General features: G+C 44.2%; 11 protein-coding genes, 2 long non-coding RNA genes and 1 pseudogene across 15 annotated transcripts; 8 read left to right on the forward strand and 6 right to left on the reverse strand.

The window, feature by feature from the left end:
* Nucleotides 1-5,056: 5,056 nt before the first annotated feature.
* On the reverse strand, nt 5,057-8,804 carry LOC133898904 (GDP-mannose transporter GONST1-like). 2 transcript variants are annotated; one of them, XM_062339714.1, is made up of 6 exons: nt 8,053-8,804; nt 7,821-7,960; nt 7,619-7,684; nt 7,129-7,258; nt 6,821-6,919; nt 5,057-5,567 (listed from the first exon to the last, which is right to left on the reverse strand). In XM_062339714.1, exons 1-6 carry the CDS (start codon nt 8,287-8,289, stop codon nt 5,493-5,495), a joined length of 747 nt encoding a protein of 248 aa, XP_062195698.1. In that variant the 5' UTR covers nt 8,290-8,804; the 3' UTR covers nt 5,057-5,492. The 2 variants fall into 2 exon arrangements, with proteins under 2 accessions (XP_062195698.1, XP_062195699.1); XM_062339715.1 differs by lacking the exon at nt 7,619-7,684 and having other exon boundaries at nt 8,053-8,803.
* A 44-nt stretch (nt 8,805-8,848) lies between these two features.
* LOC133898900 (disease resistance protein RGA5-like) lies at nt 8,849-12,950 on the forward strand. Its single transcript, XM_062339710.1, has 3 exons — nt 8,849-9,844; nt 10,496-12,508; nt 12,640-12,950. Exons 1-3 carry the CDS (start codon nt 9,039-9,041, stop codon nt 12,656-12,658), a joined length of 2,838 nt encoding a protein of 945 aa, XP_062195694.1. The 5' UTR covers nt 8,849-9,038; the 3' UTR covers nt 12,659-12,950.
* Nucleotides 12,951-25,260: 12,310 nt separating this feature from the next.
* On the forward strand, nt 25,261-37,385 carry LOC133898907 (uncharacterized). 2 transcript variants are annotated; one of them, XR_009906278.1, is made up of 4 exons: nt 25,261-25,599; nt 25,684-25,768; nt 35,191-35,815; nt 37,070-37,385. It is a non-coding gene; the product is annotated as an uncharacterized LOC133898907 (long non-coding RNA). The 2 variants fall into 2 exon arrangements; XR_009906277.1 differs by having other exon boundaries at nt 25,261-25,768.
* On the reverse strand, nt 32,965-34,319 carry LOC133898906 (uncharacterized). The gene is made up of 2 exons (XR_009906276.1): nt 34,257-34,319; nt 32,965-33,919 (listed from the first exon to the last, which is right to left on the reverse strand). It is a non-coding gene; the product is annotated as an uncharacterized LOC133898906 (long non-coding RNA).
* Nucleotides 37,386-38,715: 1,330 nt separating the features above from the next.
* LOC133898902 (disease resistance protein RGA5-like) lies at nt 38,716-42,942 on the forward strand. Its single transcript, XM_062339712.1, has 3 exons — nt 38,716-39,649; nt 40,488-42,500; nt 42,632-42,942. The coding sequence occupies exons 1-2, from the start codon at nt 38,844-38,846 to the stop codon at nt 41,101-41,103; spliced, it is 1,422 nt and encodes a 473-aa protein (XP_062195696.1). The 5' UTR covers nt 38,716-38,843; the 3' UTR covers nt 41,104-42,500; nt 42,632-42,942.
* Nucleotides 42,943-67,330: 24,388 nt separating this feature from the next.
* On the forward strand, nt 67,331-72,493 carry LOC133898899 (disease resistance protein RGA5-like). The gene is made up of 3 exons (XM_062339709.1): nt 67,331-68,175; nt 69,012-71,045; nt 71,177-72,493. Exons 1-3 carry the CDS (start codon nt 67,370-67,372, stop codon nt 71,193-71,195), a joined length of 2,859 nt encoding a protein of 952 aa, XP_062195693.1. The 5' UTR covers nt 67,331-67,369; the 3' UTR covers nt 71,196-72,493.
* LOC133899390 (GDP-mannose transporter GONST1-like) lies at nt 71,609-76,677 on the reverse strand. The gene is made up of 9 exons (XM_062340381.1): nt 76,505-76,677; nt 75,214-75,378; nt 73,871-74,096; nt 73,639-73,778; nt 73,437-73,502; nt 72,970-73,128; nt 72,493-72,609; nt 72,117-72,214; nt 71,609-72,027 (listed from the first exon to the last, which is right to left on the reverse strand). The coding sequence occupies exons 1-9, from the start codon at nt 76,672-76,674 to the stop codon at nt 71,969-71,971; spliced, it is 1,200 nt and encodes a 399-aa protein (XP_062196365.1). The 5' UTR covers nt 76,675-76,677; the 3' UTR covers nt 71,609-71,968.
* Nucleotides 76,678-81,375: 4,698 nt separating this feature from the next.
* On the forward strand, nt 81,376-84,511 carry LOC133898903 (uncharacterized). Its single transcript, XM_062339713.1, has 5 exons — nt 81,376-81,720; nt 81,825-82,025; nt 82,938-83,105; nt 83,680-84,118; nt 84,200-84,511. The coding sequence occupies exons 1-4, from the start codon at nt 81,457-81,459 to the stop codon at nt 84,112-84,114; spliced, it is 1,068 nt and encodes a 355-aa protein (XP_062195697.1). The 5' UTR covers nt 81,376-81,456; the 3' UTR covers nt 84,115-84,118; nt 84,200-84,511.
* A 472-nt stretch (nt 84,512-84,983) lies between these two features.
* On the forward strand, nt 84,984-87,730 carry LOC133898901 (uncharacterized). Its single transcript, XM_062339711.1, has 3 exons — nt 84,984-85,498; nt 85,590-85,774; nt 85,884-87,730. The coding sequence occupies exons 1-3, from the start codon at nt 85,198-85,200 to the stop codon at nt 87,396-87,398; spliced, it is 2,001 nt and encodes a 666-aa protein (XP_062195695.1). The 5' UTR covers nt 84,984-85,197; the 3' UTR covers nt 87,399-87,730.
* A 1,003-nt stretch (nt 87,731-88,733) lies between these two features.
* LOC133899647 (protein mago nashi homolog 2-like) lies at nt 88,734-91,915 on the forward strand. The gene is made up of 3 exons (XM_062340675.1): nt 88,734-89,037; nt 89,136-89,312; nt 91,665-91,915. Exons 1-3 carry the CDS (start codon nt 88,810-88,812, stop codon nt 91,728-91,730), a joined length of 471 nt encoding a protein of 156 aa, XP_062196659.1. The 5' UTR covers nt 88,734-88,809; the 3' UTR covers nt 91,731-91,915.
* Nucleotides 91,916-93,348: 1,433 nt separating this feature from the next.
* On the reverse strand, nt 93,349-94,350 carry LOC133899287 (pectinesterase inhibitor 28-like). Its single transcript, XM_062340265.1, has one exon. It carries the CDS (start codon nt 94,234-94,236, stop codon nt 93,598-93,600), a length of 639 nt encoding a protein of 212 aa, XP_062196249.1. The 5' UTR covers nt 94,237-94,350; the 3' UTR covers nt 93,349-93,597.
* A 2,936-nt stretch (nt 94,351-97,286) lies between these two features.
* Nucleotides 97,287-98,279, reverse strand: LOC133899382 (pectinesterase inhibitor 28-like). Its single transcript, XM_062340373.1, has one exon. The coding sequence runs from the start codon at nt 98,202-98,204 to the stop codon at nt 97,566-97,568; it is 639 nt and encodes a 212-aa protein (XP_062196357.1). The 5' UTR covers nt 98,205-98,279; the 3' UTR covers nt 97,287-97,565.
* A 3,547-nt stretch (nt 98,280-101,826) lies between these two features.
* LOC133899726 (chromatin assembly factor 1 subunit FAS2 homolog) lies at nt 101,827-106,936 on the forward strand. Its single transcript, XM_062340774.1, has 14 exons — nt 101,827-102,166; nt 102,280-102,403; nt 102,576-102,602; nt 102,739-102,811; nt 102,909-103,012; nt 103,102-103,316; nt 103,402-103,432; nt 103,839-103,907; nt 104,114-104,180; nt 104,629-104,717; nt 104,815-104,953; nt 105,061-105,161; nt 105,406-105,570; nt 106,634-106,936. Exons 1-14 carry the CDS (start codon nt 102,053-102,055, stop codon nt 106,840-106,842), a joined length of 1,527 nt encoding a protein of 508 aa, XP_062196758.1. The 5' UTR covers nt 101,827-102,052; the 3' UTR covers nt 106,843-106,936.
* An 86-nt stretch (nt 106,937-107,022) lies between these two features.
* LOC133899727 (protein TRACHEARY ELEMENT DIFFERENTIATION-RELATED 7A-like) lies at nt 107,023-108,414 on the reverse strand (annotated as a pseudogene).
* Between the last annotated feature and the right edge of the window lie 25,055 nt (nt 108,415-133,469).

Raw genomic sequence — 133,469 nt, forward strand, 5'->3', positions numbered from 1 at the left:
GCTCTGAGGAATCCAGAATGCGTACTGGGTGGCACCTTACGGTCAGGTCTTTCTCTATCATGATTGATTCAACATCAATTTTATGCTCAGGGTCTCTCAGATATTTTCTTAGCATATAAACATGGAAGACAATATGTACTCCACTCATTGAGTCTGGTAATTCAAGATAGTACGCCAAACTGCCTACACGGGCTGTGATTAGAAATGGTCCAATGTACCTCGGGCTAAATTTTCCAGAGGTACCAAAACGTACAACACCTTTGGTTGGCGACACCCTGAGAAGAACATGGTCGCCAACTGCAAATACTAAGTCTCGTCTCCGGACAACTTCATAGCTCTTCTGTCGACTCTGAGCAGTCAACAAGTTCTGATGTATTTGGTATACCTTCTCTGAGGTTTGCTGGACCAAATTTGGACCAAGTAGTGATCTCTCTCCGACGGAGTCCCAACACAAAGGGGAAACACACCTTCGGCCATACAGGACCTCAAAAGGAGCCATCCGAATACTAGCTTGATAGCTATTATTATAAGCAAACTCTGCTAAAACTGGGATAGAAATTTGGAATCTCGGTCTGAAATGATCGACTTTGGCACATTATGCAACCTCACTTTTTACTTATATTCAAGGTGGCTAAGTTATGTGCCGAACCAGTTGTCTTTATTGGGATGAAATGTGCAGATTTGGTAAGCCTATCCACGATCACCCAAATGGCATTTCTGCCTCGAGGTGAATGAGGCAACCCGATTACGAAGTCTATAGTGATATGTTCCCATTTTCATTCTAGGATTTCCAAGGATTGCATTAACCCTGCAGGTCTTTTGTGCTTAGCCTTTATTTGTTGACAAACACCACAAGCTGCAACGTACTTAGTAATATCCACTTTCATCCTTTTCCACCAAAAATTTAGTTTTAGGTCTCGATACATTTTGGTTCCACCCGGATGAATTGTATAAAGAGTCCAGTGGGCCTCTCTCAAAATATTCATTTTCACATCTGCCTTTTGTGGTACACAAAGATGTCCTCTGAAACGTATGGCACCATTCTCATCAATGGTAAATTCTATTGAATTTTTCATCGAAGTCCTCTTTCGAACTTCTAAAAGAAGACGATCATATTGTTGAGCTTCATGAATACGCTCAGGTATAGCAGACTAAATAAACATTTGAGTCTCCTTCTGTATCATACTAGTAAAACAAAAGGAAATCTTCATCTGGCTCAAATCCAACAGTATAGACATTACTGTTTTAGGAACACCTGTTCTGCTAAGAGCATCTGTTACCACATTTGTTTTTCTTGGATGATACTGAATTGTCATATCATAGTCTTTGATTAATTCTAACCATCTTTGTTGTCTCAAATTCAGATCTCTTTGAGTGAAAATGTATTTGAGACTCTTATGATCAGTGAAAATATCACATGACTCGTCATACAGGTAATGCCTCCAACTCTTCAAGGCAAAAACCACTGCAGCCAATTCTAAGTCATGAGTGGGGTAATTCTGTTCATGAGTTGTCAATTGTCTAAAAGCATATGCAATTATTTGACCTCCTTGCATAAGCACACAGTCAAATCCAATTAGGAAAATATCTGTGTAGACTGTGAAACGCTTGCCACTCGGGCAAAGCCAGAATGGGAGCGTTCACTGATTTATTCTTCAAAGTTTGGAAATTGGTCTCACATTCATCAGTCCATACAAATGGAATACACTTCTTAGTAAGTCTAATCATAGGCTTTGCAATAAAAAAAAACCTTGTACAAAATGTCGGTAATGGCCAGTGAATCCAAGAAAACTCCGAATCTCTGTTACATTGGATGGTCTTTACCATTTTGTTGCCTTCTCACTCTTAGAAGGGAAAACGAATCCAAGAACATACAACATTTCTGCTAATACTATACAAGCCAATTATGAGACACTCTCTTCGACTAGTTCTAAAAACCAAGGCATTAGTTGCCTAGGAACATCCTTTTTGGTGGATGCAATCACACCAAAAATATTGTTTGGCTAACTCTACAAAATCGGGTCAAAAACCCCAATAAGAATATAAACCTTCTTCTCTTCAACTTCAACTCCTTCACAGGGAGGATCAATTTAAAACCTTTATGGTTCAGGATTAAAGAAACATCAACACTTCACCTCTTCTACCAACATCACTAACTCCAAAAATACAAGTGCGGGTAGATCTACACAAGAGACAGTCACAACGTTAAGATATAAACCTCCAGTTAGTCATTCTCATCCCGATGTATCACCAAGTCTAGAAGGGGTGATCAGGAGATTACAACCACTTGCCTAATTCAATCCTTCCAAACATCTAATGACTCGTCCTTCATGGTACAAGTTTAGACTTGCACTTTCCAACTTGAATACCAGAACATTTCCATCCAAAGGTAGTTGGACCAATAGATAAATTGTGTTGACCGGTACGTTCAGAAACATGCCAAACTGGCATACTAAAGAACTTCACATCTTGCTCACATTCCCAGGCTAGTCATACTATCGATAACTACATCACAACTTCTTCAAAGTAAAATTGCATGCAAAAACACATCCTCCTCAAAAGTTGGAAAGACATCAGTTAATCCAACCGACAAGATGATCATTGCGGAAATGTCATGGAGAGGGTTGAAAATATGACTTCTGCAAACTCAACCCTGTTAATCCAACTCCAATTTAGTTATTTTGCGAATTTAGTTTAGAAAGCACCATTTGCAACACCAGTTTACCGTCAACGGGTTGAGCGTTAGCATACAATGCTTCTTTCCGGGTCCTTAGAAGGCATACCCTCTCCTAAACAGCAATAAAACTACAAAGATACACCCCAACATGGTTCATCCTCTTTCACAACACTCCTTTAAACAGGGGAGCAACCCTTAGCTCCCAAACATAACTCTAATCTCAGCACTTAAATTCCGGAATGAACTCCACTTTTACAACTCTTTTCCCTTGAATCAGGGTTTGGATAGACTTACTCCCAATAGAGACAAACTTCCAGCATGTAAACCTACTCAGGCATCTCTCAGTCAAATCTCCACCCTTAGAGAGAACTGGGTCACCAACAAAAATCCAAAACTCTCAAGTCAGAAACTAGTCAATTACTTCTTTAACTTCATTCACTCCATAAGAGCCAACAAGAAACAAAGTTCTAGAACGGATCACGTTAAAAATCTGTCAATAAAACACCACGACAAGCCCTAACAATACCTTCGGTTATTAGGTCAGGAAAAGTTCAGGCGACCTTAAATTTCAACATTCACTCAACGAGCAAAACTCACCAGGTTCAATTGATAATGCTCCAACGGTGACAAGCCAATTTAGCATCCTATCATGATGTTATAGGTCATAGACTGTTCAACAAACCCTTGACAACGCCAATGCTCCTACAACCCAAGTATTCTTGGCTTCAAGCTTCAAAGCAAACGAATTCCCATGTTAAAGATGACAGGTTTAGCTAAGCGATATCAGAAATATAACACGATTCAACCAAAATCTCTACCTTAGCCCCGCAAGGGCCAACCTTAGGTATTCCAATTGTGAAACCTCACAAAACAGGTTTGAAACAACTGATGTCTCCTTAAGGAAGGTGTCACTCCATTAGCATCACTTCGACACAAATCAGTTGTTTCAACGCAATCGATAACTCCAACTCCCATAGCCAGTGGACTATTCCACAAAGGCTAACTTAACAAAATAACTGCCTCAAATAATTATTTCAAAACATGCATAGATATTCCAACTACAAAAGATTATTCTCAGATATTAAAGAAACTGACACATAAAATATGTAAACATTTCAACTTAAACACGGGGTGTTAACTAATCCTCAAAACATCAACAACTAGGGTACAAGTCTAGAAAAAGGTTAGAAACAACTCCCAGAACCCCTTTAGGATCTCGCTATCAACATATCTTCACACAATCGGCAAAAAGATCGCCTCGACTCTATGGGGAAAAAATTCCTACACCATCCTAATGTTTAGGTTGAAAACATCATCACCTTATCTTCTATGGTAAGGCACACATCGATCCATTTCTATGACATTCCGAGAACGAATAGTTAGGGTAAACGACATGGGGGCCAGTCCATCTCGTACCCAAAACATTCGCTCTATACGTGGATAGTTGGATCGCAAATCTAACTCTTGTTCAACCTCACCTGGCAATGCAGAAAAGGCATCATGAGGGCCCTCCACTTAACCCATCTGCAATGACATACAACAGTTATGCTATTGATCCTCTGAAGCTTCTCAGGTTCTAATGGCCAAGGTAACAATTTTAACGCCCTGACAATTTCACCATTCCAACAGAACTGACTCCAACAACTTAACAATATATATCAATGATAAAACACTAAAGAATACGGGGAGAATCAAACAAGTAACTTCAATCATACTTATTTGAGATAGTAAACATAAGCGAACAAAGATAAACAAGACGTATGCAATGAAATGCATCCCATTCCCATTCTATTTGTGCAAGTGTGTCAGGTTCATCATTCAATTACCTAGGACCTAAAGCCCAGGCTCTGATACCAAACTGTAACACCCTACTTTACAACTAAACATATTTTATTCGAATATGGAAAATTTTGGCAGTATTTCCTCTATAGTTACGGTATAACTGACCACACACTTCACAGGCAGACAATATATGATATAAACAACATAACCATAACATATATCTATCTACACTATATACAAGATTACTTCTTCAAGTACCAAGCTTATTACAGCACAAACGACATACTACCCAAAAAAACATGGTTTTCAAACACAAGTTTAGATTATCGATATTGTGATGAGGTGATGCGTGCAACTACCAAGTTCCATCCCCAAAAATGCACATCGACAATCTAAGCATACCTGTAAAAGATTTAACAAGGGTGAGACAAGCTCAGCAAGTAACGGCTATGAATAAATACATATCTTACCTGGTTAAGAGTATTTTAGAAACAACTATTTTTTCTCACAATGGAAAGCCAAAACACATGATTTTAAAGAGGATATCTTTCCACTTGACAAAGTATTTGTCAAGAGAACAACAACGACAATCTCCAACACAGTCTCACAAAATCATAGCATTTAACTTCCAGGATTCTGCATTCTTCAAATATCATATAAATGTAAGAATGCTATGATGCAACTTCATTTGAGAGTTTTGTGTTGGACAATACCAACCTCTCATGCAACTCCATGTACCGGTACGAGTCACGCACGATAGCAGTGACCGGCCTTTATCACCATATGAAATGCATAAATGCATATGTATGCATGTGAATTGACATCAATTCTTATATTCTTCTTTTGATGACTCATGTTGAATAACATTGCAAATGATTCAGGTCGCCACAACATATTTAAAATCGATATAAAAGACTGAATTTAAGTTCGACAGAATGTAATATCATCCATGCTCGGAATATATTAGAGAATATTGAATACTTCAATTTTACTTGCAAAGAAGTAAGACATGAATATAAACATAGCATTGAATTCACCCCCACGTTACTTGCCTTTTACCGAAGGCGATGAAGGAATTTCGCTTAGGTACGCCTGGAAGCACTATCACCTGCACAGGTACATTTTAGTACTAAAGCACATCTGAAACACATATAACGAGAAGCGTCAAACCTACGCCTGAAAACGTCGCATACACGTTATTATTTCAAAACACGTCGAACAGATATTCAAATAGCATGATTCGATGTGACATCTCCATTTCATATCCGAATTGGATCTCTCTCTAATTAAACTTTGCTTAATTGAAGGAAGTGGATATTCCAATTCAAATGTCACATCTATGCCTCAAACGACGGTTATTGCAAATGAATTAGATTATCGATTACATGTTCGACGAGAATTGATTCGATTCAATCCAACCACAAACGTCTAGAAATTACTGAGGAATCACCTTCGATGGAATCGACGAGGAATCCAACAAAATTACGAAATTTCCAACTTTCTCCTCTTTTCCCTTTTTCTCCTTTTTCTTTTCTCCTTTTCTTTTCTTTCCTTCTTTCTCTTTTCCTTTCTTCCTTCCTGGCTTCTTCTTCCTTGCTTCTTCTTTCTTTCTTCTTTCTTGCTTCTTCTATCTTCTTTCTTCCTCACGGCGCCCAGCACAGAGCAGGCAGCGACGGCGCAAACAGCGGCGACGCGGCGCACGCGGCAGCGGCGCACAGGCGCGTCGGCGAGCAGCACACGACGGCGCATAGATCTGGCGGGTGACGGCCGGCGTAGGCGTTGGCGATGGACGTGGCGCGGATACGGCGGTGAGCGTGGCGCCGCGCGACGCGGGGAGCTCGGTGCACGACGGGGGGAGAGAGAGAGAGAGAGCACACGAGAGAGGCTCTAGATGAACACCAGAGGCTGGATGAATCGGGTTGAGGGCCGATCCATCCGGTCTTTATCCAATTTTTTTTTTTTTTTTAAAAAAACAACTAACGGTCTAGATTTGTTGGGCTTGCTACGGGTCACAAAGTACTCGGAACGGACGTATGAATAACAAAATGGGTTCGTCTCGACAAGATGAATAAAACCACGGTCTCCGATCGTCCATACGAGCAACGGATCAAAAAGTCAACTATTTAGTCAAATTCTTTTTTTTCTCTCAATTATCCGGTATTACAATTACATGCCGCAATGTAAGCTGAAAGAAAAAAGAAGAATGTGGACCACCTTTAAAACTAAAGATAGCAGTCTTGTAAAATAAAGTGCCAATCTACAGGACTGGAAACAATAATTCAAAATATTTGATGGGACTGAAAAATCGATAATTGACTGCATGCTGTAATCTGGTTTTGATTTTCATTTAGAAAACAATACCGAATATGATGCTGTCAGAAAGCAGTTTAAGATCTGCCAGGTATAACCAACTGCATGGAATGACAGATCTGTTATTCCTCCCATGACTGCTGAGATTATCTGCATAAACATATCAGTGACTCAGGTGTTGAAGGGATCGATACCATATTCTTTACCTATGATTAGATATTTAGCAGTGACCTGGTGAATCAACTAGTAGATTGTAATGTAAAAGTTTCTTGGGGAATAGAAAAGAAACAAGTGAAGGAAATTAACCCCTCAATCAGCATTTCCTTCTCAAACATTTCTAACTTCTGAATATGACATACCATCAGCATAAGAGCAATCCAAACTTGAGTACCATGCTGCTTCTTGAAAAAGTAGGTTTTCCCAGAAGCAGTTAAGACATTGGCAACATTCTTCAATATAGTCAACATCGCGACATTAATGTACTTCAAACTGAAAAATAGAGAAAATATTACAAAGTGAGGAAAATAAGTTTTATACAAGACTTTCAATATCAATCTGAAACTTCCTTGCTACAAGTTGAGTGGCATTCGTTCACAGCTAATATGGAAAACATAAATTCAAATTTTCAGCAAACTGGAAAATCGTTCGAGTTCATCATTGTACAAGCTACAAATGATAACGAACAGAGCCAAACTCATGAGACAGGCGAAAATTTTTCAATTTTTAGCACCAACAAAGTGTGAGCACAAATGAAATTCACTCCTTTTTTCTAAAAGATGAAAAATCATAATCATATTAAGCCAGAATATATCGAACTTTAATACTGATTCTTGCAACCAGCATTACCACCTATGAGTTCTGTACTTCTGAGAATGGATGATGAGAAAACACAGCATGCATTCATATCCATCTATCCTGAAGAAGAGAAATTTAGGTACATAGAAAACAAATAACTGCTTAAATTCAAGAGACAGTTTCATACTCCTACAAAAAATCTGGTGTACAGACTTAAAAAAGAGCACAACAAACAATACTCGGACCAAGCTCATACCTAAACATGCTTGTGACCAGCATTCCGACAAAAATGATATTCACAGGCAACCAAACTTTGATTAGTTTCCATGTTAATGGTTCAGTTGGGATAGCACCAGACAGAGAAAGTGTGGAAACTATGGTCACCGATACAATGTTCTGCAGCAACAGATCATGAAGAAGATACTATTAAGGATCACGGCTGTGTTGCATGAAAACTGAAAAGTAAATAGTCAGCAATAGTAGTATACCTGGTATAGCATCAAAAATATTGGAGCATTGAAACCGTAGCCGGACAGAACAAATTTATTAACTAAAATCATGCTGCATGATGCTATGCAGTAAGCCAGACCAGATAGAAGAGCCTGATTCTGTATCTTCGGGAGCCTGAGGAACCGCGAAAGCCAATCTCTGTCTTTTGAGACCTTACCATCTTCCAAGTCATTGTCATCAACACAGAAGGACCTCGTCAAAGATCTGGCAAACATGATATGATGCTTGATTTGATCAGAGGATCACGTGGTCAGGAGAGATGATTTTATCAGACAATGGGTAGCTGAAGGCTTTGTCAGTAATTTGCATGAACGGGATTCGGAGGAAATTGCGAAGAGTTATTTTAACGAGCTCATCAATAGGAGCTTGATTCAACCTGAGGGTACCTTACCGATTGCAGGGAGGTTTTGTTTTGTAGAGTACATGATATGATGCTTGATTTCATCATAAGAAAGTGTGCAGAAGAGAATTTCATCAGTGTGGCAAAGAAATGGCCGCATCCGGATGGCCCAAGACAAGTAAAGGCCTGATGACTTGAGCCACTTCCTCGCATATCGGATCAATCATGCGCCAAGCGGTAGCCGCCGGTGACGACGGCGACGTCTCATTGGCGGTGGGGGCGGCGGCCACCCATGCCAGATTTTCCTATGCTGCTGCTTTTTGTGTGCTTTGGCATCGCAGGTGAACCCTCCCTACCCAGGAAGACCCGAAAATGACCTCTGCTCTCAGTCTCAGGGCTGAGTGCTCCTTCCTTTCCCTTTCCTACCAACGCGTGAAACAATAGAAATTCCTGCAATAATGCTCACACCTACTCCCCATTCGAAGGCCTCCTCCGCTCCCCCGAATCTTCCTCTCTACCTGCTCAACCCCGTCACCACCTCCTCCTCCGTGCCCCGTCGCCGCCGCCTACTCTCCTTCGACGCGGCCGAAGGTGTCGGATCCGCGTCGCATCGAGTGCGAATCGATGGCGGCAGCTATCGTGGAAAGCGTTTCCGTGGGGGTGATGAACTCCGTCTTGGAAAAGCTCGCCGCGCTCATGAGCGACAAGTACAAGAAAATCAAGGGTCTAGAGGAGAAGGTGTCCAACCTCAAGTGTGAGCTCATCTACATGAATTCCGTCCTTGAGAAGATGGAGCAGGACGCCGACAAACTCGACCAGCAGGACAAGATTTGGAGGAAAGAGGTAATAGAGATGTCCTACGACATCGAAGATTATATCGACGACTTCATTCACCGTTTTGGTGAAGCCGGCGACAAGGTGGGCATGGGGATCCTCCAGAAAGCATATCACTACCTGATAACTTTCAAGGATCGTCATCGCCTAGCAAATCAGTTTCAGGAGATCGAGAATCAAGTGATGCAAGCAAGCAAACGCCGGAAGAGGTACAAGCTTGATCAGTGCATCTCAATTACTACCCCTGTAATTGTTGATCCTCGCTTGTCGGCGTTCTACAAGGAGTCGGCAAGCCTTGTGGGCATTGACACCCAGAAGGAAGAGCTTGTCAAATGGGTAATGGATGAAGGGCAACAGTTGAAGGTGGTCTCGATAGTAGGGTTCGGAGGTTTGGGCAAGACCACACTTGCCAACGAGGTGTATCGCGAAGTAAGCGGGAAATTCGACTGCAAGGCGTTTGTGTCCATTTCTCAAAAACCAGACATGAGAATGATACTCAACAGTGTGCTAAAGCAACTTGGGCTACAGACATATTCTCATGCTTGCGGGGAGAAAGACCTCATCGACGACCTCTGTGGACATCTACAGGAGAAGAGGTACTCATTATTATTGCTTATTTTATTTAATTAGAGGGACTAATATCTTGTAACTAGTTCAACTTTAACATGTAAATCTCTTAGATTTTTGGGCAAACTTCACTCCTACGTTTAGCATTCTATAAAGCAAATTAGATTATTTTAGGCAGGCACCTTAAAGGAAAAAAAACAAAGATATACGGTACAAATATATGTTTGGATATTAGTGCGGCAAACCTTTGATTTGATTAACCTTTTAGGTCTGTGTAGATTCGCCTTGCTTTAATATTGATGAACACTTTTAAACTTTTCTAAACAAATGAGATTATGCGCCTTAGATGTTTCCAGGTTCCTATGATAATCTTTATCCCTAAAAGTTTTATCACTTTAATTTAATCTAAAGAAAAAGAAATAGATCTAGGAGGTTCATTATTTTGCTAAAGCTTGGTTATAATTGTGTACACATAATTGAATATTTACTTCAAATATCACATGGATGTTTCAAATGTAACATATTTGTACAACGAATACAACCCTATTTATTTAAGTACACACTGTAGCATCTAGTATTTCAATTGCACGAGATTTATGTATAGCTGGTTCTTTGAAAAGTGAGAGTGCTCATTCCATATATGCAGTTTAAGATATGCTGTTTGTGAAATATGTATGTAGGTACTTCATCGTACTTGATGATTTGTGGGATATACAAGCGTGGAATACCATCGGATGCGTTTTTCCAAAAAATAATCTCTGCAGCAGAGTGATGATAACTACACGAAATGAGGATGTCGCTAGAGCATGTTACGACAACCACGGATGCATTCATAATATGAGGCGCCTAAGTGAGCAAGACTCAAGAAAATTATTCTTTAATAGAATATTTGGATCTGAAGAAGATGCTTGCCCTTCTCAGTTCGAAGTAGTTTCATGTGAAATTTTGAAGAAGTGCGGTGGCCTACCGCTTGCAATTATTACTGTTGCTAGTATTTTAGCTTGTCACCAAAACCACAAAATACTGAAGGAGCATTGGGAACAACACACGAAACTGGAGGAGCTATGGGAGTACATACAAAAATGTCTTGCCACTAATGAGTTTGAAAAAGAATCTGCCTTGAAGGACATGATGAATATCTTAGACCTCAGCTACAAATATCTACCCCATCATCTAAAGGCATGCTTTCTGTATCTCGGTAATTACCCAGAGGATCACAAAATTAGCAGGGTTGAGCTAGTTAGACGATGGGTGGCAGAAGGTTTTGTGAGTATCTTTAAAGAGTGGGATGTATGGGATGTCGCAGAGAGCTATTTCAACGAGCTGGTCAATAGGAGCATGATTCAACCTGTATATGAGGATCACTATGGTATTAGGGAGCTAGTAGGCTGCAGAGTACATGATATGATGCTTGATCTGATCAGAAGTAAGTGTGAAGAATATAACTTTGTTAGTGTGGTGCATGGTCTTCAAGCCATGGGAAAAGTGCAAGACAATGTGCGCCGACTCTCTGTCGATTTGAGTGGTGCAGAGGATGCCACAATGCCTGAGCCCGCTACTGGCCACCTATCAAAAGTTCGTTCCCTTGCCATCTCTAGAGGATCAAAGTGGAAACCTCCTCTAGTGGAGTTTAAGTTTCTCCGGGTGCTCTTCCTTCAATTATCTTTTCCTGAGCAAGAAACGGCAAGGGACCTTACTGCTATCAGCCAATTGTCACATGTGAAATATTTAAAGATCGAAGGGATGTACAATGGGTACAAGGACTCCGTAATGTTACCTGCTAAGATTAGTGGGCTGCGACAATTGCAGACGCTAGAAATAATTGACATCCGAGTTTCCAACATTCCATCAGACATCGTTGACTTGCCCTGCTTGTCCCATCTAGACCTGACATCTCATAAGAGACTCTGCTTGCCGGACGGGATTGGCAAGATGAAATGGCTGCGCACTCTGAGGTTCTTCAGTCTGCCGAAGAGCTCACCGGAGAATATTAAGGGCATCAGTGAGCTAACCAATCTGGCAGACCTGTACCTCGACTGTAAAAGAGAAGAATCGGGATGTGTGCCGACGGCGACATGGATGGCTGCTTTGAGCTCTTCCCTGGAGAAGCTCAGTAACCTCAAGTGTCTTTTATTGTGGTCTTCTCGTAATGCCTTCTGCGCTGATGCTATGAGCTCGTTTTCACCTCCATTCCGCAACATTGAGAAACTTTATCTGACACCATTGACCTTCCCTAGAGTTCCCAGGTGGATCAGCGATCTCCGTAGCCTCCGCGCCCTAGGTCTTGGGGTGAAGGAGATAACCTGCGAAGATGTAGTTGGCATCATTGGGACGCTACCTGTCCTCGCTATTCTCCACCTGCGGATCCCTGGCGTCCCGGCAGAAAGGATTGTGATAGGCTCCACAGTCTTCACGGTTCTCAAATGGTTTGGTTTCGATTGTGATGGGGCATCGTGCATTACATTTGAGGCAGGGGCTATGCCCAACCTTCGGAACCTCTGGTTACGAATCAATCCGCGTGAATGGGACAAAGCTACACCTGTCGGTCTGGAGCACCTCTCAAGCCTAAAGGAAATCTATGTAGTCTCGACGCACCGAGGCCAAGCCGAGGCCAAACCGTTCTTGAAGGTCTTCCGGGAAGCTGCTGACGCTCTACCGAGTCGCCCAGCATTTGGGAGCTTCTCTTGGAGAAGGTAATTTTCTTACGAACATAAGTTGTTTTTCTTTTGAATTCGACGTGCATAAGCTAGATGCTCTGAGTCATAATAGTTTCATTGTGCATGTATATATATACTCGCTCATAAATGTGCCGCTGACACTACAGAGAGGAAGAGGAGGAGTAGAAGTCTCTAGAGGATGAATGGGAACCAAGTGCGGCGCGGTGCAGACTCTGCAGATCATCGATTATGTTTTCACCGTCGGCGCAACCTAGCCTTTCATTTCATTTATGTTTTCCGAGCTCCTGGAGAATGACACTCCGTTGTCCGGATAGGGAAGATGGCACATCTGAAGATCCGAGTGTTTGATCCACGCTCACCACAATTTTCTTCTTTTTTACATGATTCTCTTCTTACTACTCTGGGATCTATCTGGATACTGTTTTTATTTTATTTTATTTTCCCGAGTTCTTGTTCACTACGATGACCAATCTTTTCATGTTTTTAAGGTAATCGTTTTGCACTGCTTCCAAATTTTGAAACAATTTGGAGCTTGCGCATTTGTTCTCGAGAGGACCAAAACACTGGCATTGCTCCAGTGGATCATAAAGAATCAACACAACAAACAACTTTGCTGCACCATGATTTTAAAAACTACAATACATCGACTCAACAAGCCTTTTATCCCAAACTGCCCGGGATACGTTTTGTATCGTACACGCAAGAATGAAGACGTATACCACCACAAGAGCAACAACTGGTGATCCTGGTCAGCATGGAAAAAAGAGCTGGAGTCCCAGGCCAAGTGAGTGACTAGCATGTTGCCTCTTGCCTTGTCAGCTGGGAAAGAATCCTTGCATCTGCACAAATTTCCCAGAGAAGTAATTCGAGGGAGCGTTCTGTTTTGATGATTGCCGAAATCTTGCCTTCTACAAACTGAAAAAAAACAGCCCAACAACTAGGACGGCGAGTTATCTCGCAATTTGGCCCTGACGAAAAATACTCCTGCTAATAAACCTACATGTTGAAGTGTTCGAAAGTGTTAGTGATGTATAATTCATAGCGTGATAACAGTACCTTTACCCTGTTGTAAATATATAACCTACCAAATAGAATGCTCAAAGAATTCTCCATGCTTGTACGGACTTTGAAGAGAACCATTCCGGCAATAGAAAGAGGAATCTTATTTAGGGAGCCCACAAGGCTGTATCAAAAGCAATATTGGCATCAGATGCACATCAAGATAGAATAAGGAAATAATTTCATTCATACCACCACTTTAGATGCTGAAGGACCGAGATAGACGACTAGGGAGGGTGAATAGATGTCACACCCGGTTTTAAAGGAAACAACCAGATGTATTCCACATGTATGCCAGGATCAAGTTTTACATACATGCAGCGACGTCATTAGTGATAACATAAACTGTGTCTCAAATAACGTAAACAATCCTTACAAAAGGACCCGTAGGTCTGAAAGAAAATACTAATAAATCTTCAATTGGCAGCGGAACACCCATCCATCCACAGGTGTTGTCCGGGGGAAACACCAGCCTAGGACATGGTCTTCAATCAACGCCTTCTTCCTTCTAGAAATCAGCGTCCTCGCCCGGAACTTCCTCGAAGACTTCACCTTCTGAGCAGCATCCGAGGGTAGGGAAAAGGCAAGCGTGAGTACATAAAGTACTCAGCAAGTGGAGGAAAAATATGACATGCAGGCTATTGACAAGGAAAGTTCAACTTGGGGATTTACTGCGACTATGCTCAGCTAAAATAGACTCAAACAACCTAGCAAGATTCCTCATGTTCACCATCTGGCGATTGCAAGATTATGCGATTGAGCTCGAGAGTAGGGCAAAAATAGATGAAATATAAAGGCAAACTCCAAAACTGATTTATTGATTGATTGATTGAGGAAACAATAGCGAAAGACACCACACCGACACTAACTAAGCAACCTTAACAACTATCTCAAAGCAAGCACTAAGCAAACATCACACTAAACAACGACTCTAACGATCCTGACTATTATTAGGGAAACTACTGCCTAGGAACTGTCGCCACCCTCTGACAAATCCTGAGGTGAAATCCGTATAGCAGCCTCCAGGCGGAGCCTCTTGCGGGAAGGAGAGTGTGGCAGCTCCGGGTCAGGCCTCTCCTCTGGCTCCTCCTCCGAATCCTCTGACATCTTTGCTTGCAGATCTCGAACTCTTGCTTCAGCTTCGGCGAGCCTCAGGTGTGTATCGTGTAACTCGTCGAGGGCTCCGTCCAGCTCCCGTGTCAGGATATCCGTGAAGCGAACCTGCTCCACCAATCTCGCATCACCTTCTCTGCTGGAGGGGGCGAAGGTGACTTCCAGGCTACCACTGGCTCGCTGAGGGTAGTAGTGGTAGGGGGTGGTCTGAAGAATGCCATGGTACTCTGCACAGAGCACTGCCAGGGCCTGGCGAGCGGCATCGCCAATCCCGGCAGCAAAACTCTCCCTCGGAGCGATGGCTGCATGGATCCTCCGTACCTTGCACCCGTCGCCATCCGGAATCTTCTCGTAGATAGCCACCTCCACCATCCAAGAATATCCATTGTTGCTCAGTGGTGTCCTGATCCCCTTGTAGACCGGGGCCTCCTGATACCCCAAGCCTTTGAGGATCGACCAGAGTTTGCGGGGTAACTCTCCCGCATGCAGTCCGGTGGTGTGGAACTCTGCAGGTGCCTGATGTGCCCATGTGACGTCCGAGGTAGCTCTTGCAGGGGTGAAGCCTCCCACTTGCTTGCGGGCTGTCCGTCTCGTGCGGGCCATCTAAAATTTTGAAGAAGTGAAAATCAGTAAACATTTTAAAGATTTATAAACAAGGGCCAAGGAAGGGAGGACAATAACACTGGTGGAGTAAAAGAATTTTCAAAACCCCCTTTTTTTCTGCAAAGCTCAATCCTTAATATCGACCATTTCTAACTAGGCTTGCGTCCTACGGTCAACACGGCTCTGATACCACTTCTGTCACACCCGGTTTTAAAGGAAACAACCAGATGTATTCCACATGTATGCCAGGATCAAGTTTTACATACATGCAGCGACGTCATTAGTGATAACATAAACTGTGTCTCAAATAACGTAAACAATCCTTACAAAAGGACCCGTAGGTCTGAAAGAAAATACTAATAAATCTTTAATTGGCAGCGGAACACCCATCCATCCACAGGCGTTGTCCGGGGGAAACACCAGCCTAGGACATGGTCTTCAATCAACGCCTTCTTCCTTCTAGAAATCAGCGTCCTCGCCCGGGACTTCCTCGAAGACTTCACCTTCTGAGCAGCATCCGAGGGTAGGGAAAAGGCAAGCGTGAGTACATAAAGTACTCAGCAAGTGGAGGAAAAATATGACATGCAGGCTATTGACAAGGAAAGTTCAACTTGGGGATTTACTGCGACTATGCTCAGCTAAAATAGACTCAAACAACCTAGCAATCCTATTTACTAGATTTTATTCCAACAATATAAGAACATAACTCATCGGATTCCATCCGACTACCAGACTCACCAGATATCCCATATCCGGCTACCGACTCATCGGGAGTACCACCACCCGACTACCCAAACCAACCCTTAAAGTTCCCATCTAATCCTGAAGAAGTCCAAGCCGCTCTTGACCGTGAGCACGGCTGATCGATCAGTTATTTACTCTGCAGAGTTTACACACTTTACCCACGAGTCGTGATTCCCTTTTTGCCTTACACTTCCGGGGTGTATGGCCGGGGTCTCACTACAAGGCTGTTACAAAGTATCTCCACATCTATAAGCACCCACTAAGGTTTCACCGCTAACAGGGATCCCATCCACTGCAGAGGCCCCCTCTTGTGCCACTGAACCAACCATTGGTGCGTACAGAATGCGAAGAACACTAATTACTTAGCCAGGCCGTACCCATATAGGCCTCATGGTTGTGCTGTTTTGCCAGGTTACAGGCTCCAAGAACCGGTCCTTAGGATCCCACACATGAACATACACAAACCCTGCTGTGTAGCTCCACCACATACTAGCCATCCAGTTGGGATCCCTAAATTCCAGTTACTACAAGATTATCAATTCTCCCAAGTACTTGTTCCATAGTTATTAATCAAAGTTCATAATGATTCTAATCCATGACTGCACTAGCATGACTACCCTTTACAGGACCCAAAAACCCCAAAAGAGGCTACAAGGAATGGCCATACAAATTCTAGTAAACCCTATTCATGGGATTCAAAATTATACAAGCATGCAACTAAGGAAAAGTAAACTATAATGATCTATGGTTAAATCAAGGTGATCAAGGACACTTGCCTTCGTAAGTTGGCTGCTCAGAATCTTCAAAAACTTGGTCTTGAATGCTGGCACTCTGCTCTCCTCCTAACCCGAAGAACACACCAGAAAGAAATAACAAAACAGCTAAGCACAACACACTAAACAGGAGAAACTAACTCTAAAAAGGCTATGAACGGAAAGTACACGCAGCTACGATCTCGGGGGCGCGAAAATCACCTAAATCGGAGGTCGTATGGAAAAGTTACACTAATTCTACTCTACAGGGGCTTTTCTGAAAGTTTGCAGGGACTAAATTGTAAAACAGATAGTTCTAGGGGCTTAAGTGCAAAGTTCAGGGACCTAAACATAATTACCCTAAAATCCAGGGGCCTAATTGCAATTATCCAGAACTATCTAAGGGCCTATATGCAAAAACAGTGAAGCCTAGGGGTCTCCTTGCAAATCTCCCTATTTTCCGAGAATAGGTGGAATTCTTTTTATACTGAAAATCCTAATTAATGCGCAATGCTGACGTCACAGGCTGACTGGGCTGCTGACTGGGCATCCACTGCTGACTGGGCTCTGCCACGTAGGACAGGGACATCCAAGTGGCGCGCTGACGTGTCTTGACTGCTGACTGGATTAAAGAGGACACGTGGCGCAATCTGGACGGCTAGCGAAGGGGTATCTTGCGATCTAATCAGGAGCGTTCAAAGGGGATCCGACGGCTGAGACGGTTCGGGGAGGAAAACAGGCCGGCGGCGATAGGAACACGGCGGCGCCGCCTCGGATCTCGCCGGAGGATCGCCGGAGACACGCTAAACCACGCTACGGGCTACCAAACTCTACGGGGAAAGGCGCAAACGGACGGGGAGCGCACGGGGAATCTCACCGAGAGCTTGTCGATGGCCGGGGAGCTTCTGGCGGTGGTCGGCGACGACAATGGCGGGCGGCGGCGCTCGGAAGTCGACGGAGATCCGGCTGCGACGGCGGAGAGGCGAATCCGAAGGGCGGGGAAGCTTCCTGGGGGACATGCAGTGCCGGAGAGAGGATTAGCTGACCGCGGGGACCTTCGGGTGCTGCTAGCGACGGTGAAGGGCGGCGGCGCTTACCGGCGAGCGGAGAGAGCTCGGTCTGGCGGCGGAGAAGCGTCGGCGAGCAGCGAAACGGGCTCCTCCCGCTACGGCGATGCTGGCGGCGAGCTCGGACGCGGCGGGGAGGTTCGGGCGCGGCGGAATCGGACTCGGCGACGGCGGCGGCTATGGCGCTCGGCTTTCTCGGGTTCTTGCGCGTGCACAGGGGAAGAAAGCGGCGCTGCTGGGGATATATGGGCGAGGCAGGCGCGGGTTGTTGCGGGGCGTAGCGCGTAGGGCGGACGGCGCGGCGAAATCGGACTCGGCGCGCGGCAGCTGCGGGTTCGGTTCGGATACGGCGCGGGCGCGGCGGGGACGAAGGTGCTGACGGGCGGGCCCCTCTGGCAGCGACGCGTGCGCGGGGGGGGGGGGGGGGGCTGGGCTGGAAGCGGGCGACTGCTGGGCTGGGCCGCGGCAAGGAAAACGGGCGTCACAAACCTACCCCCCTTAGGATGAATCTCGTCCTCGAGATTCGGAAAGATCGGGAAAAAGGCCGGGAAACTCTGCTTTAAGATCATCTTCTCTTTCCCATGTAGCTTCTGCTTCTGAGTGATGTTTCCATTGTACTTTACACATCCGGAGCCTTTTGTTCCGAGTAACCCGTTCAGATATTTCGAGAATCTTGACCGGGTATTCTGAATAGGACAGATCCTCCTGAATATTCAGTTCCTCCATGGGCAGCTGCTCTTCCGGGACTCTCAGGCATTTCTTCAGTTGCGAGATATGAAAGACATTGTGCACACCAGAGAGCTGAGGTGGTAGATTCAGTTGATAGGCCACTTCCCCTCTCCTTTCCAATATTTGGAAGGGTCCAATGTATCGAGGTGCTAGCTTACCCTTGACTTTGAATCTGCGAAGACCTCTGATCGGGGAAACCTTGAGATATACGAAGTCTCCAACCTCAAAGATCATCTCTCGACGTCGATTGTCGGCATAACTCTTTTGCCTAGATTGTGCGGTCCGCAAGTTGTCCCGGATTTCCTGCACTTGCCTTTCTGCGTCCCTTAAGACTTCTGGGCCAAACACTTGGCTCTCTCCAGTTTGATTCCAGAATAGTGGGGTCCTGCACTTTCTTCCGTATAGTGCCTCAAAAGGGGCCATCTTCAGGCTGGCTTGGTAACTGTTATTATATGAGAATTCTGCATAAGGGAGGTTCTTATCCCAACTCTTCCCATTCTTTAAGGCGCATGCCCTCAGCATATCCTCTAGAATCTGGTTGGTTCTTTCTGTCTGCCCATCGGTCTGTGGGTGGTAGGCAGAGCTGAAGTCCAATCTGGTGTCCATAGACTCATGCAGTCGTTGCCAAAATCGTGAGGTGAACTGGGTACCACGATCAGATACTATCCTCTTGGGTACCCCATGCAAACACACGATCCTAGACATGTACAATTCTGCGAGCTTTTGCCCCTTGTATGTCTCCTTGACTGGTATAAAGTGAGCGACCTTGGTCAGCCGGTCCACTATAACCCATATAGAATCGTACCCGGATTGGGTTCGGGGCAATCCCACTATAAAATCCATACCAATCTCCTCCCACTTCCATTCGGGTACTCTTAATGGTTGGAGTAATCCGGCAGGCCTCTGATGTTCGGCTTTGACTCGCTGGCAGGTATCACATAGGGCCACATACTCCGCTACTTCACGTTTCATCCCGTACCACCAATATTGATCCTTGAGGTCCTGATACATCTTAGTGCTTCCAGGGTGAATAGAATAGGCTGAGTCATGGGCTTCTCTTAAAATTGTTTCTCGAATAGTTCTAATGTTCGGAACACATATCCTTCCCTTGTACCATACCACTCCCTGCTCATCTTCCGTAAATCCTGGAGCCTTGTCCCTTTTAATGAGTTGTTTGATCTCCAATATTTTCTCGTCTTCCTTCTGACCTTTTCTTATGTCCTGGTCTAGTGTAGAATCCACCTCCATCACAACTGCTTCTGTATTGGACACAATACCCAGGTTAAGTTTTTCAAACTCGCTACACAGTCCAGGCTGTCTTTCCCGTAGGGTCATCATCCTAACATAAGCCTTTCTGCTCAGGGCGTCTGCTACCACATTTGCCTTTCCTGGGTGATAGTTGATTCCTAAGTTGTAATCCTTGATAAGTTCCAACCATCTACGCTGTCTAAGGTTAAGATCAGGTTGGGTGAAGATATACTTCAAACTTTTATGATCAGAGAAGATCTCACACCTCTGCCCGATCAGGTAGTGTCTCCATATCTTGAGTGCATGAACCACAGCTGCTAGTTCCAAATCATGGGTAGGGTAGTTCTCCTCGTGCTTCCTCAATTGCCTTGAGGCATAGGCTATCACATGGCCCTCTTGCATTAGCACACACCCTAACCCTTGCCACGAGGCATCACAGTACACCGAGAATGGCTTCTGGGTGTCAGGCATAACTAACACTGGGGCAGTGGTTAGTCTCTTCTTAAGTTCATTGAAGCTGGCCTCTCGTGCAGTGGTCCATTTGAATTCTTTTCCTTTCTCCAACAACTCTGTCATTGGTTTGGCGATCTTGGAAAATCCCTCTATGAAACGGCGATAGTATCCCGCCAAACCCAGAAAACTCCGAATTTCCGAGACAGTCTGTGGTGACTTCCAATTTAGAACCTCTGTTACCTTACTAGGGTCCACGGCTACTCCTCCTGCCGAGATGATATGCCCCAAGAAGGACACCTCTGTCAACCAAAACTCACATTTACTCATCTTGGCATATAACTGATTCTCCCTGAGTTTCTGCAGAACCATTCTCAAGTGCTCCTCGTGTTCTTCCTCATTCTTCGAGAAGACCAGGATATCATCGATGAACACCACTACAAACTTGTCTAGATAATCCATGAAAACCTTGTTCATGAGATACATGAAGTATGCTGGGGCATTGGTCAATCCAAAAGACATCACTGTAAACTCGTACAGACCATAGCGGGTGACAAAAGCAGTTTTAGGGATATCCGAGGCTCGGATCTTTAGCTGATGGTACCCCGACCGCAGGTCAATCTTGGAGAAGACACCTGCTCCTTTTAACTGATCAAACAAATCCTCAATTCGAGGCAAGGGGTACTTATTCTTAATGGTCACCTCATTAAGTGCACGATAATCAATGCACATCCTTTGGGTTCCATCTTTCTTTGGCACAAAGATAACCGGGGCTCCCCAGGGTGAAGTACTAGGACGAATGAACCCCTTATCTAATAGCTCTTGGATCTGCTCCTTGAGCTCAGCCAATTGATTAGCATCCATACGGTAAGGCCTTTTATATATGGGGGCAGTGGCAGGTACTAATTCAATAACAAACTCAATGTCTCGATCTGGCGGCATACCTGGCAGTTCCTCGGGGAAGACGTCCGGGAATTCATTAACTATCCTGACTTCTTCTACTGCCTTGGCTTGGTTGAGCTTTACATTTCCTCCAGATTCTGCTGTGGCCTTGAACTACGCCTTGGTGCCGCAGGTATGTGTTAACTGAACTGTCTTGGTGGCACATCCTATTACTCCATTATACTTGGCTAACCAATCCATGTTGAAGTGTTCGAAAGTGTTAGTGATGTATGATACATAGCGTGATAACAGTACCTTTACCCTGTTGTAAATATATAACCTACCAAATAGAATGCTCAAAGAATTCTCCATACTTGTACGGACTTTGAAGAGAACCATTCCGGCAATAGAAAGAGGAATCTTATTTAGGCAGCCCATAAGGCTGTATCAAAAGCAATATTGGCATCAGATGCACATCAAGATAGAATAAGGAAATAATTTCATTCATACCACCACTTTAGATGCTGAAGGACCAAGATAGACGACTAGGGAGGGTGAATAGACGCCTTATAAATTTCTTAAGAAATAGATAGCCTACTCCATGTTGATCTAACGCTCCTCAAAAACACACAAACGAAACCAGAGCTTCTCAAATACATGAGTATATGAATATTTATGCCTCTAGCAACAAGAAGAAAATATCCCCAAGATTGAGAAATCGCAGCTCAAAGGGCAAAACAAAAATCAACAAGAAAACCGAAAAATTTGCACCTAAGGCAAGAAAACCAAAAGAAGGAGACTAGAAGTAGATTTACACAAACTCATGCGAGAAAATAGCATTCATTTAGCACAGAGGTTAGCCTTATTTTCAGCTAATTACAAAGATATTTTTCCCATAAAAGCTCTAGCCTATTACAAAGACTAAGCCTATCATCTCCTCTTCTCATATACTTATCACTAGGTTCTCAAATAGCTGGCTCAATCTCTCTCTACAGCTCTACCCCTCTATTTATAGATCTAGGGAGGTGTCTTGGCTCTTAAGTTTCCTTGTTCCCAAAATACCTCTCGCTTATAATGGTCTCCTACCTACCATGGGTGTATTTTGGTCCATATTTTGCTCCGTCCATCGAATAGCTATAGCACCTTCATGACTTAGCTTCGCCTCCACACTAGATTCGTGATGATGCCACATGCACTTTACACTTCCACGGTTTCCAGGCCAAACCGCGAATCCGCCTTGCACGCTTCTCAAAGCGTGACTCACAGCTGCCTGCTTTGTCATCAGGCAAGCATCCCGATGTTGATATGTGTACTCCGTCTTACGGTATTAACTGCCGGCAAGTCTCTCCCACTCCCGATCCTTCGGGCCACCTTGTCACTTGCACCGACATCCCCTTCGTTTGACTTTGTCACAACGCCATCTTCATCCTTCCTTCCAAGATTTGCTTGACCTCCATGTGCACAGCTAGGATGACCCTCGACTCCGCCCGGCTTCCTTGATCGTCGGGCACCAAGCCTTCTGCTTAGCCCCGATCATCCCGCCGTCGGCCACCAAGTTGCATCCTTTTACCTACACACCATGAGACAAGAAAACATGTATCTCCGAAGATGGCACATCCGAAGATCCGAGTGTTCGATCCATGCTCACCACAATTTTCTTCATTTTTACATGATTCTCTTCTTACTACTCTGGAATATATCTGGATACTGTTTTTATTTTATTTTATTTATCCGAGTTCTTGTTCACTACGATGACCAATCTTTTCATGTTTTTAAGGTAATCGTTTTTCACTGCTTCCAAATTCTGAAACAATTTGGAGCTTGCGCATTTGTTCTCGAGAGGGCCAAAACACTGGCATTGCTCCAGTGGATCATAAAGAATCAACACAACAAACAACTTAGCTGCACCGTGATTTTACAAACTACAATACATCGACTCAACAAGCCTTTTATCCCAAACTGCCTGGGATTACAGTAGCATCCATTTTGTATCGTACACGCAAGAATGGAGACGTATACGGTATACCACCACAAGAGCAACAACTGGTGATCCAGGTCAGCTTGGAAAAAAGAGCCGGAGTCCCGGGCCAAGTGAGTGACTAGCATGTTGCATGTTGCCGGTAAAAAAACAAATTTGTACAATATACCTGAGCGTATTTATTGAAATAGACAAAAAAAATTTATTCACGAATCTGTCATCTGTATTCGACACATGGTGTGCCGAAATACGCTTTTTCGTACACCGTGTGTCGTCACGTCATGCTTTACTTTTTCTTTTTCGCTTTCGCTTTTTCCTTTATTCTGGCTACCGGCTCCTTTAACTCTCGATCGGCTGCTATAAATTGGTCGATGTGCATTCATTCGAGCAGAGCAGAGAAAGCGCGAGCAGAGCGACCATGAGCAAAGCGAGTTGCATGCGTGAGCACAACAATAGGTGAGTGCGAGGACGAGCAGCATTTGACGTAGCAATCGAGCTCAAGGAGGTGTAGTGCAGCAGCAGTCGAGCGCGAGCAGGAGTAGAGCAACAGCGCGGAGAGGACAACCTTCCGTAATAGTAAATACGTAGATTATGTATGTACTTAATATTTAGATTAAAAAATATAATTAGAGAAAGTAGAGTATTTATTCCGTTCGAATACATTGGTTAAATGGTATTAAGTTGATAAAATAGAGTAGGTATAATATTTGCATATTTTATGATCTCATAACAGTAATTATAATCTCGTAACAGAATCTACTATAGTGTAACAGTTATTTTGAACATAGATTATGTATGTACTTAATATTTAGATTAGAAAATGTAATTAGAGAAATTAGAGTATTTATTCCGTTCGAATACATTGGTTAAATGATATTAAGTTGATAAAATAGAGTAGGTATAATATTTGCATATTTTATGACCTCGTAACAGTAATTATGACCTCGTAACAAAATCTACTATAGTGTAACAGTAATTTTGTACCTAGATTATATATGTATTTAATATTTAGATTAGAAAATGCAATTAGAGAAAGTAGAGTATTTATTCCGTTCGAATACATTGGTTAAATGTTATTAAGTTCATAAAATAGAGTAGGTATAATATTTGCATATTTTATGATATCGTAACAGAATCTACTATAGAATCGCTGGGATTGTTTGCTCAAGCAATTTGGATCTGAGCTGCATCGAGTAGGGCTTTGACTTGATTGACCATACGAGTCAGCGAATTCACCGAATCCAACTCTGGGAAGGATCTGAGGATGTTAGCGTCTGGAGTACTGAATATGTCACAACCAAGGATCGGTGGCTGCCAAGTCAATGAATCTTCATGGTGACTGTTCGGAGGGAGCTTGTCCCTTAAACCGTGGGTTGCCACGGGTGGGGGCACACCCACCGGAAGTTGTCGTGAGAGGCCAGGAGGAATCTGCCCCTCTGCGGTCCGCCGATGAAGGGTCGTGTCAGGTGCATGCATTGCTCCGTCCGCAAACATTTCGGGTGGTAACATGGCCCTGGTACTGTAATATCCCGAAATCATAAGCTGTAGTTTTTGAGATAATTAATTGTTGTTAATGCGAGACTACAAGTTTAATTTCCAAGAGATCGAGTTTCTTTAAAATTTTAGAGTATAAATTTGATTCTTTTAGAATTTGTTTGGTGTGTTCAATATGTGATGATTGATTTGTTTGGTGTTAATGTATTTATGAGATTTTCTTTCTTTTATTTTTCTTGAGTTTTTCTGTGCATCATAAATCATGTTTTATATGCATAGCATTTTGTTTTGAATTTTTAGAAAAATTGGCTTAGCCAAAAGGTATAAAAATTTAGCCAGATATACCTTATGGTCTGCAGTATTTTTGTAAATTTTGGTAGAATTTCTAGAGCACATCTAAATAGGTTTTTGAAAATCAAAATTTTATTAGCTAAAAATAGATGTGTACCTTGAGGGCCATATTCTCTCTTCCTGGCCCATTTCCTCTCTTTTGACCCAGCTAAGATCAATCAAAGAATCAACTGTCAGGCACGGGAAGCTTCGGTACCACCGTTCTCCTTCCATGCCGCATCCTGTGCTCATCGTCAGCCACGGACGACGACCATACCGCCTCCCATACGATGTCCCCTTCATCCTTATCCTCTCTCTCAGATATCTTTCTTCACAACCGAGCTGCCCTCTCTTCTTGCTCGGACTCTCGCTCATCTGAGCTCCTCTGGAGCAGCAGCAGCATTCCGGCTCCTACTCTCTCTCTCACCGTTCCCTCAGCCAAACGAGCAGTAAGTCGAGCTCACCGCTGCCTTGCTCAGCCTCTCTACCATTGAGCTACTGCATGGAGCACCCCCTGGAGCACCCCCTGGAGCCCCTCCATCGTCACATAAGCCCCCTGTTAGCTCCCTTGCCCGCGAGCTCACGCGCGCTCGCGCGGCCTGTTTCAGTTCCGGCCGAAGGATAATGCACACCGCCGCCATGATTCTTTCTCCTCCGGTGAGCCCACGTCAATTCCTCCCGGTCATGACTTCTTCAATGCCTTGTGCCCCTCCTTGACTGATCCTTGCCGCGAATCCGTAGCTGCGCGCCGCCATGGCCGTTTTTGCCTCCGCCGGTCACCATTGCCGCCACCGAAGCACCTCACCGGCGATCCACCACTCCACATGTAACACCCTACTTTACAACTCAGCCTATTTATATAAAAATAGGATATTTTAGCAGCATTTCCTATATAGAGAGGTATAACTGACCAAAAGAAAGATCTCAGGCAGACAGAATCAGATATAACCAGCATATATAGAAACCGTTATGACGCTACCAGCGTCTGCCACAACATGAACCAAGCAAACGACAGACCACCAAAAACACCATTTATAACACCGGTTGAGCTATCAACATGGTGATGAGGTAGTGTGTGCAGCTACCAAGATCCATCCCCAAAATGCACGTCAATATCTAAACATACCTGTAAAGAAAGCACGAGTGAGATTCGAAAATCTCAGCAAGTGAATGGTACTTTAACAAAAAGCTATTTAGCCACAGTTGAATGTGCTAACAATTCTAAATAGAAATTAGTAATGAAACAGACCGCCAACACTAGGAGAAATAATTATGACTAAGCAAGTCTAACGATAACATTAAACATTTTAACATTCGGTTGGTATAATCCTTCAGAGCCGCATATATATCTATATACAAGCTAACTAAAGGAAATCAGATTTGATGCGAATGATTCATTGAATTTCATAAGAAGACATAACCATGCACATGATATGCTCTCCTCACCCTTACCCCTCCTCGGGTAACGTAAGGGTGTGCACCGTACCCCTCCTCGGGTGACATACGGTACTGTACCGGTACGGTCGCGGCCAGAAGACGACGACAAACTTCCAATACATGAGATGTATATGTATGACGTGCTTCAAGCATATCCAACATAACTCCCGAAAAATGCTTGAGACTTAAAAAAACATTGCATAAAATAATAATGAACAACTGCAGAATGGCATATCGTACTTACTGCATTTCATAAATCAATCATCGAGTAAACTTCTGGAAAAGTAAACAACATAGTACCCAGCTCAGAATCAGTCATTCAGATTAGATGAATGCACTGTAATTAAAGAATGTAGGCAACCCAATATTAGGTTAAAGCATAGTCATACAATACATTCACTTGCCTTTACCGACGATGAAGAAAATTCGATCAAGAACGTCCAGAAATAGTACCACCTGTACAGGCATACTATTAGAACTAAAACACATTTAAAACACATAAAATATGAAGCGTCAATTCTACGTCTGAAAACGTCACGTATACGCCTACATTCCGAAAAACTGAACAGACAATTGTATCACATGAAATGATACACTATTTTCAATTCAGAGTCGAACTAAAATCTCACTAATTAGACTTCGCTCTGATGATCGAAATAAATACTTCGACTCGGATATCGTATCTTCGAATCAATAATGATTATCGAAACGAAACAGACTATTGATCACATGAAATAATACGACAGGAATTGATTGATTTGATTTAATCAAATCACAAATATCCAGAAATTACTGAGAAATCGCCTTCGAAAAAATTGACGACGAATCCGACGAAAAATCCGAAATTTCCAACTTTATCCGACGAAAAATCCGAAATTTCCAACTTTCCCCCTTTTTTTTCTTTCTTTTTTCTTTTTTTTTTCTCCTTTTCTCTTTCTTTCTCTCTTCTCTTTTTTTTTCCCTTTCTTCCTTCTTCTTCCTGGCTTCTCTCCCGGCCGGCTCTTTTCTTTCTTCTTTCTTCTTCTCTCTCTCTTTTCCTTTCTTTTCCGATGCTTGATTCTTTTCTAGCTCTCGGTTAGCACACACACGGAGAGAGAGAGAGTGAGCACGGCGGCGGCGCCGGCAGGCGGTGGTTCGGCAGCGCGCGACGTGGCGGCTCACAGGCGCAGGACGGCGCGCGGCAGCGGCGACAGCAGTGCAGGCGCACGGCGCGAGCTGGTCCGGTGGCGCAGCGAGGCGCGCGGCACGCCGGAGGATGAGTTCGACCGGCGGACGGCGCGAGTAGCAGCGCACGGCGCACGGCGGCGCACGCGGGCGATGGCAGGAGCAGCGGCAACAGACATGCTCAGCAACGAGAAGAGAGAGAGCAAACACGAACGAGAGCGAAGTGTCTGGATGGATCGATCTCCAGTACTTATCCTCTTTTTTTTCATTTTTTTTTAAACAACGAACGGTCTAAATTTATTGGACTTGCTACGGGTCACAGTACTTATCCTCTTTTTTTTTCATTTTTTCATTTTTTAAAACAACGAACGGTCTAAATTTATTGGACTTGCTACGGGTCACAAAGTGCCCGAAACGGACATATGAATAGCAAAATGGGTTCATCTCGACGAGATGAACGCAACCACGGTCTCCGATCATCCATACGAGCAACGGATCAAAAAGTCAACTTTTTGTCAAATCTCTCTCTTTTTTTTTCTAAAAAAATTAGTATTACATTCTCCCCCCCTTAAAGGAATTCGTCCCCGAATTCTGCCGCTTCCATGGCAACTATGGAACAGAGGTAAAAATTTCAAAACTTATGACTCACCAGCCTCAAAGAGCTCAGGATACTCCTTGCGCATTTGTTCTTCAAGTTCCCAAATTGTTTCTCGTTCTATTTTATTTGTCCAACGGACTCTCACAAACTTGATAGTTCTCCTTCTCATGACTCGCTCGGAGGAATCCAGAATACGTACTGGGTGGCACTTTACGGTCAGATCTTTCTCTATCGTAATTGATTCAACATCAATTTTATGCTCAGGGTCTCTCAGATATTTTCTTAACATAGAACATGGAAGACATTATGTACTCCACTCATTGAGTCTGGTAAATCAAGACGGTATGCCAAACTGCCTACTCGGTCTGTGATTAGAAATGGACTAATGTACCTCGGATTAAGCTTCCCAGAGATACCAAAACGTACAACACCTTTAGTTAACGACACTGTGAGAAGAACATAGTTACCAACTGAAAAATCTAAGTCTCGTCTCCGAATATCTGCATAGCTCTTCTATCGACTCTGAGCAGTCAACAAGTTCTGATGTATTTGGTACACCTTCTCTAAGGTTTGCTGGACCAAATTTGGACCAAGTAGTGATCTCTTTCCAACGGAATCCCAACATAAAGGGGAAACACACCTTCGACCATACAATGCCTCAAAGGGAACCATCCGAATACTAACTTGATAGCTATTATTATAAGCAAACTCTACTAAAATTGGGATACAAATTTAGAATCCCGATCTGAAATGATCGGTTTTGGCACATCATGCAACCTCACTATTTCCCTGATATACAAGGGAATCAAATCATGTGCCGAACTGGTTGTCTTCATTGGAAGGAAATGTGCGGATTTTGTAAGCCTATCCACGACAACTCAAATAGCATCTTTGCCTCGAGGTGAACGAGGCAACCCAACAACAAAGTCCATAGTGATATGTTCCCATTTCCATTCTGGAATTTCTAAGGATTGCATTAATCCTGCATGTCTTTTATGCTCAGCCTTTACTTGTTGGCAGACACCACAAGCTTCAACGTACTTAGCAATATCCACTTTCATCCTTTTCCACCAAAAATTTAGTTTTAGGTCTTGATACATTTTGGTTCCACCGAATGAATTGTATAAGGAGTCCTGTGGGCCTCTTTCAAGATATTTATTTTCACATCTGCCTTTTGAGGTACACAAAGACGTCCTCTGAAGCGTATTGCGACATTCTCATCAATGGTAAATTCTTTTGATTTTTGTTTTCATCGAAGTCCTCTTTCGAACTTCTAAAGGAAGACGATCTTATTGTTGAGCTTCATGAATACACTCAGGTATAGCAAACTAAATAAACATTTGAGTCTCCTTCTGTATCGTACTAGTAAAACAAAAAGAAATCTTCATCCGGCTCAAATCCAACAATATAGACATTACTATTTTAGGAACACCTGTTATGCTAAGGGAGTCAGCTACCACATTTGCCTTTCCGGGATGATACTGAATTGTCAAATCATAGTCTTTGATTAATTCTAACCATCTTCGTTGTCTCAAATTCAGATCTCTCTGAGTGAAAATGTATTTGAGACTTTTATGATTAGTGAAAATATCACATGACTCACCATACAGGTAATGCCTCCAACTCTTCAAGGCAAAACCACTGCAGCCAATTCTAAGTCGTGAGTGGGATAATTCTGTTCATGAGGTTTCAATTGTCTGGAAGCATATGCAATTACCCGACCTTCTTGCATAAGCACACCGCCAAATCCGATCCGAGAAGCATCGGTGTAAACTGTGAAACGCTTACCACTCTCGGGCAAAGCCAAAATAGGAGCATTCACCAACTTATTCTTCAAAGTTTGGAAATTGGTCTCACATTCATCAGTCCATACAAATGGAACACACTTCTTAGTAAGTCTAACCATAGGCTTTGCAATAAAAGAAGAATCTTGTATAAAATGTCGGTAATGGCCAACGAATCCAAGAAAACTCCGAATCTTGGTTACATTGGACGGTCTTTACCATTTCGTTGCCTTCTCACTCTTAGAAGGGAAAACGAATCCAAGAACACACAACATTTCTGCTAATACTATACCAGCCAATTATAAGACACTCTCTATGACTAGTTCTAAAACCAAGGCATTAGTTGCCCAGAAACATCCTTTTTGGTGGATGCAATCACACCAAAAATATTGTTTGGCTATCTCCACAAACTTGGGTCGAAACCCCCCAATAAGAATATAAACCTTCTTCGCTTCAACTTCAACTCCTTCACAGGAAGGATCAATTTAAAACCTATATGGTTCAGGATTAAAGAAACATCAACACTTCACCTCTTCTACCAACATCACTAACTCCAAAAAAAAAACGAGTGTGGGTAGATCTACACAAGAGATAGTCACAACATTAAGATATAAACCTCCAGTTGGTCATTCTCATCCCGATATATCACCAAGTCTAGATGGGGTGATCAGGAGATTACAACCACTTGCCTAATTCAATCCTTCTAAACATCTAACGACTTGTCCTTCATGGTACAAGTTTAGACTTGCACTTTCCAACTTGAATACCAGAACACTTCCATCCAAAGGCAGTTGAACCAATAGATAAATTGTGTTGACCGGTACGTTCAGAAACATGCCCAACTGGCATACTAAAGAACTTCACATCTTGCTCACATTCCCAGGCCAGTCATATTATCAATAACTACACCACAACTTCTTCAAAGTAAAATTGCATGCAAAAACACATCCTCCTCAAAAGTTGGAAAGACATCGGTTATTCCAACCAACAAAATGATCACTGCGGAATACTCATGGAGAGGGTTGAAAATATGACTTCTGCAATCTCAACCCTGTTAATCCAACTCCAATTTAGTTATTTTGCGAATTTAGTTTAGCAAGCGCCATTTGCAACACCAATTTACCGTCAACGGGTTGAGCGTTAGCATACAATGCTTCTCTCCAGGTCCTTAGAAGGCATACCCTCTCCTGAACAGCAACAAAACTACGGAGATACACCCCAATAGTTCATCCTCTTTCACAACACTCCTTTAAACAGAGGAGCAACCCTTAGCTCCCAAACATAACTCTAATCTCAGCACTTAAATTCCGGAATAAACTCCACTTTTACCACATTCTTTCCTTGAACCAGGGTTTGGATAGACTTACTCCCAATAGAGACAAACTTCTAGTATGTAAACCCACTCAGGCATCTCTCAGTCAAATCTCCATCCTTAGAGAAAACTGGGTCACCAACAGAAATCCAAAACTCTCACGTCAGAAATTAGTCCATTACTTCTTTAACTTCATTCACTCCACAAGAACCAATAGGAAACAAAGTTCTAGGATGGATCACATTAAAAATCCAATAAAACACCACGACAAGCCCTAACAACACCTTCGGTTATTAGGTCAGGAAAAATTCAGGCGACCTTAAATTTCAACATTCACTTCAACGAGCAAAATTCACTAGGTTCAATTGATAATGCTCCCATGGTGACAAGCCAACTTAGCATCCTATCATAACGTTATAGGTCATAGACTATTCAACAAACCCCTGACAACGCCAATGCTCCTACAATCCAAGTATATTCTTGGCTTCAAGCTTCAAAGCAAATGAATTCCCATGTCAAAGACGACAGGTTTAGCTAAGCGATATCAGAAACATAACATGATTCAACCAAAATCTCTACCTCAGCTCCGCAAGGGCCAACCTTAGGTATTCCACTTGTGAAACCACACAAAACAGGTCTGAAACAACTGATGCATCCTTAAGGAAGGTGTCACTCCATTAGCATCACTTCGATGCAAATCGGTTGTTTCAACGCAATCAATAACTCTAACTCCCATAGCCAGTGGACTATTCCGCAAAGGCTAACTTAACAAAATAACTACCTCAAATAATCATTTCAAAACATGCATAGATATTCCAACCACAAAAGATTATTCTCAGATATTAAAGAAACTGACACATAAGATATGCAAACATTTCAACTTAAACACGAGGTGTTAACTAACCCTCATAATATCAACAACTAGGGTACAAGTCTAGCAAAAGATTAGAAAAAAAAAACTCCCAGAACCCTATTAGGATCTCGCTATCAACACATCTTCACACAATCGACAAAAAGATCGCCCTGACTCCATGGGAAAAGAAATTCCTACACCATTCTAATGTTTAGGTTGAAAACATTATCACCTTATCTTCTATGGGAAGGCACACATCGATCCATTTCTCCGACATTCCGAGAACGAATAGTTAGGGTCAACGATATGGGGGCCAGTCCATCTCGTACCCAAAACATTCGCTCTGTATGTGGATAGTTGGATCGCAAACCTAACTCTTGGTCAACCTCACCTGGCAATGCAGAAAAGGCATCATGGGGGCCCTCCACTTACCCATCTGCAGTGCCATACAACAGTTATGCTATTGATCCTCTGAAGCTTCTCAGGTTCTAATGACCAAGGTAACTATTTTAACGCCCTGACAAAAACACCATTCCAACGGAACTGACTCCAACAACTTAACAATATATATCAATGATAAAACACTAAAGAATATGTGGACAATCAAACAAGTAACTTCAATAGTACTTATCTGAGATAGCGAACATAGATAAACAAGACGTATGCAATGAAATGCATCCCATACCCATTCTATTTGTGCAAGTGTGTCAAGTTCATCATTCAATTACCTAGGAACTAAAGCCTAGGCTCTGATACCAAGCTGTAACACCCTACTTTACAACTCAACCTATTTATATGAAAATAGGATATTTTGGCAGCATTTCCTCTATAGAGAGGTATAACTGACCAAAAGAAAGATCTCAGGCAGACAGAATCAGATATAACCAGCATATATAGAAACCGTTATGACGCTACCAGCGTCTGCCACAACATGAACCAAGCAAACGACAGACCACCAAAAACACCATTTATAACACCGGTTGAGCTATCAACATGGTGATGAGGTAGTGTGTGCAGCTACCAAGATCCATCCCCAAAATGCACGTCAATATCTAAACATACCTGTAAAGAAAGCACGGGTGAGATTCGAAAATCTCAGCAAGTGAAAGGTACTTTAACAAAAAGCTATTTAGCCACAGTTGAATGTGCTAACAATTCTAAATAGAAACTAGTAATGAAACAGACCGCCAACACTAGGAGAAATAATTATGACTAAGCAAGTCTAACGATAACATTAAACATTTTAACATTCGGTTGGTATAATCCTTCAGAGCCGCATATATATCTATATACAAGCTAACTAAAGGAAATCAGATTTGATGCGAATGATTCATTGAATTTCATAAGAAGACATAACCATGCACATGATATGCTCTCCTCACCCTTACCCCTCCTCGGGTAACGTAAGGGTGTGCACCGTATCCCTCCTCGGGTGACATACGGTACTGTACCGGTACGGTCGCGGCCAGAAGACGACGACAAACTTCCAATACATGAGATGTATATGTATGACGTGCTTCAAGCATATCCAACATAACTCCCGAAAAATGCTTGAGACTTAAAAAAACATTGCATAAAATAATAATGAACAACTGCAGAATGGCATATCGTACTTACTGCACTTCATAAATCAATCATCGAGTAAACTTCTGGAAAAGTAAACAACATAGTACCCAGCTCAGAATCAGTCATTCAGATTAGATGAATGCACTGTAATTAAAGAATGTAGGCAACCCAATATTAGGTTAAAGCATAGTCATACAATACATTCACTTGCCTTTACCGACGATGAAGAAAATTCGATCAAGAACGTCCAGAAATAGTACCACCTGTACAGGCATACTATTAGAACTAAAACACATTTAAAACACATAAAATATGAAGCGTCAATTCTACGTCTGAAAACGTCACGTATACGCCTACATTCCGAAAAACTGAACAGACAATTGTATCACATGAAATGATACACTATTTTCAATTCAGAGTCGAACTAAAATCTCACTAATTAGACTTCGCTCTGATGATCGAAATAAATACTTCGACTCGGATATCGTATCTTCGAATCAATAATGATTATCGAAACGAAACAGACTATTGATCACATGAAATAATACGACAGGAATTGATTGATTTGATTTAATCAAATCACAAATATCCAGAAATTACCGAGAAATCGCCTTCGAAAAAATTGACGACGAATCCGACGAAAAATCCGAAATTTCCAACTTTATCCGACGAAAAATCCGAAATTTCCAACTTTCCCCCTTTTTTTTCTTTCTTTTTTCTTTTTTTTTCTCCTTTTCTCTTTCTTTCTCTCTTCTCTTTTTTTTTCCCTTTCTTCCTTCTTCTTCCTGGCTTCTCTCCCGGCCGGCTCTTTTCTTTCTTCTTTCTTCTTCTCTCTCTCCTTTCCTTTCTTTTCCGATGCTTGATTCTTTTCTAGCTCTCGGTTAGCACACACACGGAGAGAGAGAGAGTGAGCACGGCGGCGGCGCCGGCAGGCGGTGGTTCGGCAGCGCGCGACGTGGCGGCTCACAGGCGCAGGACGGCGCGCGGCAGCGGCGACAGCAGTGCAGGCGCACGGCGCGAGCTGGTCCGGTGGCGCAGCGAGGCGCGCGGCACGCCGGAGGATGAGTTCGACCGGCGGACGGCGCGAGCAGCAGCGCACGGCGCACGGCGGCGCACGCGGGCGATGGCAGGAGCAGCGGCAACAGACATGCTCAGCAACGAGAAGAGAGAGAGCAAACGCGAACGAGAGCGAAGTGTCTGGATGGATCGATCTCCAGTACTTATCCTCTTTTTTTTCATTTTTTTTTTTAAAACAACGAACGGTCTAAATTTATTGGACTTGCTACGGGTCACAGTACTTATCCTCTTTTTTTTCATTTTATTTTTTTTTAAAACAACGAACGGTCTAAATTTATTGGACTTGCTACGGGTCACAAAGTGCCCGAAACGGACATATGAATAGTAAAATGGGTTCATCTCGACGAGATGAACGCAACCACGGTCTCCGATCATCCATATGAGCAACGGATCAAAAAGTCAACTTTTTGTCAAATCTCTCTCTTTTTTTTCTAAAAAAATTAGTATTACACCACAGCTTCTCCAAGCCAATTTGCACCATGGAGAGCTCCACCGTGACCGCCTGGACGTAGAGCGCGCACCCCCTTGGCACCGGCCCGTCGCCGGCATGATGCTCACCGAGAACCACGCGTCGTCGTGCCACCTTCCCCGCCGCTGGCTGTGCCCCGGCCGAGCCCGTCGGTCAGTACCTACCTGTGGTTGTTCCTCATCGTGAGGCGTAGCTGAGGGTGCTCTCAGTTGGCCGAGCCGCTGTCTTTTTCCACCGTCGCCGGCGTGCAACCGCCGCCGCCTGCAGCTAAACTTCGGAACCTCGGCGCCGCAACCAGTCGCATGACTTCACGCCGCTTGCTGCCGTCGCCATTGCCGCCGTCGAGCTTGCTCCGGCCACCTCCGAGCCGTGCGTGTCACTTCGCGAGGATCCCCATGGCGCACTGAACATCTTGGTACCCTCCGCTGGCCGAGCCGTCGCCGGAACCGCCGCCGGCGTTGCCTCCAGCAAGCCTCACGAAATATTTTATGTCCATTGCTGTGGATTTTTTTGGATGGATTTATTTGCATCTTTCGGTGTTTATCGATCAAATATTTGGCGTGTATATAAGTGCGATCAACGATGAACGATAGAGATCAGAAATATCACAAAGGTGAGAGGCAAGCAATCCTTTTTGACCATTTTGGACTCAGTGTTTAAATTTACTTTATGCATTGATTATGAAAATTTATTATGCATGCATAGATGTTTTATAAAACTGCTATTTGGGATGGTAGTCATGACCTAATTGAATCAATATGTCAACTCTCCTTGAACTTGTTAACCTTACCATTGAACTTGTTAACCTTACCATTGTTAATCTAGGCTTTGGATTGACATGATAATGTCACTTGGGTAGAACCGGACTAAGGCGTAATGGATATGCTTGGCCCTGCTGTCTACGGTAGTCTATTTGGTTGTCACACTATCACTTGGGATATGAAAAGATTTGTTAAAAATAGTTAAGTTGTTGTTTTGAGAAACTTGAGTTGTTGTTCAGATTCGGGCAGGTTTATGTCAATGTGTGTCGGAAGGTGAGCGTCGTCTCACAGAAGAGTGTATAGGTGGAGACCTGCTCGTGTTGTATGAGGACCGGTACCTTGTACCCGGAACTAAGGGAAACAGTACAACCACATGTGCCGGTATGGATGACGGCCCTAGCTTATTAACCCGAGTAATTCTACCCTTGCTTCTTGGAGTTTGGTGTGTATGTGCGGGTAATCCACGAGGTGGGTGTATCCGAAGGGACTCCCATGGCTATACGCGTGGGATCAAAGTTTGCCGACATAACGATTAATACCCTCTGGACTAGTGGGACCGCCTCTGGGGTACTTAGTCGGAGGGAATAATATTAATCGGGAGGAGCAATGGTTAGGATTAATTGTTGTAATGGCTTTGTCATGACGCCCTATGTACACCCAACGTGCAGAGTGTACGGTATCGATGGGTACCACCAAAGGGAAGTTCATGTCATGTAGGTAAAGTGTACAAACTCTGCATAGTATTAAATCTATTCGAATAGCCGAGCTCGCGGTCAAGAGCCCCTTAGGAAAGGCTGCATGGTTTACATTATTTGTTTTGGGATGTCGGTTTCACTTGTAGGCACTAGCGTAAGTATTGTGTATGTCTAGATGGAGAATCGATCTTCATGTTCTGTGGTGGACATGAAGCTGTTGTTATTTATTTATTTGCACTATCATTTACGTTTTGCTCTGTTTAAATTACGTTGCGAATCTATTATATTGTGTATTTTCCAAATTGTCAATGCATTTATGCAAAAATAGATATGTTGGCCATCCTTCAATTCAACCTGCATTATTGTATCATTGCAATATATATAGCTTGCCTCCTGAAGTCGTTTATTCAGAAATAATGCCAGGAAATCATGGAAGCGATGATATCGGGTCTTTCTAGGATTCAACTCCCAGTCGGTTGCCTGTGGGCGGGTTTGAGGCACACCCGCTGGATATTTGAATCTATTTCATTGTATTTTTCCGCTGCATATCTTCTATATTGTAGACCGGTTGGTCATATTGTTGTAAATTTAATCCAATTAAACATTTTCACCTTGTAAAATGTATGGATATGATATCACTGTTGTAACCGTGTGTACTTGCTACTGATCATGGGACAAGTACAGTGGAAACACGGAGTTTCGGGTAATCTAATTACCCGGGGCGTCACAGGTACCATCGGCAGCGACAGCTATCGCCGGATCTTTGGGAATTTCCGCGCCGTTGTCAACCACGGTGTTTGAATCTATCACCATTGGGTCAGTCGATGGGGGGTCGTTGCTTCTATCCATGAACATGAATCATCTGTTCGGCTGCTCTGGCTAGTGCTAGAATCACCGTTGCCACCCTCGTCGCTGTCGGTGTCCATGCAATGGAGAATATTAGGCTTCGTGGGATCCCACTTGAGATGTCCCACCTCATGATACGCATCCAATGGTCTGGACTCGAGGGTACCGGTGTGGATTAGTCCACCTTGATCGTCTAAACGGAAAACCATACTTCCAAAGATGATTTCCGAGTCAACAGGAGGAGACTCGAAGACGCCCGCTGTCAATTCAAAGTGATCGTAGAAGTCGTTGTCGGAGAATCCCGACGCAAACGTGAGCCCGAGACATGATTAATCCTGCAAATTAGAAGAAGGCCCCTACCCGGCGTGCCAACTGTCAAAGATTATTTCCCGACAATATATCCGTAAATTGACTGGGTTACCTTCATGTATGGGGATCAATCACGAGACGGGATGAGAATAATGTATACAGGTTCGGGCCTCTAATTAGAGTAATACGCTACGTCATGTGGGTTGTTGCTGCCGTGTATTGATGATCTTGAGTACAAACAATAGGGTTAAACATATTACAGAGAAAAGGTTGGATCTAGTCTATCCTAAGGCTAAAGTTGTTGAGTATTCCCTCTGCTAGGCTCTAGATGCTTGCTTCCGTGTCTCCCTTGTTTCTCAGCCTTTTCGCCTTATATAGAGATAAAGTTCCGACTCCTATCCAGCCGTAGTAAATAGGAAGTTGTCTTCCTTGACGTCTAAGTAGATAAATCTGTTTGGGATACTGATCATATCGGGTTAGGTAACTAATCTGAACATTCCTGGTATATACCTTCCTTAATTCCGAACGTATCAAGTACCGTGATATCTAAAACTGCCTAATATATGTATCACACATATATATATATATATATATATATATATATATATATATATATATATATATATATATATATATATATATATATATCTAAATATTCAACAGCTTCCATGACTTTAAATATCTTTTTCTTCGATGACAAGCAAAATATTTGCACGTCTTTCTGTTAAGAAAGTCAATACAATCAAGTTCCCAAATACAACCAAATTTAATGCTGATGGTGACAGCACTATGAGCATGAGGAGAGTTTCTTTTTCAAAACAAAAAAAGAAAGAAAAGAAAATACGGTCACATTATAGGAGAACCACCAGCTACCAACGCGTGAAACGATAGGATTCTCACCAGAGTTATAGATAAGGATCATCTGGTGGAATCACCTACACGTTCCCTCAGAAGCCACCACCACAGCTATCATAACCACAAGCACAACAAACTACTGGAGTAAGGCACTAGTTGGGAGTTTAGCTAAGCAATGGCGGCAGCTATCGTGGTAAGCGTTTCCGTGGGGGTGATGAACTCCGTCTTGGAAAAGCTCGCCGCGCTCATGAGCGACAAGTACAAGAAAATCAAGGGTCTAGAGGAGAAGGTGTCCAACCTCAAGTGTGAGCTCATCTACATGAATTCCGTCCTTGAGAAGATGGAGCAGGACGCCGACAAACTCGACCAGCAGGACAAGATTTGGAGGAAAGATGTAATAGAGATGTCCTACGACATCGAAGATTATATCGACGACTTCATTCACCGTTTTGGTGAAGCCGGCGACAAGGTGGGCACGGGGATCCTCCAGAAAGCTTATCACTACCTGATAACTTTCATGGATCGTCATCGCCTAGCAAATCAGTTCCAGGAGATCGAGAATCAAGTGATGCAAGCAAGCAAACGCCGGAAGAGGTACAAGCTTCATCAGTGCATCTCAACTACTACCCCTGTAATTGTTGATCCTCGCTTGTCGGCGTTCTACAAGGAGTCGGCAAGCCTTGTGGGCATTGACACCCAAAAGGAAGAGCTTGTCAAATGGGTAATGGATGAAGAGCAACAGTTGAAGGTGGTCTCGATAGTAGGGTTCGGAGGTTTGGGCAAGACCACGCTTGCCAAGAAGGTGTATGACGAAGTAAGCGGGAAGTTCGACTGCAAGGCGCTTGTGTCCATTTCTCAAAATCCAGACATGATAAGGATACTCAACAGTGTGCTAAAGCAACTTGGGCTACCTACATATTCTCATGCTTGCGGGGAGAAAGACCTCATCGACGACATCAGTAGACATCTACAGGATAAGAGGTACTCATTATTATTGCTTATTTAATTTAATTAGAGGAAATAATATCTTGTAACTAGTTCAACTTTAACACGTAAATCTCTTAGATTTTTGGGCAAACTTCATTCCTACGTTTAGCATTCTATAAAGCAAATTAGTTTATTTTAGGTAGGTACCTTACAAAGATATTAGTGCGGCAAACCTTTGATTTGATTTACCTTTTAGGTTGGTATAGATTCTCCTTGCTTTAATATTGATGAACACTTTTAAACTTTTCTAAACAAACTAGCAATTGCACACATGTTTCACACACGTGGAATCAAATGTTAGACGTCTAGGTATAGAAGACAAATAATGAGAGACTGAATGTATAGAAAATAAATATTGGACGTCTAAGTATAGAAGGGAAATAATGAGAGATTAATTGTAATTTTGGAAGGAGGAACATGGTTCAACTTTGCACGGTGATCGTTTGATCAACTCGGGTGGATAGTAGAGATGGATCGAATCTGCCACAAATCGTGCATTTTATAGGAGTATAAATGATATTATGCGCCTTAGATGTTTCCAGGTTCCTATGATAATCTTTATCCCTAAAAGTTTTATCACTTCAATTTAATCCAGATAAAAAGAAATAGATCTAGGAGGTTCATTATTTTGCTAAAGCTTGGTTATAATTGTGTACACATAATTTAATATTTACTTCAAATATCTCATGGATGTTTCAAATGTAACATATTTGTACAACGTATACATATTTTCAATTGCTCGAGATTTATGTATAGTTGGTTCTTTGTAAAGTGAGAGTGCTCATTCCATATATGCAGTTTAACATATGCTCTTTGTGAAATATGTATGTAGGTACTTCATCGTAGTTGATGATTTGTGGGATAGACAAGCATGGAATACCATCGGGTGCGTTTTCCCAAAAAATAATCTCCGTAGCAGAGTAATGATAACTACACGAGATGAGGATGTCGCTAGAGCATGTTACGACAACCACGGATGCATTCATAATATGAGGCGCCTAAGTGAGCAAGACTCAAGAAAATTATTCTTTAATAGAATATTTGGATCTGAAGAAGATGCTTGCCCTTCTCAGTTCGAAGTAGTTTCATGTGAAATTTTGAAGAAGTGCGGTGGCCTACCGCTTGCAATTATTACTGTTGCTAGTATTTTAGCTTGTCACCAAAACCACAAAATACTGAAGGAGCATTGGGAACAACACACGAAACTGGAGGAGCTATGGGAGTACATACAAAAATGTCTTGCCACTAATGAGTTTGAAAAAGAATCTGCCTTGAAGGACATGATGAATATCTTAGACCTCAGCTACAAATATCTACCCCATCATCTAAAGGCATGCTTTCTGTATCTCGGTAATTACCCAGAGGATCACAAAATTAGCAGGGTTGAGCTAGTTAGACGATGGGTGGCAGAAGGTTTTGTGAGTATCTTTAAAGAGTGGGATGTATGAGATGTCGCAGAGAGCTATTTCAACGAGCTGGTCAATAGGAGCATGATTCAACCTGTATATGAGGATCACTATGGTATTAGGGAGCTAGTAGGCTGCAGAGTACATGATATGATGCTTGATCTGATCAGAAGTAAGTGTGAAGAATATAACTTTGTTAGTGTGGTGCATGGTCTTCAAGCCATGGGAAAAGTGCAAGACAATGTGCGCCGACTCTCTGTCGATTTGAGTGGTGCAGAGGATGCCACAATGCCTGAGCCCGCTACTGGCCACCTATCAAAAGTTCGTTCCCTTGCCATCTCTAGAGGATCAAAGTGGAAACCTCCTCTAGTGGAGTTTAAGTTTCTCCGGGTGCTCTTCCTTCAATTATCTTTTCCTGAGCAAGAAACGGCAAGGGACCTTACTGCTATCAGCCAATTGTCACATGTGAAATATTTAAAGATCGAAGGGATGTACAATGGGTACAAGGACTCCGTAATGTTACCTGCTAAGATTAGTGGGCTGCGACAATTGCAGACGCTAGAAATAATTGACATCCGAGTTTCCAACATTCCATCAGACATCGTTGACTTGCCCTGCTTGTCCCATCTAGACCTGACATCTCATAAGAGACTCTGCTTGCCGGACGGGATTGGCAAGATGAAATGGCTGCGCACTCTGAGGTTCTTCAGTCTGCCGAAGAGCTCACCGGAGAATATTAAGGGCATCAGTGAGCTAACCAATCTGGCAGACCTGTACCTCGACTGTAAAAGAGAAGAATCGGGATGTGTGCCGACGGCGACATGGATGGCTGCTTTGAGCTCTTCCCTGGAGAAGCTCAGTAACCTCAAGTGTCTTTTATTGTGGTCTTCTCGTAATGCCTTCTGCGCTGATGCTATGAGCTCGTTTTCACCTCCATTCCGCAACATTGAGAAACTTTATCTGACACCATTGACCTTCCCTAGAGTTCCCAGGTGGATCAGCGATCTCCGTAGCCTCCGCGCCCTAGGTCTTGGGGTGAAGGAGATAACCTGCGAAGATGTAGTTGGCATCATTGGGACGCTACCTGTCCTCGCTATTCTCCACCTGCGGATCCCTGGCGTCCCGGCAGAAAGGATTGTGATAGGCTCCACAGTCTTCACGGTTCTCAAATGGTTTGGTTTCGATTGTGATGGGGCATCGTGCATTACATTTGAGGCAGGGGCTATGCCCAACCTTCGGAACCTCTGGTTACGAATCAATCCGCGTGAATGGGACAAAGCTACACCTGTCGGTCTGGAGCACCTCTCAAGCCTAAAGGAAATCTATGTAGTCTCGACGCACCGAGGCCAAGCCGAGGCCAAACCGTTCTTGAAGGTCTTCCGGGAAGCTGCTGACGCTCTACCGAGTCGCCCAGCATTTGGGAGCTTCTCTTGGAGAAGGTAATTTTCTTACGAACATAAGTTGTTTTTCTTTTGAATTCGACGTGCATAAGCTAGATGCTCTGAGTCATAATAGTTTCATTGTGCATGTATATATATACTCGCTCATAAATGTGCCGCTGACACTACAGAGAGGAAGAGGAGGAGTAGAAGTCTCTAGAGGATGAATGGGAACCAAGTGCGGCGCGGTGCAGACTCTGCAGATCATCGATTATGTTTTCACCGTCGGCGCAACCTAGCCTTTCATTTCATTTATGTTTTCCGAGCTCCTGGAGAATGACACTCCGTTGTCCGGATAGGGAAGATGGCACATCTGAAGATCCGAGTGTTTGATCCACGCTCACCACAATTTTCTTCTTTTTTACATGATTCTCTTCTTACTACTCTGGGATCTATCTGGATACTGTTTTTATTTTATTTTATTTTCCCGAGTTCTTGTTCACTACGATGACCAATCTTTTCATGTTTTTAAGGTAATCGTTTTGCACTGCTTCCAAATTTTGAAACAATTTGGAGCTTGCGCATTTGTTCTCGAGAGGACCAAAACACTGGCATTGCTCCAGTGGATCATAAAGAATCAACACAACAAACAACTTTGCTGCACCATGATTTTAAAAACTACAATACATCGACTCAACAAGCCTTTTATCCCAAACTGCCCGGGATACGTTTTGTATCGTACACGCAAGAATGAAGACGTATACCACCACAAGAGCAACAACTGGTGATCCTGGTCAGCATGGAAAAAAGAGCTGGAGTCCCAGGCCAAGTGAGTGACTAGCATGTTGCCTCTTGCCTTGTCAGCTGGGAAAGAATCCTTGCATCTGCACAAATTTCCCAGAGAAGTAATTCGAGGGAGCGTTCTGTTTTGATGATTGCCGAAATCTTGCCTTCTACAAACTGAAAAAAAACAGCCCAACAACTAGGACGGCGAGTTATCTCGCAATTTGGCCCTGACGAAAAATACTCCTGCTAATAAACCTACATGTTGAAGTGTTCGAAAGTGTTAGTGATGTATGATACATAGCGTGATAACAGTACCTTTACCCTGTTGTAAATATATAACCTACCAAATAGAATGCTCAAAGAATTCTCCATGCTTGTACGGACTTTGAAGAGAACCATTCCGGCAATAGAAAGAGGAATCTTATTTAGGGAGCCCACAAGGCTGTATCAAAAGCAATATTGGCATCAGATGCACATCAAGATAGAATAAGGAAATAATTTCATTCATACCACCACTTTAGATGCTGAAGGACCGAGATAGACGACTAGGGAGGGTGAATAGACGCCTTATAAATTTCTTAAGAAATAGATAGCCTACTCCATGTTGATCTAACGCTCCTCAAAAACACACAAACGGAACTAGAGCTTCTCAAATACACGAGTATATGAATATTTATGCCTCTAGCAACAAGAAGAAAATATCCCCAAGATTGAGAAATCGCAGCTCAAAGGGCAAAACAAAAATCAACAAGAAAACCGAAAAATTTGCACCTAAGGTAAGAAAACCAAAAGAAGGAGACTAGAAGTAGATTTACACAAACTCATGCGAGAAAATAGCATTCATTTCGCACAGAGGTTAGCCTTATTTTCAGCTAATTACAAAGATATTTTTCCCATAAAAGCCCTAGCCTATTACAAAGACTAAGCCTATCATCTCCTCTTCTCATATACTTATCACTAGGTTCTCAAATGGCTGGCTCAATCTCTCTCTACAGCTCTACCCCTCTATTTATAGACCTAGGGAGGTGTCTTGGCCCTTAAGTTTCCTTGTTCCCAAAATACCTCTCGCTTATAATAGTCTCCTACCTACCATGGGTGTATTTTGGTCCATATTTTGCTCCGTCCATCGAATAGCTATAGCACCTTCACGACTTAGCTTCACCTCCACACTAGATTCGTGATGATGCCACATGCACTTTACACTTCCATGGTTTCGAGGCCAAACCGCGAAACCGCCTCTCACGCTTCTCAAAGCGTGACTCACAGCTGCCTGCTTTGTCATCAGGCAAGTATCCCGATGTTGATGTGTGTACTCCGTCTTACGATATTAACTGCCGGCAAGTCTCTCCCACTCCCGATCCTTCGGGCCACCTTGTCACTTGCACCGACATCCCCTTCGTTTGACTTTGTCACAACGCCATCTTCATCCTTCCTTCCAAGATTTGCTTGACCTCCATGTGCAAAGCTAGGATGACCCTCGACTCCGCCCGACTTCCTTGATCATCTGGCACCAAGCCTTCTGCTTAGCCCCGATCATCCCGCCGTCGGCCACCAAGTTGCATCCTTTTACCTATACACTATGAGACAAGCAAACATGTATCTCCGAACACCATGTGAACTCATCGCACGTTAGTCCAAATCAAAATCCCTATAAAAAAATCAAGTTGCACCAAAAATATGAACATCGAATGGTCCGACGCTCACACTAGTACAAGCACCGGACCATCTGGTGTGTACTCTCCCTTTGGCTCTGGAATCCTTCTGAAAAATGTTCGGCAATGCTCCGGTGTTTACTCATGCCCATTACCGGACCTTCCGGTCAGTACAACACCAGTCAGACCATTTTGCAACATCTCTGTTAAATAGTCCGATGTTCAAATCCTCTCAACACTTGGCCTTCCGGTGAGTAGACTACCCTAGACGTCCATTTTCAACATCTCTGTTAAATGCTCCAGTATTCAAAGCTTTCGAACACCGGACCTTCCGATGCTCACAACATTTTTTACTCTGAGTTGAAAGTGCTCTGGTGCTCATCCTCTCTTAACACCGGACCTTCTGGTGTGTGTAAAAAACCACACACCGAACCATCTGGTGAGGCAAATTTTTCTGCACATAGAGACAGCTACTTCAAACTCCATTTCTGGTTTAGTCATAAACATGCTCATAAAATCCAAAAATCATCAAACCAAATGAACACTTTGTCAATCATTCATCACATATGAACCAAGGCACATCTCAACTTGGTTTCTCAAATGCACTTTTTATTATTACCATCAGTTTGTGTCACTGACATGAAGGGCGAGACCCCACATGTCATTGACATAGCTGGTGGTATATATGAAAAATATATCTAAAGTGATGGTATATATGCAAATTCCCCGTAGCAAACATGTAGAAAAGCAAGCACAATGCCTAATAATGTAGAGATTCTTTATTGATTGGTTAGCTTGTTTAGTGAAGCCGGAAAGGTTTATACGGAAACAAATATGTGTTCACATTTATATTTCTTCTGGTGATTTGACTCAGGTGCCATTATACACGTTGCCAACTCATTACATGCATTTCATACCATGAGAACCCTAAGAGGAGGGGAGCGAAGTCTTAGTGTCTCCAACAGAAGAAAGCTAAAGTTGAAGCCGTCAAATCACTTCCATTAGTATTAGATAGCGACTTCATTCTTCATCTTAATAATATTTTCATATTCCTTCCACCAGAAGGAATATTATTTTAGTTTCTTCGTTGGACGATTATGGTTATTAATGTAATTTCAAAGACAATAAGTGTATAATTAAGTTTAAATTTAGAAATTGTTAGTCTTGCTTCCTCTGAATGAATTCTTGATATCTCTAAATGTTTGTGATGGGAATAATGAGACTTGTTCGAAACTATGGCATTGTCTTTAGGCCACGTTTCGAGGGGAGAATAGAGATTCTCAGTAAGGAAGTGATTCTCCACCCTTTTGGACTTCTCTAACTCTAATCATTGCATAGTTTGAGGGGGAGCTTTTAAGGTTTCTGAAATTCCTAATGAAACATCTAACGATGAGCCTCAGCAGTCCCAGAAGATCCCAACTCGTATAAAGAATGTTTGTCTGAGTGGCTTAATGCCATGAATGATCAATTAAAGTATATGAGCGATAATGATGAATGAGACTTAGTAGAAATTCCTGATAGTGCCAAAACAGTTGGCTGCAAATGGGTCTACAGAACAAATCGTGACTTCAAGGGAGATATCGTAAGGTTTAAAGCAAGGCTCGTAGTAAAAGACTAAGGATGAAAGTATCTCAAGTTTGATGAAGTCATAAGAAATTGCATTTACGTAAAGTTTAGAAGGGGAAAATTCACCATCTCAGTTATAAGAAGGATCTCGGTGAAGCTTCTTACATCCTTTATAATGATATTCACCGGGATAGGTCTAAAGGCATAAATTGACAGAGTAATAAAGGAATATAATATACATAAGTGTCCTGCTTCTCCTGCTCCTATTACTAAGGGCAATAAGTTTAGGACATTTTAATATGCGATGTCTGAGGAACCATTATGAAACTAATCAGATGAAATCGGTTCCTTATGTTTCAGCTGTCAGAAGCTTACGCGGCCTGAATTTAGTTTTCGTAACCAGGATACTTGTCAGATATCAGTCAAATTCAGGACTGGACCACTGAAAAACCATTGAGAAAGTCCTTCGCTATTCGCAAGGCACTAAGTACTACATGCTCATGTTTAAGAATCCATTTGCGGGGTGTGTGGATACTAAGAAAACAACGACATGTTATATCCTCACCCTCGTCAGAGGAGCTATCTCGTGGAAAAGCTCCAAACAGACACTTACGGTATCATCATCGATGCAAACTGAGTTTGTAGTATGTTATAAGGCCACCAGACAGGCCGTATAGCTAAAGAACTTTATACCCGAATTAAGAGTGGTAGACAGCATTTTAAAACCACTTAAGCAATTTTTCTAAGTCAAGTGGTACTGCCAACCACATCAACATTAAGTATTATGTTGTAAAAGTTGGAATCCATGATCAAACTATCAAGGTCAAGCATATAGATACTGAGTTAATGCTTGCAGCGCCGCTCACTAAAGACTTATCATCCCATAATTTTCTGATTATGCTGCCTGCATGGGGTTATTGGAAAGTCTATGATTCTGGATAAGAGGATCATAAAGTAAACCAAGTCTCATAAGTATAACGAATTTCTATTTCGAGATGGAGTGGTATACCATAGGTATTTGGGTTTCAGTGGTATTTCATCAACCGCTGTAACGCTTTGCCTTGGTGTATTGATTTATTGAGAGTGTGCTTATGATGTTAGTCTTACGATCAAATGGGAGAATGTTGGATTGATCTCGACCAACTAATCCCAACAGACCGAGATATTTGGGAAGCTCAGACTCTACAAGCGCCACAATCGGGGACGCTAACCAACACATTGGTTGCGGTCCCACCTCCATGCAACACCATAAAACCAGACGAGGGGAGTCCGGCGGGAATAAGTTATCAACTCACGAAAATCAGCCGCCTCTCCCACACCTAAACCCTAACTGATCCTTAAAAGTGCTGTTAACGGGGTGAAGACCGCCGGCGCTTCATCCATAACTACGTGCTGACGATTAGTAACACCGGGCCGGCGACTTGTTCCTCACACTGGCATCCACTACATCACCTGATCGCGCTACATCACCATCTACCCCGAGCCATCTTCAAGACCCAATGGATGCTCAGGGCTCAGGTCAGTATCACGCTTCCGCAACTAAGGCCCTCCACAGTGTGTTCTTGGAGTGATGCCCAAAGAGGAGATAGTGCATGCAAGCATCGCTCCACACACTATGGCACACGGTGCTAGAGCCAGAAAAACTGGGAGTGAGACAAGTAGCCGCGTTGGTTCCAACTCAATAAAAAAAGTATTTTTCCTGTTGCCCTTTCCCAACCATCTCTCACCTTGATGGCCAAGATCTCGCGCGAATTAAGATGTTGCATTATTTGCAGGAGTAGTATTGAAGCCACACACTATAGGTTTGGGCAGTCGATGTGACATCCGGCCGAGCCCAAAACTTCTTTAGAACTCGGCCCAGTTCGCGCAGTGCAGCCGGCCTGCACCGGCGCCCTCTCGCTGACCTGTGGGCCCTGCCTGTCGGCACCTCCTTCTCCGCCGCGCCACCCCCGTGCCAAATCCGCGCTACCCCGCAACCGCCGCGCTAGGGATTCGCCGGCACACCGCCCTTCGCGCCCGCGCCTGCGCAACGGACGCGCCCGCCTTCGCCTATATAGCCCTGCAGTGCGCCATCGCCCCGCCTGCTCAACGCACCGAGAAAGCCCGTGCTCCATAGCCGCCGCCGCTGAGCTCACTGAGCCAATCCCCCGCGCTTAGCTGTCCCCGTCGCGTCTGAGCTCGCCGCCAGCATCGCCGGAGCGTGGGGAGCCCATTTCACCGCTCGCCGAAGCTTCTCCGCTGTCGGAACCGTGCTCACACCGATTGCCGATAAGCCTCGCCGCCCTTCGCCGTGGTCAGCCACCTCCTCCCCTCCTCGCGGTCGATTGATGCCTCCTCTGTCTTCGTGTGCCTCCCAGGAAGTTGTCCCGACCGCCGATTGAGCCGCCCCGTCACTGCAGCAGCGTTTTCACCGAGCTCCGACCGCCGCCGTGCGCCATTACCGTCGCCGACCGCCGCCAAGACCTCCCCGGCCGACGACAAGCCCTCGGTGAGATTCCTCGTGCTCTCCCCGTCCTTTTTGCGCCGTTCCCCGTAGAGTTTGGTAGCCCGTAGCGCGATCTAGGTTGTCTCTGACGAGGTTCTGGCGAAGTCCGAGGCGGCGCCGCCGTCTTCCATCGCCGCCAGCCTATTTGCCCTCCCCGATCGATCTCGGCCGTCAGATCCGATATGAACGCCCCAGATTAGAAGGCCCCGTACCCCTTCGCTAGCCATTCAGATTGCGCCACGTGTTCCCTTAATCCAGTCAGCAGCCGAGCCACGTCAGCGCGCCACGTGGGCGTTCCTGTCCTACGTGGTCAAGCCATGTCAGCCCCAGAGTCCAGTCAGCCGCCATGTCAGCCAGTGACGTCAGCATTGCGCAATAAGTAGGGTTTTCAGTGTAAAAATAAATTAATTTATTCTCTGAAATTAGGGAAACTTGCAGATAGACCCTTAGGCTTCACTGTTTTCACAAAAAAGCCCTTAGATAGTTCTGGTTAATTGCAATTAGGCCCCTGGACTTTAGGATAATTGCATTTAGACCCCTGAACTTTAGGATAATTATGGTTAGGTCCCTGAACTTTGCTCATAAGCCCTATAACTTTCTGTTTTTACAATTTAGTCCCTGTAATCTTTCAGAAAAGCCCCTGTAGAGTAGAACTAGTGTAGCTTTTTCATACGAACTCCGATTTAGGTGATTTTCGCGCTCCCGAGATCGTAGCAGCGTGTACTTTCCTTTAATAGCCTTTTTAGAGTTAATTTCCCCTGTTTGGTGTGATGTATTTAGCTGTTTTTGTTATTGCTTTCCGGTGTGTGCTTCGGCTTTAGGAGACGAGCAGCGTGTCAGCGTTCAGGACCAAGTGTTTGAAGATTTTGAGCAGCCTACTTACGAAGGCAAGTGTCCTTGATCACCTTGATTCCACTATAGGTCATTATAGTTTTACTTTTCCTTAGTTGCATGCTTGTCTAATTATAAAATCCCATGAATAGGGTTTACTAGAATTTGTGTGACCATTCCTTGTAGCCTCTTTTGGGTCTTGGGACATGTAAAGGGTAGTCATGCTAGTGCAGTCAGGGATTAGAATAATTATGAATTGTGACTAATGCCTATGAAACAAGTACTTGGGGAATGATAATCTTGTAGTAACTTGAATTAGGGATCCCAACTGGATGGCTAGTATGTGGTGGAGCTACACAGCAGGGTTTGTGTACGTTCTTGTGTGGGACCCTAAGGACCGGTTCTTGGAGCCTGTAACCTGGCATAACAGCACAACCATGAGACCTATATGGGTACGACCTGGCTAAGTAATTAGTGTTCTTCACATTCTGTACGCACCAATGGTTGATTCAGTGGCACAAGAGGGGGCCTCTGCAATGGATGGAATCCCTGTTAGCGGTGAAACCTCAGTGGGTGCTTATAGATGTAGAGGTACTTTGTAATGGCCTTGTAGTGAGACCCCGGCCATACACCCCAGAAGTGTAAGGCAAAACGGGAATCACGACTCGTGGGTAAAGTGTGCAAACTCTGCAGAGTAAATAAACTGATCGATCAGCTGTGCTCGCGGTCAAGAGCGGCTTGGACTTCTTCATGATTAGATGGGAATCTTAAGGGTTGGTTTGGGTAGTCGGGTGGTGGCACTCCAGATGAGTCGGTAGCCGGATATGGGATATCTGGTGAGTCTGGTAGTCGGATGGTATCCGATGAGCTATGTTCTTTAATTGCTGGAATATAAACCTAGTAAATAGGTTGCTAGGTTGTTTGAGTCTGGTTTAGCTGAGCATAGTTGCAGTAATCCCCAAGTCAACTCTTCCTTGTCAATAGCCTGCATGTCATATTTTTTCCCCCACTTGCTGAGTACTCTACGTACTCACGCTTGTCTTCTCCCTACTTTCGTATGCTGCTCAGAAGGTGAAGTCTTCGAGGATGTCCCGGACGATGGTGCTGAACTCTAGAAGGAAGGAGGCGTCGATTGAAGGCCATATCCTAGGCTGGTGTTTCCCCCGGACAATGCATGTGGATGGATGGGAGCTCCGTTGCCGTTTTGAAGATTTATTAGTATTTTCTTTCAGACCTTCGGGTCCTTTTGTAAGGAATGTTTACGTTATTTAAGACACAGTTTATGTTATCATTAATGATGTCGCTGCATGTATGGAAAACTTGATCCTGACATACATGTGGAATACATCTGGTTGTTTCCTTTAAAACTGGGTGTGACAGAAGTGGTATCAGAGCCGTGTTGACCATAGGACGCAAGCCTAGTTAGAAATGGTCGGTGTTAAGGACTAATCTTTGCAAAAAAAAGGGTCTTGAAAAAAAAAATCTTTTACTCCACCAGTGTTATTTGCCCTCTCTTCTATTGTCCTTATTTATAAATCTTTAAAATGTTTACTGATTTTCACTCTTTCAAAATTTTAGATGGCGCGCACGAGACAGACGGCTCGCAAGCAAGTGGGAGGCTTCATCCCTGTGAGAGCTACCTCGGACGTCGCTTGGGCATATCAGGCGCTCGCAGAGTTCCACTCCACTGGACTGCAAGCGGGAGAGTTACCCCGCAAACTCTGGTCGATCCTCAAAGGCTTGGGCTATCAGGAAGCCCTGGTCTACAAGGGGGTCAGGACACCACTGAGCAACAATGGATATTCTTGGATGGTGGAGGTGGCAATCTATGAGAGGATTCCGGATGGCGACGGGTGCAAGGTGCGTAGGATCCACGCAGCCATCGCCCTAAGGGAGAGTTTTGCTGCCGGGATTGGCGATGCCGCTCGCCAGGCCCTGGCAGTACTCTGTGCAGAGCATCATGGCATTCTTCAGACCACCCCCTACCACTTCTACCCTCAGCGAGCCAGTGGTAGCCTGGATGTCACCTTCGCCCCCACCAACAGATAAGGTGATGCCAGATTGGTGGAGCAGGTCCGCTTCACTGATATCCTGACACAGGAGCTGGACGGAGCCCTTGATGAGTTACATGACACACACTTGAGGCTCGCCGAGGCTGAGGCGAGGATTCGAGATCTGCAGGCGAAGATGTCAGAGGATTCAGAGGAGGAGCTAGAGGAGAGACCTGACCCGGAGCTGCCACACTCCCCTTCCCGCAAGAGGCTCCACCTTGAGGCTGCTATACGAATTTCACCTCAAGACTTGTCAAAGGGTGGCGATAGCTCCTAAGCAGTAGTTTCCCCAATAATAGTCAGAATCGTTTAGAGTCGTTGCTTAGTGTGATGTTTGCTTGGTTTCTTTGCTTTGAGCTGGGTGCTAGGTTTGCTTAGTTAGTGTCGATGTGATGTCTTTCACTATTGTATCCCCTATCAACCATCGATCAATAAATCAGTTTTTGAGTCTGCATTAATTTTTTCATCTGTCCTTGCCCTACTCTCGAGCTCAATCGTATATTCTTGCAACCGCCAGATGGTGAACATGAGAAACCCGAATGATGCTGGCGCCAACCGAAACAACACTGAAGGCAGCAATCCAAATGCTCACCCCCAGGATGGTAACCAGGACACGTTCCCCTGCTGGAACAGGCGGACCAATCGGAATGGGGTGGATGCGATGCAAATGATGGCTGTACAGACTCAAATCCTGCAAGGATTAGCACAAACAGTGGCGAGACTCCAACAAGCGCCCCCAGCTCATCAGGCACCGCCACCGCCACCACAGATGCAGCCGCAAAACAAGTTGAAGGAATTCCTGAGCACCAAACCACCCATCTTCGCGCAAGCAGTCGAGCCGATGGACGCAGATGATTGGCTCAAGACCATCGAGAGCAAGTTGCAAATATCCCAGTGCACCGGCAGAGAGAGAGTCCTCTTTGCTTCACACCAGCTCGTGGGACCCGCGTCGGAATGGTGGACGGCGTACACAGCTGCCCACGATGACCCTCAGGAGATTACTTGGAGGGAATTCAAGGATAGTTTCAGGAAGCACCATGTGCCAGAAGGAGAAGTGAAGCTGAAACGCAGGGAGTTCTTGGCATTAAAGCAAGGCCCCATGTCGGTGCGTGAATACCTCACCAAGTTCACGCAGCTGTCTCGCTATGCTCCTGAAGATGTGGACACGGATGAGAAGAAACAAGATTGCTTTTTGGAGGGTCTGAACTTTGGACTCAATTACTCCCTCTCGGTCTGTGAGTACGCAAGCTTCCAGAAGCTGGTTGATAGAGCATTCATTCTGGAAAGGAAGGAGCAGAATATGAGTGAAGAACGCAAGAGGATGATGCCTGGGCAGTCTTCGGGTAGCAATGTTCGTCCCCGTTTCAACCCACCCCCTCCAGGACAGGTGCACCATCAGTCTAGCCAGAACCAACAACAGAGAGCACCCAACCAGGCTGCAGGGACCTTCAATCAGCCAAGGCAGCAGTTCCAGCAGCAGCAATGCTCAACCAATCAGGCCTCACGCCCGGTGAACCAGAATCAGCAGCATCAGGGCCGCACTGGCCAAGGAACCAATACTATCGGCCTGTGCTTCAGTTATGGGAACTTTGGACATCTCGCTAATAGGTGCCCTAGGAAGCAGCAGAGTCAAGCTAACCAACAGCAGCAGAATCGCACCGGAGGTCAGCAACAGCAGGAGCCTCGTCAGAACTACATAAGCGGGCGAGTCAACCACGTCGCCGCGGAGGATGCTCAAGACTCCCCGAATGTGGTGCTTGGTATGTTCCCCGCTAACTCCCACCTTGCTACAGTTTTATTCGATTCCGGAGCCACACACTCTTTTGTTTCAACTAAGTTCGTAGACAAACACAAACTACCAATAGCCGTAATGAAAAGCCGATTGTTAGTTAGTTCTCCAGGAGGAGAAATGGAATCGAGATATGTGTGCCCTAAGATAAGCCTGACCATAGAAGGGGTAGAGTTTCCTGCGAACCTTATCGTCCTGGAATCAAAAGGGATAAACATCATTTTGGGGATGGATTGGCTGGCCAAGTTCAATGGAGTAATAGGATGTGCCACCAAGACAGTTCAGTTAACACACACATGTGGCACCAAGGTGGAGTTCAAGGCCACAGCGAAACCTGAGGGAAATGTAAAGCTCAACCAAGCCAAGGCGGTAGAAGAAGTCAGGATAGTTAATGAATTTCCGGACGTCTTCCCCGAGGAACTGCCAGGTATGCCGCCAGATCGAGACATCGAGTTTGTTATTGAATTAGTACCTGCCACTGCCCCCATATATAAAAGGCCCTACCGTATGGATGCTAATCAATTGGCCGAGCTCAAGGAGCAAATCCAAGAGCTATTAGATAAGGGGTTTATTCGTCCTAGTACTTCACCCTGGGGAGCCCCGGTTATCTTCGTGCCAAAGAAGGATGGAACCCAAAGTATGTGCATTGATTATCGTGCACTTAATGAGGTGACCATTAAGAATAAGTACCCCTTGCCTCGAATTGAGGATTTGTTTGATCAGTTAAAAGGAGCATGTGTCTTCTCCAAGATTGATCTGCGGTCGGGGTACCATCAACTAAAGATCCGAGCATTGGATATCCCTAAAACTGCTTTTGTCACCCGATATGGTCTGTACGAGTTTACGGTGATGTCTTTTAGATTAACCAACGCCCCAGTATACTTCATGTATCTCATGAACAAGGTTTTCATGGATTACCTAGACAAGTTTGTAGTAGTGTTCATCGATGATATCCTGGTCTTCTCGAAGAACGAGGAAGAACATGAGGAGCACTTGAGAATGGTCCTGCAGAAACTTAGGGAGAATCAGTTATATGCTAAGATGAGTAAGTGTGGGTTTTGGTTGACAGAAGTGTCCTTTTTGGGACATATCATCTCGGCAGGAGGAGTAGCCGTGGACCCTAGTAAGGTAAAGGAGGTCCTAAATTGGAAACCACCGCAGACCGTCTCGGAGATTCGGAGTTTTCTGGGTTTGGCGGGATACTATCGCCGCTTTATAGAAGGATTCTCCAAGATCGCTAAACCAATGACGGAGTTGTTGGAGAAAGGAAATGAATTCAAATGGACCACTGCATGAGAGGCTAGCTTCAATGAACTAAAGAAGAGACTAACCACTGCTCCAGTGTTAATTATGCCCGACACCCAGAAGTCGTTCTCGGTGTACTGTGATGCCTCGCGGCAAGGGTTAGGGTGTGTGCTAATGCAAGAAGGCCACGTGATAGCCTATGCCTCAAGGCAACTGAGGAAGCACGAGGAGAACTACCCTACCCATGATTTGGAACTAGCAGCTGTGGTTCATGCACTCAAGATTTGGAGACACTACCTGATCGGTCAGAGGTGCGAGATCTTCTCTGATCATAAAAGTCTGAAGTATATCTTCACCCAACCTGACCTCAACCTTAGACAGCGTAGATGGTTGAAACTTATCAAGGATTACAACTTGGGAATCAACTATCACCCAGGAAAGGCAAATGTGGTAGCAGATGCCCTGAGCAGAAAGGCTTATGTTAGTATGATGACCCCACGGGAAAGGTAGCCTGGGCTATGTAGCGAGTTTGAAAAGCTTAACTTGGGCATTGTGTCCAATACAGAAGCAGTTGTGATGGAAATGGATTCTACACTAGAGCAGGATATAAGAAAAGGTCAAAAGGAAGACGAGAAAATTTTGGAGATCAAACAGCTAATTAAAAAGGACAAGGCCCCAGGATTTACGGAGGATGAGCAGGGAGTGGTGTGGTACAAGAAAAGGATATGTGTTCCGAATAACAAAACTATTCGAGAAAAAATTCTAAGAGAAGCCCATGACTCAGCTTATTCCATTCACCCAGGAAGCACTAAGATGTACCAGGATCTCAAGGATCAATATTGGTGGTACAGAATGAAACGTGAAGTAGCAGAATATGTGGCCCTGTGTGACACCTGCTAACGAGTCAAAGCTGAACATCAGAGATCTGCCGGATTACTCCAACCATTAAGAGTACCTGAGTGGAAATGGGAAGAAATCGGTATGGATTTTATAGTGGGATTACCCCGAACCCAATCCGGTTACGATTCTATATGGGTCATAGTGGATCGGCTAACAAAAGTCGCTCACTTTATACCAGTCAAGGAGACGTACAAGGGACAAAAGCTCGCAGAATTGTACATGTCTAGGATTGTGTGTTTGCATGGAGTACCTAAGAGGATAGTATCTAATCGTGGTACCCAGTTTACATCACGATTTTGGCAACGACTGCATGAATCTATGGACACCAGATTGAACTTTAGCTCTGCTTACCACCCACAGACCGATGGGCAGACGGAAAGAACCAACCAGATTCTAGAGGATATGCTGAGGGCATGCGCCTTAAAGAACGGAAAGAGTTGGGATAAGAACCTCCCTTATGCAGAATTCTCATATAATAACAGTTACCAAGCCAGCCTGAAGATGGCCCCTTTTGAGGCACTATACGGAAGAAAGTGCAGGACCCCACTATTCTGGAATCAAACCGGAGAGAGCCAAGTGTTTGGCCCAGAAGTCTTAAGGGACGCAGAAAGGCAAGTGCAGGAGATTCGGGACAACTTGCGGACCGCACAATCTAGGCAAAAGAGTTATGCCGACAGTCGATGTCGAGAGATGATCTTTGAGGTTGGAGACTTCGTGTATCTCAAGGTATCCCCGATCAGAGGTCTTCGCAGATTCAAAGTCAAGGGTAAACTAGCACCCCGATACATTGGACCATTCCAAATATTGGAAATGAGAGGGGAAGTGGCCTATCAACTGAATCTACCACCTCAGCTCTCTGGTGTGCACAATGTCTTTCATATCTCGCAATTGAAGAAATGCCTGAGAGTCCCGGAGGAGCAGCTGCCCATGGAGGAGCTGAACATTTAGGAGGATCTATCCTATTCAGAATACCCTGTCAAGATTCTCGAAATATCTGAACGTGTTACCCGGAACAAAAGGCTCCGTATGTGTAAAGTACAATGGAAGCATCACTCGGAAGCAGAAGCCACCTGGGAAAGAGAAGATGATGTTAAGGCAGAGTTCCCCGGTCTCTTTCCCGATCTTTCCGAATCTTGAGGACGAGATTCATCCTAAGGGGGGTAGATTTGTGACATCCGGCCCAGCCCAAAACTTCTTTTGAACTCGGCCCAGTTCGCGCAGTGCAGCCGGCCTGCACCCGCGCCCTCTCGCTGACCTGTGGGCCCCGCCTGTCGGCACCTCCTTCTCCGACGCGTCGCCCCCGCGCCGAATCCGCGCTACCCCGCAACCGCCGCGCTCTGGATTCGCTGGCACGCCCGCCTGCTCAACGCACCGAGAAAGCCCGAGCTCCATAGCCGTCGCCGCCGAGCTCACCGAGCCAATCCCCCGCGCCGAGCCATCCCCGTCGCGTCTGAGCTCGCCGCCAGCATCGCCGGAGCGTGGGGAGCCCATTTCACCGCTCGCCGAAGCTTCTCCGCCATCGGAACCGTGCTCGCACCGATCGCCGGTAAGCCTCGCCGCCCTTCGCCGTGGTCAGCAACCTCCTCCCCTCCTCGCGGTCGATTGATGCCTCCTCTGTCTTCGCGTGCCTCCCAGGAAGCTGTCCCGACCGCCGATTGAGCCACCCCGTCACCGCAACAGCGTTTTCACCGAGCTCCGACCGCCGCCGTGCGCCATTACCGTCGCCGACCGCCGCCAAGACCTCCCCGGCCGACGACAAGCCCTCGGTGAGATTCCCCGTGCTCTCCCCATCCTTTTTGCGTCGTTCCCCGTAGAGTTTGGTAGCCCGTAGCGCGATCTAGGGTGTCTCCGACGAGGTTCCGGCGAAGTCCGAGGTGGCGCTGCCGTCTTCCATCTCTGCCAGCCTATTTGCCCTCCCCGATTGATCTCGGCCGTCAGATCCGATATGAACGCCCCAGATTAGAAGGCCCCGTACCCCTTCGCTAGCCATTCAGATTGCGCCACGTGTTCCCTTAATCCAGTCAGCAGCCGAGCCACGTCAGCGCGCCACGTGGGCGTTCCTGTCCTACGTGGTCAAGCCATGTCAGCCCCAGAGTCCAGTCAGCCGCCATGTCAGCCAGTGACGTCAGCATTGCACAATAAGTAGGGTTTTCAGTGTAAAAATAAACCAATTTTTCTCTGAAATTAGGGAAACTTGCAGATAGACCCTTAGGCTTCACTGTTTTCACAAAAAAAGCCCTTAGATAGTTCTGGTTAATTGCAATTAGGCCCCTATACTTTAGGATAATAGCATTTAGACCCCTGAACTTTAGGATAATTATGGTTAGGTCCCTGAACTTTGCTCATAAGCCCCTAGAACTTTCTATTTTTACAATTTAGTCCCTGCAATCTTTCAGAAAAGCCCCTGTAGAGTAGAACTAGTGTAGCTTTTTCATACGAACTCCGATTTAGGTGATTTTCGCGCTCCCGAGATCGTAGCAGCGTGTACTTTCCTTTAATAGCCTTTTTAGAGTTAATTTCCCCTGTTTGGTGTGATGTATTTAGCTGTTTTTGTTATTGCTTTCCGGTATGTGCTTCGGCTTTAGGAGACGAGCAGAGTGTCAGCGTTCAGGACCAAGTGTTTGAAGATTTTGAGTAGCCTACTTACGAAGGCAAGTGTCCTTGATCACCTTGATTCCACTATAGGTCATTATAGTTTTACTTTTCCTTAGTTGCATGCTTGTCTAATTATAAAATCCCATGAATAGGGTTTACTAGAATTTGTGTGACAATTCCTTGTAGCCTCTTTTGGGTCTTGGGACATGTAAAGGGTAGTCATGCTAGTGCAGTCAGGGATTAGAATAATTATGAATTGTGACTAATGCCTATGAAACAAGTACTTGGGGAATGATAATCTTGTAGTAACTTGAATTAGGGATCCCAACTGGATGGCTAGTATGTGGTGGAGCTACACAGCAGGGTTTGTGTACGTTCTTGTGTGGGATCCTAAGGACCGGTTCTTGGAGTCTGTAACCTGGCATAACAGCACAACCATGAGGCCTATATGGGTACGACCTGGCTAAGTAATTAGTGTTCTTCACATTCTGTACGCACAAATGGTTGATTCAGTGGCACAAGAGGGGGCTTCTGCAGTGGATGGAATCCCTGTTAGCGGTGAAACCTCAGTGGGTGCTTATAGATATGGAGGTACTTTGTAACGGCCTTGTAGTGAGACCCCGGCCATACACCCCGGAAGTGTAAGGCAAAACGGGAATCATGACTCGTGGGTAAAGTGTGCAAACTCTGCAGAGTAAATAAACTGATCGATCAGCCGTGCTCGCGGTCAAGAGCGGCTTGGACTTCTTCATTATTAGATGGGAATCTTAAGGGTTGGTTTGGGTAGTCGGGTGGTGGCACTCCCAATGAGTCGGTAGCCAGATATGGGATATCTGGTGAGTCTGATAGTCGGATGGTATCCGATGAGCTATGTTCTTTAATTGCTGGAATATAAACCTAGTAAATAGGTTGCTAGGTTGTTTGAGTCTGGTTTAGCTGAGCATAGTTGCAGTAATCCCCAAGTCAACTCTTCCTTGTCAATAGCCTGCATGTCATATTTTTCCCCCACTTGTTGAGTACTCTACGTACTCACGCTTGCCTTCTCCCTACTTTCGGATGCTGCTCAGAAGGTGAAGTCTTCGAGGATGTCCCGGATGATGGTGCTGAACTCTAAAAGGAAGGAGGCGTCGATTGAAGGCCATATCCTAGGCTGGTGTTTCCCCCGGACAACGCCTGTGGATGGATGGGAGTTCCGTTGCCGTTTTGAAGATTTATTAGTAAGGAATGTTTACATTATTTAAGACACAGTTTATGTTATCATTAATGATGTCGCTGCATGTATGAAAAACTTGATCCTAGCATATATGTGGAATACATCTGGTTGTTTCCTTTAAAACCGGGTGTGACAGTCGATGCCCATTTATCCAATGTATGGTCTAACTTTTTTCTGGCATTACTTCACACTATGGAGGGCCTAATGAAGGTGTTCGATTTTGAGGGTTAGTAACTGTTACTTAGGGAGATTAAGGCCTAATATCTCTCCATGTCTCTATCTATGTCCTCCCCCTCTCTCATGGGGAGCTAGCTGCTCCAGCAGATCCGGCCAATCAGCAGCACGACGACCACCACGGGGTGTCTTCGTGCTGTGCTCCGACGAGCTCTGGCCTAGGAACACGCTGGCGAGCTCCTGGGAAGCTGAATGACATTCATTAGTAGCCCACCAGTTGCAAGAGGACGGCATCAGAAGAGAAAGGCAAGCTTTCTTTGGGCAAAAAATGTGACATGTTGTATTAGGTGATTCAAGGAGACCCATCCTTAAAATTGACAAGTAGGACGATCCTAAAGATTGACTGGGCTGGCCCGCGGTAAACTCATCAATCAGAGTCCGCTAGGTCACCATCAATTTCCATTCGGGAACAAACCCATCGATTGGCCCGCCTCCCATTCCGCCGCATTCTTCTGCTTTTGCTTCTTCATCGGCGAGGTTCCCATGGCGACTCCGCCGCTGCCGTGCCCAAGCCCAGGCTCCCCTCGTGCGCTCGTGTTTTAGTCTGCTAATGGACTAAAAACCAGCCTAAAACCGCACCAAACCATCCTATTGAAGTACAAGCCAAGCCTAGCCAATCCACCGCCCTGTCTCTCAAAACCAAACTAATCCAGCCCACTAACAGCTTCAACCCAAACCAAACCAGCCCAACTTCCTCCAAACGGTTTCAAACTGTGGTTTCCACCCATTCCCCAGACCATTAGCCTACGCCTGCTACTTGCCCACTTGGCACTTTAGTTTTTCTTTTATTAGTTCAACGCTGCGCCGCTGTGATTCTGTTTGCGAGTTAGCGCTAAAAAAAAAAAAATTGCCATGTGAAATGAGCAAAAATAAGAATAAAATATATACATTCCAGAAAAAAAATTAAAGCTCAAAGAATTAACTAAAACTATGAACATAACTGGATATTTTAACGAAACAAGGTGAACAAAAATTTAATGTTGAGGAGAAAATACAGAAAAAAATCATAAAAAACGAAATTTCCACATACTGCAGCAACTTCAGGTACATTCATCCATGGTATCATCCTACCTCTTGAATTCATGGTACACATGAAAAAAAGAGGAATATCCATGGCATAATCAGGAGACATTCTACTTGCAGATTTAGAATTTTGCAAGTCACAGGATTCAGTTGTACTGGTAGAATTTTTTCATTCGGCATCTGAGACCTTATATCAGAACACATGTCAAAACTTGCATCACAGACAAAGGAAGCAAGACAATTTCCAACAGAAGCTTAGAAATCAGCAGCACAAACACCAGAATTGACGCTGGTTGGTTTAGTTAGCCTGTCTGTTCTTCTTGACACCGGACTTGACAACCTGAAGGTTGCGGAGATCATGCCTGTGGTAGTTTTCACCAACCTGCTGAAACAAGAAGCAAACCTATTAAAGTAGCTCATAAACCAAGTGTAAGTTTATCTAATTGAAGATCCAACCTTTATAGAATGGATTTTCTTACAATATGAACACCTCCACCATATCAATTACTAATTCATTTCAGCTTATGTGATATGTAATCATAGTTTCTGGGCCCCTTTATTTAATCGTAAGGATCATCTGCATTTAGAGACGAGGACATGAATATTCTCTATGCATTACAGCTTAACAAAACAAAATTTTAGGCCCTGGAGATGCATTAATAGGAAAGTAAGCCTATAAATTAAGCGCTATATGATATAAAGAAAATACAGCAATATGGAAATAGATAAAGCTCAATAACGGCGCATCAAATTATTGGTTCAATGTTTTTGCCTGCAACTCTAGAACATATCTTTTGCCACAGTGTTATCATTCAGAATCAAGATCGCCAAGTAAATTAAGAAAACATGAGGCTTGCAGGTTGTAGCATAATACATATATCTCTTTCTACTTCGATAATTCAAGAAGCCAAACCGAAAACATATAGAGCTTTTTTACGGCAGTTCATACTGCCTGTAGGTTAGAGATAGTATAAATTTAATCTGACCATCCACATGATTAAATATTTCTGTAATTACGACAGTAGTGTTAATATTTATCCACCATATCATTGAAGGGCACTACAATATTTTTTTATACCTAATCCACAAATAATCATTCAACCAAATAATCAGCATTCAAGACAGTCTAAACATTAAACCTATGAATTTGCACGATATAACTATCATGCTATTTCTGTTTTCCCAAAAATACTCTTATACTACATATACTCCTCTCATATACTATTCATACTATCTCTAAATAATAGTTAGTATTCTAACCAATCTAGACCATTCGATTCAAAAAATAGATAGCTCAAGTTACTCCGAGATCATGTAAAAATTTTCAACACATAAAGATAATTCAGAGTAAAAAACACGTATCATGCCAGTTGACGTTCATTTGATAAAATAATTTGATTTCAAGTTCCCAATAAACACATGTAGGCTTGATTTTTACCCTATCTCATTCAACATTCATTGCTAATGGGAGTGTGGATAGAACAAATCTTTACTTCAACTTGTGTAATTTACGCAGCCTGATGGTTAAAGCTAACATTCATAACAGATATACAGTTATCTACGGTAGCAAGTTCTTGTGGTTCATTGGTAAGCTCCTGGACATGGTGACAAGCTCAACGAACATGTTATACTTTTATCGTTTCCTTTCTTCCTTCTTTTACCTTCTGCAACATATCATGGAGTTAATTTATCCTATAATCAAGGGTCAGTCTTTCCGAAGAGAACAAGTGACTGTTTGTTATCGCTTATAAAATTACGAACTTAAGAACACGAGAATAGCTTTGGCAATTAGCTGCCTTCCTATAAGCTATTGGAGGACAGTGAATCAGTGATTGAGATTGTTCAATGTAGACAATAAAGAGCGCTAAGGGAGAAAGGTAGGTAGCTCAAAGCCTCAATCAATCCAAGAGAGAAGTAGAGAGGGCACAGGTGCAGGTGCATACCTCCAGTACAGAGAGCTCGTGACGTCTCGCTCACCCGCTGTGCGTCGAGGAGGAGCCGAGCAGCGGACGCTTCTTGGCGTGCTCTGCCTCCGTCGGCCGCGGATCCATGGAGGAGACGAAGCAAAGCAGGGAGGCTGGGACGGGCGGGAAATGGTGGAGGAAGCAGGTGTGGTGATGGTTTAGATTTAAGATTCTTCAACTCACGTATAACTTTTTTAAGTAATTTATCCTAACTAACAAGAGTATCATTCAAGTCATCAATTTGGATGTAAAATTGGTCGTAAAAAGGCAATACCTCAGAGGAATAAAGCTCGGAGTCGCTGTCGTTGTCATTGCCATCCGCCATGAAGTAGAGGCCGGTGAAATCCTTGATCTTTTTCCTGTTCTTCACTTGCGGTTCTTCCTCCTTCGAGCTCTCCTCCGAGTTTGATGAAGTGTTGATGTCGTTGAGAGCCGCCATGAATGGTCTAAAAGTTGTCTTGGTCACCTTCTTGGTCATCTTGTTGTGGTTCTTCTTGAAAAAAAGGTTTCTTATTCTTATTCTTTTGCTTGTTGTGGTCGTAGTCGCGGTCTTCCCTCTTCTTAAGCATGGGACAATCCATCTTTGAAGTGGGTGGTGTCACCTCACTCAAAGCAGACACAGAACCCCCCCCCCCTCAGTCTTAGTAGTTGTTGTAGAAGCGGGTCAACATCTTCATGATTAGTGCAGGATCTTCATCATCGAGCACATCCACCTGCTCCTCTGTAATAGAGACCAAAGAGGACAATGTAAAACCACTAGCTAAAGTGTTAGCACAAAGAACACCATCTCCAGTCTGATTGCCACCACTAGGACCGGAAATCAACACCATGTTCTAAGGTAGGGGGTTTTCGAGACTTATCCGAGCTGCATTGGCTATCTCGATGGACTTGAACTTGATGAAGAGTTCATCATAAGTCAATGTCTCAGTAACTTGATGACTCTTCAATATTCAAGATCTTCACTTCTCATATGCTACGGTCAAGAACATAGAGAAGCTTGATCGCTCTTTTGTGGTCAGAATAAGATAGAACACCAATTGATCAAATATTACTAACAATTCTATCAAAGCGAGCAAACATAGCATCCAAAGACTATCTGGGACCTTGCACAAACATTTGATATTCTTGGTTGTATGAGTTTTGGCGTCTAGTCTTAATCTGATTAGTGCCTTCATGAAAGACACTAAGAGTAGTCCAGATCTCCCAGGTAGTACAGAGGTGTTCAACCCTGTCAAACTCATTCCAACTCAGGCTTGTGAACAAAATATTTCTGGCCTTGTTATTGATCTCATATGTTCGATTTGAACCTGAGTCGTACGAGCAGCAGGAATATCGTAGTTAGAATCAACGACCGTCCAAATTGAACTTCTTTAGCTTAAGAGATAAGCCTCCAAACGCACCTTCTAGTACAAAAAATTACACCCATCAAACGACAGAATCTTCTCACTTCTCTCCATGTCAAATACGGATCACAAAGCCAGTTAAGGTCAACAAGTGATCAAATCGGCTATGATACTAATTGTAGAACCGAGAATGACAACTAAAGGGGGGTGAATAGGCATATCAACAAATTTCTTGCGAAATCAATGGACTTCTTCTATTTGGATCACCCAACATACCTCAAAACTCAAGTGAAAGCGAAAATAGAGAGAAGTTTTAACAAGAGAAAATCGAGGCAACACGACTCCACGGATGGTATATGAACCATAGGTTCCATTTAAGATCAATCAATGTATCTTAGCACTCGAAAGATCACAACTTGCAAAGAAACAAAAAAAGATGAATACCGAGCAACGAAACTCTCCAAGTTGATTGTCTAGAGATAAGAGAATTCAAGACCCTATCACATAAGTGTGTGTATGCGAATTTTATGCCTCTGGTAACAAGAAGAATGATCTCATAAGGTGCTGAAATTTCAGCCTAAAAATCACAACGAAATACCGAAAACTTGCAAACTTGCAAGGAACCAATAGAGGGAAACTAGAATGAGGTGAATTCAAGCATATGTGAAAATATAAACTTCATTGCTCAAATAGGTAAATCCTATTTTAGGTAGATTACAAAGATTTTTCACTCAAAACTCTCACCTAATACATAGGCTAAGCATTCATCCATCATCTCCTCTAAAACCCTAGCACTAGGCTCTTAAATGAGTGGCACAATAGACTTAAGTGGCTGGTTCAAGTCCTCGCATAGCACTACCCCTCTATTTATAGGTCTAAAAAACTTGACTCATAAATTTCCTAGTTTTTTCCCAAAATACCCCTCTCTTGTAGTATACTCCTACGTACCATCGAGGGCATTTTGGTCCATTTTCTTCTCTATTCATCGGACGGTCTCGACGCCTTCACAATTTAGCTTCGCCTCAACGCAAGTTTCATGATAATGGCACGTACTCCTCCAGTCCTCCTATGGTTTTGAGGCCAAACCGCGAAACCTTAGCATGCTTCTCAGAGCATAACTAGCCGCCACTAGCTTCCACCTGAAGCAAGCACTCTGATGATGACGCGTGTCATCCGTCTTGCGATCTTGATCGTCGGCAAGTCTCTCTCGCTCTCGATCCCTCGGACCGCCTTGTCACTAGCACTGGCATCCTCTTCGCTTGACTTTGTCAACACACCGTCTTCATTCTCCGTTTCATACTTTGCTTGACCTCCATATGTATAGTTAGGATCACACTTAACTCCGCCCGACTTACTTGATCATCCAGCACCAAGCACCCGTTTGGCCCCGATCACCCGCCGTCGACCGCCAAGTTACATCTATCACCTGCACAACATAAGACAAGCAAATATATATATCCAACTCCAAATTCAGTTAGTCCATAATCAATATACTCAAATTAAATCCTAAATCAATTCAAATCATATCAAAACTCATGCAAAACCGAAAATCTTCAAACCAAATAAATATTAATATCAATCACTCATCACAAGTAAACGAAGATATATTTTAACTTAGTATCTCAGTTAAAATGTTCACCTTATTATCTTTGTTAAAGATAAATATTTAATTAATTGTAGCTAAATAGCTTACTAAAATAATTCATTTACTGAGATTTTCGAATCTCACCATTGCTATCTTTCCAAGTGTGCCTTGAGATACAGTCAAGTATGCGGGCTGGGTAGCAGCATAACTTTTGCACAGATCACCTCTACTTGTTGACTTTCTGTTTGTAATATCAATTTGATGCCTCTTAGTTGTTATGTTGTATGTCTGCCTTGTTGTGGCATGAAACTTTGATGGATGCTGATTTCTCTGGCTAGGGTGCTTACTACTGTTAGTGTGATTATATTTTTATCTTTTATTTTGTGGTGTTTGATCAGTTATACTTTTAGTTACGAGAAAGATGCTGCTGAAATCTTTTTTGTTTAACGAGCTTGTAGGTAGATTAGTAACACTCTGAGCTTGTGGTGGTCTGTAATTATTACATGCAGGCTGGAGCTGCCGTGTCTAGCTGCTGCTAAATCCACTTGAGCGTTGTGGTCGCTCTCGCTGTGGACTTTCTTCGACGCCCATTCTCTCTCTGTTGTCTCTCACTTTAGCATGCCAATGAGCAGGTCCATCCTTAAAATTGACAAGCAGGCCGATCCTAAAGATTGACTGGGCTGGCTCGCGGTAAACTTATCAAGCAGAGTCCGCCAGGTCACCATCCATTTGTGAGCTAGAGCTGTGTTGTGTAGTAGTTGCCCGTTTTCTCAAGAAATGGACTAGCTGCTCAACTCCTTCGATTATTCAGTCATTCAAATAAGCCGGGTACTTCGGCGACTTCTGCAGGTTCATGTCTACACTTGGCTTATATTAATTTTTGACTTCGTGTTCTCACATAGTTTTGAACATGGCCCAGCACATGCGCTTACGACTGGGCACAACACAAATAGCTTAACCATGGCGCAGATCTAGAGGACAAAATTCATTTAGCAATAAGACTTAAATTATGCACCAACTAGTTAGTAATACTATTTGGCATAAGTCTAAAGGCGGAAGATAATCAATTAGCTCGTTAATCTGGGCCATAGTTCATGTTACTTACCACAACTAGTTAGTAATACTATTTGGCATAAGTCTAAAGGCGGAAGATAATCAATTAGCTCGTTAATCTGGGCCATAGTTCATGTTACTTACCTCGTTGAGTACTGTACCTGAAACTTTGGGTGTGTTTGGATCTCTGGCTAGGAAAGATTTTGCCTTGCTTAGCCAGGTTTTGCATTTGGAACTGCTGAAAATTCCTAGCTCTTAGGGGCAAGGTAGCTTGCATGGGCTAGAAAAATCTCGCCCAGCGAGGAGAGCCAAAACGGTCGCTCTCGTCCGCAAGAGTCACGGCTAGCGGAGCTATCGATGCATAACTGTCTCCCTAGCTTGACGGAAGGGCCGAGTGCTCCTTCCTTTCCCTTTCCTGATAAGAGTCAGTGATAGGAATGCTCACCATGACAGCGCTATGAACCTACCAACGCATGAAACAATAGAAATCCCTGCCTGCTCAACCCTGTCGCCACCTCCTCCTCCACACCCCGTCGCCACCTCCTCTCCTACGACGCGGGCGAAGGTGTCGGATCCGCGTCGCATCAAGTGACTACTGGGAGTTTAGCTAATCGATGGAGGCAGCTATCGTGGTAAGCGTTTCCATGGGGGTGGTGAACCCCGTCTTGGAAAAGCTCACCGTGCTCATGGGCGACAAGTACAAGAAAATCAAGGGTCTAGAGGAGAAGGTGTCCTCCCTCAAGCGTGAGCTCAGCTACATGAATTCCGTCCTTGAGAAGATGGAGCAGGACGCCGACAAACTCGACCAGCAGGACAAGATTTGGAGGAAAGATGTAATAGAGATGTCCTACGACATCGAAGATTATATTGACGACTTCATTCACCATTTTGGTGAAGACGGCGACAAGGTGGGCATGGGGATCCTCCAGAAAGCTTATCGCTACCTGAGAACTTTCAAGGATCGTCATCGCCTAGTAAATCAGTTCCAGGAGATCGAGAATCAAGTGATGCAAGTAAGCAAACGCCGGAAGAGGTACAAGCTTGATCAGTGCATCTCAATTACTACCCCTGTAATTGTTGATCCTCGCTTGTCAGCGTTCTACAAGGAGTCGGCAAGCCTTGTGGGCATTGACACCCAGAAGGAAGAGCTTGTCAAATGGGTAATGGATGAAGGGCAACAGTTGAAGGTGGTCTCGATTGTAGGGTTCGGAGGTTTGGGCAAGACCACGCTTGCCAACGAGGTGTATCGCGAAGTAAGCGGGAAATTCGACTGCAAGGCGTTTGTGTCCATTTCTCAAAAACCAGACATGAGAATGATACTCAACAGTGTGCTAAAGCAACTTGGGCTACAGACATATTCTTATGCTTGCGGGGAGAAAGACCTCATCGACGACCTCTGTGGACATCTACAGGAGAAGAGGTCCTCATTATTATTGCTTATTTTATTTAATTAGAGGGACTAATATCTTGTAACTAGTTCAACTTTAACACGTAAATCTCTTAGATTTTTTTGGCAAACTTCACTCCTACGTTTAGCATTCTATAAAGCAAATTAGTTTATTTTAGGTAGGTACCTTACAAAGATATTAGTGCGGCAAACCTTTGATTTGATTTACCTTTTAGGTTGGTAAGATTCACCTTGCTTTAATATTGATGAACACTTTTAAACTTTTCTAAACAAACTAGCAATTGCACACGTGTTTCACACACGTGGAATCAAATGTTAGACGTCTAGGTATGTAAGACATATAATGAGAGATTGAATATATAGAAAATAAATATTGGACGTCTAGGTATGGAAGGTAAATAATGAGAGATTAAATGTAATTTTGGAAGGAGAAACATGATCCAACTTTGCACTGTGATTATTTGATCAACTCGGATGGATAGTAGAGATGGATCGAATCTGCGACAAATCATGCATTTTATAGGAGTATAAATGATACTATGCGCCTTAGATGTTTCCAGGTTCGTATGATAATCTTTATCCCTAAAAGTTTTATCACTTAAATTTAATCCAGAGAAAAAGAAATAGATCTAGGAGGTTCATTATTTTGCTAGCTTGGTTATAATTGTGTACACATAATTTAATATTTACTTCAAATATCTCATGGATGTTTCAAATGTAACATATTTGTACAACGTATACATATTTTCAATTGCTCGAGATTTATGTATAGTTGGTTCTTTGTAAAGTGAGAGTGCTCATTCCATATATGCAGTTTAACATATGCTCTTTGTGAAATATGTATGTAGGTACTTCATCGTAGTTGATGATTTGTGGGATATACAAGCATGGAATACCATCGGGTGCGTTTTCCTAAAAAATAATCTCCGTAGCAGAGTAATGATAACTACACGAGATGAGGATGTCGCTAGAGCATGTTACGACAACCACGGATGCATTCATAATATGAGGCGCCTAAGTGAGCAAGACTCAAGAAAATTATTCTTTAATAGAATATTTGGATCTGAAGAAGATGCTTGCCCTTCTCAGTTCGAAGTAGTTTCATGTGAAATTTTGAAGAAGTGCGGTGGCCTACCGCTTGCAATTATTACTGTTGCTAGTATTTTAGCTTGCCACCAAAACCACAAAATACTGAAGGAGCATTGGGAACAACACACGAAACTGAAGGAGCTATGGGAGTACATACAAAAATGTCTTGCCACTAATGAGTTTGAAAAGGAATCTGCCTTGAAGGACATGATAAATATCTTAGACCTCAGCTACAAATATCTACCCCATCATCTAAAGGCATGCTTTTTGTATCTTGGTAGTTACCCAGAGGATCACGAAATTAGCAGGGTTGAGCTAGTTAGACGATGGGTGGCAGAAGGTTTTGTGAGTATCTCTAAAGAGTGGGATGTATGGGATGTCGCAGAGAGCTATTTCAACGAGCTGGTCAATAGGAGCATGATTCAACCTGTATATGAGGATCACTTTGGTATTGAGGAGCTAGTAGGCTGCAGAGTACATGATATGATGCTTGATCTGATCAGAAGTAAGTGTGAAGAATATAATTTTGTTAGTGTGGTGCATGGTCTTCAAGCCATGGGAAAAGTGCAAGACAATGTGCGCCGACTCTCTGTCGATTTGAGTGGTGGAGAGGATGCCACAATGCCTGAGCCCGCTACTGGCCACTTATCAAAAGTTCGTTCCCTTGCCATCTCTAGAGGATCAAAGTGGAAACCTCCTCTAGTGGAGTTTAAGTTTCTCCGGGTGCTCTTCCTTCAATTATCTTTTCCTGAGCAAGAAACGGCAAGGGACCTTACTGCTATCAGCCAATTGTCACATGTGAAATATTTAAAGATCGAAGGGATGTACAATGGGTACGAGGACTCCGTAATGTTACCTGCTAAGATTAGTGGGCTGCGACAATTGCAGACTCTAGAAATAATTGACATCCCAGTTTCCAACATTCCATCAGACATCGTTGACTTGCCCTGCTTGTCCCATCTAGACCTGACATCTCATGAGAATCCCTGCTTGCCGGACGGGATTGGCAAGATGAAATGGCTGCGCACTCTGAGTTGCCTCAGTCTGCGGAAGAGCACACCGGAGAATATTAAGGGCATCAGTGAGCTAACCAATCTGGCAGAGCTGAACCTCAACTGTAAAAGAGAAGAATCGGGATGTGTGCCGACGGCGACATGGATGGCTGCTTTGAGCTCTTCCCTGGAGAAGCTCAGTAACCTCAAGTGTCTTTTATTGTGGTCTTCTCGTAATGCCTTCTGCGCTGATGCTATGAGCTCGTTTTCACCTCCATTCCGCAACATTGAGAAACTTTATCTGAGAGCATTGACCCTCCCTAGAGTTCCCAGGTGGATCAGCGATCTCCGTAGCCTCCGCGCCCTAGATCTTGGGGTGAAGGAGATAACCTGCGAAGATGTAGTTGGCATCATTGGGACGCTACCTGTCCTCGCCAGGCTCCACCTGCGGATCCCTGGCGTCCCGGCAGAAAGGATTGTGATAGGCTCCACAGTCTTCACGGTTCTCAAATGGTTTGGTTTCGATTGTGATGGGGCATCGTGCATTACATTTGAGGCAGGGGCTATGCCCAACCTTCGGAACTTCTTGTTACGAATCAATCCGCGTGAATGGGACAACGCTACACCTGTCGGTCTGGAGCACCTCTCAAGCCTAAAGGAAATCTATGTAGTCTCCGTACTCTCTGGAAACCGAGACTCCATTTCTGAGGCCGATCCCGAGCCGCTCTTGAAGGTCTTCCAGGAAGCTGCTGACGCTCTACCGAGTCGCCCAGCATTTGGGAGCCACCGCTCTTGGATAAGGTAATTTTCTTTCGAACATAAGTTGTTTTTCTTTTGAATTCGACATACATAAGCTGGATGCTCTGAGTCATAATAGTTTCATTGTGCATGTATATATATACTCGCTCATAAATGTGCCGCTGACAATACAGACCGGAAGAGGAGGAGTAGAAGTCTCTAGAGGATGGATGGATGAATGGGAACCAAGTGCGGCGCGGTGCAGACTCTGCAGATCATCGATTGGTGCCTTGGTTCACCGTCTGCGCAGCCTAGCCTTTCATTTCATTTATGTTTTCCTTGCTCCTGGAGAATGACACTCCGTTGTCTGAAGATCCGAGTGTTTGATCCACGCTCACCACAATTTTCTTCTTTTTTACATGATTCTCTTCTTACTACTCTGGAATCTATCTGGATACTGTTTTTATTTTATTTTATTTTTCCGAGTTCTTGTTCACTACGATGACCAATCTTTTCATGTTTTTAAGGTAATCGTTTTGCACTGCATCCAAATTCTGAAACAATTTGGAGCTTGCGAATTTGTTCTCGAGAGGACCAAAACACTGGCATTGCTCCAGTGGATCATAAAGAATCAACACAACAAACAACTTTGCTGCACCGTGATTTTACAAACTACAATACATCGACTCAACAAGCCTTTTATCCCAAACTGCCTGGGATTACAGTAGCATCCGTTTTGTATCGTACACTCAAGAATGAAGACGTATACCACCACAAGAGCAACAACTGGTGATCCAGGTCAGCATGGAAAAAAGAGCTGGAGTCCCAGGCCAAGTGAGTGACTAGCATGTTGCCTCTTGCCTTGTCAGCTGGGAAAGAATCCTTGCATCTGCACAAATTTCCCAGAGAAGTAGTTCGAGGGAGCGTTCTGTTTTGATGATTGCCGAAATCTTGCCTTCTACAAACTGAAAAAACCAGCCCAAAAACTAGGACGGCGAGTTATCTCGCAATTTGGCCCTGGCGAAAAATACTCCTGCTAATAAACCTACATGTTGAAGTGTTCGAAACTGTTAGTGATGTATGATACATAGTATGATAACAGTACCTTTACTCAGTTGTAAATATATAACCTACCAAATAGAATGCTCAAAGAATTCTCCATGCTTGTACGGACTTTGAAGAGAACCATTCCGGCAATAGAAAGAGGAATCTTATTTAGGGAGTCCACAAGGCTGTATCAAAAGCAATATTGGCATCAAATGCACATCAAGATAGAATAAGCAATCTTATTTAGGGCGCCCACAAGGCTGTATTAGAAGCAATATTGGCATCAGATGCACATGAAGATAGATAAGACATAAACAGCAAGCATGTAGAAAAGCAAGCACAATGCCTAATAATGTAGAGATCCTTGATTGATTGGTTAGCTTATTTAGTGAAGCCGGAACGGTTTATATAGAAACATGTGTGTGTTCACATTTATATTTCAAAATTCAAATGCATTAGGTACCTATATGTTGTCGCACTTGTTTGATGAAGAAACCACATCGAAGTAAAGCTGATTGCAAGCCCCAAAACTCCACTGGCCGTGATGACCAGCCAAAACTGAGGCATCCTCAGGAGAGGTCTGCAAGTTCAGTTCAGAAATACATAACCCATAAGACAGAAGGATAAATTGGTAAATAATTCGAAGGAGATTAACTAATGGAGTAATGGTTGAATACTAGTAGATAGACCATTTAGCCCTATACATCACTTCTAATTTCTTATGCTTGGATATGGTGACATTACAGGTCCATCCAGACTCATTTCATGTTGACATGCCTGGATATGACTTGCAAAGCCAGGAAGGGCAGAGAATACTAACATGATAACTGTCAATGACAAAGGGTTATTGCTATACATATGGAGATCTACGAAGTTTGCATGTAGTCCATCAGGTTTATGATAGAAAAAATAAATTAGTGAAGTTTGAATCATAGCTTACGTCTCCAAAAGGTACTCCAGTTCATTAAAACCAAGCACAAGGATAATTCCCAATGGCAGCGAAAGAATGTTATTCAGTAACACCATTGAAAACTCATTCAAATTCCCAGACTTGGTGGTTTGCTTAGCACCAAGTGAGGAAAATAAGTTTAATACAAGACTTTCAATATCAATCTAAAACTTCCTTGCTACAAGTTGAGTGGCATTCGTTCACAGCTAATACGGAAAACATAAATTCAAATTTTCAGCAAACTGGAAAATCGTTCGAGTTCATCATTGTACAAGCTACAAATGATAACGAAGAGAGCCAAACTCATGAGACAGGCGACAAATTTTCCATTTTTAGCACCAACAAAGTGTGAGCACAAATGAAATTCACTCTTTTTTTCTAAAAGATGAAAAATCATAATCATATTAAGCCAGAATATATAGAACTTCAATACTGATTCTTGCAACCAGCATTATCACCTATGAGTTCTGTACTTCTGAGAATGGATGGTGAGAAAACACAGCATGCATTCATATCCATCTATCCTGAAGAAGAGAAATTTAGGTACATAGAAAACAAATAACTGCTTAAATTCAAGAGACAGTTTCATACTCCTACAAAAAATCTGGTGTACAGACCTAAAAAAGAGCACAACAAACAATACTCAGACCAAGTTCATACCTAAACATGCTTGTGATCAGCATTCCAACAAAAATGATATTCACAGGCAACCAAACTTTGATTAGTTTCCATGTTAATGGTTCAGTTGGGACAGCACCAGACAGAGAAAGTGTGGAAACTATGGTCACCGATACAATGTTCTGCAGCAACAGATCATGAAGAAGATACTATTAAGGATCACAGCTGTGTTGCATGAAAACTGAAAAGTAAATAGTCAGCAATAGTAGTATACCTGGTATAGCATCAAAAATATTGGAGCATTGAAACCGTAGCCAGACAGAACAAATTTATTAACTAAAATCATGCTGCATGATGCTATGCAGTAAGCCAGACCAGATAGAAGAGCCTGATTCTGTATCTTCGGGAGCCTGAGGAACTGCGAAAGCCAATCTCTGTCTTTTGAGACCTTACCATCTTCCAAGTCATTGTCATCAACACAGAAGGACCTCGTCAAAGATCTGGCAAACATAGTACATTATTATTAGGAAATTTGCTATAGGACACAGTTTAATCGTGAAATTTGCTAGAGGACACCATTCTTTTATGGGTTTGCTGTTGGACACCATTTGTTTGTGGTAATACTGACGGACACTGCATTGAATATTTTAATCATTGGGGGGGGGGGGGGGGGACATGCTCCAAAGGCAGAATTGCCCTTGGTTCCTTTCATCTTACGGCCAGGCCCCACTTCAATTCCTCTCCCCTTCTTCCACTTCTCTGCAGCCGCCACCGCCATTGCCGTAGTCGCCGAGCTTTTCCCTGCCGTCCACCGCACAACCGTCGACGAGCTGATGCAGGAAGGTCACCCACGACCTCCAGCTTCCGTTTCCGCCGCCAGTTCGTCGTCTCTCCGTTGCATTCCCGCGGGCGCTGACCTTTTTACTCGGTCCCGACCACGAGACCACCTCCACTCCGACACTGAATCCACCATGCCCAGTGTGACATTGGCCGATTCTCTTCGTGAACATGTTCTACACTCCCATGCACACCTCCCGAACCCCCTCTTGACCTGGGTCTGTATGTTATCGCGCCGGACTTGAAGATCCCCTTGCCGCCGAGCTCTGCCGACCGCCGCTAAGGACCTCACCGTCGACACACTGCTCCAGCCCTTCTCCACGTCGAGATCTACTTCGGTGAGCTTCGCCTCGGTGTGTAGATGCTCGTGCGCACGGGCGTTTGGCTCCGGCCCATCGCCGGCGCGGGTTTCACCGTGAGGGCTGAACGCCGTCGTGCGGCCTCGCCGCTGCCGACCGTGCTCCGGTCGGGTCCCATGGTCGAGAACCCCCTGGTTGGACTCGCCTCCTTTCTCTCTTCCTCTAGCACAAAAATGAGTATTTTACTGCTGCCATGATCCACCAACAAATTACCACATAAAAATGATGTCCAGCAGCCAAACCACGAAAGAACAATATCCTCTAGCAAACTTCGCAATTAAATGGTGTCTTATAGCAAATTTCACCATTATCATCCAGAAATGCTAGAGCTTGTGTCAACTTACCTTGTACAGTGAGGTAAACAATGATTTTTTTTTAAAAGCAAAAAAACACAGCAGACCAATCAAGAACGTATATGTACCTGTTGCCGATTTCTCTCCTCACAGGGCTTGCAAGTGCAGTGAACCCTGCATTCTGTTCCCGAAATACACTCTTTTCCCCATTCATGAGAGGGCTACTTACACTCGCTGGTATAGTTCTCCTAGGAGAGACCTCAGAGTCTATTGGAATATCTAACTGAAGGACTCTACAGGATAAAAGAGAATGCTTGCAGTCAATAATAATCAAATTTATTTACTGCATGCTGCATCAAAAACACTGCATTGTGTTCACTGTAGTCATACTAGGATTTTATCCTGCCAAACATCTCAAATTAAAATTCGAGCCTCAGGGTCAAGCAAGAGAATGAAACGGACAACTATGAGCCCGGAAATTGTCTATTTATTTGAACTTCAAACTACCAAACTATTCTAAATATCAATCATATTCGAATCAGAAACGGGAGAAACATTTCTTGTTTTTACACTAGGAAGGTGAAACGACTGAAAGTTTCTTCTCACAAGAATCACCTCCCTCCTCTCACATACACTCTTTCAAGAATCCGAAACCACCATACTAGCCAAATATTGCACAAAGTGGTTCTCATTCACTAGAGAAACGTTTTTAAAAGAGAAACAAAATCGGAAACTAAAATTGGAGAATCTGAAACCGTACCAAACGGGGCCTTACTAGCTAACTTGCAGTTACAATAACGAAAGTTCCCCAGCAAGAGAGAATACAATAAACAGTAACCTGAGTTGAGAGGTCGAAGGAGAAAGGAGACGCTAGTATTAATACAGAACAAATATACAGTTTCATTCATACTTCCATTTAACTAGGTACGTTTCCATGTATCCATAAATAAAGTTCTTAACTGCCTAATATATCAGGTAAGGTAATATCAGTTATGGCACTAATACTATGTAATCAAAGTAACTTGAGAGGTGCAAGAACAAAAAAATAAAATAAAAAAAGAACAGAGCGTAACTCGTCAAAGCCCTCTAGTCAGCTCTAATTAATTCCTGTTTGTTGGAGGAGCTAAAACCAGCTGGGGCATGAAACGCCGACACGATTCTGAAATCACACAAATTGAAACTGGAGCCGCAGCTCATTCCATTGAAACATTCTCAAGAAAGAATCCAATTAGCAACTGAACACAACGGAATCAGATTGCAAACTCCCCCGACAGCCGAACGGAGCGAGCAAAAAGCGAATCAAACTATCCAGCCTCCAGTAACCCAACCGAAGCGCCTCCCTTCCTGTCGGGTAGGGGCACGGGAGGTCCAAGCTGGGGCCGTACGGGGGAGGTCGAGAGAGGTTGATCGGCGGCGTACCTGGAGACCATGGCGCTGCACCTGGGAGGTGGTCGCGGCGGATGCAAAGGAACCGGCTGGGGGGCAGGAGACGACCTGCCTGAGGAGGGAGGGAAGGGGGTCTCAGTCTGACTGGGATGTGGGCCCCGAATGCCGGGGCTCGACTCCGGCACGCTCCCTGGCAGGCTCATCTGTTGTCAGGCTATCTCCAAGAGAGACCTCAAATCTCCCTTTGCTAGTGCTACAGTGTTTTGCGGTCTACTGTAGTACTGGAAATCAATCTCCAATAAATCCTACATCCAGTGCTGCTACGGTAGAAAAATAAAGGATGCTGTAATAGTGATAGGGATGCTGTAATAGTATTTTGAGGATGAAAATTTTAGGTAGCTGTTGGAGATGATCTCATCACTTTCGTCGGGTTTTTCTTTTCGTTCTCCTTCCCCCACTTTTAAGTATTTTCATGGTTTAGCACTGTCTGTGTTCTTCTCTTTGACAGCTGTTAGGGATAAAAATGAAAAGGGTAAAACTCGGTATTCCGGATATTGTTTTTTACTTTTCCGAGCACAGAAGCCAGAAACGATATATCAGAAAAATAAAAATAGAAATGATAAAACTTTGTGGAAATGATTGGAAAATAGATTTAGGCTACTTCGAATCATTTTTTATTTCTTCCATTTTGAATCGAGAATTGCCGTTGGAAATTCTCGGGTCTCCTTCCTATTCCACCCAAGACCCACGGCCCCATAGAGGCAATAGACCTCCTGTATGATATCATTTTTGTCGTGTATTTGCATCCGTAAAAAAAAAAAAGAAAGACATGGGTCCTCAGCCGGCCCAACCCGGCTCTTTCCCCCTCCTCCTTTCTTCATCAGGCCGGCCCGGCCCATCCCGGGCCACCTTACCCTCACGCGCCGGTTGCCCTAGGGCGCCTGGGCGCTGTTCCTCTTCCTCGCGTCGCCCGAGCGGCCGCCTCTCTCCCTCGCGCGCGTCGCCGCCTCGCTCGAGCCGCGCGTCCCGCCGGCCAAGTCGGCTCTCCCCCTTTCCCCTCCCTGCTCCTTGGGCCTACGCCGCTCTCCCACGCAGCCCGAGCCGCCCTAGCTCCCTGTGTCCACACCGCACCGCTGCTCTCCTCCTCGGCCATGCCCCTGGGCTCGAGCCCGCCCGAGCTGCGCTGCCCCTAAGCCAAGCCTCACCCTCTGATCCTCAACGGATTGAGGCGAGTTCGGTTGGACTCTATCTCTATCTCTCCCCCGATTTCAAATCAGTTTGGGGATTGCTTCGGATAAGCTCGGCCACCGCGATTTCTGCAAGTTTGGGCCGGCTACATGCTCTTATCTCCTCCCGTGGGAACCCCGGGCCACCTCTATAAAAGGCAGGGAGGGGGTGCCCGGGAAGGGGGATCAATCTTTGGAGTTCGGCGGAAGCCCTGCTGCGCCAAGGTTTTGCCGTCGTTGGTGTTCGCTGAACCACCGTGCGAACTCATCGCCAGGGCTCGCCGTCGCCGGATTCGTGTCGCCGTCGCACGGGCCCATCGCCGCCACCATCGAGTTCGGCATCATCGGCCTTCATCCTGCTCTCCATCAACCATGCCGATTGGCCGGAGGCCCGTGGCCGACGCCTCCCTCTCTGGTGAGCCTTAACCTCAATCCTCTCTCCAGTCCGCTTGCTTTGTGGTGCGCCGACTGGCCATCGTGCCGTCATGATGAGCTTTCAGTTTATGCCGGATCCGTGTGCTTGTACCATGCGCCGGACCGCGTTGCAGTCGTGCTCGCGCTTGTCCCCAGCCATCGTGCCGTGGTGCTACCGCCCGTCGCCGGCCGATTGCTGCACCATGCTCAGCCTGACCCCTTGTTTGCCCCTTGGGCGGTAAAGCAAAGTCGGGGAGCCTCTGACAGTGCTGCCATCGTGCCGCTATGATCATGATTTAGATTTGGACGCCGTTGTGCTCATCCTGAAGCCCGGCCGCCGTGATTCTTTTCGCTATTTTGGGCCGCGTGCCATCGTGCTGCTCCCAGTATGGCCGCCGCGCTGTCTTTCTGCATGTGCGTGCCTTCGTGCCGCCTGTGTTCACCTCTGTGTTCCCTCTATTTGAGCCCGGCCGTTGGTTCTCTCCCTGTGTGGTCGCTGCTGTGCCGTTGTGCCTCGCTGATGGTCCGGCCACCTCCTCCCTATCTAGTTGGTTGCCATGCTGCCGGTTTGTGCCCTTGCAGCTACTGCTATTGCGAGCACTTTCAGTTTGCCCCCCACCGATTAATTTGGTGTTCACTGCCCTCTTTGCTAGTTAGGGTGATGGCTATGTGATGCTTGCTGCCCTCTGTTGTTGCCTGTGATGAGGGCGTGCTGTTAGCTATGTGTTGTTGCCGGCTTTCCAATAGTTCTGGTGATGAGCATATACTACTGCGGGTTTCTTGACACTATTACTGGTGATCTTTGGTTATGGCCGACCGTGTGATATCGTCACTGGTGATGCGGTGCTATTGCTGGGTCTCTAATATTCTTGCTAGTGGCATTTGTCATCGTTGGCTGGAGCTGTTCTTGGTTGGCTCTAAGGATTGAGTGTTATTGTCCACCTTTCTATGGCTCTGATGAGTTGGACTCCCTGCTGGCTGAGCTGTTGTCAAGTCCTTAATGTATCGCAAAGAATATATGTGCCATTGTGGCTGGAGCCTTCGTGGCCGACAGTAATTACCCTGCCTGTGCGGCTTTGGCCTGTGTGGCGTCAGTTGCCTGTTGCCTTCGGAGACGGCCGATGAGGACAAGTCCGAGGCCTAAAGAGGAACTAGTGAGTCAAGCACGGCGTCGGAGCTCCCGGTTGTGGCCATGCTGCTGCTTTCGGTCGAAGCTACGCGTCGTGCCGCGCTCTTAGCCCACCTCTTCATAAAAAACATAATTCTGAGGCCTACGAGGCCGATGATGACCCGGGATACATAAACAGTCCAAAAAGCTCATGCTAGACTGTTATCCCATTCTTTACTGCTTTTGATTTCTAACGCTTACTTTGCTTGATCTTTGTTGCGTGTGACTATAGCCTTGCAGACTCAGAGACGACCTCGGTATGACGACCGCCAGCGCACTTAATCGGAGGTAGCCCGAAGACGGGCGTAATTAACCGGAGAGCCTCACGAGGCCACGGGAACCAAGACAAAATAATCGCCAAATCATGAAGATAGTCAGATAGCGTGTGCGTTTGAGGAGTAAAACAATTGTAATCGAAAGATGTACTTTATGAATTCAATATGAATGAATAAAGTTACAATTCCATTACATTGTATCCTGTCTCTTGTATACTCTGTATACTGGCACGCCCGCAATATTACATACACAGTTTTCAATACAATTCAAACGCGAGAAGTTTCGAATCCGCGAAACACCTCCCTTGCTCCCTCGGCCCTCTCATCCCGTGTAATCGTGTATGGTGTATCTAATCGCCTAGAGGCCAGCGCCAAACCACCAGTCTAAACCTTAGAGCAATGATCGCCAACTCATCGCTGCCGAAGTGCCTCCCTCCGCGAGGCTACCGGCAGCCACATCCCACCTCCGTCCTCCCAGATCCCGCCTCCCAGATCCACCACCTCCCATCGTCGCCCTTCCTCCTTCGCCCCCCCCCCCCTTCATGAAGCGTCATCGCCCCGACCGTCCCCACTCGACATGACGCCATCCCTATCCTGACTCGACACGAAGCCACGTGTGTGACATGGCGTCGCTGTGGTATGTTGACATGATGAGCCCACGAAGCAGCCGTCATCTCTTGATGCCACGAAACGGCGACGATGCATTCTCAATCTTTTTGTTGGGATTTCGTTGACACTGTCCATCTCATCTGCACATCCAATACATTAGAGGTCAAGTATGGTGACTATACAACTGGGGCAACAACTATTAGCATATGAAGATTTTGCTGCACAGCTATCCGCTGAACTAGGTTCAGGTCTGAAAATAATTCATTTTGTACATCTTTCATAGCAAAATCATCAGCAAGCTATGGCATAGCTCTTTTGAAAGCACTCTCAACCTCATTTTCTTCATATGCAAGAATCATTTTGTACAAGGAAAAAACATATCTCCAGGAAAAAAATAGTGCAAATAAAACATGCTTAAAGTTGATCAAGAAATAAGCTCCTGCACAATGATAGAAAACAAGTAGGTCAGAATTCTTGCTCATACATAGATATCAGGATAATGAACTATTAAGGTAGATGTTGATATTAAGGAGAATTAGAGTATGTTTGGTAGAGTTGTAGCTCTGAGAATCATGCAGAATTTAGATTTTGTATGATAAAATAAAAAGATTTGAATATATGTTTTTAGTCCAAAATAAAAACAAAATATCTAAAACTAAAGGCTCCCAATCTGCCCATAACTCTAGCTCCAAAAATTTCTAAAAATAGGGATAACCAGCTTGAAGAATTCTTAGAATTGGACTTCTGCCAAACAGACATTTATCTTAATGGTTGAAGCTAGCGCTTAGTGCTATGGTTCAGTACGTTCGGGTATGAATTATCGATTCCTAATCAATATCGACATGTTTCCGTCCTGATAACACTATTTCTGATTTTCTCATTTTATCGATGTTGTATTCATTTTCGACATTATCGTTATCGACTTCATTTCCGAATAAAAATATGAAACTAAAAGTGGTTTAAGCCTTTTATAATCGTCTTCGAACCGTTTCCATCCTTAATCATTTAAAAAAAATCAAATAGGCCTAACCACGCACAAAATAAATAAATATTTTTTCGAGGGGGCAAACTGAGCTTTCTGAGGGGCTAAATGCCTAAATGAGAGGATTTGGCGGTTAACAATTACAGACAAAATCGAGGGTCTTGACGAAAAACATCAAGGCAAACGAAACCGTTCACGCCGCCACCCCCCGCCGGCAGCTATAATTCCTCACTGCCTTCCGCTCCTCTCTCCTCTCCTCTCCTCTTCTCCGCTGTTAGGGTTAGGGTTTTAGCTCGATCGCTCGTTCGGAGATGTCGCGGACGCTGGTGCAGCCGGTGGGGCAGAAGCGCCTCACCAACGTGGCGGTGGTGCGGCTGCGCAAGCACGGCCAGCGCTTCGAGATCGCTTCCTTCCCCAACAAGGTGCTCTCGTGGCGCTCCCGCGACGAGAGGGACCTCGACGAGGTGCTCCAGTCCCGCACCGTCTACTCCAACGTCTCCAAGGGCGTCCTCGCCAAGTCCAAGGACCTCATCAAGGCGTTCGGCACCGACGACCACACACAAATCTGCATCGAGGTATGCTCACCTGTTTCGTTTCCCCTCTCCAATCATTCGTGCGCGCCGACTGTGATGGTCATGGATGATCGATTGGCGCTTTGCGTTGATTCATCTTGTGCCAGATTCTGGAGAAAGGGGAGCTCCAGGTCTCCGGCAAGGAGAGGGAGGCGCAGCTGTCCAGCCAGTTCCTCGACATCGCCACCATTGTCATGGAGAAGACCATCAACCCGGAGACCCGCCGCCCCTACACCATCACCATGATTGAGCGCCTCATGCACGAGATACACTTTGCAGTCGATCCAAACCTCACCTCCAAGGAACAGGTATCTGCAGATACGTATGTGCTAGCATTTCTATTCATCGCCTGCAGGCTGCAGCACATTCTTTAGGGATTGTTGTCATTTAGGCCTACAATTGGTGGCGTACACGGAATATATATCCTCATGGTTCCTGTATGATCAGAGTATCAGCCGTGCATCTCACCATCATCTGTAGAACTTGTGTGATGCTTAGTTCGAATGAACAACTAGCTGCCTCCTTTCTGAGCATATGTAGAGTAATTGCAGATGTCTGTTACTTTGTTTTGTAACATTCCTGGTCTGGTCATCATTTGTAATGCATGCTTTACAGACTACCGCTGTTTCTTATTTATCTAGCCATCATCTGCAGCAGTGGAGCATTGAAAAAGATGTTAGTGACATCATTTTACATGCTCATTAGTTGGATATTACTGTTCTCTTTGTATTTTTCAATGGATGGTTTGTTTTTTCATCTGCTGTACTAGAGTAAAAGGAGAAGAAAATATCTTCGCCTATTCGTTTTTCCTTTTGTTGTGTTTTTTCCTGCTGTTTATGTATCAGGTAATATTTTTTTTTGGGAATTGTATCAGGTAATATTTGAATTCTTCTCCTGTATCACATTCTGTAGAGATTTTTCTGTTTGGGCCTGATAATCAATTTCATACAAAGTTGGTAAGGCTGTATTATCACTAACAGTTTGGGTGACTGATTAAGTATGGATTATCATTTTCCAGAACATGGAATATCTCACTATCATCTGTATAGCACAATAAAGATAGCAATAGCATTTTTTACATGCCCCATTAATTTGATATCAGATATCTCAAGTCTGTGTTTGTATTTTTTGAACAAACGCTTATTGCTTGTATGTTTATTTGCCATCTTTTATCGACCGTCTTCCGCTTTTCTCATCTACGCTTTCTTTGGTTTTTACAGGCACTTAAAGTTATCAAGAAGCTCATAGAGCATTTTCCCATAAAGCGTGCACCATTGAGGGTGCGGTTCACTGCACCAAAGCCCAAATTTGCAGGCCTTATGGAAAGGATTGATGAATGGCATGCTACTGTCATTTCAAAGGATGATTCTGGCAATCAGCCTTCTATTGTAAGTCTTTTAAATCTTTTTTTCTTGGCTATTACTATGTCACTTGATTGTGACTTGATATGGAGTTGTCATCGGTCTTTCTCATTTAACTCGAGTCATTTATGATATTATCTAGAAGCCCGTATGCCCTGACCCCCTATCACCACAAACACACAATGTCACGGAGCTTGTAATGGTTTATGATATTATATAGAAGTTAGCAGTATCAATAGAAGTTTGGGCGGCTCGCGATTCCTACTATGTGTCAAAAATTTACTGAACGCTATGTGGGTTGTGGGAGGCGCCTAGTGCCTGATTGCCGATTTAGCGGGCTAGGAGGACATTAGTCTCTAGGCAGGAGGGTGGCGCCTAGCGTCTCCTAGGCTGGCAAGGTGGCCGTGTTTCAAATAGTGTCCCTACTGTACCGTTCTGTCTCTTATGAGCTTAACATGAATTAGAGTCTCCTTAGCCTTCTTGATGCTGATTAGTTTTTTCCTTGGCACTGATATCATCGTTTCGTGAAACCACAATGCATATATCTCACACTGAAGTTTATATCGTTGGTCTACATGTAACTGTGAATAATGTTTTACAGGTATGTGAGATTGAGCCATTTATTTTGCACTCATGTGAGGAGCGGTTGAAGGATGTGCAAGGAAGGGTGGAAGTACTATCTGTCTCAGCGCATGCAGAAGGTGGATCTTCTGTGGACCAACATGACAATGTTGAAGTGTCACAAACAGCGCCTGCAAAGGAGTCGGATGCTGTTGCTCAGAAAAGTGAGGAAATGCAGAAACAGAGCATATCTAGTGAAAGCCAGGGCAATGCACAAGGTAAGCAGCAGCGCAGATGCAAAGAATGTGATGTGCTTGTGGAGGACAAGCTGTACAGAGAGCACTGCAAGAGCGGGTGGCACAAGCACAACTACACACGCCATAAGAATGGGCTCCCTCCTCTCAGCCAAGAGGAGTGCATGGTGGAAATGGAATTGACCGACTCCAAGAAGGACCTTAAGGATTATGATTTCTGATGAGGTCAGTTGAAGTCCCCCTGTGATCTTGTGTTTGGACACTAATGCAATTCATCTAATGCTTTCCCTGACCCATGTTATCCAGGTTGATTACCAAGAAGTGCGCAGGACATGAAGTTGCTGCAGTCTTTTTGTTTCTGAGGACACATATGGTCAGTTGCTGAATGCTGTATAGTGAAACGGGGAACCAAGTTTTACGAGATGCTAGAGTCGTTAAAATGGAATGGTTTAGTCACATCGTTTAACTTCAACAGAGTTTGGGATGTAGAACCTGGCTGTCTGGATGGCTTTGTATAGTAACTTAGTAAGCGGAGTAAACTTGGTGGTGGCACTGTGGGTGCTCGTTTGCTTATCTGCAATGGCACGCTATGCGAATTAAAATTTAGCTTCTTATGTTGGAGCAAGTTAATACTACTTGTTTAGATCCTTCCTGGCTGTTTGGTTTGTGATTGCCCTTTGCTATTGCTATGCCAGTAGACCTGACGAATTCATGTGAGGTGGTATATCTCAAACATGGTTGCCACCTGAATTTCAGCTTGTAAGTCGAGTGTCCTTCTCTTTTGTCTTGAGGCGAAGCTCATATGGGCCGGCCCTGGCGCGAGTTGCTGATTGGTGTTGACAACGAAACTCTGGCCTTGTAGAAACGTAGATACATCTCATCGGCAAAACTTGCCAAACTTGTGGCTTCTGATTTGGTTAGCATAAAATGTTTTGAGTTTGGTTTGCCACATTGAACCGAGATAATCGACCCAATGATGATTTTATTTTTCTACATATGTAGGCCAAGTAGATGAGTTTATTTTTCTTCTATTTTGCATGAAACAAATCCATCTTTTGTTTTACAGGTGTTGAATGCATTTCGAAGACGAACTATTTTTAGAAGATTTCGAAGACGAATTGACGAATGACGAGAAAGAATGAGAGTGAAACTGTATTCGTTCAAAAGACTAGGGAGGAGGCGCTCCCGCCCGCTCCCTGAAAAAAAAAAAACAACTCCCGCGTCCCGCCTCCCTCCAAACTCCAAAACAAATTGGGAGGGTGGCGCGGCGGCGGCGGCGGCAATCTGTTGCGGAGACGGGAGAGATGCCGATCGAGCTGCCCCGGGGGCTGCCCTTCGCGGTGGACACGTGGACCCCGGCGTCATCGCTGAAGCGCCACCGCTTCCTCACCCACGCCCACCGCGACCACCTCGCCGGCATCACGGCCACCACCCTCTCCTCCCCCGTCTACGCCTCCCGCCTCACCCTCGTCATCGTCCTCCGCATCTTCCCTCAGCTCGACCGCGCCGCGTTCGTGGAGGTGGAGGTGGGCGCGCCGCCGCTGCGCGTCCCTGACCCCGACGGCGACTTCACCGTCACCGCCTTCGACGCCAACCACTGCCCCGGTCCGTCTCCACCTCCTCCTTTGTCCTCGTTGATTTGGATGACCGACCGGCCGCCCGCCCGCCCGGCTGACATCCTTGTCGCTCCTCCCAGGCGCGGTGATGTTCCTGTTCGAGGGCGCCTTCGGGACTGTCCTCCACACCGGCGACTGCCGCCTCACGCCCGACTGCCTCCACGCGCTGCCCCTCCTCTCCTGCCGCATTGACTACATCTTCCTCGACTGCACCTTTGCCAGGTGCTCCCTTCAGTTCCCCACCAAGGAAGACTCCATCCGCCAGGTTGTTCTTGCTGATTCTTTGTTCTCGTTCTGTAACATGAATGTCGGGAGATCTCATCTGAATGTCTCACTGGCTCAGCTAAATTTGATTCCTTTCTTGCCGATTTCAGGTGATCAATTGCATCTGGAAGCACCCGGATGCGACGGTGGTTTACCTCGTGTGCGACATGCTCGGCCAGGAAGACATCCTCATCGAGGTGTCCAGGGCGTTCGGGTCAAAGATATACGTCGACAGAGAGAAGAATTCAGAGTGCCACCACACCTTGTCACTCGTCGCGCCAGAGATCCTCACCGACGACGGTGCCTCCCGCTTCCACGTGATACCGTTCCCCCGGCTCTCGGAGCGGGCATCCGACATCCTCGCGCTGGCGCGGGCGAGGGGGCAGCCAGAGCCGCTGATCATCAGGCCGTCCTCGCAGTGGTACGCGTACTACGCGCCACCAGAGGCGTCGATGCAGCAGAAACTGGTGCTGACGGAGCCGATGCGGGATGAGTTCGGAGTGTGGCATGTCTGCCTCTCGATGCACTCGTCTAGGGAGGAGCTGGAGCAGGCGCTGGGGATCCTCCGGCCTAAATGGGTCGTCTCGACGACGCCTCCGTGCATGGCAGTGGACCTGAGCTATGTCAAGAAGCACTGCTCCCTATCCCGGTTGGGTCCTGATGATCCCCTCTGGAAGTTGCTCAGGATATCTGATGGAATGCCTACTCCTGTTGCCGGGTCCCTGCAGGCAGTGCCGACTGTCGTAGAAGCCGTCGGGAAGAGTGAGGAGGAAATCACTTCTTCTTTTGTTGATGAATCTGGCTCTGGTGATAGCAGCCTGATAGAGATCACAGAACCAACACTGGAAGATTTTGAGATCAAAGTGGAGCCGCCTGTGGCACTATTCGGAAGGGCGAGGTTTGGATTACTACAGGATGAATCTGAACTGTGGAAAGATGAGTATGGGAGCGCTGAAGTGATCGATGTTGTCGAACTCGAACCCAAGGATTCAGCTACAGAAACTGGGTCGTGCAACAGTAGCAGGCCTGATGAGAGCATCGAAGTAATTGATTTGAATGAAGTTGGAGCAAAGGAGCAGGATTCAGCCGCAGAATCTGATTTATTGAAGGACTGCAAATCTGATGATGTAGTTGATTTAACTGAAGAGGAAAGGAGTTTGAGCACGGAGTCTGAACTTCGCAAGGATGTCAACTGTGAAGAGAGCATCAAAGGAAATGGTGAAGCTAAATTGGAAGCTCAAGGACAGAATTTGACTGTTGGCGCTACTTTGTGGGAAGTCTGCAGATCCATGGATAGAGGTTCGATGACTGAACAAGGTCAAAATAGAACTGAAGCGATCGAAGAGATTCCAGCAATGCATATTACAGTCTCAACGAAAATCAACCGGGAGGCAACAGAGGATGGCACGACTTCATCAGAAATTGGCAACAACAAGAGCTCTTATGACTGCGGAGCAGCGAGTGATTCCTCCTCAACTGTTGTCGGACCATCAAAGGGTCTTAACGCGAACCTAAGGAGGCTGTACAGGTCGATGAACGTGCCGGTTCCTCGGCCCCTGCCGTCACTGGTTGAGCAGATGGGAGCCTCCAAGCGTCCCAGAGTTTCCCAAACTGCACAGCTGTAGGCTTGCAGCAGATTAATTGTTTTGTTGCTATCAGATACAAATTTCTGCCGAACCTGTGTAGCTACTTGCATTGTCACTCGACAACAAATTCAGATTGACTTGATATTTCGAACCAAACGCTGACTCTCTGCGTCAGTGATAGTTGCTGATGCATAGGTTGTTCTTCGTAGGAGGATAATGCTGTGAGGCACTGATTTTGTACTAGATTGCTGAAAATTTAAACAAAACATGCTGGCCATGGCTCAATTTGCATGCAACGTCCAGAAAATCAGATGGGACAAAATATGTCGCTTTCCATGATGAGGTTAACGAGACCCATATTGCCTATGTTTCGAAGCCATATATGACTGCTAGCAAGTTACATATGAATTTGCTCTAGTAAAGTTGCTACCTCTGAAGGAGCAATACGTTTCTTGTTTATATTATTGGAGGTGCATAGTTTTATTGAGTTATGTGAATGCTTGGTAGTGACGTAAATATAAGTAGCAACTTCCTAGTCTAATCTGAAAAACTTCATTGTGTGTAGACCTATATTTGGTAGCAACTTATGTGGATATTGTGCGATAACTTTAGTGAAAGTTGGTAGAAACTTTTGAGAAAATTTGATAGAAACTTCATCAAATATTTCGGTAGCAACTTATGTAAAAACTTCATTAGCAAGTTTACATGTCGCCGCCAATTAGACTTACTGAAACTGTATAGGCAAAAATCCAAAATTAGACAATATATATACACGTATTTGTTAAAATAGATAATATGTTGTTGTATTTACAATTTTAGCATTCGTATTCGGCACATCATTTACCGAAAATAGAATTTCGGTATATCATATGCTGAAAAACCACGGGTCTGGTCATATTCGGCGCACCGTGTGTCGAATACGGTATTGTAGCCTATATTCGACACATGATGGTGCCGAATATCAACTGTATTCGACACATCATGTGCCAAATACGTGCTACAGTGTCGTATTCGGCACACGGTGTGCTGAATATGGCTTTTGCCTGCCGTGCGGTTACTAATTCAGCACACGATCATATTTGGCACACCGTGTGCTGAATACAGTATTGTAGCTCGTATTCGACACACCGTGTGTCGAATATGAGTTTTTTTTTTTGCGTACGGTGTACCGAAAATTCATTTTCGGTAAATGATACTTCGAATACGGATGCTAAATTTGTAAATATAACAACATGTTATTTATTTTAGTAAATACGCTCAGTATTTGTATGTTATCTATATGGATGCTATAATTTTAGCATTCGTATGTTGTCTAATTTTAGATTTTTGCCAAATTATGTATGGTGGCTCAGTATTCAGTATTGCGTTTCCGGCCTGGCCCATATCAGCCCAAACAAGGAGAAAAAGAGTCGCGGCGGCGGCGGCGACACCCTCCAAAACCCAATCAGCAATGGCGACGGGCGGCGGCGGCGAGGGCGAGGGCGAGTTCTACCTGCGGTACTACGTGGGCCACAAGGGCAAGTTCGGGCACGAGTTCCTCGAGTTCGAGTTCCGCCCCGACGGCAAGCTCCGCTACGCCAACAACTCCAACTACAAGAACGACACCATGATCCGCAAGGAGGTCTTCGTCTCCCCCTCCGTCCTCCGCGAGGCAAGGCGAATCATCCACGAGTCCGAGGTAATCCCCTTAGGGTTTCTCCAATCCCCTTCTTCGATTCGATTCGATTCTCAGTCAGTCTGCCAGGGTTTACTTACCAAGGAAGGCCTTGACCGCAGATTATGAAGGAGGACGACAGCAACTGGCCCGAGCCCGACCGCATCGGCAGGCAGGAGCTCGAGATCGTCATGGGCAACGAGCACATCTCATTCACCACCTCCAAGATCGGATCCCTCGTCGACGTCCAGACCAGCAAGGACCCTGAGGGCCTACGCATCTTCTACTACCTCGTCCAGGTTTGCACTCAACCCGATGCCCTCGCGTCTACCTATTCCATGTTGCTTGTTGCCTCATTGGTTGGGTTGCCGTGCTTTAGAATTTAGACGCTACTTATCTCTGATTGACGATGCTACAACAACAACAACAAAGCCTTTCAGTCCCAAACAAGTTGGGGTAGGCTAGAGATGAAACCCATAAGATCTTGCAAGTCTAAGTCATGGCTCTGGCACGTGGATAGCTAACTTCCACGCACCCCTGTTCATGGCTAGTTCTTTGGTGATATTCCAGTCTTTCAGATCCCTCTTTACAGACTCCTCCCATGTCAAGTTTGGTCTACCTCGACCTCTCTTGACATTATCCGCACGCTTTATTCTTCCGCTATGTACAGGCGCTTCTGAGGGCCTGCATTGTATATGCCCAAACCATCTCAAACGATGTTGGACAAGCTTCTCTTCAATTGGTGCTACACCAACTCTGATTGACGATGCTACTTATCTATAATTTAGATGCCACACGAATTCTTAAATTCAACACAGCAAGCAATAAGTTACCAATGCATATGTTTGTCAGTAATGACAGTTTCTACTGGCTCAATCTTGTGATGGCATTCAGAGTTATGACTTTACTGTTGCAATGTAACTTAGCCAATTATTAGTCTCAAATTTGGTACAGAAAACTTGTCATCTATTTTTTGAGAACTCCTTGTGCTTAAATTATGTGAAGCATAGCAGCATTTGCTTCATCGAATTGATTAGCTGCTGAGATTAATCGTAGACTGTGAGCGTTTGGATAAATTCATTTGCTCATATTTTTGAAGCAGTAATGACTGGTGAGCATCAGAGAACTAAGTTTAAATGTTTTTAGATTTTGAGATAAGCAATGAGTCGATGACCATTCTTGATGATTCTTATTTCATTGGAGAGATGTTCTTAACAGTCCTAAGATAATGGATTTTACACTAAATGAAGGAAACTGTAGAAAGTCGATGCTGAACAAGAACAGAGTACTCCAGGTGGCGGATTGTTTCTTGGCAACCATTAGTGCCATAAACTCCAGAAATCTTTGCTGATTACCTGAGGAAAAGTTTTTTTTTCTCTTTCTGAAGGCATACTTCAACTTCGCCTGTTTGGATGCCTAGTTCTCTTTTGGCGTTTTAGGAGCAAAATATGTTCCTTTTTTTTTAAAAAAAAAAGAAACATTGGTTTCAGAAAACTGCGAGTTGTTTGGATATGACATACTCAGTGTCTTCGCTCTGGATAGGGATGCAAGTTTTGTATTTTTTGGGTCATTGGGTCGACCCAAAACTCACTCAATTAAACTAAAATACGCTTCCACAAAGTTAACTTAACAAAAAGAATGAACTAAGCAGTGACCCAGAACTACCTATTAGGTACCCACTTACATCCCTATAGAGTCATGATTTCTCCTTTTTCTGGCATTTGAGGAACACTACTCAGGAACATTTTTTTTTTCATAGGCTGAGGAGGTGTGTCTTATCCAGCTTTGCACACTGAGCCCTTTGTTGCCTTGAAATAACTGTCATGATTAAGAAACTATCTATCTGCTCTTCATCAACATATTTTGAATTGTACCCCCCCCCCCTAAGTTCACCTATCTGGTATCCTGCAAAGTTCAAACCTGATGCAGGGGAAAAGACAGACATTGGTTTTATGTTTTTTTTTCTTCTACCTTGAACCTCAGAAACTTAGCGCCACTTTACCATTCCTAACCTAACAATCCACTTAGATGTCAAAGAGAAATTATCATGTTGCTGTAAATCTATAGAGCTGATGGATGATTTGTTGTTTCCTTGAAATTTAGCCAGATGGTCTGCTTTTTACTGTCTACACTTGATTGAGCTTGTAATAGCTCAAGTATTATTAACATTTCAACACTTGTTTGAGGAAATAGTTTTAGGTTACATTAACAGCTATTGGGTTAGTTGGTTTGTTGTACCTGAAATTTGCTAGCATGATATGTGAAGAACTTAGAACTGCGAGGTGGGTAGGAAAGTTAAAATATTTGTTATGCCTCTGGTGCGTGTCAGTGTTATTTTCTTCACAGGTTTATGTGCACTCTTAATTTGGCACCTCTCCTTAAAAATGACCAAATGCACCCCTCTAGCGTAGATGTCATTATATTAATACATCCATAAACTTCTATTGGGTCTACTTAGTGGATCATTTTCGTGGATGCCTACATTATAAATTCTAGATCACATTCCTGGTATTGTAGTTTGAACATGGTTCAAAAGCATGTAATGAGCTGGAGGAGGTCTTCTGAAAAATTGTATTTTTGTTGTGTGCAGCACATGACAATGTAAACGAGATGTATTCCTAACTTTTCTTTCCCGATGTTTTTGTGTGCAGGATCTGAAGTGTTTCGTGTTTTCACTTATCAACCTCCACTTTAAGATCAAACCTATTCAGTCATGAGCTCCATTGCGTTCCTAATTGTGTTATCATGCTGCAAGGTGTTAGGAAGTCCTGTATCATGTAAGCTCTAGTGAGTTTCTGATGAGTGTGGAAGACTGGGTAAAATCTTTTGAGTTTGTCTGGGATTTTTGTTGGATTGTGCATACTGCGGGTAATGATATTTATGCTTGTTTAGTTCTCTGTTAGGAGTTTATTTTTGTATCAGTTAGTTAATGCCATTTGCCACGCTTCTCCTTTCGGTTGTTAATGCTGAACCTCATGTTGTGTGTCAGTGCTTTGCCAAGATGGCACGGCACATGAATGGGTGTCCAGTTTCTTTGGCAGTTTTGATGCTCCAGGTTCGCTTGTCATAGACTGACTGTGTTCTCTCGAGGGCTGGCAAAGACCGACTCATCAGAACCTTTCGTTTTGTAAAGCAGAAGCGTGTGGTTAAAGCTCATAGGGCCATTTATCTTTTATCTGATTCGCATTGTCTGCTTAATGGCATCTCTTGTCAGTCAGGAGCAGTGTTAGGTAGCCAACCTCCTTTGTTACTTTTGGCTTTGGGGATTCCACTCCTAGTACTGTAAGCAGAGTTTTTGCATACATATATTTGCAGAAGAGAAGACTTTGTAAAAGAAGAGCCCCATGATTCTGTTCCTTGTAATATATGGAAACATGCTACTGTTCCAGCCTTTTACTCTCTCTTTTCCCTATTAGGATTTGTTTTTCAACCATATCCTATTAGGATTTGGGTACGGTAAGCTGTAAAGAAAGGTTAGACACGGAGGTGGAGGGACCAACAAAATGCGAGGAGGAACAAGATGCTGAGATCTCGGTCTCAGGTGTCCCGAAACCAAGGGAAACAGTTCTGAGGCCAACATGTGACCTTGCTGCTTCCTTGGGACAAGGCCATGTTACCTCACTCACTGTTTGCTTGGGGATATCTTTCGTTTCTTCAGATCTCACACCTAAAGTCCAAATGGTCCATACAGCAACTTAGCCAAAGGATGTAGTATTTAGGAAAGAAGATGCTGAGATACACCCTTTTCTTCCATGTGGTCTTTTACTTGCCTGCTCTCTCTCTTCTTAAACCTACATAACAGCCTTATTAATAATGACATCATTTTTCTACATGATTTTGCACCTCAAAAGCCTCTCTCTTTTTTTTTATTTCTATCCTGTTTGGCAGGGCTACTACTCCCAGCTTCACCTCATATCTTGTGTTTGCTCTCTCTTCTGAGACCTACCTAACAGCCTTATTAATAATGATATCATTTTTCTACATGATTTTGCACCTCAAAAGCCTCTTTTTTTTTATTTCTATCCGGTTTGACATGGCTTTAACTCTCAGCTTAACCTCAGATCTTGTGTTTATAAGTTAATATAAAGTTATTGAAGTATCTATTTTCGGTCTAGAATGTAAACAAGATAACTCACTTAAGCACTTTTAGTGTATATGCAGCTCCCGCTCTATAAATTTATAGAATTAAGAATATCTTACTTCAAGAATTCATAAAGCTGGAGCTCTACCAAATATACACTTGCAGTGCAATAGACATGCGGTTGAGTTTACAGTCTTCGAAGGGAAAAGGAGAAAAAATATTGCAGTTTTTCATCCAGAGCACTTTGGGTAAAGTTTTGGAACTAAGTACACATTTCTTCATCAGGAGTTAACCAACAGTACAACGATATTATCAACTCAACACTCGAGTACGTACAGATTAACAAGTGCACGAGTACTAGTAGTATATATATACTAGCGAAATCATGGACCATGTACGTGTCATTACACGTAGCTGAGTACGTATTATATTGGACATGAACGAATGGAGTAAGGCAAGTAAGTAGGCAACGTCGGTGATCACTTGCATGATGGGCGAATGGATCAGCTGCTGTTGGAGAGCAGCGCGATGATGTCGAGCGCCACGGAGCAGAGCTTCTCGAGCGCCTCCTCCCTCGCCGCCAGCTCCGCCGGGTACGCCCCTGGCCTCTGCCGCCGGAACAGCGCCTCGCACACCTTGGGGTACTCCGCCGCCGCGCTCACGTGCACCGACGCGTAGTCGTAGTCCTGCACCGCGATGGAGTCCCTCGCGGCCGACAGCGCGTCCCGGGCGTCGACGTACTTGGCGGCGCACGTGCGGAGCAGCGCCTGCACTGTGGCGTCGGCGCCGGAGGGCGCCTGCGCGGTCGCGGTGCCGTTCGCCAGCGCGGCAGCCGTGGCCGCGCCGCCCGAGGCGTTGGCGGCGGCGGCCGAGACGGCGATGGCGGAGAGGCCCCGCACGTCGGCGGTGGCGCTGGTCGGGTCGGCGCCCAGCGCGGACACGCAGACGTCGTAGTAGGTCGTGGAGTTGCACGTGGCGCGCACCAGCGCGGCGGCCGTCGGGGCGGGTGGCGGTGGAGATGGAGGCGAGTGCTTGGGGGCGTGGCTGCGGTGCGCGGACGGGCCGGCGCGGGAACAGAGGGTGCTTAGAGGGAGGAGCGCCAGGAGGAGGAGCGCCAGGGCCTGCTTGGTGGTGGTTGCCATTGGCGGCACTGGCTAGAGAGAGCTTGGATTTGTGTGAAGAGTGATGAGCTTGTGTGATGCTCTTGGCTCTGGCTGGCTAGCTAGTGTGATGAGATTTTGTGTTGGAGTGGAGGAGGACTCTTGCCGGGTGATGGTGTTTTATACTCCTAGTCCTAACTCCTAGGTGGAGAACTGCATGCCCGACTGGAGAAGAGTTTGTCGTGGTGGGTGGCTGTCAACATTGACTCTCACAATGCCAAGTGGAGGAGTCCACCCTGTGCTTTCTTCATTTCCTTAGTGCTTAACTAGCTACCATTGGCAGGTCATGTAGCATTTTTTTTTCCATGGATGGGAAACATCTAGAAAAAAAACGAGTACGAGAGGAAGGACGTCCTTAAGATTTTATTAAGAGAATATCATGTTTTGAAATCGTTTTTGACTAATTGTTAGCACCGTAAGAGACTTGCATGAATATATAGGAAACATCTAGGAACATGGATAACTTCCCCGTGTCATTTTGCATTGAGAGTTTGTGTACCACACATCTGATATGTGCAGTGCACAAATGTCAGTGAAAAAAGTGAGTGGTGTGGATAAACTACATGACACATAAGCCACTGTGGTAGTGCATTTTCGGATGGATAGGTGCATTGCTTCCGTGGCAATAGAAATGAAGTTTTATTTGCTTGTTGGCTAGCTAGTTCCCACATTTCATGACATTTTTCGAGAGATGTTCCTTCCACTTGCACTCCTTCAATTCAAACGAACATTGTCGTTCTCTGCCGTATAATTTTCCTCTCCATCTCTTCCGCGATAGATCCAAGGTTTTTTTTTTTTTTTGAGTTACCGCCACTAAAAGAGAAGAGAGGGTTTTGAATGGACCATGTAGTGTGGCCATGAAGCTAAATGTTCTAAGTGGGGGAGGGTGCACAATACCAAATAAAGACTAATTCGGCATGAATGTACATCGACGACCGATTAGAGATAATATTAAATGCTAGCAACGTAACATCGCCTGTTGTTTGCTTGCAAATTACAGCGCACTGACGAAATTAAGGTTGCTTTTTAGGCAGTCAAGTCAAGTCATGCCTTGGACAACTAGACAGACGTTTCCACTGGACAAGGGGATTTTTTATATAGTCCGTTTTACCCAATTTTTCTGTCTGTTTGTGTGAGTATGGACCGTATGTGTTTCTCGTGTGGTTGCCCCCTAGCTTGGTAGCACGTTATTACTGCCACTTAAGCCTTAGTGCTTAGTCCACGATAGGCTATTTTTAGTTCTTTTTTTTTCATGAAAACTGTATGTGTTTTAGTGATACTTAGAGTCTATTTATTTTAGTCTGTTTCTGGTTTCTGCTTCTATTAAAAGTCCAACCAACAAGTTTACTGAAAAACGATTTCTAAAGAAGTCAGAAGCTTATTTCTGAGAAAATAAACTAGAAGTTGGGAAGTTAGATGGGACTAGTTTTTCTAAGAAGTAGTGTGCTGAAAAGCCAAAAAATTATTGTAAAATCCAAAAACAAATTTTCATAAAATCCAAAAGCACAGCATTTCAAAGAAACCAGAACCAAAAATCCAAACAAACAGACCTTTAGATATGTGATGTCAAGTTGTCTATAAAAGATATCACATGATATTTATATGATGTGGATGAGAGAGGAGTAGAGAGAAATATTATCTAGTAATTAACAGACAGTCTATTAAATGGCTTGATGCTGTCTGAACCATTGCATATGCCATTATCGTTGTGTATAATATTACATGTGAGTCTTCTAGACAGCTTTTATAAATAATTCACTATACGAGTTATTTTCAATATAGTCTGTAAATAATATGAATGGACAATCGTTCTCTAATTAAACCACTGTACATTCCCTTATACAGTAGATAACTGAAGAACTGCAGCATCGTCCGTTTGGTCGTCTTCTTCAGGCTAGAGAGTGAGTCCCAAGACTTGACTCCAAGCAGCTGGTTTCCTACCTGCTTCACTCACTCAATCAATTGCATGCGTTTGACTATTGCATCGAATGCATGCTTTGCTTTCCATCGGTGGAGCCGAGCGGACAAATTAAACGCGTATATACGTACGATCGAGACAGATAGACACTCCATTCTGGTCCAGTTGTATAGTCGATTGCTCGTAATATTTAGAAAGTTGTCAATATTAATTACCTAGTACAAGATACATGCAACAATTCCCGAGTGTAATTTGCAAGTGGCTGACTGTTATTGTTCTTTGTAATTTTTCTCAAATGGCGCGCCGAGGCTATTTTTAGTGTGATCTGGCATTTCCCAAGGATGAAATCAAATCAGCAACAAAAATTACTCACAAATAATTCTAAACAATACTACTATCTTCATTTTTTTTACTTGTCGTTTAGAACATCGGTACGATGTTTAATATGTGACTTTGACCAATGCTTTTTCTAAGAATTTGTGATAAAAAACTATTGAAAATACAATCATTTGATAGTATTTTCCAAGATAAATCTACTAATATCATTTTTATGTGACAAAATTTAATACTTTTTCTATATTAATGATCAAAGTTTGTTAAGTTTGACTATATATATCCTAAACGACATCTATTTAAGAAATAAAATAGTATAACATATGAAAAGAAATGAATACCAAATGTACTACATCGTCGACGTTGGCCATTTAGTAATACTACACACGAGAATTATTGGTTATTTTGTAGTGTCGATCAGAGCATTATGATATAGGTAGAGCTGCTGGATGTGTGAAGATCTTTTATGAACCGTCTAAGGTTTCTTTTTTCTCATCTTCACTTTCTTTGGTTTCGCAGGCACTAAAAGTTGTCGACAAGCTCATAGAGCACTTTCCCATTGAGGGTGCGGTTCAAAGCCCAAATTTTGAGGCCTTATGGAAGGAGAGCACTGATGATGAATGGAATGCTAATGTCATTTCAAAGGATGAATCAGCCTTGTATTGGAAGCCATTTAAATCTTTCTTTTTTCTGGCTGTTACTATGTCGCTTGATTGTGACTTGATATGGAGTTGTCACCGGGTCCGTCTTCGTCACTTAAATCGACTCATTTCACAAATCATTTTAGGAATACGTACGTACGTACGTAGTTTCTTTGAACTAATAAGTTTAGCATAACAAGATTAATCAAGTCAACGTACACATATACTGGATCGAGTAAGTACAGATTAACAAGCTGATCTGTACTAGCAGTATACGGCCGCTAGCAAAATCATACAGACGACGTACATGCGTGTCATTAGTCATTACACTTGGTGTGGACTCACTGGACTGACATGACATGAACGAATCGATGGAGTAAAGGCTAGCTAATGCAACGCAAGATGACTTGATCTCTGGATCAGCTGCTGTGGGAGAGGAGCGTGATGATGTCGAGCGCGATGGAGCAGAGCTTCCCAAGCGCCTCATCCCCGGCTGCCAGTTCCGCTGGGTACGCGGCGGGCCTCTGCCGCCGGAACAGCGCCCTGCACACCTGCGGGTACTCGGCGGCGGCGCTCACGTGCACGGACGCGTAGTCGTAGTCCTGCTGCGCGATGGAGTCCCTGGCGGCCGAGAGCGCGTCGCGGGCGTCGACGTACTTGGCGGCGCACGTGCGGAGCAGCGCCTGCACGGTGGCGTCGGCGTGCTGAGCCGTGGCGGTGCCGTTAGCCAGCGCGGCGGCCGTGGCCGCGCCGCCTGAGGCGTTGGCGGCGGCGGCGGAGACGACGATGGCGGAGAGGCCACGCACGTCGGCCGTGGCGCTGGAGGGGTCGGCGCCCAGCGCGGACACGCAGAGGTCGTAGTAGGCCGTGGAGTTGCATGTGGCGCGCACCAGCGCGGCCGTGGCCGGGGGTGGAGAAGGCGAAGGCGGCGAGTGCTTGGCGCCGTGGCCGTGGCTGTGGTGCGCGGACGGGCCGGCGCGGGAGCAGAGGGTGCTCAGGGGGAGGAGCGCCAGTAGAAGGAGCACCAGGGCATTCTTGGTGGTGCTGGTTGGCGCCATTGCTACTAGAGAGTTACGTTACTTCGTCGTGGTGAGCTCGATCGATCTTGTGTGAAAAGTGTTGAGATGAGATTGTTTGTGTTGGGGTGCAGGAAGACGGAAGCGGCTAATGGGGTTTTATAGGAGGAGGATTCTTGCATTGGCTCTCAACATTTGACTCATTTATTTCCTTAGTGCTTTACTAGCTACCAAATATAGGCTGTTATAGCTTAATTTCTGTTGTCTTAAAAAGGTTGCTATAGCTTTTGAGGCAAAATATTGTTAGGTTTATTGCTGTCGAGTTGGTTCCACACTTTGTGTAAATTTAGAAGTTAACTATATTAAATCAATAAATTGTACATGCTACCTAACACATGAAATACAATTGAAGATACGTGCATAGAGAAAATAGCTAAATCTACTGAAAAATAAGAATTTAAATGGAGACATCAATCAATACTATCTACTAACGGTGGAAGAATACTCAAGCTCTTAGGGCCTCTGCTACTGTAGCAGTGGGCACTAGGTATGTATATACATGCATACGTATACACATATGTATATATACATATACGTATACATATATATGTAATTTTCTTTTTCGAGAAATTCTAGAAAATGTCAAAATGAATATTAGTTATATTAATAAATCAGCTAAAAAAAAAAATCTAAAATGCAAAGAAAAATATCTAAAACTAAAAAAAATATGAAACAATTTTTTTAGGTTAGTATTATTTTCACCTACATGTTAAAACTATATGCATGCATAAAAGTACTATTATTTTCTCTATAATTAATTAAATGTGTTTAACATTTTTTGTAAATTTAGAAGTTAACTATATTAAATCAATAAATTGTACATACTACCTAACACATGAAATACAATTGAAGATACGTGCATAGAGAAAAATAGCTAAATCTACTGAAAAACAAGAATTTGAACGGAGACATATACCCTCACTCGCTCGCCCCTGCGCGCGTGTTGACGCTTCTCCGATCCTCTCAAGATAAGATTAGGTACGTCCAGTCCAACTGGTTAATTTCGTGCCTGCTTCACTCCACTCAGTACGTACGTACTCTCAAGTCAAGTGTGTTAATTTGACTTGCATGCATGGCTCGCTAAGCTAGCTTTTCCCGGCCTTCTCGTCGCGGCGGCAGTGGTGGCAGCCGAGCGGACAAATTAAACGCGTCTGAAGAAGAAGACGAAGACGAAGACGACGACGACGACGAGACAGATAGTAGATGGTTGTAAAGTCTGGCAGAATCCGGCAGCATTCCTCTCAAATCCTAGCATTATATTGGTGCATGCGCATGTCAACGCGCGCGACCAAACCATGCATGCCTGCTGCTCCCGCATCTACGAAATCTCTCCATTTTTTTTTAACTTGCATGGCTGCCTCTGGTTACTTAATTGGCAAGCTAGCTCGCTAGCTAGTCCTTAACAACAACAGCACTAAGCAAGTTCACTTTAATAATCAACAAATTGGGCCTGCATAATTACATACAGATTATAGCAGAAGATTACGATATGCGCGTGCTTCTTCCTTTCCTCCTTTACTTTGTTTGGATCACGTGCATGCACGATCATAAAACACAGGCGAATAAGCAGCTGCTGCGGCCGTCGTCGATTATTTGCAGTCCAACCAACGGCACGGCACCTATATATAATGCTGCTGCTGCTGCTTCTTGCTCAATAATTAAGCAGCACATTTTTCAATTATATATGCACTTACAATATTGCTTCACTTGGCCGTGAACGTCCTAGCTAGGAGTGAAAAACAAACACAACAAACACTGTATTTAACGATCGAATTGTTGTGGTTTTCAACTACCTAGCAGAAAAAGTAAGTGTATGTGTTCATTTGTTACTTTTCCTTTTTCGTTAATTTTAGTCCTCAGGTGGCCTATACATGCATGCTCCAACCCACTCCTACTAAGTGAGTGCATTATTACCTGTTTAGTGTCGGATGGTTTCGGTGATCGTCTTGTTTTTTCAGACAACGTTTTGGTGATCATCTGTTCCCTGTGAAATTACTACAGTACTTGGTAGTGCTAGGTGATGGCTACTGCGATGTGTATCCATCTAGCAGTCCACTTCTGCACTCTGGGCCGGGCAGGGCAGCACTAGTACCAAAAACAATCTAATCTCATTTGAAAATATCTAGTGTCACGATAATCAGTTTTATCCCTCTAAACCCTAGCGTCACGATAATATTTATTTCAAAAGAGAAAAAAGAGGAATATAGCGTAGTTAGATCGGATGGTGGGAGGTGCGGGTGTAAACCTCCACCAAACCAGGTTTTAGTCATCTTTGACTTGAGTTGGGTGTCTTTCTTGTTCTTGATGCACAATTTGCTGCTAGAAATTTCTTCTAGGTATTCCCCTTTTTAAGGTAGAATAAAACAATGTAATCTGGAACTTCCTTTACATGAATGTAATTTGAACGTAAGAGACCGGATATGAGTAACTGATAATCTAATATCAGTATATATTAATAGTTCCTCAAAAAGGACAACATGCACATGTAGAAGTGGGCAACCAGTTAATATGGTTAAGTCGGTTCAGTTTTTATGGTTTATAAAATTTTTGGTTTTTATAAGGGGAAACTGATTTATCCTAAGAAATATAAGAAACCAAACCTAATTAACCGTTTTATTCGGTTCGATTATTTTGGATTTTGCTTCTCAACCGAAATTGTCAAAAGGAAGATCGAGCAAGAGCGCATGGGCGAGAGATAGGCGTGTGGGGCAATGCGCTACGTGGTGCGGTGCTATAAAGTGGAAGGAGTTAAAGGAATAAGGGTATAGCTATTACGTTGGCTTTTTAGGTTAGACCAAGAGGTATTTTCTATGATATGTACATCAATCCAATTTATTAGGTTAGTTCGGATTTTGAAAGTTGAAAACCATATTACAAACTAAAAATTGGTTAGTAACATTTTAGAAATCAAAGGCAAAACCGATCAGCCCGTAAAAATCAGTATTTTGGTTCAGTTTCTTTCTTGGTTTTTCAATTATTTGCCCACCCCTATGCACATGTAGGAAAGCAGAATCTTTTTTATTTTTATTTTTCAATATTTACAAAACTACATACCCATTTTAAAATATTGCACATCTAGTTTACCATTGCTCGTTGGTTGAGCGAATAAAAAAAATACTGCATTCTATTGCTCTCAAAATTCAAAAACAATATCGAAATACTCATAATTTTTTTTGAAAAAAATGTATGTTATAGAGGATACTATGATCTAAGATTGTGTGTAATAAAATTTGTCATTTTTATTTTTTATTGTAAAAGTATTGATTTGAGTTGAAGTTTTTTAGATAGATAGATTATAGCGTCATCTACAACATACTTTTTTTTTAAAATTTTTTATGACTATTTCAATAGTATTTTGAATTTTTATAGCAATGAAACACAATGTTTTTTTATTTTTTAAGCTATTGCTCGTTGGAAAGATAACATCTTTATTTTTGTAAAAGTGTTTCTTGTTAGAAAGGTGATACCTTGCTGTCGCTCGATGTTAACTCAGATATGCAATATTTTAAAATAGTAATGTAATTTTGTAAATATTAAAAAAAATTCTAGGAAAGCGCGGCAAGAAGTGGAGTGCGGTCCTCCACGAGCCCACTGGACGGCCCAGAGTAGATGAAGAGCCGGCAGGGAGGGAGAGCTGCCGGCTGCGCGCCCAATCGCCTCCCTTTTCCCGCCCTGCCGTGACAACTTCCCCCAACCTAGAGAGAGAAAGAGAGATCCAAGCAGGAGGAGAGAGATCGGAGGCGAAGGGGGCAGCGGAGGAAGAGGAACCGTCGAGGAAGAAGGGGAGGGAGGCTCCGATCGGCGGAGAGGAATCCATCGACGACTCCAAGATGCGTGGCGGGACGGTGCAGATCAACTGGCACGACCTGCAGCCAGTGCTCAGCCTCGACTTCCACCCCGCCTCCCGCCGCCTCGCCACCGCCGGCGCAGACCACGACATCAAGGTCCCCTCCCGTCTCAACCCTTCTCTTCTCCTCTAGCACCCTCGGCTTGGTGCTTAAAAAATTCCCCCTTTTTGGCGGCCGCCCCGCATTTCGTCACCGATTTCGTCTTGCAGATCTGGGTGATAGCGTCGGATAGTTCGGAGAACCAGCTCCCCACCGCCACCTTCCAGAGCGGCCTCGTACCCAACGGCACTGCCCACAGCTCCGCGGTGAATGTCCTCCGCTTCTCCCCTTCTGGTAACTCACTCTACAAGTCGCGCCACAGTTTCAGTCTCTATGAGCCTTACCTATCTCTTCTTACGTTTCCTTAAGTTGGTGGTGTAACAAACATTCATTAAATACTGTTAAACTCTCTTCTAGTCTTTCCATATACCTAATCAACGCCGTTTCCCACGCTGGTTTCTTGCAGGAGAATATCTTGCTTCCGGTGCTGATGGTATGCTCTATTTCGCATTTAGGAGTACATGTCAAGTCATTATTTCTTAAGCATATCTTTATTGCACCGAAACGAGTGAATTCATTGTTCTTTTGTTGTCCTGCTTACGATAATTGTCTCGCTCCGTAATCTGCAGGTGGCGGTATTATCCTGTGGAAATTGAATTCCACTGAAGATGGCGAGTCTTGGAAAATGCACAAGACGTTATTGTGAGTTCTACCCTTTGAAGGGCAAAAAATGCATTTCTTAAACCAGCACTATTCTTTTGGATCTTGCTAAATAGTAGCGTCCCTATTTATTTAACAGGTTCCATCACAAGGACGTTCTTGACCTACAGTGGTCGCATGACAGCACATTCTTTGTTTCTGCGTCAGTTGACAACACTTGCATAATTTGGGACGCTAATAAAGGTAATTCCCACTGCAGCAGTTAACCCTTTATTTGCAGTCCCATGGGTTCTGTAGTGTCTTATATGGTTCATATGTCATGCCATTCTCAGGCGCGATGCAGCAAAAGTTAGAGGGACATCTGCATTATGTTCAGGGTGTGGCATGGGATCCTTTGGGTGAGTATATTGCTTCACTGAGCTCTGACAGAACCTGTAAAATATATGCAAATAAGCCTCAAGGCAAATCGAAGAACCCAGAGAAGATGAACTTCGTTTGCCAGCATACGCTGGTGAAAATAGAGTATCAAAATCATGATGAATCCAAGGTGTGTTTGATCTACCCTAATTGCTAAAGCATTTGAATGCGCACTGAATTTGGATAATAGCACTATATAACCCTTTGTCTCGCAGCCGCCAGTTAAAGCTCATTTGTTTCATGATGAAACATTACCATCTTTTGATAAACAATTCCGAGGTTTTTTCAATGGACTGGTACTCCTGTTTTGGTGGAATTTATGGACAGAGAGAAATGCAAGAATCTTCAGAAAATCCAGCCAAACAGCCCAACAGTTAGCGCACAAGATCAAGGATGATTTCGGCGAGATCTCTATGGCCTTGTCCCGGGAGCCAACAACGAGTAGTTTTTTGCTCTCTGTTGTATAGTTGATCCCTTGATCAAACAGAGTGGATGTTCCTTCTCCCACTCTCCTTCTAGGCGCCTCGTAGTTGTGCTTTGCGCCCCCTAATTGTTTCTCTTTTTTCTTGTTTTCCTTTCAATGGGTCTTTTGTACCTCTTTTACTCCTAGTCTAATAAAATCGGCAATCCTCGTTGCCGTCTTTTCTAAAAAAAACATTACCATCTTTCTTCCGGAGGTTGGCATGGTCACCTGATGGATCTTTTCTAGTACTGCCAGCAGGTATAACTGTTTTGCCAGTGGCAACAGTAGCTATTTGTTAAGGTCAATTTGTCAGAATAAAATCACTGGCTATAAAAGTTCAGCAATTACGTTCTCTGGTTGCACATAATTTAGATATTTTCAGCACATTCTCTGTCGTTGTAACTTGATGTCCTGTTGATAAGTTTGTCTCTCTCTCTCTCTCTCTCTCTCTCAATCTCGATCAGGTCTCTCTAAACACTCCTCTGAAGTGATTAATACTGCTTATATAATGCCAAGGCGAGACCTCTCAAGGTAGCAGATCTGAGACTTGAAATAACATCTGTATGTTTTCAACTTCTTGCTCTATAAACAAATGGATCGATTTATTGACTTAAACTAACCAAGAGAATGTGAAAACGGAGCATCATAGAATTATATCACTTAATTGCCTTTTGGAAAGTTATATCAGCTGCATCTATGAGTCAGTTGTAATTTAAAAGCGCGAACTTAAGTCGTAAACTTTAAAAGGTAGTTGTCTTTGGTTGCTTAGCTGGTAGAGTGCTTAAAAGAGTATTGTTGTTTGTCACGAATGTGTTAGTTACTGTTGAGATTTTACAGCAAGTTACATAATTTTAGTTAAGGCTATCATGACGTTTATATGTTTTTTTTTGTCAGAACAACATACTCTCCATCATATAATCTATCTCATACATGTAGTTATATTATTCTTTTAGGGTACTGACTTTCTTTGGCACTGCAGGCCTGCGATACAACTCCCTGGAGCCAGTAAAGCCATAGTAGCAGTGCGTTTCTGCCCTGTTATTTTCAGTCTGCGTGGTTCTAACTCAGGTACCTCAATCTTATGGTAGCTTTGCTTTGAGGTCCTCAATGGCTCAATGTTTAATATCTGTTACACTGAAGCTGAATCACTCTGGAAATGTTGCAGATGCTTTCTTCAAGCTTCCCTACAGAGTTGTTTTTGCTGTCGCTACTTTGAACTCTCTATATGTCTATGATACTGAAAGTGTTCCTCCAATTCTAATACATGCTGGTCTACACTATGCTGCCATTACAGATATTGCATGGTGAGTTCTTAAACAGTTTTGTTTTCAGAGTCACCTCTATGGGGTAGATAGGAGCTTGTCTTATCTATTGGGACTAGAAACTCATCTTTGCAATTCTTTTCTGTCAGGTCTTCTGATGCTAAATACCTGGCAGTGTCGTCACGAGATGGCTACTGTACTATTATAGAGTTTGAGAATGAGGAACTGGGGAAACCTATTGTTCTCTCTGGTATTTCTATCTATTCCTCTTTTCATATCTATTCCTCTTCTTGGTGGTGGCAAAAAATCAATTGGCTCTTGGTTAAGTAGTACGTAACATCTGAATCGAACATAACAGCAAGAATGCTTAATTGTGGAAAATTGTGTCAGTACTTTGAACTTTCCATTTAGCTGTATTGTCATTTTTCCTTCTGATATGCATTTTCTAGAAGACGCTCTTCTAACATGATTCAGTTCTGCAATAATAATTCTAGGAGCAAAGGAAGTTGCTGAAGGAAGTGTCACCTGTAAAAACAAGAAGCCTTTAATGGTAGATAGTATGGAAGTTGATGTTGGAGCCAGCAAAGTTAAGATGGAAGCCAGCCCTGCGGCTGTAGAAGTTACACTGCCACCGGTATCGCCTGAGAATGTCATATTGAGTAAGCCTACTACTTGTGAAATTTCGTTAAAGAATTCCATTTGCACATAAATTGCTTGTATAAAAGTGTGAACGTCAGCAACAGCACAGGCCATCCAATCAAATGGGTCCCTGGTGCCCTTATTTCAACAAACCCTTACCAATATAGTCAATGCACGCAAGGTTGTAGATATGATTTTTTTTTTTTGAAACGACCGGGCACAAGACAGTGCCGGTTTCTATTAATAAAGCAGGAAAAAATACAACCATGCAGCCCCGGCTGCATACAGGAAAAAGAAAAAGATGACAACCACAACTTATTTGATGGAAGAAACCACCAAGAGCAACGGCAAGACCACGGTAGCAACACTTAAAATCCACATCAGCGAGGCGAAACAAACCACAACTCGTACATCACCCCCTCTCAACTCGCATTCATGTTGCTAAGGTGCCACTACCACGGCACCGGCAAACAAGCTCTTCACAAGGGAACTCGTAGCCCCACGAAAGCTTGAAGACCGACGGCCGAGATGATCTAAGACTGAGAGAGCTCCTTCGATGTCGGAGGTGGAGATCCTTTGAATTTGGCTAGGGACTTCAAGGCAAGGCGGGCACTACAGCGGACCGATGACCTGTCGTAAGACCTTCGCTTGCGATTCGCCGGTGCCGCTGTTGGTGGAGGTTGCAGTGGAGTGCGAGGGGGGTCCTGGCCTTCACGGGTGGTGGGCGACTGGGCGTTCAGGCACTTCAGCTAAGTCTGGAGCAGGCACAACATGGAGATCCAGATAGCAGTCCATAATCTCTGTGAGGTAAGTTTCAGACAGTTGCACACAGTCCTCGGTCGACTGGGCAACACCAGTCGCAACGGTAACCCCTTCGGCAGGGGTGGCAACTTGGAGCACCGTTTGCTTCATGGGCAACTCCTGGTGCACCTGTGCCTCACAGTTCCGTGAATGTGATTATTTATCGTAGTACTATGCATGCCAGACCTTCATCACGGACCACATGCATTTGCCATCTATACTCCTTATTCACATAAGTTTTCTTAAAGATGCTCTAACAGGGCTCAATTCTTGAAAATTCAGGGACAGGGGAGCTTGCTGAAGGAAATGTGGTCTGTGAAAACAAGAAGCCGTTGAAGGTAGACAGCATGGAAGTGGATGTTGGTGCCAACAAAGTTAAGACGGTAGCCAGTCCTGAAGCTGCGGAAGTGACACCGCCACCAGTGACGACCAAGAACAGCGCATCAAGTAAGCCTACGAAGAAGAGAATCACCCCTATTGCAATTAACTAATTAGCAGAAGTAGTTAGGATCATGATGTCTTCTGTAGTGATAACAAGTACTGGAAATTATATCTGGGTGACCCTGTAAAGAAGTTCAGTTTGCAGCTGTGTTCGCATTCTGACACCGTAAATTGACCTCCTGCTCTTGACACATGGGGTGACGGGGGAATATGAACTGAAAGGTCGTGTTTACGAGCACACTTTGTTATGAAGCAACAGTCAGGCACTAACCGGCCTCTTTGACAGTAGGGTTCTGTAAAATTTCGTTGAAGAAATTCATTCACATAACTTCTCATATACAAACGCTGACAAATAATTACACATTGAATCCAATCAAATGGGTTTCTGACGCCCTTATTTCAGTCACATGAAAGAACATAGAATCTTATCAAAATAATCAAATGCATGCAAGGGTATGGATGTGATTATTTCCTCAAGCTGAAGGACCTTTAGTATCGGCAAACTTGGGCAGATAGTGGTATCATCTTCTTAGGACTTGATTGTGTGCGCCTTCGATTTCTCATATGCTTTTTTTCTCGCTCGCCTCTTCAAATCGGATATCTTCATCTTCTGAAAGGACCTCAATCTTTTCGCTGTGAGACCCTGGCACGATCTTCTCATCGACATGGTGGTGCTCTGTGACGTTGCTGAGCTCTGCCTTGCTCTTTGCTTTGCTCTCCTGTTTCTTGTGCCAGAGCCAAGGGCTGTGGTGTGACGTCTTCCTTGCTGCTGCAGTGCTTGAGGCCTCGCCAATGGCTTCCTGCTTCTTCACCGTCTCTTGGAATTTGATGTCCTCGTCTATTGATAGCCTGACGACCTTGGCGCCTTCGGGGCCTGACATGGTCGCCTTGTGGACATGGACATGGTCGCTGTAGTTCAGCACCTCTGTCTTCCTCTCCGTCTTCCTTCCCCTTTTCTTGTGCCAGCAGAAGAGAGCAGCGAGGCATCCCAGTAGGAGTAGGCCGCCCAGCAAGACGAACACCACAATGATGACAATGTGGTGTGGAGGGCTGGGGGGAGGCGGAGGCGGGGCTAGTGGGCGTGGTGGTGGTGGCGCATGGGGGCGAGGAGTTGGTGGAGGCGGTGGTCGAATGGGTGGTGATGATGGGGGTGGAGTGTGGCGAGGCGGCGGTGGGGGTGATGAGGGTGGAGGAGGGGCATGGTGAGGTGACGGTGGGGGTAGAGTGGGTGGCGGGGGAGCACGACGAGGTGGCGGTGGAGGTAGAGTGGGCGGAGGAGGGGCACGGCGGGGTGGCGGTGGGGGTAGAGTGGGTGGTGGAGGAGCACTACGAGGTGGCGGTGGAGGTAGAGTGGGCGGAGGTGGAGCACGGCGAGGTGGAGGAGGGGGTAGAGTGGGTGGCGGGGGAGCACTACGAGGTGACGGTGGAGGTAGAGTGGGTGGAGGTGGAGTACGGCGAGGTGAAGGCGGGGTTTGAGTGGGCGGTGGCGGGGTTTGAGGCCGTGGTGGTGCCGTTGGAAAGTATGGGTTTGGAAGGAAGTAGGGAGAGCCAGGGGTGAAAGCCATTGGATGAGTGAGCTAGCTAGGCCTTGAGACAACTCTGCTGGCTGTTGCTGTAGTAAGAGGAGCTCAATGGGTTGTGCTGTTGATCATGCGCTACGTATATTTATGTCTTGGAACGAAGGGTTTGAGGTGCAGTACAAGTGACTTGGCTCCTATGCTACGGCTTCAGCTGCGTTTGCTTCCGAACAATGCGTTCCTTGGCATCAAAGCCCGTCCGCCCGTGTAGTGTAGCTGCCCTTCTTTTTTTTTTTTGGGTATGAGTAAGACACCTAAGCTTTTGCTTTTGGCACTCATGGTTTACATCCATCCTTGAATCCTACATACACGTCGTTCTTTGTTTGGAATGGCGTCGTGTATGGCCTGATTACACACGCATCATTCTTTGTTTGTGTCCTCAGCAATGGCTGCTGCTGCTTGTGCTCCAGCCCTCTGTCTGCGTTTGCGCTTCCATTTGTGCATGCTTTTGAGTGAAGCAGGCTTGGCTTGAAGCTCATGCGATGCGATGGATGGTTTCAGATGTCCATCCATGCTTTCGGTGGATGCTCTTCGATCAGCGTTGACAGTCTACGAGCTGGCTTGTAAGCAAATGGCACCTGGTTGAGTGTGTGGTGAGCTACGGACGTGATCAGCCTCTTGTCTTGCTATCATGCTCAGCACATCCACCCATCTGCATCGTAAATCGTAAGGCAAGTAGAGCGTCTAGCCAGCTTCCGAATCTTGGATGATCAGATCATACAGGTTGCCATCCATTTATTCATGATCGTATATATCGTTAGAAATAAGTGAATGCTGTACCCATTACAGAAAATTATTTATGGCTCGGTGCATCAGGCTGGGTGTAGAGGCCGGAACAATATTTCATCTCGAAAAAAGCTTGTTTCATCTTAAAAAAATACAGAAAAATATGGACCCGAAAAGAAATTAAAGGATGAGACGATGCATGTGTGATAGCGTGCCAATAGCCCAAGGAGGCCATTCCACGGCGCAGCTAACTTTTGTATTCTCGTTGTTGGGATGAATCAGAAGAACTGAAAAGGAAGCCCACGATGCAAGAGGGTCGTCCAATGATAACTCTGTCATGTATGAATGAATCAGAAGATCCCAACAACGAGAATACAAAATTTGAAGTCATGGAGGACACACACATAGCATACCGATAGAACCTAAAGCTTCAGTGATGATACGATCGCATCTGAACACCCATACACATACAGAGTTTTTTGACAGGGCCGATGTTAATGAAGTCCCAAAAGGGACAGTACTAGATGACCAATCCCTAGGTAAAGCTGCTATGCTGTGTTTCGCAGAATATGAACTCACCAAAACTTGACTGCTGAATGCTGATAGCAAGAAAGGTGTCCTTTTGGTTACCTAAAGTTAAGATTCTGCGAAAGGAGAAAAAACTTGTGTACGTGTATGCATCCAATTAAGTTGGGTACGAGTGCATAAAATGGGGCATCTTTCTTGAGCTTCCTTCAGCACTGTCAGTCTAGATTCGACCATTTTGATGCAAATATTATATGGAAGGCGAAAACAAAAATTAACAAATACAAGTTTGCAATCAAAGGCTGGCCACATCAACTAAACTGCCCACCATGTCAGAGCCATTCCGAGACGGCCATGCACCTTTGGCTCCTATGTCCTTTTTGCCAAATCGGTTTGCCATAGGGTCCTGGCCATGAAAAATTTCACTACAAGGGTGAAAATAGAGATAGAATGAGGAATTGCGCGAGGCGTTTCCATTGATAGAGGCCGGTATATAGAAGATATACATGGCAATACATGGTACATGAGATAGCTATCCTAACTAACCTCTTGCAGTTAGCTATACAAAAGACACACTAAGATATGGCGTGCATGATTGCCATAATATATGGATTCTAATAGCCCCCCACAGTGTCAGCCGGGAGAGGAACGGATGTTGAGACTCGAGCGGAAGTTGGTGAAGACCGCCGTTGATAACCTTGGTGAAAATGTCCACATACTGGAGGGAGGTCAGAACATGCAGGACCCGGATGGCACCAAGAGCGACTTCCTCACGAACGAAATGAAGATCAATTTTGATGTGCTTGGTATGTTGGTGCTAAACCGGATTGGTGGAGAGGTAGACCACGGAGATGTTGTCGCAATACACCACCGTTACCTGCTTGAAAGGATGACGGAGCTCGACGAGGAGTTGACGAAGCCAACATGCTTCAGCCATAGCATTAGCCGCGCCATGATACTCTGCTTCCACACTAGAACGTGAGACAGTGCGTTGTCTTTTGGACGACCATGACAGAAGATTGGTGCCAAGAAGACACAATACCCGAACGTGGATCTCCTTGTATCAGAGCAGCTGACCCAATCAACGTCATAGTAGACAATGAGATCATGACAACCTAAATGAGTAAGTTGGAGACCATACTACAGTGTGCCCTTGAGATACCTTAGAATACGCTTGATTAAAAGGATGTGCTGCTCACTTGGATCATGCATGTATAGGCACACCTGTTGTACAACGTGTGAAATATCTGGGTGAGAAAAAGTCAAGTACTGAAGAGCTTCAGCCAGAATGCAGTACAAAGTGGGATTGGCGATAGGAGCACCGGCAACCGCAGACAATTTCGAGCGAGCTTCAATAGGAGTGGCACACGGGTTACAGTTGGACATAATCGCACGTTCCAAAATCTTAGCCGCATACTTTTCTTGAGACAGGAAAATTTCATGTGCAGTGCGGTGGGTAGAAATACCAAGAAAGTAATGCCAAGGACCAAGATCTGTCATGGAGAACTCACGGCGTAGAGCAGCAATGAGGCGCTCAAGGAAGGAGTTGTCAGAGGCCGTGAGAATAATATCATCAACATATAGTAGAAGATGCGCGGTGGAGCCACCATGATGATAAGTGCACAGGGAGTAATAACTTTTGGAGCTGGTGAAGCCGAGAGACATCAAGAATGACTGAAAGCGAGTAAACCAAACACGTGAAGCCTGCTTTAAACCATACAATTACTTGTTGAGGCGGTAAACGTGATCTGGCTTGTCTACATCAATGAATCCAGGTAGCTGTTGGCAGCATACTATCTCAGAGAGAGTGCTATTGAGGAAAGCATTCTTGACGTCCAGTTGATGAATGGGTTAGTCGCAACTCAAAGCAAGAGAAAAGAACAATCCGGATGGTGGTAGGCTTGACCACCGGACTGAACATCTCATCATAATCCTAGCCGAGCTATTGAGAGGAACCACAAAGGACCCAACTTGCCTTGTAGTGAGAGGGAGAGAACCATCAGAGTTAAACTTGTGATGAAAGATCCACTTGTCGGTGACAATATTGACTTGAGCCGCCCGAGGAACTAGTTCCCAAGTGTTGTTAGACGTCAAGGCGTGAAACTCATCGAGCATGGTAGCTTTCCAATGAGGATCATTAAGAGCTCCACGATAGGTCTTCAGTACTAGAGAGATGGCCGAAGCGGTGACAGCTTGAAGATCAAAGATGGTCTTCAAAACACGAATACCGTCCTTGATGCGATTGCGCATGGGATGTGCGTTGTCTATCACAAGAGGCGCGGGAGGCACGGATGGAGCCGTGGGAGCTGGTGCAGTAGAGTCCCAGAACCTGGGACGCTTGAGCCAGGAGGCGTGACGTGGGTGCCTGAGCTAGGAGGCTCGCTATCGTGGACTCCCGAACTAGGCGGTGGAGTGCTCGAGCTTGATGCAACAATGGCCAGACCCAAGACTAGGGAGTCTGTGCCAGAGGCTGATAGAGAGGCCCAGACTCCTGGTGCTGCAGTTGTAGAAGGAGCGAGGACCAGCTTGTTTGAGCTAGCAGCCAGAGGGAGCGATGCAGCCAACATGCGAGCACCGCTGGAGATGCACGGTCCTGACGGTGCCACCCATGGTGTGGAAGTGGAAGCTGCAGGGAAAACTGAAGGTGCCATGTCATCGTTATCTAGAAAGGAGTAGGAGGAACGCTGCATAGCAGAGCGTGTCATGAAGGGGAAAGAGTTCATCAAACACAATGTGATGGGAGATGATCACATGATTTGTATGAGGGTCGAGGCAGTGATAACCTTTGCAGTGGGTAGGATAACCAGGGAGAATGCACTAGGTAGAATGAGGTGCAAGTTTGTGGGTTGCGGTGGATGACGTGTTGGGGAAACGGCAACATCCGAAAACACGCAAGTGGGAGTAAGAGGGAGCACAACCAAAGAGAGCCTCAAAGGGAGTTTTGAGGTTGATGGTTTTTCTCGGAATGCGATTGAGAACGTATGTGGCGGTGAGAAGTGCTTTGACCCAATATGGTGGAGGTAGTCTGGCTTGAAAAAGTAGGGTGCGAATTTTATTGTTTATGGTGCGAATGATGCGCTCTGCTTTGCCGTTTTGTTGGGAGGTGTAAGGATAGAAAAAACGGAGGTGAGTGACATACGCAAGGAAGAAGGAGCGAGTGGTGGCAGTGTCGAATTCTTTGCCGTTGTCTCATTGGAGGAATGGAACATATGATTTATGGTGGGTGGAGACTTAGGCATGGAAATTCTTGAGAGTGGCAAAGGTGTCAGACTTGAATTTCAAAGGAAAAGTCCACAAGTAATGTCTGAAGTCATCTAGACAAATGAGGTAATACTTGTTCTTGGAGGTACTAGAAATTGGCGATGTCCATAAATCACAGTGCACAATCTCAAAAGCTTTATTTGTATGAGACAAAGAAGATTGAAATGGGAGACAAACATGTTTCCCGAGTTGGCATGCATGACATGGAGCATTGTCGAGGTTATTACATGGAATATTGTGGGAACTGGCTAGGCTTTTGAGAGTATGATGTCCAGCGTGACCAAGGCGCTGGTGCCAAAGAATGCCACCATTGGATGGAGTGACTAGGGAACAAGGAGTCGACGTGACAACTGACAGGACTAGGTAGAAGTTACTGGAGCTATTGCAATGAAGCATCACGGTCTTGGTGCAGAGATCCTTAATAGAAAGACCAAAAGATCAAATTCAACAGAACATTGATTGTCATGAGTGAATTTATGGACATAAATCAAATTTGCAATTAAACGAGGAGAAACAAGAACATTGCGAAGAGATAGAGGCCATGCGTAAGAGGAAAAGGAGGTGTCACCAGAGCCAGTGATGGGAAGAGCAAAACCATCACCAACAACGATGTGAGCAGTGGAAGATGGAGAATGACAATATGTCAAGTTACCATTGTCTGTTGTGAGATGGTTGGATGCCCCGGAGTCCATGTACCATGTGGACTGCGGGGAGCCCTGGAGAGCCATGGCATTGAGAGCTTGGATCAAGGACGCTAGGTCCCAAGATGATGACGCGGTCGTCGAAGATGCAGGAGATGGCACACTTGGGAACACACAGGGCACTGCGTACTGTGCTAGGAGGGCATGCGGTGGTGCATTACCAAGAATGTCTGGGCCACCGGTTGGAGAAGGGGTGGCACCAACCGACATGGGCCAAAGCTGGATTGTGCCGACCCAAGGGTTGTAGCATGGGAAGCTACGCCGTATGATGCATCGATGCTGTTGGCAAAGTTCCCGGAACCACCAGAGGATTTGCCCTTGGACTTGTTCTTCTTGTTGCGCTAGGAGGAGTTACTGGAGGAGGAGCGGTGGGCTTGCCGCTGGTAGGAGCGATGAGGGCTATGGCTGGTGTCGGTATGGTGACTCGTAGATTGGCCTCCTCAAGAGTGAGGAGAGATTAGGCCTCTAGGAACGACGACAACGACGATCGTGTCTTGATTATGGTGGCCATGTGCCGTAGATTGTCCTTGAGGCAACAAAGCAGTCTGAGGACGAGCGTGTCCAGGGAGATGGCTTGCCCGATGTCGTTGAGTGCGTCCGCCAAGCTCTTGAGGCGTTGATAGTAAGCAAGCACGGACTTGTCGCCTTGCACCTTGTTACGAAAATCAGCCTCAAGGCCTTGAAAAGTTTTCCAACATAAAACATTCACGCATCAAGAAGTTGCCAACATTAAGGTCGATGACATCTCCCAACAGACAAGAGTCCTCTTTGTAGCATCATAGCATTTTTTCGGTCTTCATATATACCACCCCATGTAGTAATATTTGTATATATGGCATAAGTAGTTCATCTTCATCCCGAGCCCTAAGGGGCCGATGTTGTATACTTTCCAAAAATTCTCTCTTAATTGATTCGGCAGACCTCCTGCCACTTTCGATAATGTTCAGATTTGAGTACCACTAGTCCACTGTAACTGAGGATGTATGTATGTATAGAGTTAGTGTAATGCACCGTGGCGGAACTTGAACAAAAAAGGAGGGGGCCAATCTAGCATGAGCTCAGATTAGGAGGAGCTAAAGTAGCAATTTATTAGCACTTAGTAGTAAACTTAAGTGTTTTTTCAATATTTTTTTCATGATTAGAGGGGCCATGGCCCACTTTAGCGCCCACTAACCTCTGCCACTGGTAATGCATGCCGACCCCCACATGCACTTCGGTCGGCCCGGGCCTGGCCCTCCCACCCAAATGACCAAAAGGGAGATCACGGTATGGAACCGATCCATCAACATCACGACATCTCTCTCCATGGCATGCGGTATTGGATTATGGGCTGCTGCTGCAAAAAAATGCCGGCCAGGAAAAAAGAGCAGTTTGTACAAATACTTAGAACTGCACGGCACAATGAATTATGTAATGGAATGGAACGGATTGCTGCTAGTGACCTGCACATGAGCAACCACACCCTACAATTTGAGGTGTGTCCTTTGCCTCCCTTTCTGCCCAATCATGGCATACCACCAGCCGCCCGCACTCAAATGGAGATAGCCATCAGGCCCACATTGGATCATGGATTTTTTGAACTGAACTATTCTTCTTTGACATTTCTGCACTACAAATTAAATATATATGGTTCTTAATTAGTACTAAACCAAATAAGGGCTATATATAGCTCCAACTCCGACGATGCGTCTTTTCCCAGCGAGAACCACATGACGTTTCTTTTTTGTTGTGTCAGTCACATAAAAGACTTGGTGAACATCTTTAGCGAGTACGAAGGGTTCAGACTTGTATCCGACATGTTTGAGATCAATGATAGTGAATCCAAATTTATGATTAGTGAAGCCCTTTGCCCCATGTACCCAATAGCATCAAAATAGTGCTATCTTGAATCCTAAGTAGTAAAGCTCCCATATCTCCTCTATTTGACCGTAGTATGTGCTCCTCTGCATGTCGTTGTCATAAGCATATATACATATATCACGGTTCTGGTATATACTCTTCTCATATTGGGCAACCATATAAAATATTTATCCGTTTATATCGTACCCATGATATGTCATAATTGTGTATATAGGGTTCAATGCCAGCTTTTTTATCAGAGGACTTATAGGAGTACTTGATTGTTTGATTAGATCTCGGAACTAAGTGATGAACATTTGCATCTGTTGCCTTGCAACCCAAGCTTCGGTTTGCCCTGAATTCTCTTCAAGTAGCATATGTTTGTGCTCATCGACATATGGGCACACTTGCTCATTTGTCATAGCACAAGAAAATGAGCTTGATCGTATGCCTTCAGATCATAAGTTATTGTCAAATTCTCCAGAACCCCTACACCTGCGAGCCTCCCCTCATGGCGAGACTTAGGCACACCAATTGGGTTATTTGGGTCAATGTAATTAATAGACCACTCCAATACCTCCTTCATCGCGCAACTCTGCATGATGCATCCCTCAGAAAAGACTCGATTCCTTACGTACGACTTGAGGATGCCCATATATTTCTCATATGGAAACATGTGATGCAGGAACGCGGGGCCAAGGTAATGAATCTCCTTCACAAGGTGAGCAGTAAGATGTACCATGATATCAAAAAAGGATGGTGGGAAATACACCTTAAGAATACATAGAGTCTCAAAGTGTTATTTTTCTAGCTCCTCCAGCGTGTCTGGATCAAGCACCTTTTGTTCTATTGCATTGAAGAAAAAACACATGCTTAGGATAGCCTCGTAAACCTTAATTAGGAGGATGCTCCTAATAGTTACCACAAGCAGTGATGTCATCATCACATGGCATCATGAGACTTTATCATGACAAAATTCATTTTCAGCTCTTTTACCGAAACAAGTCTTTTGATGTTGGACGAGTTACCGGAGGGAACTTTCACACTATGCAAGAACTCACAAAATTATTTTTTCTCCTTCTTGGAGAGAGGATAGCTCCTGGGGGTAAGTGTTTTTCTTTGTCCATATCATGTGCATGGAGCTCCGGTCTTAAGCCCATTTCTTCAAGGTCAGCTCGTGCGTTCCCATGATCATTTCATTTTCCCTTCATTTGGAGAAAACTCTTGCAGATATTCTTCTTTACATGCATGTTGTCGATAGAGTGGTGAAAATCTATTTTTTCTCAATACTCTAGCTCGACTAGTATTAATTTCTTGTTCCACATTTCTAATGTTCATCATCCTTGGAGGATCTTTTTGCTTGCCAAGTAAAACATTGATATTCTTAACCTGATTGTGAATATCTTTCTCGTTGAAATACCTTGGAGGTAACGCTTTCTCCCATGTGTCATCGAACTGTTTGTCCATGTTTCAGTACGGGTGCTTCCTAGGAAGGAAACATCGATGCCACATGTACACTATTTTCTTTGAGTTGTTCAACCTCAAACTGCATGTGTTATCTAAGCAATGGGGGCAAGCTTCACATTTTCTTTTGCTCTGACCTAACAAGTTACGAAGTGCTGGCAGATCGTTGATGGTGATGAATAACATGGCGTGCAAGGTAAAGTACTCTTCCTTGTACTAATCCCAAACCTCGACGCCTTTCGACCATAGTTTCTTAAGATCATCGACTAAAGGCCTGGGGTACACATCGATATCATTGCCAGGTTATTTCGATCCTGATATCAAGATCGACAACATAATATATTTCGACTTGTTACAAAGCCAGGGTGGAAAGTTGTAGATCGACAATATAACAAGCCAGGTGCTGTGTGAGGTACTCATATTACCGAATGGATTCATGCCATCTGTGCTCATAGCAAACCTTATATTTCTTAATTCTTCAGTGAACCAACCAAATGTGGAATCAATGATTCGCCACTGAGCGGAATTCGCCTGGTGCCGTATCATTGTGTCGTTCTTACGATCCTCCTTATGCCAACGCACCAATTAAGCTTCCTTTCTGTTGGCAAACAAACACTTTAAATGAGAAATTACAGGAAAATACCACACCACCTTCCTAGGAGGCCCTTTATTTTTCTTGCCTCCGTTCCCGTCACCACCGTCAATTCTATGTTTATATCAATAGGTTCCACACACATGGCATTGATCGACCTCTGCATACTATCCACAGAACAAGATACACTCCTGCTTACATGTATGTATTTTCTCTATTTTCAGTCCTAAAGTACAAATTATTTCACATCGTAGACGCCCTCGGGCACCAAGTTCTCCTCCGGTAGCATGTCTCTTAGCAGATCCAGCAATGCTTCGAAACTCTTATCAGTCTAACCATAGGTTGCCTTCAGCTGTAGAAGCTTTAGTTCCCTAAATATCCGTGTGTACTTCTCCTTACAGTTGGATAAATGGGCGTCTTGGAATCCCATATAAATTCCTGAAATATAGCAAACTCACGATTGTTATATTCATTGTGCCGCTCGACATCCCGCACCATCTGGTCCACATTCTTCACAAAATCCTCCAGATCATTATCATTGAAACCTAATATGTCCTCGTCCCTGAGATCATGATCCATTTCACCGGGTGTAAGTCCTTGATCCACACTGTCGGCATGGAGGGTCCGATCCATCTCTCCCTCATCAAGGTCTTCATCGCCATGTTTGTTCGAACATGTATAATTCTTTTTAAACCCACACATGACAAAGTATGTATGGATATTGTCTATTTTTATGAACTTATTATCATTCCTGCAGTGGTGATATGGACAATACATTGCCGTTTTACCATGATCTTTCATATCCGCCAAGGCAACACTTATGAAATGCTTCACCCCGCTTAGTTACTATGGACAAGTCCGGATATCTAACTTCTGTCCATCATCTACAATTAATGTAAAAATATTCATTCTTCATTAACAATCACCTTAATTTCATGGTTAAGCATGCAATTAAAAAATCCATACAGTTACACTAGATCTGTGGCATCTCGCGGTAGATCGGACAAACCTAGTACCAAATCTAACATAAATACAACTCACTTGTACTAAGATTTTGGATAAAGATGCAAAATAACAGATTACAACTCAAAACACAATAAATCTACCAAATAGGAATTAGAGGAGAAGGAAAGGGGGAGATGCAAGCCTTCAAATACCTAGCACCAATTCAAACTTCAAATCAACAAAATATTAGAGTCTCCAGAGGAACCGGAGAAAATCACCGATCTACTATGCACACGTAGTGCTAGCCAGTCAAGGCACCCATAGTAGCGGACCAGATCTTATAATAGAGCTAAATCATAAGTGACGGATTACAAGATTACCCGTCACTTATGACTTGTGTAGGAAGATTCGTCACCCATGTCATGTTATAAGTGACGAGTCCTAATATGACCCGTCACTAATGATTGGTGCGAGAAGACCCGTCACCTATGACCAGGTCATAAGTGACAAGTGTAATTATAACCCGTTACCTATATCATAAGTGACATACAATATTATAACCCGTCACCTTTAACCTACAATCAGTGACGGATCTATGCTCGGTCCCGAACTAAGACTATATAAGTAACAGGTCATATAATAACCTGTCCCTAAGTTTGTCTTCTTTATCTGTTTTTCATGTAGCGGTGCTACCTGCTATTTAGTTGATCGATAGTCATTTTTGCTGCTTCAAATTGGCAAAACTAGTGCACGAATGAACCTAATCACGAAATTATAACAATTGCATATAGATTTAGTGAAATACTCTGTCCTTTACACTCGTTTATTCCCTTTTTTTCATCGATATATTCCTCTTATGCTCCATTGATGTGTGTCGTCTGGTTAAGTATATACACACAGCATATAATCGATCGCATAAAAAAGTAAATACAAACAGCGGAGAAATGTGTGTATATATTTCTTGGGGGAAGATATGCATGTGTGCCTTCCATAGAAAAACAAAAGAGTGGCATGTACATAGAAAACTATACCGTACATGCATGCTGCATGCAGGCAAGGCGGTCCTGCCTGCCGCCGGCATGCATGCGTGCGCTCGCCGCCGTTGCCCGTTGGGGAGCCCCAAATTAAGATGCATGCATGCAATCTATCCTAGTGTCATTGTGTGTGAAACGGTTCGGTAGCCTTTTCAACTCAATATATATAATGGACAACCTAGCTATGCTACTATACTCGATCGAGCATGTTGATGGTAGTATATGCTTGCATATAGGGACAGGCATATGATGACAGATAACATGTATGTCAATAATAAACCGGTCGATGAGTCTCTATTACTTAAAAAAAAAGTTAACAACCAACATGTATATCAATAATAAACCGATCGACTAGTCTCTACTACTTTAAAAAAAAGTTTTCCCACACCCTCTTATATTATGTCTCTACGTCGTGTCCTTTCACGTTCTGCCCGTATTGCCAATAGGTGGGCCCTGCGTACCGCTGCTTCTCGCTCCCTCTCCACACCCCCTGTCAGTTTGCTCTCCAAATCATGCTGGCCAACCATACACCCATCATCGGTTGGTGAAGCCCGTCGCCCTCCTCGAGCACCATGATCGAGCTCTGCACACCTCGCCCAAGCTCCGCCATCTCCTGCTCTGGTTAGTCTCCCTCCTCCCCTTTCCAATCATTCGTCACCGAGAACTAATCGTCTAGACTCCCCTTGCTATAAACATCTCCATCAAGATCACAGTTGCGGCAGAATGTGCCTCCAGATCCTTTCCACGGCGTTCACCGACCTGAGCCATCTCACTTTTTATATTGTACTACTTGGCCTCTTTTGTCTGATAAGAATTTGGCCGCTGATGGGGGTTAGATGCGCCATCTGTTTTGCAATGCATCACATGATTCACAGCATGATAGCCTGGGCATGCCGTAGGAGTTTACGGAGGCAAACATTAAGAATTGGATTTTATGGTTCTCAGCTGGTCTTAAGTTCTTTGGATTTATGGCAGGAAGCTTGGCCTAGCTAACAAAGGAAGAAATATCAAATTAAAATTCTACCAATTATGGATGCCACCTCTTCAGATTCAGGTAGGAGCCCAATTCTGTCTCAGTGTTAATGTTATTTTTGGAATCTTATTGATTGGAAAAAACATGTGAATTGTAGGTGCATTTGATAATGTTCTTGAGCTTCTTGTCCGAGGTGGGCGAAGCCTGCCAGAAGCTGTGATGATGATGATCCCTGAGACATGGCAGAATGATGCAAACATGGAACCTGAGAAGAAAGCTCTCTACGAGTTCCTGTCAGCACTTATGGAGCCTCGGGATGGACCTGTTCTAATATCTTGTAAATATATTTAGCCCACTTTCCTTGTTTGATCATACTTCTGATGGATTTACTTCATCTAACTTGGCTTTCGCCTGCAGTTACCGATGGCCGCTACCTTGGAGCTACCCTGGACCGCAATGGCTTGAGGCCTGGTCAGTTTTATGTGACCCACAGTGGACGTGTGAACATGGGTAGTGAAGTTGGTGCTGTCGATGTTCCTCCTAAAGATGTGCTCAGAAAGGGTAGGCTAAACCCCGGAATGATGCTATTGGTTGATTTTGAAAACCACACTGTAGTGGACGATGAAGCTCTGAAGGCACAATACTCTAAAGCTCACCCATAGGGGGAATGGTTCGAGAGACAAAAGATAAACCTCAAAGACATTGTAGAATCTGTGCCAGAAACTTGCTCCAAGCATTTCAAGCTCACTTCCAGTAAGTCCTTCACCATGCTTTAACGTCAGACATCTAATTGGGCTATAACTTTGATTTAGTTACTGATGACAACTTGGGCCAAACATAAGTAACGTAGCCATTATGACTTCTTTTACAATTTGGTGCAACAAAAGAATGAGAACAAGGAACGTGTAGGTATCAACGGAATTTTGACCCCACTGAAGGCCTTCGGGTAAGTAAGGGTTTAGCTCTGTTTGGTTGCCATTTTCATTTGTGCTGGATAATTATTCAACTGAACAACTCGAGGTACACGGTAGAAGCCCTGGACATGTTGCTGCTGCCAATGGCTAAGGATGGAGTGGCACCTCTTGGCAAAAATGCTTGCACGAGATGCTCTCCATCTTCATGAGTTGGCTTTCCCATCAAGAATCCCTCCACCAGGAAGTGCAGATGCAAAGGCCCTTCCCAACCCAGGGAACTACCACTGGAGGAAAAATGGTAAAGTCCACCTCAACGATCCACTTGCAATGGAAAAATTACAAGAAACAGCTAGAGTCAACGTGACAGTGGTATTGAAGAACCTATTGTTTTATCCCACACAACTCAAAAGACTTTCGATGAACTGAGTTGAATTTGTAGCCCACAACTAGCTCAACATTAGATTCATAACGTTATTGGTCTAAAGCAGTTGTTTTGCTTTCCACAACAAGATTTGATTTTAGTGGTGTTGTAAATTATAGGAAAAAATGTATTCATATGGGTTAACTATTAGGAATCATTGGAATACAAGGATATTTTACTATCATATTTACGATGAAACAATTGACAATATCACTATGATATATGTTATCTTTGACTAAGATATATTTGCATACTATATTTTTTGAATGATATATGTTATCATAGTAATAAGACATGAGTTTAAAATATTTAAATACTGTTACAATACACGGATATTATATAAGATACAAAGATCTTAGCTCCATCGAGTCCCACTGCAGTGATCGATCGAGTGGGGCCTCATTCAGTTTTGGTGTGGTACTTCGATTCTGCCAGATGATGGGGTCCACGCATCATGCATGCGTGGCATATACTGTTATGTTTTGGTTCCATGGCACAGTAGCAACTTGTCCGAATGAAGAAAAATAATCTTACACAGTACGGAGTATCATCCTATTTTAACGGGGAATACTTCCTACTGATTAATCAGACTTATATGATAGATGTCTAATGTACATATGCTAGTACTGCAAACTTCCTTATATAATCTCTCCAGAACTACGATGTCCAGGGGCGGAGCCAGGCATCGGCCAAGCCTGGGCTCCGGCCCCCCCTTGCCGCAAATTTTTTTTAAGACTCGGGTGTGTCTCGGCGAGATGAGGCTCGATCTGTCTGAGTCTGACACCATCGATGTTGCAGGCGTCAGTGGAGGGAAGAGCCCTTCCAAAGCAAAGGCCAGAGCCCGCTTTGGCTGTTGCATGGGCAAGCACTGACTGCATCATCGCCCTGCACTTGTGCAAAAGAAAAAGGCACCGTCGCTGATTTTGGTAGTGTCCTGTTTCTCTTCCGTTCTTTTATCCTCTCTTGTTTTTATGGAGGACCAGATCAAGCTTGAATCTCTGAGATGATGAAGGTCAATTTAGAGCACATTTGCCTCGTGTTTCTTGCATCTTGATGATCTCTAGGCGAGTGAATCTTGCAAGTCTACTATGCAAATAACTGTACCCTGTAGCTCATAAGTGATTTGCCACCGGAGGTAATGCTACAGTAAATTGGCCCCGCTAGTGTCAACCCTGGCTCTGCCACTGACGATGTCCATAGGCGTACATGCACTACTATATAAATGGACTTATTGGCTCATCACTATCGGTTCATAAACCGTGTGAAAAGAATCTGGTATCATAGTTTATGAACCGGTAGTGATAAAGGTTATTACCGCTGATCGATGACTTAAGTTGGTAGTGATGCTCAGCTCCCTCATCACTGTTAGCTTAAGCCACCGACTGGTAGTGATAGTAGGGTAATCACTGCCGGTCGATAGCTTGAGCGGTAGTGATGTCTAGCTCACGTATCACCACCGGTTTAAGTCACCAATTGCTAGTGATAGTAAGGTCATCACTACCGGTTGATGGCTTGAGCCAGTAGTGATGCCCAACTCCCTCATCATTGCCGACTGAAGCTACCGACCGACAACGATAGCAGGGCATCACTGTCGGTTGGTTATCTGAGCCGACAGTGATGTCTCAGCTATATAAGTCACCCTCTGCTTTTCTAAGCCCAAGCACAACAGAGAGAAGCTCTATTGTTACTCGGTAGTGGCTATTTTTGGTCACTAAGTTCTCGGGAGCACCTAGGGCATGAGGATTCTAGATTTTATTTGCTAAATTGCTCTAGATTTTGAAATGATGGGGATAAACCTATGGTTATGATGTTTTAAGACAATGTAGATACAATTATACCTTATTTATGATATGTAAGCTTCAATTAGTAGCTTATGGTGAAAAATATCTTTATTACTAATTTACAATAGCTATAGGTATAAGCATAATTATTTTTTTATTTTTAATGAATTAGAAAAATTAACCATAAAATTAAGGTATATAGCAAGCTCCAATTATATTCTTTATAGTTTAATTAATTACCAATCTCCAATATAGAAACTTTAGGTATGAACATATTTATTTTTTATTTTTAATGACTTAGAAAAAGTAGCCATGATATTTAGGTGTGTAGCAAGCTCCAATTATATTCGTACTATTACCTATAGCTTTGAATACGTGTTTACATGCCAGAACATTCTCCTTTTATAGGTAACTCAATTTTAGTACTAATTTGCTATGATAACATATTTCTACAGTTTTTATTGGATCATTCTTTTCATCCACCCAGACTTAAACAAGATCATTATGTTGGACTCACAAAGAGAGATAAGAAAACTTACATGGACCTTATCGACATGCTAAACAGGTAAACTCAATCATTTAATATTCTTGTCAGTTGCATCTAAGTTTAATTGGTATTTATATTCACGTATAAGACACATATAAGATAATGCAAAAAGAGTGTTATTTACTTTTCATTCAGGAAGTAGTATGATGTAAAAACCAACTTTCTGGTACGCAGGGAATATTCATGAATTGAATTTCCTACTAAATAAAAAATATTCAATTCATTCCACTGACGAATCCTTTTCTCTTAAAATGTATGAGGTAGCCACCCAGCAACAATCTTTGCGGGTTATATGTTCTTACTTTCATGCATGCATTCAACGGAGACGGATACACGGTCAGGTTTAATGATGTTGAGGTATAAAATTACATATCGATGCCTTCTTTTTAATTTCTATATGTGTTAAGGACTAGTTCTTTTGAATCTTCAAATGCAGCACTTCAAACAATACACTAGTGTGTTAATCCTTGTAGAAATACATACTATTCAAGAATAGATCACCGAGTTCTTCGTCGAACATGTTATCAACCCAAATGACGAGTTTCATGAACCGATTATGCCATCAACGTATGAGAGACATTCAGATTACATCATACCTTCTAGTACAGAGTATGCGACGAGGAGGAATAGAGGGTTTGATAGCATATATATCGTAAAATGACACCATATTAATGAATGGCATTAGTTAATATGTATTAATAAATGACATGAATTACCATGTACTAATGAAGATGTCTTTATTATTGATTTATATTAAATATATATCTCATTGTATGCATGTATTGAGAGGGGGAGAGAGAGACAGAGAGAGAAGAGAGAGGGAGGAGATATTGAGAGGGAGAGAGATGGAGAGAGGAGACAAAGAGGAGAGAGAGAGAGTGAGGTGAGAGAGAGGAGAGATAAAACATTATGGTTGAAGGCTTCATGTAGCAGTGATGCTCTGGACTACCGGACAAAACCACCAGCCAACAGTGATACTCAGGACATCACTATCAGCTGAATCCTTTAGCTGACATGATAACCGCTTTCATTGCTGGTTTCCCACTGGCGACTCTAAAACCAATAGTGAAAAGGATTTTAGAGCCGACAATGATAAAGATTTTTTATAGTGATGGGAGTAGTGGACATGCGATTTTAGCATGCCCTCCTTTCTAGGCAAATGGAAAAGTCACATCACACAATTATATATACATGATGGAGCTGGCTATTTTAAAAAAGTGATCAACATCCTTTGTTCTTTTTGTGTGGTACGTACTATCGATCTTATATCATAATATTATATATAGAACAATGGATATATACATATATATAAAAGAACAATGGAGCAAGTGGGTAAAATTAAGCTGCGCCCAATACCTAGAGCTTTTGTAATCTTATCTCTCCTGTTCTGTCTACACCGGCATTGGCCCTGATGATGACTGCGTAACGGCTCACGGCTATACCTAGCGACGACACATGCCGCCGATCCGGCCCCAAATAATGATCATCGATCCGCCGTAAAGTTTTTGCATATATTTGCAATCGTCAGGGGAGCACGCCGGCGCTGGCGCCGTACAATAATATTACACTGTGCTCAGATCTTCTTCATTTATATATCTCTGTACCTATATATATACTCCATCCGATTGTAAATGTAAATCGTTTTAGACTTATACACAAGGATTAAGAAAAAAGATTAAATGACTTTGTTGTCATTTATTTATTCTATATTAAAAAAGATAACTCATTCATTTATGAGAGTGGTAGCATTTATTAAACACGGGTCAGACGGGAACAAAAGAGAAAAAATCACATAAAAGTTTGAGAATGACTTATATTTAGAGAATAATTGAGAAGGCTAAAACAACCTACATTTACAATCAGAGGGAGTATATCCTATGCATATGCATGCAGATCCGGCCAACATGCATGTCAGTAATGCAAATATACTGCTACTTCGTCCTCTCAAGATCAATTATTAACTTCTTTCATGCATCGCGTCAAATAAGTATCTAAATAGGAAGGATCACACAACGTCATTCCATCCTGCTTATTGACGATAACATCGTAGAGAAGGTATCAATTCTAGCGGCCCTTGAAAAGCTACGATACTATATATGCATACATGTACTGATGTAGGCCAGCCTGCTGTAATTATAGAGTTAATCCAGTGAACTTGTATGTTTTTCCTCATGATAAATTCCCACCATTTAGGAATAGTAGGTGTATTTTTTAGAAAAATCAAATTTTATGTATTTTAACTAACATTTAATCAAAATATAAAGATGTCTAATTTATAAAAATTATACAACTAACATCATAATTTAAAATAATTTCACACTATATAAATTTTATAACTATAAATGATATACTGTGCGAGAAAATATTAACTAAAATCCGAGTTCGAAGACCGAACCTAAAACAAATACACATACTATTTTTGAACAGTGAAGTACTGTTTAGTAAAGCTGGCATCTCCGAAGATGAAGAAAAGGCAAACCTTCGTACAGCAGCACCTAAAAAACTTCACATTATAAATAACTAAATAGTAGGATCGGAGTATATTGATTCACATTTAATTCTTTTTGTGTTCTTTTGCTTTTGCGAGATCCAAGAAGAGTAGTATAGCGCAGCAGAAGCATGCCGCGGCATGAAGTGAGTGATCTGATACGGATGGCATGCAATGCTCAGCGAAGGCCATGCGTACGCCTCTCCTGCTTGATTGGCTCCTGTCAGCGCATGCCTCCCCACCATATATAGATAATCTTTTCTATTCTACACATACTGGGAATAGATGCCTTCCTTCCTTTGGCTTCTTTAGCTGATCCTTCAATTTCTTTGATCGTCTCGTCAGGAAAGAGGTAGATCAAGCTACCATTGTGTGATCTAAATATTCCCCTTTTAGCTCTTCCGTATATATATGCTCTTACATGCATTGCCCAATTGATCTAGGTGCTTGCTATCTAGTGACGAGTCAGCATTTGTCATATAGAGGGAAAAAAGACCGGGTGAGGATTGGAGTCAGAAAGAACAAGGGATCGAGGGCGGTGCGGATGGCGGCAGGTGGCATGGGGACCCGCACGTGATGGGCTAATTAGGGTTGGGCGTGTAGAGCGGTGAAGGCGATTAGTGGTGGAAGCAGCTAGCAGCAGCACAACTCCGATGGCGATTTCGGTGGTTTGTACCTTTAGGTGGTGTGACACAATGGATCGGAAGCACACAAAGTTGTCAAAGTGATCGGAGGCAGAAACGATTTTTTAAATAATATTATTTTATTAAAAAATAGCAAAAACAATAGCTAAATTCATAAAATTGCAAGAATTTGTATCTGTGATCTGCCGGTACTCCGAATGCTGACATCCTACGTGGCACTGGGATCGGGACCTGTCGGTACGCGGTAAGTCGACAGGTGGTGGGCCCGGCTAAAGGGGAGCAACATAAGCTTTTCGTACAGTGTAATGGCCTGTCGGCTTTCCGTGTGCCGACAAGTGACACCTCATGAACTGTTGGCACTTGGAATGCTGATAGGTGACACCTCATGACATGTCGGTATTTTGCGTGCTGACAGGTGATAGCTCAGTCCTGTCGACACGTGGAATATTGACAAGCCAATAATAATTAGGTGGCTACCGATTTCCCTCTCGGCGTTCCGTCTTCCCCACACACGCGAGTACGCGACTCGGTGGTAGAGCACAGTGGCGACTCGGCAGTGCGCAGGGGTGGCGCGCGGCGGTGGAGCAGCGACAACTGGGCGTGGCAGCAAGCTACAATGCGACATCGGGAGAGGTAGCGGCAGTGCGCGAAGGAGGAACCGGCGGCACCGTACGACTACATTTGCTTGTATATTTTTTCTTTTGTATTTAGATTAGAATAGGAATAGTAGTAGGTAGAATAGAAAAAATGTAGGTAGAGTAGAGACAAATTTGGGTAGATTAAACTTAGGCTAGAGACATAGTTGTGTAGAATAATAGATAGAAAATTTATAGTACGATTTTCACGGTATGGATAGAAATTTTAGAGTAGAATTTCTGCGAATGTTTAGAGTTGAACGCTAAGAATCTTCAGACTAGAATTTGTAGGTAGAATGTGTATAATTGTTTTAGTAGAATGTTTAGAAATTTACGGTACACGTAGAATAGGAAATAGTGTAGGCCTATAATTCAGGAAATTTTGGTATATTCAGAGTAGAAATATTTGATACATTTATGATAGGTAAGATTTGGTACACTATAAATTAGGTATATTTATTTAAAGAGTTGGAAGAAATTTGGTAGTGTTTGATAACACATTTTTGAGGCATATTATTGATTAGGTGCTGCTTATTATTAATTTACAGTTTTTGTTAGATTTGGTAATTTTATGCAACATTGATTCTAGAATGCAACGTCAATGTTCATCGGTATATTATAAATTTATAGGTTTGGTTAGATTAGCAAATGTATATACAAAATTTAGGATTATAGAAATTTAGATACAAACATAGGAATAGAGACATATACTTTCAATAGAGGAAATGTAGAATATGTAAAGTAGAATAGTTGCAATGGAGTATGTTCAAAATGTTGAAGTTATTTAGAATGTATTATGTAGTAATACTTCATTTCGATTTAGTAGAAATTTAGGATTACAATATTTAGGGCAATTTAGAAAACTAGAGGAGACTATTTGCAGTAGGTACTAGATGTTAGTGAAAATTATAGGTATAGACTATAGAGAGTATATAGGAATATGTGGTTTGTTTAAAATTAGATTTGTCGGTTGGAATATTTAGGTACTCGGACACAATATTTTTAGTGTTTTATAGTTATTTTAGTACAATGGGTAAGGTAATTAGAGTTAATTTAGCTGATAGAATATTGATATTGTATATTGAATCAGGGATCGACTGTAGTAGGGTTTAGGGTTTTTTATAGCACTGGATATGTCATGCATTGTGACAGTGGGGTGGATTTTGAGTAATGTCCAGTATGTGGACAGAAAATTGAATAGTTCAAGAGAGTTATGGCGGGCTCAAGTGTTAGGTTGGATGTATAATCTGTTGCAACTTAGTCTGACACATAAGCGGTTGGCGGTGAAGGTTCTGATTTGTAGATGTGGAGAAGCTAGCTGGCAATGGTTGGCGGTGCATGTTTGAAACAATGGCATCAATTTGTGTCACTAGGGTTGAGACGGGGTTTTCCCACTGCATGCTTGTAGAAACAAGCGATGTTGGTTCGACAGAAGCTGGGCCTAGCACCGTAGAAGTTGTAGGTGAAAATGTTTTTCATTAGGAGGTGCAGGAGAGTGTGGTTGTGGAGGAAGCCATGTGGACTAGTGCACTAGTTGATATATAGACGGCAAGAGAAAGAACATAACAATAGGGAAGATAATCAAACCACAATGCATGCTGATCAGAGGGAGCGGGACGAGACACTTGTGGACTAGATGGAGGTAGATGACGATGAGTTCCGCACAGTTGTGGGCTCAGGTGCATGAATCCTGGACGAATGGTCGAATTTTGCATTGGAGAAGTTGATGGTGAATGATGGACACAAGTTGGTATGAGAGTATGATTCCATCGTGGTGACCAAAGACCAGGTGTTTCATGAATATTCTATTTGTAGCATGCAGTGAAAAGATGATGTTTCTCAGAGCAGAGGGAGTTCAAGGTGGTAATTTTCAATTCTCGGACATATGACGTGAAATATTTAGGTGAAGGTTGCACGTGGCGAGTCTATGGACTCTTGTCAATGTGTGACACTGTATGGGTAGCGTCAATTGTTGAGCCACATACTTGCAACTTTGAGGCGACATCTACGCGCACACAGGACATGACCACGGATTATATTGCAAAGGAGATGTACCCAGAGATTGTGAAGAAGACTAGTATGTCCTCTTTTGGGATTATAAATGCTATCGATAATAGATTTGGGTATGAGATTTTGTATGACATGGTATGGAGAGCGAAACAGAAGGTGTTAGAGAAGAGGTTTGACACATATAAGGACTCATACCACAACTTACCTTCATCGCTAGAGGTTATTCAGGGGAGGTGTGAGACCCCCATTACCGGGATCTCCTGTGCCTCCTGTATCGGTCTATGGATTACGTAGCTGATACGCACAGTATAATAGCTGTAGTATTACAGTCAAACTTCGTATGTAAATAGTAAGGTTTTGGGTACAAAAAGCTTACAATCCATACCGAATATTACAAGCCTGGCCTAGCGGCCAGCAAAAGACACAACGGAAGCAAAAGCCCAAGCCACAAGCAGCGAGGGGGCGAATGCGACTTCAGAGACTATTCCTCATCACCGGCTTTACCTTCGGTGGAGTTGGTATTGGGTTCTTCATCTGAATGACAGCAAGAGTGAGTACGGAAGGTACTTAGCAAGCCCTATACCACTTCAAAGTGTTGATAGATGCATAAAGGGTTTATTCAAGGATAGGCTTTACGGTTTAGATTTAAGTGTAAAGCAGTTTATGCAGATGTCCAATTGTATGAGTTATGATCAACTTCAAAACATTTTAAGTAGTTCAAAAACCAGTGACGAGCTATAACTGGGGTTCCTCGGTCCTGGGAGGGGCTATACCTCACTCCGCAGTCCCTTCTAATCACATCTGGTGTACCTCTAGCACCACACAGTTTCTGGAGGATCGAGCCAGGAACCTCATCACACGGACATCTAGTCTACACACTCACTCATCAAGACACACGCTCCCAAGTCTAGTAAAAAAAGGTTTTACCTTCGCATGTCCATGACCGTGGACACGGCTATTCGAATAGATTTACACTCTGTAGAGGTTGTACAGCTTTACCCACATGATATGCTCAGCCTCCAACCGTTGCAAGCGGAGGAGCGAATCACACAGAGACTCTCCAAACACCTTTCCTGCTGCGCTTTTCCACGAGACACGCCAAGTCCCAGAGCTACATGTTCCGAAGGCCAGCCTCCCTTTTTAAGCCTAAGCCGGTCCCTGAAACCTCCAAATAGCGAGACAGATGGACCCTTGGCTGCTCGTTGCTCTCAGCCTCCTGGTATGATGCCCAACTAGGTCTGGTGAAGAAAAAGTTAAGTCCTGCCCATACAGGATGCATGGTTGCACGGGGTTGCTAAGGCATGACAGCGAAATGACTCGGTCCTTAAGCGGCCGGGCCAGACATCTTCATGGGCAATGAATATCGTCATGTAACTCAAGCCTCCAAGAGCATCCTCCCCGGAGGACCATTCTACCTGCCCGTGCCAAAATAGTTTTCACCCATTTTTACATATCACCCTCCATATCCCACATGACATCAAGGATTTCACAACCATCACGAAATTTACAACCATCAAGGATTCATGGTATATGAGTTATCATTGATAACAGTAAATCTTGTCTCCGAGGAGAGGTGCTTTTAAAAGCGACATCTCCGAGGAGACGTATTCAATCCTAAGCATGCAAGATATCATGGCGTCGTTTATTGTTAATATATTTAACAACAGGTATTCCTAGGGTGATATGTATTCTGGATGACGACATGTAAGACATGGCAGTGTTGATAGGATTAACTACTACAAGTAGTTTGAAAGAAAACGCAATATATAGCACATGCGATAATAAGTCCGGTTTTAGTTGATCATGTATATTATTTGAAAACATAGGCTCAATATGATCAAGGAGATAGGACTTGCCTTCTCCAGAATTTTCTTCGAAGTCTTGATTATAATCGGGACTCCTCACTCCTGATGCTTCCGACGCAACACTCGCAGAACTCAGGCTGCCCTGAAATCGCGACTACGATCAATAACTGTGATACTAAAGAGGAATCAGTTAACACCAAATGAAAAGCCAAATGAGCCTTAATGGATACCATAATGTGACCGATGACTAGATCTCGATTTTAGATGAATTTCGGCGAAAGAATCGCGGAAATCGGAGCCAGAACGGAGAAGTTATGGTCCCCGGAAGATTTAATCAGAATTTAAATTGAGAAAATAAGAAATAGCACAGTTCATAGGTGGGACCCACATGAACTGTAACTTAGGCCCACACAAACAATAAACTATTGGGCCAGGATGGGTCCAGATTGGATCGAGTTTGGGCCTAGATGGGTCGGATTTGGGTTTGGACAGGCCGAGCTGCATAGTGTTGGGCCCGCATTGTGCAGGTCCGCTTTGGTTTTGGGCTGGCTGGCTAACGGGCCACAAAGGCAGGTCAGCCTACCAAGCGGCCCATCTGGCGGCTGGGTCGGCGAGGCCGGCCACTGGGCCCAGCCAGGCCGAGCCACGACCTGTGGCCGATTTCCATGTGCATGAGCAACGACCCGGCTGTGCGCGTGGGTGAGTGCGTGGCGGAGAACGGGGTGGGGGAGAATCGGCCGGCAGCGAGGGATTTCGGTGGGGTGTCGCCGGAAAGGTCGCCGGGATTGGGTTTTCGCCGGAGTTTCACGATGACGAGCGGACGCCGGCGTTTCACGATGACGAGCGGACGCCGGACTTTCCGGCCTTCTACGTGATACGACAGACTTGATAGGGAGCATTGCGTCGTCGGCCGGTGACGAAGACGACGCCAGGTCACCGCAGAAGAGGAAACAGTGGCGCGGCGCAACTGGACAGCACCTCCCCTGCACGGGGAGGGGCCAATCCTGCAAAGAAAAGAGGCCTAATGAATCTAGAGCACACGGCACGACTCCTGATGACCACACAGAGCGCATAAGCACGTCGGCAGAGACATTTGCACAGTGACGCGTGGCAATCACACGGTGGCACATGGCAACAAGCAAAAAAAGGGGCTCGGGAGATGCCTACATGCTATCTAGGGGGTGCTTGGGGAACCAAGAGGCTCACCGTGCGCAAAAACGATAAGAAGCGGGATGGTGGTCAGCGACTCATCGAAGAGGTGACTGCGGCGATGCTCGGCTATTGGCGCGGACGGGCTCCCGTCGGGCTCCCGATGATTGTACGGTGGCACAAGGACTGTGAAGGCTCCCCGGTGCTCCCTTGCAGCACATCGTCGGCAGACAGGCGACGAAGAGGTCTCAGTGGCGACAATGGCAATGGCGGCAGTGCTGTGGCGAGGCGAATGGAGGAAGAGGGAGAGAGAGAGAGAGAGAGAGATAGAGATAGAGAGAGAGAGAGAGAGACGCGGGGCTGCTATTTACAGAGAGGGAGAGAGAGCACAAAGGCGGTGCGCGCGTGACGTTGGGCGGACGTCGGCGAGCAGGGCGGGGGTGAGGTGGCGGAACGGCGCCCACCATATTTCCCGCGGTGTGCGTGCTCTGCGCCGGCCACGCGCGCACGGACGCAAAAGTTGCATGGCATGGGCATGCGGGCATGGGTGGAGAGGGGATGGAGAGAGCGGAGAAGCGGAGGCCGGTCGGGGCGCGGGATATTTCCTGCAGGAGAGAGAAAGCGGCCGGCGATGAGCGCACCGCGC

The sequence above is a fragment of the Phragmites australis genome, chromosome 18 (genome assembly GCF_958298935.1).
Source record: "Phragmites australis chromosome 18, lpPhrAust1.1, whole genome shotgun sequence".
NCBI lineage: Eukaryota > Viridiplantae > Streptophyta > Magnoliopsida > Poales > Poaceae > Phragmites > Phragmites australis.

Coding starts and splice junctions, on each gene's coding strand:
- LOC133898904 (XM_062339714.1), bottom strand. CDS start 8,289: ATGTTTGCCAGATCTTTGACGAGGTCCTTCTGTGTTGATGACAATGAC. Junction 7,685..7,820: donor CTGGTCACAAGCATGTTTAG/GTATGAGCTTGG, acceptor TCTCTTCTTCAG/GATAGATGGATATGAATGCA. Junction 5,568..6,820: donor TTCTGACAGCATCATATTCG/GTATTGTTTTCT, acceptor GTACCTGTGCAG/GTGATAGTGCTTCCAGGCGT.
- LOC133898900 (XM_062339710.1), top strand. CDS start 9,039: ATGGCGGCAGCTATCGTGGAAAGCGTTTCCGTGGGGGTGATGAACTCC. Junction 9,845..10,495: donor GGACATCTACAGGAGAAGAG/GTACTCATTATT, acceptor ATATGTATGTAG/GTACTTCATCGTACTTGATG.
- LOC133898902 (XM_062339712.1), top strand. CDS start 38,844: ATGGCGGCAGCTATCGTGGTAAGCGTTTCCGTGGGGGTGATGAACTCC. Junction 39,650..40,487: donor AGACATCTACAGGATAAGAG/GTACTCATTATT, acceptor ATATGTATGTAG/GTACTTCATCGTAGTTGATG.
- LOC133898899 (XM_062339709.1), top strand. CDS start 67,370: ATGGAGGCAGCTATCGTGGTAAGCGTTTCCATGGGGGTGGTGAACCCC. Junction 68,176..69,011: donor GGACATCTACAGGAGAAGAG/GTCCTCATTATT, acceptor ATATGTATGTAG/GTACTTCATCGTAGTTGATG.
- LOC133899390 (XM_062340381.1), bottom strand. CDS start 76,674: ATGAGCCTGCCAGGGAGCGTGCCGGAGTCGAGCCCCGGCATTCGGGGC. Junction 73,779..73,870: donor TATTTTTGATGCTATACCAG/GTATACTACTAT, acceptor CTGTTGCTGCAG/AACATTGTATCGGTGACCAT. Junction 72,610..72,969: donor CTGGAGTACCTTTTGGAGAC/GTAAGCTATGAT, acceptor CTGAACTTGCAG/ACCTCTCCTGAGGATGCCTC.
- LOC133898903 (XM_062339713.1), top strand. CDS start 81,457: ATGTCGCGGACGCTGGTGCAGCCGGTGGGGCAGAAGCGCCTCACCAAC. Junction 81,721..81,824: donor ACACACAAATCTGCATCGAG/GTATGCTCACCT, acceptor ATCTTGTGCCAG/ATTCTGGAGAAAGGGGAGCT. Junction 83,106..83,679: donor CTGGCAATCAGCCTTCTATT/GTAAGTCTTTTA, acceptor AATGTTTTACAG/GTATGTGAGATTGAGCCATT.
- LOC133898901 (XM_062339711.1), top strand. CDS start 85,198: ATGCCGATCGAGCTGCCCCGGGGGCTGCCCTTCGCGGTGGACACGTGG. Junction 85,499..85,589: donor CGACGCCAACCACTGCCCCG/GTCCGTCTCCAC, acceptor CGCTCCTCCCAG/GCGCGGTGATGTTCCTGTTC. Junction 85,775..85,883: donor AGGAAGACTCCATCCGCCAG/GTTGTTCTTGCT, acceptor TGCCGATTTCAG/GTGATCAATTGCATCTGGAA.
- LOC133899647 (XM_062340675.1), top strand. CDS start 88,810: ATGGCGACGGGCGGCGGCGGCGAGGGCGAGGGCGAGTTCTACCTGCGG. Junction 89,038..89,135: donor GAATCATCCACGAGTCCGAG/GTAATCCCCTTA, acceptor CCTTGACCGCAG/ATTATGAAGGAGGACGACAG. Junction 89,313..91,664: donor TCTTCTACTACCTCGTCCAG/GTTTGCACTCAA, acceptor TTTTGTGTGCAG/GATCTGAAGTGTTTCGTGTT.
- LOC133899287 (XM_062340265.1), bottom strand. CDS start 94,236: ATGGCAACCACCACCAAGCAGGCCCTGGCGCTCCTCCTCCTGGCGCTC.
- LOC133899382 (XM_062340373.1), bottom strand. CDS start 98,204: ATGGCGCCAACCAGCACCACCAAGAATGCCCTGGTGCTCCTTCTACTG.
- LOC133899726 (XM_062340774.1), top strand. CDS start 102,053: ATGCGTGGCGGGACGGTGCAGATCAACTGGCACGACCTGCAGCCAGTG. Junction 103,013..103,101: donor AATTTGGGACGCTAATAAAG/GTAATTCCCACT, acceptor TGCCATTCTCAG/GCGCGATGCAGCAAAAGTTA. Junction 104,718..104,814: donor TCTGCGTGGTTCTAACTCAG/GTACCTCAATCT, acceptor GAAATGTTGCAG/ATGCTTTCTTCAAGCTTCCC.